We start from the raw sequence: 124,935 nt of genomic DNA on the forward strand, positions 1-124,935 counted from the left end.
TCATCGAGGCAGAAAATTAACAAAAATATTCAGGACCTGAACTCAGTACTGGATCAAATGGACCTAACAGATATCTACACAACTCTCCATCCAAAAACAATAGAATATACATTCTTCTCATTGCCATATGGTACATACTTTAAAATCAATTACATAAATGCCCATAAAACACTCTTCAGGAAATGCAAAAGAACTGAAGTCATAACAACCAATCTCTTGGACCACAGATTTCTAATTTCTAATCAAATTAGAAATCAAGATTAAGAAATTCACCCAAAAACATAAAATTACATGAAAATTTAATAACCTGCTCCTGAATCACTTTTGGATAAATAATGAAACCAAGCCAGAAATCAAGAAGTTCTTTGAAACTAATGAGAACAAAGATACAACATACTAGAATCATTGGGACACAGCCAAGGCAGTGTTAAGATGTATAGCACTAAATGCCCACATCAAAAAGTTAGAAAGATCTCAGTTTAACCAAACATTACAACTAAAAGACTAGAGAACCAAGAGAAAACCAACCCCAAAGCTGCTAGACAAGAAATAACCAAAATCAGAGCTGAAATGAAGGAGCCTGAGACACAAAAAAGCATTCAAAAGATCAACAAGTCCGAGAGTTAGGGTGGTTGTTTTTTTTTTTTGAAAAAAAATAAAATAGACCACTAAGAGATTAATAAGGAAGAAAAGAGAGAAGGTCCAAATAAACACAATTAGAAACAACAAAGGAAAATTACCCCTGACTCCACAGAAATACAAAAAACCATCAAAGAATATTATGAACACCTCTATGCATACAAACTAGAAAAATCTAGAAGAAATGGATAAATTCCTGAAAACATACACCCACCCAAGACTGAGCCAGAAAGAAACTGAATCCCTGAAGAGACCAATAACAAGCTCTGAAATTGAATCAGTAATAAATAGCCTACCAACCAAAAAAAGCTCAGGACCAGATGGATTCGCATCTGAATTCTACCAGATGTACAAAGCAGAGCTAGTACCATTTCTGCTGAAACTATTCTTAAAAATTGAGGAAAAGGGACTCCTCCCTAACTCATTCTATGAGGCCACCATCACCCTGATATCAAAACCTGGCAAAGACATAACAAAAAAAAGAAAACTTCAAGCCAATATCCTTGATGAAGACTGATGCAAAAATCTTCAAGAAAACAGTGGCAAACCAAATTCAGCAGCACCTCAAAAAGCTATCTGCCACAATCAAGTATGCTTTACCCCTGGAATGCAAGGTTGGTTCAACATACACAAATCAATAAGTGTGATTCATTGCATAAACAGAACTAAAGACAAAAACCACATGATTACTTCAACAGATGTAGAAAAGGTTTTCAATGAAATTCAACATCCCTTCATATTAAAAACTCTCAATAAACTAGGTAATGAAGGAACATACCTCAAAACAGTAAGAGCCATCTACAACAAATCCACAGCCGACATCATACTGAACAGGCAAAAGCTGGAAGCATTCCCCTTAAAAACCAGTACAAGACAAGGATGCCCTCTCTTACCACTCCTATTCAACATAGATTGGAAGTCCTGGCCAGAGAAATCAGGCAAGAGAAAGAAAGAAAGGGCATCTAAATAGGAAGAAAGGAAGTCAAATTATCGCTGTTTACAGATGACAAGATTCTGTATCTAGAAAACCCCATAGTCTTGGCCCAAAAGCTCCGTAAGCTGATAAACAACTTCAGTAAACTCTCAGGATATAAAATCAATGTACAAAAGGGATGTTGTTGGTGTATGGCATCTCCTATACACCAACAACAGTCAAGTCAAGAGATAAATCAGGAATACAATCCCATTCACAACTGCCACAAAAAGTATAAAATACCTAGGAATACAGCTAACCAGGCAGGTGAAAGATCTCTAAAAGGAGAGCTACAAAACACTGCTCAAAGAAATCAGAGATGACACAAACAAATGGGAAAACATTCCATGCTCATGGCTAGGAATAATCAATATCATTAAAATGGCCATATCACTCAAAGTAATTTATAGATTCAATGCTATTCTTATTCAACTACCAGTGACATTCTTTAGAGAACTAGAAAAAGGTATTTTAAAATTCATATGGAACCAAAAGAGGACCCAAATAGCCAAGGCAATCCTAAGCAAAAAGAACAAAGCTGGAGGCATCATGCTACCTGACTTCAAGCTATACTACAGGGCTACAGTAACCAAAACAGCATTGTTCAAAAATAGACACATAGACCAATGGAAAAGAATAAAGAACACAGAAATAAGCCTGCACAACTACAGCTATCAGACACTGGGGTCTATCAAGGGATGGAGGATGGGAGGAGGGAGAAGATCAGGAAAAATAAGGAATAGGTACTAGGCTTAATACCTGAGTATTGAAATAATCTGTAGAACAAACCCCCGTAACACAAATTTACCTATATAAATACATGCACATGTACCCCTGAACTTAAAAAACATAAGAAGAATAAAACATGAGAGAAATGAGGAAACAATGTTCCTCAACACAATAAAAGCCATATATGATAAGCCCACAGCAAACATCATGGTCAAAAGTGAAAAGTTGAAGACTTTTCCTCTAGAATCAAGAACAAGACAAGGAGGTCCACTCTCAAAACTTCTGTTCAACACAGTACTGGAAGCCCTAGCCACAGCAATTACACAGCGAAAGAAATAAAGCATACAAATAGGAAAGGATGACATGAGATGGTCTCTGTGGACAACATGCTGTTATATATGGAATATCCTAAAGAATCCCTGAAAAAACCGCTAGAACAGATAAATTCAGTAAAGTTGCAGGATACAAAATCAACTTAACAAAAATCAGTCGTGTTTCTATACACCAACAACAAATTGTCTGAAAACAATCCCATTTACAATAGCATAAACACAGGAATAAATTTAACCAAGGAAGTGAAAGATCTGTGTACTGAAAACTATAAAACATTGATGAAAGAAATTGAAAATAACACAAATAAATGAAAAGATACCCCTATTCATGGATTGGAATAAATTAATAATGTTAAGATGTCCATATTACCCACAGTGATCTATGGATTCAGTGCAATCTCTATCAAACTTTCAAAGCCATTCTCAACAGGAATAGAAAAAACCATCCTAAAATTCATAAAGAACCACAGAAGACCCTGAATAGCCAAAGCATTATCAACCAAAAAGAATGAAACTGGAGGTATCACACTACTGGATTTCAAAAAATATCACAAAGCTACAGCAATCAAAACAGCATGGTACAGACATAAAAACAGACACATCAACCAATGGAATAGGACAGAGAGATGAGAAATAAACCCAAACAACAAAAGCCAATTAATTTTTGACAAACGTGTCAAGAATACACAATGAGAAAAAGACAGTCTCGTCAATAAACGTTGTTGGGAAAATTGCATATCCACATACAGAAGAATGAAAATGAACCCATGTTTCACCCCTTATACAAGAACCAACTCAAAATGGATTAAATACTTGAATGTAAGACCTGAAACTGTAAAACTACTAAGAAAAAACAGGGAGAGAGTTCCAGGACATTGATCTAGGCAAAGATTTCTTAGATACGACCTTAAAAACACAAGCAACAAAATCAAAAATAGATAAATGAGATTGCATCAAACTAGAAAACTTCTGCACAGCAAAGGGAACAATAGAATGAAGAGGCAACCTACAAATTGGGATAAAATACTTGCAAATCATACATTGAATCAGAAACTAGTATCCAAAATGTACAAGGAATTCACACTACTCAATAACAACAAAACAAATAACTCTCTTAAAAAATAGGCAGACTGGACGCAGTGGTACACATCTGTAGTTCCAGCTACTCAGGAGACTGAGGCAAGAGGATCACTTGACAATAGAAGTTCAAGGCTGTAGTGTGCTATAATCATGCCTGTGAATAGCCATTGCACTCCATCCTGGGCAACATAGCAAGACCCCATCTCTAAAAAAAAGTAAAATGAAAAATTTTACATGGGCAAAGGACTTGAATAGACATTTCTCAGAAGAAGACATACAAATGTTCAACAGATACATTTTTTAAATGCTAAACATTTCTGATCATCAGAGAAATGTGAATTAAAACCACAATGAGAAATCACCTTACAACTGTTAGAATGCCTGTTATCAAAAAGATGAACAATACCAAGTGTTGGTGAGAATGTGGAGAAAGGGGAATCCTTATACACTCTTGGTGGTGTTGGAAATTTGTATAACCATTTTGGAAAACAGTACGGAGGTTCCTCAAAAATTAAAAATAGAATTACCATACATTACAGCAATCCCACTATTGGTATATATCTAAAGGAATTGAAATCAATATGTCAAAGAGATGTCTGCACTGTCATGTTCACTGCAGCATTATTCACAAGAGCCAAGATACAGAAACAACCTAAGCGTCTATCAATGGATACATTGACTTTAAGTGTGGTAAATACAAGCAATGGAATACTATTCAGCCTTAGAAAAAGAAACAGAAAATTCTGTCATTTGTGAAGTATCAGTGATCCTACAGGGCATTATGTTAAGTGAAATAAGTCAGGCCCAGGGAGACAAATACCATATTATCTCACCTACACGTAAAATCTAAAAAAGCTGAACTCACAGAAGTAGAGAGTAGAATAGTGGTTACCAGAGGCTGAGGGTGGGAGTAGGTGGAAAGTGAAAAGGACAGTGTTGGGCAAATGGATACAAGGTTACATTTGCATAGAAGGAATATGTTTTGGTGTTCTACTGCATAGCAAGGGAACTACAGTTAATAACGGATATTTCAAAATAGCTAAAAAAGAGGATTTTAAATGTTCTCACCCAGGGCCAGGTGCAGTGGCTCATGCCTGTAATCCCAGCATTTTGGGAGGCAAAGACAGGCAGATCACTTGAGCTCAGGAGTTCAAGACTGGCCCGGGCAAGATAGTGAAACCCTGCCTCTCCAAAAAAACACAAAAATTAACCAAGTGTGGTGGCATGTGTCCATAATCCCAGCTACTCAGGAGGCTGAGGCAGGAAGATTGCTTGAGCCTGGGAGGCAGAGGTTGCAATGAGCCAAGATTGTGCCACTGTACTCCAACCTGGGCAACAGAGCCAAACTCTGTCTCCAAAAAAGTAAAATAAAAAAAATAAATAAATAAAAAATAAATGTTGTCACCACAAAGATATGGTAAATATTTGAGGTGACATAGGCTAATTACCTTGATGTGATCATTCCATAATGTATACATGTGTCAAAACATTATATACCCCATAAATATATATAATTGTCAAAAATAAAACTTAAAGAAATTAAAAAGTAAAATTTGCGTTCTACACCACCACTTGTTCTTCCATCTTCCTTTAAGATATACAGACATGCCCCAAGTCTTCTTGCAGGTATAGCTGGGGCTTCCTCATCTTTGTAGTCAGGTGGCATCTAGTAGTGCCTGTCTCAACCAGTCCATAGCCAGGTTTTCAAATCTCACACTCTTTCCTTGGGAGAGGCTGAGAAGATCAATGGAGTCCAAACAGAAATGAGACAAATATTTGGAATTGCACTTCTGAGTTCTTAACTCCAGAAATACAGGAATTTTGTGCGAATTTACTTCATTGATTCCTTATACTGAAACACAAGGCTGTGTTATCTCTATTGAGAAAAGGCTGTAAAGGCAGACAAAAGGCATTCGTGTCCATATGGCCATGTGCTTTAGTTTCTACTTTTCTCACACACACACACCAGCTAGGACTCCATGGACACTCATGGTATTCCAAACATATGATAACTTAAACCACATCATATGTCAAAAGGGATAATTTAATCATCATTTCAACTCTATGAAGTAAATACTATCATGATTCCCATTTCACAGATGAAGAAACTGAGGTTTGAGGAGTTTAAGTAAATTTGCCCTCCATCACAACTCATAGGTGACAAGAGTTGGAATTTGAATATAGGTCTGTCTGATTTCAAACTTCTAACCATGGCAGTATTCTGCCTCTCAAGAAAGATTAAAATAGACAGTTTAGATTCATAGAAATTTCTCATAGAAAATGCGGCCCTGGGGAGAAGCCTTCAAAATAGTCGTAAGTTTCTCTGTGGGCCTATATTTCTTATTTTGACCATATTCCTATTCCACTCTTGGCATCTCCACTGCCAACATTTGTCTTTCTTTTGAAAGGATGCCCTTTATTTAACAGAAAAACCCAGAACTCTTCAGAATCAAAAAGACCAAAATAAATGTTAAGCATTTAAAAAAAACTGAAGTTCTGAGTCCTTTTCTCAGAAAAGCACATATTCTGACAAGTTATATTCTAGATGAAATTGCTTCTTGACTCTAAGCATCTAGGACTCTTTAAAAAAATTATTATAAAAATTTTCAAGCATTCATTAGAGACAAATGTAAAAAAAAAAATCTTTATGAATCTATCATCCAGTTTCAACAGTTACCAACACATAGCCAATCTTGTTTCATTAATCCCCCTACACCCACTCTGTTTGCTGGTAATTTAAAGTAAATCCCACACACCTATCATTTTCCCTGTAAATACTTCAAGGCATCTTTAACTAGTAAGGATTTTTTAAAAACATAATCACAACGCCATTACTATGCTTAACAAAATGACAGCAATTTCTTAACATCATCTGAAACCCAATCATACTCAAATTTCTCCAACTGTCTCAAAGATGTCTTTTTTCAGTTGGTTTGTTCCCATCAGAATCCACACAAGATTCACACATTGCATTTGGTTATGTTCTTAAATCTCTTAATCTAAAGCATACATTGAATCCCTCTCCCTCTTCTTTTTTATGCTACTTATTTGCTAAGACAATTGAGTCATTTGTCCTATAGAATATCACACACGTTTTGGATTTCTGTGGTAAAGTGTTTCTCTAGCCTTCAGAAAGTGAAAGTTAATTCTAGAAGTTTGATTAGTTTCAAAAATAATATGGTAGTCATTTCATTTAAAAAAATAAGAGGAGGCATGCAATATGTAGCAGTCTTTGAATGATTTAATAATTTTAAGATTTATCACTGAGTTCAGGGTTCACTGGTGTGATTCATCCAATTTTATACCTTCCTACTATCCACTTTCTCTTTCACCTAATGGTTTCAAACACCCACTGATAATTTTAAACATCACTCACCCATTATTGTATTAGGAGCTGAAAATAGTGCTTTGTAACTTGTTTTTTGTTTTTTTTTTTAGCCAGGGTCTCACTCTGTCACCCAGATTGGAGTGCAGTAGTGCGATCTTGGCTCACTGCAACCTCCGCCTCCCAGGTTCAAGTGATTCTCACACCTCAGCCTACCTAGTAGCTAGGACTACAGGCGCTCACCACCAAACTCAGCTAATTTTTGTATTTTTAGTAGAGACGGGGTTTCACCATGTTGGCCAGGCTGATAACTTTATTTTTATTATTCAGCATAAGAAGGTATAAAGTACTGATCATGTCGCGATCTGGATGAACCTTGAAAATATTATGCTTGGTGAAAGAAGCCAATCACAAAAGAGCACATATTTAACTAAAGCTTCCGTTTACATAATATGTCTGGAAGATAGGCAAATCCATAGAGATAGAAAACATATTAGTATTTGCCTAGGGCTGTGAAGGCGAAAGAGAATGGGGTGTGATTGCTAAGGAGTACAGGGCTTCTTTTGGCGTGAATGAAAAAAAAAATATATATATATATATATATATATATATATATATTTTTTTTTTTTTTTTTTTTTTTTTTTTTTGAGACGGAGTCTTGCTCTGTCGGCCAGGCTGGAGTGCAGTGGCGCGATTTCTGCTCACTGCAAGCTCTGACTCCCGGGTTCACACCATTCTCCTTCCTCAGCCTCCTGAGTAGCTGGGACTACAGGCGCCTGCCACCATGCCTGGCTAATTTTTTTGTATTTTTAGTAGAGACGGGGTTTCACCATGTTAGCCAGGATGATCTTGATCTCCTGACCTTGTATATTTTAAACTTGGGTTGTGGTGATGTTTGGACAATTTTGTGAATATAATAAAAACCATTTATTCAATGATTGAGTTTCATGGTATATGAATTATATCTCAAGAAATATGTTAAAAAGAACTTTATGGGCTGGGCACAGTGGCTCGCGCCTGTAATCCCAGTGCTTTGGGAGGCCGAGGTGGGTGGATCATTTGAGGTCAGGAGTTCGAGACCAGCCTGGCCAACATGGTGAAAACCGTCTCTACTAAAAATACAAAAAAATTAGCTGGGCAGTAGTGGCATGCACCCGTAATCCCAGCTACTTGGTGGGGCTGAAGCAGGAGAATCGCCTGAGCTTGGGAAGCGGAGGTTGCGGTGAGCCAAGATCATGCCACGGCACTCCAGTCTGGGCAACAGAGACCCTGTCTCAAAATAAATAAATAAATAAATAAATAAATAAAACAAATAAATAACTTTCTCTCAGTCATCCATTTGGTTATGGTTATTTTCAATAGTTTATGCCAGAAAGTTTGGACAAATATTTTGCTTTCCTTTCACAGTAACGAGTTGGATACCCTAACAACCTTCAGTGATGTTAACGCCTTTCAAAGCATTTTTATGAACTCATGGATATTTACGTATTCAATGTGTATAAATCTATTGCATTCACTATTCTTTTCGATGTGAGCATTGTTTCACCTGTGGCCACTGGGCACTCCTTCAAGGTAGCTCCTGGGTCTTATTGACAGGACCCCAGCAGTCTTTGATGCTTCCCCTGCTTTCTGGCATAAGATAGCTCAGGTTCAACATTACATTTACTGCCCAAGAGCTGGAATCAGCCACTTCTCCAAAGAGACCTGGTTTTTAGTGGGCAATGGTATTAGGAAGCATAATCTGAGTGCTAAGGATGCTAATTGCTACTGAGGTGTCATTGCTTCAAAGACCTTTTCAGTGGACAGAATTAGGAAATACTTCTTAAAAAAAATAATGAATTCAAAGTACTATTTCCAATTCAAATTTAATGCATGTTTTGACTTGAATTTTACACTTGTATCTTGTTTTGGTCTTAGGTTGAAAATCTTGGTTTCTACTGACACTAACATCATAACTTTAAAACGTGATATTTTATAATACCAATTTCAAAACAATATTATTTTTATTATAAAGTTTTACTTTCTTTGCAGTTCTCTTTATCTTCAGGATGTATCACCTTCTGGAGATGTAAAATCAAAATATTGTATTTGAACAACACTTATAATCATTTCCTTTCTGTGGTTATAAAATCAACTTGACATGTACTCGAGTTATTTGTTTCAGCTTGTTTACAAGTTTTAGGAATTTCTGTTTTTCTTTATATAATCACCATATAGTCATACATACAGACACACAAAATCTTCATTCCTTTGTATAGATTCATGGTATACCTTTGTGTAAATGCATCATTGTTTATTTAACTAGTGTCCTATTAGTAGACATATAGAGCCCTTCTTATTTTAATTACATCCAACAATGTACCTATCAAGTGATCTACAGAAAAAGAAAATGTAAATTTTAAAGTCCTTTGGGCTACTTCAACACTTTATTTATTCTTTATTCACTAAAAATTCATTCAGTCAGTCAAAAAGTATTTATTGAATACCAATTATGTGTTAACCACTGTCCTAAGAGCTGCAGATACAGGAATAATGTGGTGTCTGCCCAGAGAGGTGTCAGCCCAGAGAGCTTTCAGTCTACACATAACCTGAATTCCATGTATCATGAACTTGCTCATAAATTATCTGCTAGCTTAACTAAAATTTTAGCAGATAAAGCCATCACAGCAACTTGAACTATCCCTAGAGAATTTTCCTTTAATTGTATCTGCTTTGAAAAGATATCCTCGTTTTTTGTTTTGTTTTGTTTTGTTTTTTGAGACGGAGCTCACCGTGTCGCCCAGGCTGGAGTGCAGTGGCGCGATCTCGGCTCACTGCAAGCTCCGCCTCCCGGGTTCACGCCATTCTCCCGCCTCGGCCTCCCAAGTAGCTGGGACTACAGGCGCCCACTACCACGCCCGGATAATTTTTGGTATTTTTAGTAGAGACGGGGTTTCACCGTGTTAGCCAGGAAGGTCTCGATCTCCTGACCTTGTGATCCACCCGCCTCGGCCTCCCAAAGTGCTGGGTTTACAGGCGTGAGCCACCTCGCCCAGCCTTCCTCGTATTTTTCAATATTTGTAGCAAGTCCAATCATTAGCTCAATAATCCAATCATAGCATTTTAGGAAATATGGATGCTCTGGAAGCAAATACTCCAGTGAAAAATAGCCAGGTCTAAATTTCTGTATGCAGAATTGCAGAATGCTTTACTTTCTTAGCCCTCTACTCGCCAGAGTTGAGGAAAAAGTAAATGCCCTGAGAATTTCATAACAGCTTTGCCCTTAAGATTTTGCTGTCATATTCAATGACAACATACCATATTAACGCTTCCTATTTTTTTTCAAATCACATTCTCAACATAATATATCACCAATAAGAACTTTTCTCAAAAACTTAAAAACAAAAGTTATTTGAGGAAACTGCTTAAAAATTAACTGGAGAAAAAAGAGTAAGCTAGAAGTGATGACAAGAGTGGATGAAGGTCATTAACCCTAAAGAAGTAGGCATTTTATGGAAGGTAGTTACATCAGAAAGAGTCTAAGTCCATGCTTCTCCAATTTTTATATGCATGCAAATCATCTGGGGATTTCATTAAAATGCAGATTCTCAGTTAGTAGGTCAGGGTGGGGTCTAAAACTCTCCATTTCTTTTTTTTTATTTTTATTTTTGTAGAGACAGGGTCTTACTATGTTGCCCAAGCTGGTCTTGAACAACCTGGCCTCAAGCAATTCTCCCACCTCGGCCTTCGAAAGTACTGGGATTACAGGCGCAAGCCACCACACACGGCTGAGATTCTGCGTTGCTAACAAACTTTCCCGGGTTACGCTAAAGCTGCTGGCCCATGGACCACAGTCTAATGGCCCAAATGCAGATGAAGATGAAGGTCTCTGAACAGAACATGCTCTTATAACTCCTCTCTTTGCCATGCCCTCCCCAACTCCCATCCTCCCCCCATCTTCTAGGAATGAGTTAGTTCTCCAACTGTTGAAAATATAATCATTCCTAGTGGGCAGTCTTTCCAAGGTAAAATTTTATGTACAGGATATCTGTTTCTGGTAAAATAGCTCATTAGGTAATCTGAAAACACACCTGCTAAAAAGCTATCTACAAATACTAGATAGCATATATCAAATATAGTTTTTAAAGGTGTAGTTGAGCTCACAAGAAAGGAAAGAAAATCCTTGGGGGTTGAAATCAGAGAGAACTGTAAACCAGAAAGTAAGTGCATCAGCACATGCTATGCAGCCTAGACCAGTTCCAGGTACCAGGAAGTGAGGTTTTCATAAACACAATGGAAAAAGATGGAAGATACTGAGTCTCTACGAGGAATGGTGTGAGAAACAAGAATATCACATAAAGCCAGGAGATGGTAATCCTCTAAGAAAACATTAACTAGAAAACATAACACTTGCCAGCATAGGGAGGTAAGAGTAAGGCCAGTGTGACTCACCTTGAGCTCTGAGCAGAAAAAAAATGTTTCCCATTGGTAAGTTAAGTGTGTGTGTCAGAAAGTTACTGGTGGGAAATTCTGGAAAGATAGTTGTGACTGTGGAAGCAACTATCTTTTTTATGATATAAAAAGGGCAGGAGGAGAGACAGTATTTACAACAAAATTAGGTTAAAATGTAACCCCCATATCCCAAAATACAAATGAGTGAGGTGAGGACAGAGCATCAAGAGCCAGAGGAGTCCTGGGAGGTCTCAACATGGATGTGGAAAGCAGCACTGGGAGGCACAAGGTACCTGAACCAACTAAGGACCGAAGAACCCAAAACAACAGATATTCACTGCAAAGCCCGGAGGGCCAATTTGAGAACAGCAATTGGTACTGGGAAGGTTCCTGCCCACTTCAGTAAATGGGGCTCACAGGAAGGTCTGAAGGGGCTGGAACAATTTAGTATTAATGAACTCTCAAAACTGATCCCGTAGGGTTCCCTCCCAGGAGAAGACTCCAAAGTGAGGAGGAACTGCAGGGAGCAGAAAAAAAATTGAACAGGATAGGGACAACAGAAGTGATGAAAAGAGCCAGGCACGGTGGTTCAGGCCTGTAATCCCAGCACTTCAGGAGGCCGAGGCAGGTGGATCACTTGAGGTCGGGAGTTCAAGACCAGCCTGGGCAACATGGTGAAACCCCGTCTCTACTAAAAGGACAAAAAAATTAGCCGGGCATGATGGCGCATGCCTGTAATCCCAGCTACTTGGGAGGCTGAGGCACAAGAATCACTTGAACCCAGGCAGCAGAGGTTGCAGGGAGCCAAGATCACACCACTGCACCCCAGCCTGGGTGACACAGCAAGACTCCGTCTCAATTAGAAAAGAAAAAAACCCATGGAATATTGTTCCCATGAGAACTTCCTTAGGAATCTGCTGGAAAATGAGGCTCAGACAAGCAAAATGACTAGGGAGATATTAACACAAGACTAGCGGTGAGCATTAAGTACGTCTTTATTGTTTATATAATGAAGATTAAAAGGACAGTGTAGTAAGCAATGACAGACAGGTATTTAAATAACTTACCTGACCATTGGGAGGGATGAAGAAACTTCAGAGCCACATTGCAATTAAAAAGCTGTCTAGCAAAAAAGAGAAAACTGCGGCTACAGTTGCAGGCTCTATAACCCCACCATTTCTGCTCTGATCCATACCAGAAAATGGATGCTTCATGGACCATCTCTCTCTCAATTTAAGTCAATTCCAAATCCAAATCTCACCGATTAATGGACATTAATTCCTATCTGGAATCCTAACTGTAAAGGAATTGGAGAAAATGCAGTATTTAGCTTTTGAGTTTCACAAATATGGGAAGGCACAATAGAAGGAGGTGCAGTCGAGGTTGAGCAAGTCTATCTACAATTACCAAAAGGAACTTCCTTAGGGAGGAACAGACGTCTTCCAAAAACCTACTACAAATTTGCTACTTGTCAGTGAAATGTAAGGATTTAACATCAGTCACAAGAGAAGTCTGATGTATCTATTAAACACTATACTGAATGTTCTAAGTACAATAAAATAAGGAAGTATAAACATTGGAAAGAAACAAATGATTCATTACTGTTACTATTCAAAAGTGATGTGACTGTCTACATAGAAAAATCTAAAATAATCTATAGGCCCCAGAATTATTAAGAAAGTTTGGCAAGCCTTCTGAATGTAAGATAAATATACAGAAGTCAATTATACTCCAATGTATCAGTAATAGGAAATTAGAATAAATTGGATACAGGGGCTCATGCCTATAATCCCGGCTTTATAAAAAAATTTTAAGAGATATTAGAATAAGTAATTTTAAAAATACCCCTTAGAAACAAATCTAGCAAAAGATGTATAAGAACACTATTTTAAAAATCATAAAATTTTCCAGCCTGGACATGGTGAAACCCTATCTCTACTAAAAAATACAAAAATTAGCAGGGCATGGTGGCACATGCCTGTAGTCCCAGCCACTCAGGAGGCTGAGGCACGAGAATTGCTTGAAGCCAGGAGGTGGAAGTTGCAGCGAGCTGAGATCATACCACTGCACTCCAGCCTGGGTGACAGGGTGAGACTCTGTCTCAAAAAAAAAAAAACAACAAAAATACAAATCATAAAATCTTAAAAACATTTGGGGTGTATTTTAGCAACTTCTAGTAAGTTTGAAAATGCATACCTTACAGCCCAATAATTAAAATCCTAGGTTTATACCTAAAAACACTCTCCCAGATTGGACAAGAAGGTAAGTAAGAACATTCATTGAAGTTTACAAGAGCAAAGACTGGATATCTAAGTGACCATCTACGGGGAAATACATAAACCGTGGTATACGCCTACAACGAAATGCTATATAGCAGGCAAAACAAATAAACAAGAGCCTCATTTATCAACATAGTCTTTTTTTTTTTTAAAAAAGGTACGCTACCAAAGGCTACACACATCATGACGCCTCCTAAGTAAAATGACTCAACATGCAAAATAAAATATGGCTATGGATACTGACAGACATACATACATACATATATCTATATCTATATCTATATCTATATATAAGTATGAAATCATGCATGAGAATGAAATATATCAAAGTCAGGGTAGTAGTTACCACCAATAAAGAAATAAGTGGAACGGGCTTGGGGTGACAAACACAGGAGGCTTTACCCACTTTTGTATTATTATTTTTTTAAACCTGTATTTTTTAAAAGTATGACGTAGATAGCAGCTATGTGAGTGTTCATATTAGTCTGTACAGTTTTCTGTAAACCTGAAACATTTTGTCATAAAAAAGAATAGCATTAATACTACAAAAAAGGTCCTTTACAGGATTTGGGCAATCTTCCCTTTCGCTCATTTCAGACGTGGTATACACTCAGCCAGTTTCTTTTCTCTAAGTGAGAGAAACTCAGCCACCTGTCTCTGCTCTCCCCTCCCTACTGTCAGCCTTGTTCTCCATCTCCTGTTCTCCCATGTGACCAGCTGCCGGTGAGATCAGACTAGAGCTTAGAGGACAGAAATGGCCCCACAGGCCTCTAGCCCAGGCCACCTGCTCCATCTGATACCAGAGGCAGGAGACCAGTAACAATAAAGCATCCCTTTGCTTTCCCTTCACCACTTTCTGCTATGTACTTATCTCCTTCAGTGACCTCTCTAGGGGAGGCAGGGATGTCTATGGATTAAGGTAGATTCCGGTATAGCTGGTTCCCTGAATATGATATCATTTAAGGGGCACAAAATTCAATATCAGGGTTTCAATATCAGGGTGTAGTGAAAGGAGCAACTCCCTTGGGACAGTGAGGGTTTTTTTGTTTTTCATTTTTTTTTTGTTTTGTTTTTTTCTAAGAACAGAATGATTTGTATGTCTACCAGGCAGATCAATGGCATAATTTGGTTCAGCCCAAGCCCTTTCTATAGAAAACTAATTGTGCTTTGAGCTAAAAACTCCATGGAGATTAATCTGATCTTAAACTTCATTTATAAAAGGTCAGAAACAGCTCAACTTTCTATCCTCACTCTTAAGTAAAATTGTGTAGTGCTTCCTAAAATAAACCATTAATTCACTGTCACCAGAGCATTAAGGTTCACAACATTCTGCAAAACTAGATTTCTCAGGAAAACTTTGGCCTAAGTTCTTCAGCTTCCAAGAGATGGTCTCTTATGACCCAAAAGTTTACTTATCGTCTGCAAGTCCACAGTAAGGAAATCTCTTCCTTCACTTGGTATCCTGCACAGACCCTACAATGCCTTCCTGTTGCCCTTAGCAGGAAAGCCAGACTCCCTAAGAGGACACAGATGGTCCTTCGTGATGTGAACCGTCACTAGAACCACATCCATCTTATTCCATGGTATCACCTGCACCCAGCACAATGCCAGAAGCTTCATAAAGGCAAGAAGACATGGAACCTCTGCACCTCCCAACCCCACTCTCCCTCCAGCTTCTTCGGCTTCCACTGCATATGGGAATTTAAAATATTTGGAAATCCTCAGGAAAAAGTGTGCTTGCTCTAGACAGGAGAAACAGATTTCACTCTGATCTACAGCAGGCTGGGGAAAGTCAGCAAGGCTGATGAGATGTAAAGCATGGAATAAGATGCAGCCACCCCTGGGACTGCCTTCCTCTATGGAAAGGCAGGATGTACAGTGAGCCAGAGAATGGGGCCGGCTTGGGATGAGTTCTAGAGGCCTGGCCCTTCCTTCTGCCTCATATTAAGCCCCTCACCCCTTTACCCCCTGCCCCATCAGCTGGGGCCCCACTCAAACGGTATCAGCCCTAGTGATTTGGTGCCTTCCACCAAACTAGGGAGGAAGTGTTTCCAATACCCCAATTTGGGTGCACTTGAGAGAAAAACAATATTGAGGGGGCCCTTACTTTGTGCCAGATAATCTATCACATACATCTCAACCAATCCTCACAGTAACTCTATGTGACAGGTACTGTCACTGGGTTGAACTGGTTTAACCATAACTATTCACCGAATAACCAGAAAGATCTTTATAAAATATAAATAAATGAAATCATAACCACTCCCTAAAACTTTCTAATGGTTTTCCATTACGCTCCAAATAACATGCAAGTTCCCTGAGGTGATGTCCAAGGCCTGTGTGTTCTGGCCCTGCCCACCTGTGTCCTCAGCTCATGCCACCCTCCCCCTTACTCATTGTGCTCCAGTTCACTAGCATTTTATTTGTCAAACTCCCTTCCTAGAGGAAGCTGGAAAGGTAGATCACTGCCATAGCCTTCAGTGTGTACTTTACTCTACAGGGATCAGCAACAGCTGCAACACAAGAGAGTAAGACCTAGAAACAGTAGGTGGTTTGAATATCCCATAAAAATGTACTCATATATTACTTATAAAATTTTTAAAAATGAATTTCCAAAGTTTCATCCTGCTCTTATGGTCAGCTACTGACATTGGCCTACAGGGCCTTTGATGGCATCTGCATGCTGACATCTCCCAATTCTGTTCTAATCCAGGTGACTCTAACAAGCTGCAGACCTAAATACCCAGCAGCAACCCGGAAGCCCTCTTCCCCTGGATCCTCCACACACACTTCACCTCCCCAGTACTCCCTCCCAAGCAGGCACAAATCAAATGCCTGAGACATCCTAGACACTTCCTTAAACCCTACACCTAGTCAGTCATGCTGACTCAATGCTTGAATCGTCACTCCTCTTAATCCCCAAAGCCACATCTTTCATCCAGGCCCTCATTTCTCACTCAAGTTAGGACAAAAACCTAATTGGTCTCCCTGGGCGTTATCTTCCTTCCCCTCCAATTTATCCCCCAAACTATAACCAAAAAAACTTACTAAAATACAAATTGAAATATATCAGCCTTCCAACTAACTCCTCTACCCAAATCCCTAATCACCATATTAAAACCTGCAACTGGTCATCACAGCACTGAAAATAAAATTCCAACAGATTTCAAAGCTATGATCTTCCTCCACTCTAAGCTCCCATATTCTAGTCATGCTAAATGCCTTAAAGTACGCCTCAGAATGTATCCCATTTTCACTCATTTGTCAAAGGTCATCTTTGCTAAATAGCTCCTTCTTCATGAAGACTGAACATGAAAGTCCTCTGTCTTCTATGACACCTACCTAATCATGGCACTTTGATGATTACAGGTGACTAAAAGTCAACTTTTCAGTTAACTACAAGATTCTAAAGGCAAAATGTCTCATTTCTGTATTTCTACTGCCTGACACTAGGGGGACTGAATAAATATTCATACACTTTGTCTTGGAAGGTACTTCAGAATTAATTCTGGTTCTTTCCCCATCCTTTCACTGACTGTCTGTTATGCTCTGTAATCGACGTACTGAGCGAAAGTCCAGCTTCTTGAATACCTCCTGTGATGGGGAAGTCACTTATTAAACATCGACACCAACAAGGCCTCATGCTGGATATTATACACAGAACTCCACTAGAAGGAGCTCACAGCTGAGTCTGTTCCCTGACACCTGACAAGAAGATCAAGCCCCTGCTGTGACTGCAGCTGGAAGCTGCTGACTTCCAGATTGTCACAGGTCTCAGAAACACTTGGCAGAAGGAACACTGGTGAAATGACTGCTAGAATTGGGCACGGGAAGAACAGTCCTATACTCAGCAGAGAGGAGACACACTGGCCTAAGGTTAATGTCCAGGAGTTAACTGGCACCTCGAGTGGACACATTCAACCAAATGGGAAAGCAAAGTCTGCTAAGACTCAATTCCTAACCAGATGAAATTTTATCAATGTTAAGTGTAAATATTTAATCTTTTAGTCTGGGCACAGTGGCTCACGCTTGTAATCCCAACACTTTGGGAGGGTGAAGTGGGCGGATCACCTAAGCTCAGGAATTTGAGATCAGCCTGGCCAACATGGCAAAACTGTCTCTACCAAAAATACAAAAACCAGCCAGGCATGGTAGCCTGCGCCTGTAGCCCCAGCTACTAGAGAGGCTGAGGCTGGAGAATCACTTGAATCCGGGAGGTGGAGGTTACAGTAAGCTGAGATCGCACCACTGCACTCCAGCCTGGGCGGCAAAGTAACACTATGTCTCAAAAAAAAAATTTTTTTTTAATCATTTAGAAAATCACTCTTTAAAAACAATAAAGTTGGAACATTTTCAAATAGTTAACACTGCTGGGATTTCCCCAGAATTCTTCAACATCATGTTGTCAAAAAGAAAAAGCCTAATGGCAACATTTTCCTCTAATGCCAGAAGAATCTAAGAGAAAGGAGAAAAAACTTATTTAAATTATTTTATTGAAGGAGATAAGTTACTCAGATATTAACTGGTTGTAGGCAAAGGGAATAAACATGGTGAACTCAGGTTTGCTGGTGAAGGGGAGACAGTACTAAACGCCCTGCCCAACAAATACTCAGAATCCAGGGTTTTCATATTTCTCCATGGTTCAATCTCCCACAGGTCACTTTCCATTCAAAGGATTATGGAGACCAAAGAAGACAGGATTCTTTCAGGTATCAACCCAGAGTCTTTAGGTCTTCTCTCAGCCAAGGCATCGAGTGAAAATACAATTTATTTTTCGGATTCCTCTGGAGGATTAAAAAGTTTCTTTCGCATCGCAATGCCATGCTCCCTGCTCTTGGTCCTGTTTTCTATGTACTGAAAAATAAAAGAAGGTGGGGAGAAAAGAAACAGCAGATTATGTCACTATTTATAGCAGTTTACTATTTAGAAATATTTGCAAAATATAAATGTTCTTTGAGGTTAACAGGGTTTAAATTTTTTAAACATGTTCTTACTGACAAAATTCTTATCTTTTATTTAACCAAATCTGAGATTGGAAATAGTTACCTTACAGAATATCTCATATCTAGCACAATTTCATTCAATACAGTACAGCATCTACATGCTAATAGATGCACAAATGTTTGCTCAATCAATTTCCTCCCCAAATTTGAATTAAATAAGTACTGAAGATGGGCAAATTCTGTCCATGTTCTCCAGGGGCTCACAGTCTAACTAGTCCTCTAACTTCTGCTGAGTACCTCTAGTGGAGAGGCTCACTTCCTTGAGAGGTAGCCTGTCTAACTGTTGGACAATTCTACTCATTCCCAAGTTTTTCATTTTAAACCAAAAGTGCTTCCCTGTAAACTCCTTGAGAGGTAGCCTGTCTAACTGTTGGACAATTCTACTCGTTCCAAAGTTTTTCATTTTAAACCAAAAGTGCTGCCTTGTCAACTACCACCTTTTATTTCTTCTTGTCTGCTATAATTTTCAAACATTTAATTACAGATAACCCACTTACTACCTTTTGCGCTGAACATTGCTAGTTTCCACAACTGCTGCACAGAACACAGCCTCCATCTTTTAATATCTAACCTATAAAATGACTTTTATTTCATAAAGCACTTTAACATTAATGCCCCTTACCAAAAAAAAAAAATCACAACCAAAATTGAATACAGTGCTCCAGTCACAATGACAGACATAGACTACAGTGGGCCTACATCTTAGACCAGCTCACATTGTATTTCTTTAGACATTATCAAGAGTAACTAGCTCTTAGCAACCATATTATCCTATTGACTCATATGGAAATACATAGCTCAACTTCCCAAGGTTTCTTCATCACGAACAGTTATCAAACCTGATACTCCTCAAATCCTATGTTTCTTAATCAGCTACATATAAACACAGTTTTCACCTCAAGAGGTTTTCAGCCTAGTATTCTGATCTGGCCAGCAGATTACAAGTAACAGGAGACACAAAGCCTGGCACTTAGATTTTCTTAAATAGTTAACCTACATTTAAAGCAGAGGACCTTAAAAGTGTTTTTATATGTATATATGTACATGCTTATAATACATACACCAATCCAACACACTTTAAAGGTGAATGAGTGTGTTTTCCCCTGGGCAGAAGGGGAAAAGGGTAAAAGTAAATTCAAACAGAAAAAACTGAAAACATGTGAACAGTTAAACATCAGAATCTTTTAGGAGCCAAAGATCTGGAGAGCGAGGCCACAGAAATTAAAGATTAGTGATACCGAGCTCATCAGGGACAAACCCCGCCACCCAAGAGAGAGTAATGAGGGGATTCATGACTTTGAGTTACTTCACTCTTCTGGACCAGTAACTTCAAATATAAGGAGGTGGGCTAGATAATCTTTAAGAAGTTTTCTAGGTCAAAAGTTTTGATTGAAGGATTCTAACATATCTTCTGGAATGGTAGTTTTCAAACTTTTTATTACTTCCTTGTCAAAAGGCTACTTCAGGCCGGGTGCGGTGACTCATGCCTATAATCCCAGCACTTTGGGAGGCCGAGGCGAGCAGATCACCTGAGGTCAGGAGTTAGGGACCAGCCTGGCCAACATGGTGAAACCCCGTCTCTACTGAAAATACAAAAATTAGCACGGCATGGTGGCATGCACCTGTAATTCCAGCTATTCAGGAGGCTGAGGCAGGAGAATCACTTGAATCCAGAAGGAGGAGGTTGCAGTGAGCCGAGATCGCACCACAGCACTCCAGCCTGGGTGACAAGAGTCAGACTTCGTCTCAAAAAAAAAAAAAGGCTACTTTAAATTACACATGAAGCACCAGGTCCCTTCAAAGTCATTCATTTTATCTATCATACATTAAATTTACTCATAAAATTGTTGGGGAAAAAAATCAAAAAACGCTATTCTAGAACAAGGAAGGATACCTGCTCTGAGAAAAAGTTTTCATATCTACCTTTAATCACGTCTACTGGATTGCCCCCAGCAATCAGGTTGAGAAGGGTCTTAAGGGAAACTCTTCAGAAGGTAATACTTTGTAGCAGGCCAATAAAATAAGTTACAGAGCAAATTAAAATATAGTCTACATTAAAATATGCTAAGACATCTCCAAAGGAAGTCAAGATGGTCCCTGAATAAAAGGGGAGAAAAGGATGAATATGAAGTTACTCACAAAACTCAATCAAACAATACAGACAGAATGAAAGGCCAATTAACCCCAAACCAAACAAAACAATTAAGAGGGACAAAAGAGAATGCCACAAAAGTACTATTAGTGTTTCTTTTCAAGAAGAAGAACAAAAGGCCAGGTGCAGTGGCTCACACTTGTAATCCAAAACTTTGGGAGGCCAAGATGGGAGAACTCCTTGAGCCCAGGAGTCTGAGACCACCCTGGGCAACACAACAAGACTCCATCTCTCTAAAAAAAAGAAAAAAAAAAAAGAATAAAAGGAGTGACACAGCGGAGTCCCAACAAGAAATGGCCATACCCTTTTTCTACTTAAAAGCTTCATGGAGGCTGGGCGCAGTGCCTCACGCCTGTAACCCCAGCACTATGGGAGGCCAAGGCGGGTGGATAACAAGCTCAGAAGATCAAGACCATCCTAGCTAACACGGTGAAGCCCCGTCTCTACTAAAAATACAAAAAATTAGCTGGGCGTGGTGGTGGGCACCTGTAGTCCCAGTTACTCAGGAGGCTGAGGCAGGAGAATGGCGGGAACCCAGGAGGAGGAGCTTGCAGTGGGCTGAGATCGCGCCACTGCACTCCAGCCTGGGTGACAGAGTGAGACTCTGGCAAAAAAAAAAAAAAAAAAAAAAGCTTCATGGAATGAAGTAATCAGATGACACATGAAGCAAACAGTAGCAGGAAAGCATCTGAAGCAAGCATTAAGAGTAGAGAAGAAATACATGAGTGCAGACTCAGAGATTAGTGATGGGCAAGCAGACAGGAAAACATCTACAAATTAGAGAATAAACATCTACAAATTAGAGAATAAAGTAACATAACTACACAGAGGACTTAGAAAAGAATTCAAAGAGAAAACATGAGATGTATAGGAAAACAAACTCAGACAAAATAAGAAAAATATCTCCAACGGTCTACCAAAAAGTCACTGACAGATCTCAGGCCAGCTGAGAAGACAATTTCATATGAAGATCTAATTGACAAAGCAGTGGCAAAATTTCTGAACTATACGGGAAAAAAATTTAAAAACATGAAAAAAACCTATGTTATACAGCTGAAAGTATGTAAAAAAACAAATAGCCATACTGAATAAAATAATATGAGCTATATTTTTCCATAAGCTATTTATTTATTTATTTTTTATTTTATTTTTTTTAAATTTATTTAGAGACAGAGTCTCTCACTCTGTCACCCAGGCTAGAATGCAGTAATGTGATCTGGGCTCACCGCAACCTCCCTCTCCCGGGCTCAAGTTATTCTCCTGCCTCAGCCTCCCGAGTAGCTGGAACTACAGGCGCCTGCCACCATGCCTGGCTAATTTTTTTGTACTTTCAGTACAGCTGGGTTTCACCATGTTGGCTAGGCTGGTCTCAAACTCCTGACCTCAGGTGATCCGCCTGTCTTGGCCTCCCAGAATGCTGGGATTATAGGCGTGGGCCACCACACCCGACCAATATTATTTTTTAGAGATAGGGTCTCACTCTGTCACCCAGACTGAAGCACTGTGGCGACCTAGATAGCTCACTGCAGCCATGAACTCCTGGGCTCAAGTGATCCTCCTGCCTCAGCCTCCCAAGTAGCTGGGATCACAGGTGTGTGCCACCACACTTGGCTAAATTTTAACAGATTTCTTTGAGACAGGGTCTCACTATGTTGCCCAAGGTGGCCTCAAACCTTTCACCTCAAAGGATCCTCCTGCCTCAGCCTCCCGAATAGCTGGGATTACAGATGCCAGCTCACAAGTTTACTATTAAAGAAACATCACCCTAGGTGTATTTTTCATGTAAACTGGCTTTTTCATATAAAGGACAAAAATTTTTAGTAAATCATTTAAAAACACTAATAAGGCTGGGAATGGTGACTCATGTCTGTAGTCCCAGCACTTTGGGAGGCCAAGGTGGGAGGACTGCTTGAGGTTAGCAGTTTGAGACCAGCCTGGCCAAAACAGTGAGACTCTCATCTCTACAAAAAATGTGTAAAACCTTAACCAGGCATGGTGGTACGCACCTGTAGTCCTAGCTACTCAGGAGGCTGAGGTGGGAGGATCACTTGAGTTTGAGGCTTCCGTGAGTTACGATCACCCTACTGCACTCCAGCTTAGGTGACAGAGCGAGACCCTGTCTCAAAAGAAAAAAGAAAAAAAGAAACAAACTATTACTCTTCACTGAGTACTCCAAAAAGTTCTTCCAACAGTAAAGGTGAATGTCACACTTTAAAGGGAATCCAGGAAGGGAAAAACAGCCTAAGCAGAAAACAAAATCAAAAGAAAGATGTTGGACAACTTCAAATATTATATTTAAATCTTTCAATATGATGCAAAAAAAAAAAAGTTCAAAAATAACAAAAATGGTATCTGAAAGGCAAAATTTTAGCCATCATATACTTTTAAAAGTTCTGGACACAAAAAATCTGATGTATGAAACAGAAATTGAATCAAATTTCTTTTCAAAGGTTTAAAATGCACTCTGCTTATTTGGCAGTGCCTGGAAAAAGACAATGAACTGTGTACTGTGGCTATTTGCCCAAGTCCAAGTCGTGCCCTAAAATCAAGTTCAGGAGATGACAGTGTTCCAAAACAAGTCAAATTAGATCCCTGTGGCTTACACAAACCATAACTACAAAGAAATTCAAAATGTTAAAGCTGAAAACAGCCTAATTCTAGCCTCCTCAATTTATATATAGAAATTGAGGCCCTGAGAGTTTTAGTTACCTACCAATCAGCTAATAGGTGACTGATATAAGTCTTTCTGCCGGCCAGAGATACAACTTCCTAAACCATTAAATTCATCCAGATGACCTACAGTAATCATCATAAGGAAGTTGTTTTCCTCATTTGTGTTCATGGCTAAAAAGCTATGTTCTAAAACTGTCCCCAGAAAAGCTTTCATTTCTTCCCCTAAACCGAGGAAGTTCATACATGTAAAGTCAATTTTCTGTTACACTAAAATTTGGGGAAAATTCAATAATGGCAGTAATACACAATATTCAAAAATGTTCTGTTCTATTGTTCAACCATATCCATCCTTTGACACTTTTCTTACCTCATTCTTCAGGCATTTTCTCAACTCCCGATCAACATCATTACAATAACCAAAAAATTTCAGAATGTTGTGCTAAAAGGAAGAAAAGGAGTAAAATATTTCATCCCATAATATGCCAAGGTTTGGGGCACATATAATTTAAATACTGCTACAGAAATGAGTTTACAGTGTCACTTTGTTAATAAACAAGTAATAGTTAAATCACATGTATAAAACACAGTTGGCCCTTGAACAACATGGATTTGAACTGCATGAGTCCACTTATACCTGGATTTTCTTTCAATAAATATATTGAAAACATTTTTGAACATTTGGAACAATTAAAAAAAACCTCACAGATGAACTACCATAGCCTAGAAATATCAAAAAAATTTAACAGAAAGATACAGCATAAATGTGTAAAACATGTAAATACTGGCCGGGCACGGTAGCTCACAACTGTAAATTCCAGCACTTTGGGAGGCCAAGACGGGTGGGTGGATCACGAGGTCAGGCGTCAAGATCGGCCTGGCCAAAATGGTGAAACCTCGTCTCTACTAAAAGTACACAAAAAATTAGCCAGGCGTGGTGGTGGGCGCCTGTAATCTCAGCTACTTGGGAGGCTGAGGCAGGAGAACTGCTTAAACCCAGGAGGCGGAGGATGTAGTGAGTCGAGATCGCGCCCCTGCACTACTCCAGCCTGGGCGACGGAGTGAAACTCCGTCTCAGGAAAAAAAAAAAAAAAAAAAAGTGAATACTAGTCTACTTTGTCATTTACTACCATAAAACATATGCAAATTTTAAAAAGATAAAATTTATCAAAACTAACACACACACAGAACATAAATAGCATCATTCAAATTTGAGAGAATTGTAAGCAAACATAAAGATATATCAAATCACAACTACATAAAATTAACTGCGGTATATACTGTACTGCCGTAATAATTCTGAAGTCACCTCCTATTGCTATTACACTGGGCTCAGACACTACAATTATCCACTTATAACACCCTGTGATACCAATAACATACACAGTAAGCAAGTCATGTTTACTGCAATAACCATAAACCTTGAATAACACCATGGGACCCATATGAAGTGCCACTAGTAATGCTGGAAGTGCTCCCAAGAAGCAGAGAAAAGTAATGACATTACAGGAAAAAGTTGAACTACTTGAAATGTACTGTAGATTGAGGTCTGCAGCTGTGGTTACCTACCATTTCGGACTGACATACATCATCTTGTAAACAGATGATGTAAACTTACAATATCAATAAATACAATACCATACCATAAATGTATTTTCTCTTCCTTATTTTTTCTCTAGCCTACTTTATTGCATGAATACAATATATAATACATATAACATACAAAACATGTGTTAATCAACTATTTATGCTATCAGTAAGGCTTTCAGACAACAGGGAACTCTCAGACAAGTTTTTGGGGAGTCAAAAAGTTATATGTGGACTTTCAACTGCATGGGGGTCAGTGCCCCGAACTTCCAAGCTGTTCAAGGATCAACTATACAAATGAACAAATTATCCTGGTTCTTCTTACAAAGAAGGAATAAATGTTCTGCAAGTAGAAACAAAGATTTAAAGACTTTTTCTTAATGAAAGGGAAGCCTACTTACTAACTCACCAAAACCTCACAAAGACAGTATGAAAGTTTTATCATAACCTAACACCCTTTTCTTAAGGGAAATGTTAAAATCACAGCACAATCCATTCTCTATTACAGGGAGTGGTGTCAAGCTGCAGCATGGCCACACTGCCATGGGCAGAGTAACTTCACTACCAAACACTGTCCTGTAAAAGAGTTATCTAATAAATGCTTAGTGCCAGAGCCCTTTTCTCATTTGCCCCCATTCAAAATGTCACCAAAATACATCAAATAAGTAACACAGCTGCGCGCAGTGGCTCACGCCTATAATCTCAGCACTTTGGGAGGCCAAGGTGGGCGGATCACCTCAGGTCAGGAACTTGAGACCAGCCTGACCGACATGGAGAAATCCCATCTCTACTAAAAATACAAAATTAGCCAGGCATGGTGGCACATGCCTGTAATCCCAACTACTCTGGAGGCTGAGGCAGGAGAACTGCTTGAACCTGGGCGGTGGAGGTTGCGGTGAGCTGAGATCGCACCATTGCACTCCAGCCTGGGCAACAAGAGCGAAACTCCATCTCAAAAAAAAAAAAAGAAAAAGAAAAAAAACCCCACTATCATTAGATGCCCTATAAAGGTCATATAAATAAGCCACTAATTTACAATATAAGGAAATCTGCCTGAAGTTCAGTCTGATTTAAAAAATAAAATAACATCTCCTAGTTGTTTCTAGTCCTATGAGTATTATCGTGGCAAAAAGTATGTGTGCTCTAAAGCAGGTTAAGCTGAAGCCTGAAGTTAAGAACCTGAATTTCAGTAGGAACATAATTAGTGTGTTTGCACTTCACGATTTTCAAGGGTGGGTCAGACAGCATGGTGATCTGTTTTATAACGACAGGTCATAAATGCTGAACTTGGTAGTTGTAATAATAAGCACATCTTTTCCTTTTCGTTCTAATTAAGGCTTTCATGGAAACCAGACAACACATAATTAATAAGCTATGCCTCATGCTATTTCTTTTTTTCCTGCTTCGCCACCATTTTAAACGTACGTTTCAATTCCACACTGAATAAGTGGTCAGTTTTTCCAGAAAGCATTTAACATAGACTAAAGTCTCCTATTTGTTACCTAATGACCTTTCCAGAATAAATTTTTTAATTTAAAAAACTTTTTGTACTTAATTTTTATTTTACTTTTTTCTTTCCTCTATCATTCCCAAAGAATAAATATTTCCTGTGTATTTTCCTGTACTACTACTTCCTTGACAACAAATAAACATGACAATGCATTTTCATGCCTTCAAGTCAAGTAGACTTTTCAAATGTAAGGCAATATTACATAGTTGACATTTATTCATATCATTCCACATATGTACATCTTAATTCAAAAATCCATGACAAAAACTAATTTATATGCTTCCTTTTACCTCAATATTAACTAAGGTAAAATGAGAATTATACTCTTGTGATGTTATATGAAAAATATTAGACCCAAATGCCCCAGAGAAATTGGTAGAAGAAATGCCCACAGGCTACAATTTTCTTATACTTACATGGACTGAGTCTCTAGTGCCTGGTGTCAATTTCTTGAGAACCAAACCAACCGAGTAATTGATTGAATAAGTGAATCAACAGATATCTGCGAACCTTTTACATAAAGAACAATGTCCCAGGTACCAGGGACACAGAAGTGAGCAAGGTGGATCTGGGTCCTACTCTCACACTACATAGTCAGAGGGAAAAAGGCAAATAAGAAGTGATTGCCATAAAGCAGTGGTTCTCAAAGTGCAGTCCAGAGACACCGAGGGGTTCCTGGGACCTTTTCAGGGAAGGTACGAGGTCAAAACTATCTTCTCAATAATACAAAAACATTTGTTTTGTTCATTTTCATCCTCTCACAAGGGTATAGCGGAGTTTTCCCGGGGCTACATGAAGTCTAACATCACAACAGATTGAATGTAGAGGCAGACATGAGAATTCAGGTATATTTTATTAATTCAGACATTTAAAAAATGAAAAGCAATGCAATTCTTTTTGCTTTTTTCTGGTTTGAAAAATAAGATTTTCGTGAAAAATAACTATGCTAACATGTCATCTTAACATGTAAAATTATAATTTATCATTGTAACTTTAAAATAATTTTTTCTTCATTTCTCAGCCTTCATTTCTAATCCAATAAATATTGTAGATATCACCCACATAAACAATAGCTCCCTAGAATCCTAAATAATGTTAAAAGAGTGCAAAAGAGTCCTGAGACCAAAAAGTGTGAGAACTGCCACGAAGGAGAAAAGCTGTTATGTATGATGCTACTCAAACAGAGTGACTGCACCAGGAGAATCTAGGCCAGGAAAGGGAAAAGGAAACGACGAACTAAGCTGAAGAAAACCTGAAGGATGATAAAACCTGGTTTAGCAAACAGTAAGTGGAGCCAGGAGGAATGCACTAAGCTCAGCAAAGGAAAAATCAAGGCTTGGAAGACAGAAATATCATTCTCCCATATACCTGCAAAAAAAAAAAAAAAAACACAGGAATGAAGGGGAAGGAGCTGTGGGAGAGTGGTGAAGACTAACAGCTACTCAAGGATGAGTTTCATTAAGGACTTGAAACACAAGGCAAGACATTTATAATGCATTGTATAGGCAAAAGGATCTATTAAAAAGGTGACAATGAGCCAGGTGCAGTGGCTCATGCCGGTAATTCCAGCACTTTGGGAGGCCCAGGCGGGCGGATCACCTGAGGTCAGGAGTTTGAGGCCAGCCTGGGCTAACATGGTGAAACCCCATCTCTACTAAAAATACAAAAATTAGCCAGGCATAATGGCCTGGTACCTGTAATCCCAGCTACTCGTGAGGCTGAGGCAGGAGAATCGCTTGAACCGGGGAGACGGAAGTTGTAGTGAGCCACGATCATGCCACTACACTCCAGCCTGGGTGACAGAGAGAAACTCTGCCTCAAAACTAACTAACTAAATAAATAAAATGCAGATTCCTAACAGCTGCAGTGAGCTGAGATTGTACCACTGCACTCCAGCCTGGGCGACAGAGTGAGACTCTGTCTCAAAAGAAAAAAAAAAAGGTAACAATGATTGAACTTATTTTTGAAAGATCACTCTAAATCCAGGGTGGAAAATTGATTTAAACAAAAAAGAAAACAAAACCGCCAGGAGACCAGATAGAAGTCCTTTACAGGTGGCCCCAATAAAAGTGTTGCCATGGACTATGGCAGTGGCACTGGCAAAGGAGAACAATGGTTCAAGAGAGATTCGGCAGAGAACAAACAGCCCTGGTAAGGACTCACAGGAAGAGGTAAGGCAGATGGAGGAATTAAAGATGACACTGGCTTTCAGCCAAGAATGACAGTGGAAGTTTTAAAAAGAGATAAGATAAATTTTTATCTGGACATGTTGAGTTTATTGGTGGAACAGTTAAGTCCACTATCTAGCTGAGATAAACCTGGAACTCAGAGAAAATCTGAGCCAGAGATACAGATTTGGGAGTTACTGAAACCAGGAAAGTGAATGATTTTTTGCAGGAAGGTGTAGCCTAGGGTATCCTGAAGAGTAGCCAAAAAAACTTAAGGAAAACCAGGGAAGAGAAAGTTATGGTAGAAGCCTGTGGAAGAGTGTTTTGAGAGGGAATCAAATGCTGCTGGGAGAAAAGTGAGGTAACTACTGAAAACATCCACCAAATTTGCCAGTAGTGCAGTCATTAGTGATCTTGAAAGTTTTGGGACCCTAGTGAGGGTAGAAGCCAACCTGAAAGAAGAAAGCAGTATTCTTTCAATAGCTCTGAAAGGGACGCTAACACAAGATACCAGAAGGCTGGGATTATGGGAAGGAATCTTATGTATTTATTTTCTCACGATGGAAAAAAAGTGGGCATTTCAAAATGCTAATAAGAAGAAGAGAAAAAGGGAAAATACAAAAATTTTTTAATGGTGGAAAAACCCAGTACTTAGTGAGTTTATCTCTGGATGGTTGAACAAAAGGTAATTTTTGTTTGCTTTATACTATCCTACTTTTTTAACACTATCTAAAATGATATGTATTATTTACATATTACTTTTATAAATCAGAAAAAATACATAAGGATTTCCAAGTAGCTTTGACGAAATGAGCTGTTCTAAATTCTGTATTTTACCTTCAGATGGAAAGAATATCTAAGTCTTGCTGACAAATTTAGGCAAAATAGGCCAGTAGATCAGAAGCCACCCACAGACACCTGAAAGCTGTGGAAATAACACTTGCCTGCAAAGATCACAGCAGAACTATAAAAGCACGGAACGAATGATAAAAGCACAGCAAGGTAGGCTATTTGGAGATAAAACACTCATGCACTTCAAGCAGGTTGCAGAGCACTGCAGCATTCCAGCACAGACAGGGGTATTCAGGAAGACTAATCAACAAAAAAGACTAAAACAGAATTACACAAACTCAGGGCTAGAAGACATCTTAGGTAATATAATTCACTCAATTTATTAATTAAATAACTGGGATCAGGCCAGGCACAGTGGCTCATGCCTGTAATCCCAGCACTTTGGGAGGCCAAGGTAGGAGGACAGCTTGAAGCCAGGAGTTTGAGACCAGCCTGGGCAACACAGGAGAGCCTGTCTCTACGAGGAAAAAAAAAAAAAAATTGAATTAGCCAGGCATGATGGCACACACCTGTACTCCCATCTGCTCAGGAGGATGAGGCAGAAGGATCACTTGAGCCCAGGAGTTCAAGGCTGCTGTGAACTTTGATTGTGCCACCGCACTCGAGCCTGGGTGACGGAGTGAGACATCCTCCCGATAAACTTTTAATTAACTTTTCCCCCCCAGATATAGACCTGCAGAATTATGGTTGTTTTAAGTCACTAGGTGGTAGTGGTGTTGCTGTTGAGAGACATGGTCTCGCTCCGTTGCCCAGGCTGAAGTGCGGGAGTGACATCATAGCTCACTATACACTCAAACTCCTGGGCTCAATTTAACACTTAAAAAGTGCAAGTCTTCAGAAAGATCAGTTAGGTAAAGTATTTCTTGATGACAGCAGATGTCTTTAAAAACATTTGTCAATTTCAAACTTGAAGAAAAGTTCCAAGAACAGTACAAAGAATTTCCAAATAGTAACATTTCACCAAATTTGCTTTATCCTTCTAGCTCTTACATATACACCCGAGCTTTTCTTCTGAACCGAGTAAGTTGCAGATATGATGCACGTTTCCTAAAAAAACAAGGACTTAAATTTAAGTCCCCATACGATTACCAAAATTAGGAAATGAACATTAACACTAGTATCTAATTTATAGACCTTATTCAAATTTCACGAATTTGCCTAATAATATCATTCATGCAAAAGGCAAAAAAAGTTGGGTGGGTTTTTTTTCCTGATCCAGGATTGCCATTGCATTTAGTTGTCACGTCTTTTTAGTCTTTTTTTTTTCCAACTCTTAACAATATTTTTCTTATCTTTAATCTTTATTTGAAACAGCTTGTCTCTTTTTTCTTTCATTACCTTAACATTTTAAAGAGTACAGGCCAGTTATTTTGCAAAATGCTCCCCCATGTGGGTTTGTCTGGTGTTTCTTCACAACTCGATTCAGGTCGTGACTTTTTGGCAGGAATACCCTAGAAGTGATGTTGTGTCTTCAGTGTATCACATCAAGAGGCACGTGGCAATTTGTCCCATTATTGATGTTAACTTTTATTACCTAGGTAAGAAGCTACCTGCCAAGTTTCTACACCGTATTCGTTTTTCCTCTCTAATTATTATGGGGACACACTTTGAGACCATTTAACTATCCAATTATTTCCTCAAACTTTTCACCCACTAGTATGAGGATCTATTAATGATTACTGACTAAATCAATTACTACTACAACAGTTAACAAAAAGTGATTTTCTAATTCTAGCACTCCTCTTATATTTTAGTTGGCATTCTACTGTAAGGGAAACTTTCCCTTCTCATCCATTTATATATTTATATGAGTTTGGACTCATGGATCCTTATTCAATTGATTATATTATTTTCATTACTTTGATGCTCTGCCCCATTTTTGGCCAGTGGGAATCCCTTCAAGCTGGCCCCTGTCCTTTTAACAGCCCCCATCATTCTTTGATAAATGTCATACTTTCTGGTACAAGATGTTGCAGGTTCTTCTTGTTCTTTCCCAGCCCTAGCCCTACAATCAGTCACTTCTCCAAGGATCCCTGTTTCTGTTTACGGAAGAGTGGTATTTAAAAAACAAAATCTGGGCGTTACGTATGCTCATTGCTACAGGAAAACATACATTGAATATATACATGAAACAAACATAGACACACATATCTATCTATTCTACATCTTATATATATTGAAAACCATGAGTTCACACTGATACCTCTAATTCCAATCCAACATCACAGGATACATCCTAGTCTTTCCACTTCTATATTTATGACAGTAAGAAACCTGTCTCTTTTTGTCTACAATATGTTTACTTATTTGCTCAGTCTTGGAATACACAGAATACATAGAAGCCAGTGTCAGAACTGCCAATCCACACTGCTGCAAAATCCAAACTACTAACAACAGCTCTACTTTGTCTTTAGCCTACGTTCAAATTACTTGGGTTAGTTCATTTTTTTCTTTAGTGTAATTAGATGACTCATTTCAAGTAAGTTTGTTTGGTTTTGCTTGTATTCCATTTTTGAGTTTTCTTCCCAACTCTGCTCATCCTTTTTTTCATTCCCCCCCCTTTTTTTGAGTATATGAAACATTAACAAAGTTCAAACAGCATGAATTATACAAAACATATAATTTTTTGTTGTTGTTTTTGAGACACAGTCTCACTCTGTCACCCAGGCTAGCGTCCAGTGACACAGTCTCAGCTCACTGCAACCTCCGTCTCCCAGGTTTAAGTGATTCTCCTGCCTCAGCCTCCTGAGTAGCTGGGATTACAGGGGTCCGCCACCACGCACGGCTAATTTTTTATTTTTGGTAGAGATGAAGTTTTGTGATGTTGGCCAGGCTGGTCTCAAATTCCTGGACTCAAGTGATCTGCCCGCCATGGCCTCCCAAAGTGCTGGGATTACAGGCATGAGCCACTGCCACCGGCCAAAAGATTTTGTAAAAGTGTCACTCCTCCACTCTCTCTACTTTGCTCCTACCCACCTCTCAGAAGGTAATTAATCTCATTAGCTTCTGGTTATCTTGTTTCTTTTTGCACAAATGAAGAGATACAAATATGTTTTGCTATCTTCTCCTCCTTTTTTATACAAACGCTAGGATACTATAAATACTGTTTTGTCCTTTGATTTCTTCACGAAATACATCCTGGAAGTCATACATGTTGGTTCAAAGAAATTTTTTTTTCTTCTTTTCAGAGGCAGGGTCTTACTCTGTCACCCAGGCTGGAATGCAGTGGCACAATCATGACTTACTGCAGCCTTGACCTCCCAGGCTCAAGTGATCCTCCCACCTCAACCTCAGCCTCCTGAGGAGCTGGGACTACAGGCATGTGTCATCTAGTGACATAATTTTTTAAAATTTTTTCTAGAAACAGGTGTCTTACTATGTTGCCCATGTAGGTCTTGAACTCCTGGGCTCAAGCAATCCTCCCACCTCAGACTCCCAAAGTGCTGGGATTACAGGACTGAGCCACCAAGCCTGGCTTTTTTTTTTTTTAACAGCTGCACTGCCAACTGAAAGACTCTCAGTGGCCAAAGCTGGAACAATTTGAGCAACAAAACAAAGTAGTATTGGATTATAACCCAAGGTAAAAGTAAATATACATGAGTCCATACTGACATAAGTAAATAAATGGGGGAGAACAGGCAACTCTCCAGAACAGAATTCCAGAAGATTATATAGATACTCCACCACCTTGGAGGAACAGGGTAACTTCCCAGTCCTTACGTGTAGGCTGCACACAGTGACTTCCTTCCAAAGAGTTATGAAGAGGGAGAAAAAGAGTAACTTCAAAGCAGAGAAACCTAGCCACGTGCAATAGCTCACATCCGTAATACCAGCACTTTGGGAGGCTAAGGCAGACAGATTGCTTGAGCCCAGGAGTTCAAGACCAGCCTGAGCAACATGGCGAAAACCCGTTCTCTACAAATATACAAATACAAAAAATTATTCGAGCATGGTGACGTGGCCTGTAGTCCCAGCTACTCGGGAGGGTGAGATGAGAGGATCACCTAGGCCCAGGAGGTTGAAGCTGCAGTAAGCCAAAATGACACTACTGCACTCCAGCCTGGAAGACATAGTGGACCCTGTCTCCAAAAAAAAAAAAGGTACAGAAACCTAACACGTATCTCAGCCAGGTGATCAACGTCAACATTAACAATGATAAATTATGTTGTAGTATGCAGCCTTGATGAAAATGTACTTTACCTCTGTAGTCTTCTTCCGAAAACACATGATCCCAATCCAATTATGAGGAAAACAAGACAAATTCAAACAGAGGAGCATTCTACCAAATACCTGGCCATTATGCCTCAAACCTTTTCGGGTCATCAAAAACAAAGAAAATGTCACAGATAACAGGAGCCTGAAGAGTGACAAGAACTAAGTGTAATGTGTATCCTGGACGGAATCCTGTAACAGAGAAAAGACATTAGGTAAACACTAACCTGAAGCAATCTGAGTAAGCATGGACTTTAAATAACGATCATGTATCAATATTGGTTTATTAACTGTAACAAACACCTTATCAATGTAAGATGTTAATAATAAGGGACACTAGATGTGAGGTATATGGGAATTCCCTGTACTGCATTCACAATTTCTCTGTAAATCTAAAACTGTTCTAAAAAAACAAAGTCTATTTAAAAATAAAAACTACAAAACAGCTGTATAGTGCTCCATTGTGTGGATGTACCATAGGTCGTTCAACTACTTTATGTTGGGAAAGTGTGTTCCCAACATTTTCCAAGTGCAAACAACACTGCAGTAAATAACTCTATGCATACATTTTTTCATACTGTTAGAGTTATACTTTTAAGATAAATTCCTAGAAGTGGGACTGATGGATTAAAAAGCAAATATACGGCAGTTTTGCTACAAGGCAGCAAATTCCTCTCTATAAAGATTATAACAATTTGCAGTCCCATCAGAAATGTATGAGGGTATACAGTCTTGCCAACAGAATGCGCTGTCACACTATTTGGCCCCCCTGCAGATAAGTAATGGTATGTTCAGTATATTTAATTTGTATTTCTCTAATTATTGAGGTTGAACATCTTCTCATGTTTAAAGACCATCTTTTCTTTTTTTTTTAAATTGTCTCTCATGCTTTTGCTCATTTTTCTCTCTGATTTTTGGCCTCTTATTCCCCTTCCTTTTTTTTTTTTTTTTGTAAAGACAGGGTCTCACTTTGTCACACAGGCTGATGTGTTGTACTGCAGCCTCAAACAACTGGGTAAGTGATCCTACTACCTCAACCTTCCAAGTAGCTAGGACTACAGGCATGTGCCATGCCCGGCCACTTTTATTTTTATTTTTTGTAGAGACAGGATCTTGCTATGTTGCCCAAGCTGGTCTGGAACTCCACGCCTCAAACGATCCTTTATCAATCTTTGATTTTATTGTCTCTGGAATTCAGGGTCCTTACTTAGGCACACTTTCCCCACACCTAGGTTATATCAGAATTTATCCAGGTTTCTTAGTGTTTGTATCGTTTCATTTTTGACATTTAGATGTCTGCCCCATTAGTTGATTCATATGTATGGTATTCTAACTTTTTCCAAACAGCTATGTAATTGTCCCCATGCTATTTACTTAAAAATCTATTTTCCAGACTTCTGCTTCTAGCCATGAAAGAACAAACTGAATATATAAAACAACTATTTTCAGATATTGGGACAACAGACTACAGGAGTGTGATAACTGAAAGAAAAAAACAAAACAAAGTGAACCCTACATTCACCTAGCTTTCTACCTACAGACAATTTCCAAACCATGTAGCAGAGAACAGAACTCAAGAAGAGAATGGTAGTTTCACCGAGCAGAGGAGGCAAACATCAGAGGAGTTCGGGCAGGCTGGGGCAGCCGGAATTTGTGAGGTAGAGATAAGCAGCAAAAGAACTCCAGAAATCTACATGGAGCTGCCTTGAGTCACTGACTGAGTATTCACTACACATGTGTTGGGTGACTTTCACAATGCCATAATCACTACAAAGAACAATTACAGCAGCTACAAGCTGAAAAACGCAGAGCTCACACAGGGCTGGGAGTCAATGGAGTCCTTATAAGCCAAAGTAGAGATCTCATTGAATATGCAAGTCAATCAGTAAAGAATCCTATTTTAGTAATTGGGCTAAGCTAACTCTAGAGTAAAGGCTATGCCAGCTATGCCCTAAAAATATGTAAAAACACGAACTGCCTGCTGATACAAAAGATAAAATCCAAGTCATCAACAATGTTCAGCCTCAAAAAACAAAAAACCAGTAAACAAGTTTTTTGTAGAAAATGACAAGCTGATTCTAAAATTAATATGGAAATGAAAGTACTTAGAATAGCCAAAACAACTTTGAAAAAAGAACAAAATTGGAGGATTTATACTATATGACTGAGACTTACTACAAGGCAACAGTAATTAAGACAGCATGGTACTGGTGTTAAGAAGAGACATATAAATCAGTGAAACAGACTAGAGAGCCCAGAAATAGACCCACTCACATATGGTCAACTGATTTTTGACAAAGGGACCATGGTAAATCAGCAGGGATAGAACAGTCTCTTCAACATATGGTGTTGAGACAACTGGCTACCCACAGGCAAAGAAAATCAACTTCAACTCACACCTCATACTATACACAAAAATTAACTTGAAATCTCAGATAAGAATACACAAATATCAAAAGAAAAAAATGAAATTAACTTGAAACGAATCATAGACCAATGTAAAGCTAATACGATAGAACTAAAAGAAAATACAAGAGTATCTTTGTGACCACAGAATACACAAAGATCCTTAAGACACAAAAAGCACAAACCATGAAAGAAAAAAAAAAGACTTCATCAAACGTACAAGCTACTCTTTGAAACACATCCTAAAGGAAGTAAAAAAAAAAAAAGCCACAGAGAAAATATTCATAATACACTTATCAAAGGATTTGTATCCCAAATGATAAAAAGAATGCTTATAACTCAGTCACAAAACAATCCAATTTTAAAATACAGGCAAAAAATTTTATATGAATGGCCAAAGAAGCACATGAAAAGCATGTCAAAATCATTAGTCATCAGGGAAATACAATTTAAAACCAAAAGGAGATACTACTACATATCCACACAATGGCTGAACTTAAAAAGTTTATAATATTAGGCACTGGTGATGGACAGTGGTAGGAATGTAGAGTAGTATAAAATGGAAAACAGTTTGGTGGCCTTTTATGAAGGTACATATACACTTACCACATGTCCTAGTCATTCCATTCCTAGGTATTTACCCAAGAGAAATAAAAAGATGTTCACACAAAGACTTGCACATGATGGCTGGGTACGGTGGCTCATGCCTGTAATCCCAGCACTTTGGGGGGCCATGGCAGGCGGATCACCTGAGATCAGGAGTTGGAGACCAGCCTGACCAACATAATGAAACACCGCCTCTACTAAATATACAAAAATGAGCCAGGTGTGGTGACACACACCTGTAATCCCAGCTCCTCAGGAGGCTGAGGCAGGAGAATTGCTTGAACCTGGGAGGCAGAGGTTGCAGTGAGCCAAGATTGGACCCCTGCACTCCAGCCTGGGTGACAGAGCGAGACTCTGTCTCAAAAATAAACGACTTGTGCATGAATGTTCATAGCAGCTTTATCCAAAACAGCACAGCTGCAAACTGTTTATTTGCCTAAATGTCCATTAATAGGTAAATAAACTGTGGCATATCCATACAATGAACTACTACTCAGAAATAAAAATAAATGAACTAATGACATGTGCAACAGCATGTTATGACCCTCAAAAACATATCATGATGCAAAATATAGGAATATACAATGTAGGCCAGGTGGAGTGGCTCATGCCTGTAATCCCAGCACTTTGGGAGGCCGAGGCGGGAGGATCACCTGAGGTCAGGAGTTTGAGACCAGCCTGCCCAACGTGGTGAAACTCCGTCTCTACTAAAGATAAAAAAAATTAGCCAGGCCTGGTGGCGCACGCCTGTAATCCCAGCTACTAGGCAAACTGAGACAGGAGAAACACTTGAACCTGGGAGGCGGAGGTTGCAGTGAGCCAAGATCGCGCCACTACACTCTAGGTTGGGTGACAGAGTGAGACTCCATCTCAAAAAATAAAAAGAATATACAATGTAGTGTAAATTTCTAACAAATTCTAGAACTGCAAAATTCATCTATATCAACAAAAAGTAGTGCAGTGGTTACCTGGGCAAGAGGTAAGTTAAGGGTTGGGGACTCACTGCAAAGGGGCACAGGAAACTGATAGAAATGTTTCAGATCTTGACTGTGATGGTGGTTGCATGGGTATCTATATATGACAAAACTCATCAAACTGTTTACTTAAAATAGATGCATTTCCTTACATGTAAATTACACCTCAATAAAGTTAATTTTTAAAAATCCATCTTTAGTTCCAGTGATTCAAGAAGCCACCTTTATTATAAGAAATCCATTTGAAAGAAAAAAAAAAAAACAACGTTTAAATAGATTTCAATTTAAAAACAGTCATGGACCAAAAAGCAATATACAAATATAAACATAAAACAAAGATTACTTAAAAGCAAGGGTTGAAAAACTCTGCCCCTTAATTTGATTAACCATGGAAATAAATATGATGCGATAATATCCTTATTTATGTCTAGTATTACAAAAAGCACAACATAAATCTAAAGGGCTATACTGGCAAAATCCTCAATAACAAGACTGAAATGTTATTCCACAGAGTCTCTTTCTCTCCACTGTGCCTCTCTGTTGCCAGACCCTCTCCCCTTTTCTGTCTCTGACTATAACTGACCATATACAAATTGAAATATTCTACTTTAACACAAATAATTAGTTCTTGTTCTTTAAACAGTGAATATTTTATATAGTTTTTACTTTAAAAATCAAAACGTTATGTTTTATTGATGTAGTCTGGCTCATTTGATCTATATGTATAGTGAAATAGCCCAAAAAATATTGTCATCAACAACATTCTTTGAACCAGTAAAAATATCTGACTTCACATTTTATAAGCACTACTTACCACCTTACTTTTGGTCTATAAATTTTACTCATTTAAGTGATACTTTATATTATAATAATTTGATATATCTACAGTTTGTAGACATCATGAGAAAAACTATGCAAAGCTAAAGAAAAAACAAATGCTTCTTGTAACAACGGTGTCATATATCAAACATATAAGGAAAAGCTAAATATTCAACAGCTATAAAAATGTCAGCTTGATTTAATGCATTCCAAATATGGATGGGCTCCTTTTCTATTTTGGTTTTAACCATGTAATTTTACTTCCATTCCACTAACAACTAAACACATCAGATTAAGCCAATCATAAATCTAGTTAATGTCTAATTATATAACACGTTTCTATTACCATTAAACACAGAATGGTAGCCATCAAAGAGCAGATACTTTTAGAATAATTCCATTATAATCAGAAGTGTCAGCGCTGAATATAACTGTTCTAGTGCACTATAATTAGGAAAGAGAAAGCATTTTATTGTAAGAACATGGATTCCAACTGTTACATACCAGTTCAGACGTTCCCTAACAAACTACCATGTCTGATTTTTACTAATCATAAAAGGAGGTAGTTTGTGTAAAAAAAAGAAAAAAATCGCACATATCAACTGCTAATCTTGACTAAACTCAAGACTCCTTACTAAGACATTATCGTTTCCTTCTATCAACGGAGGTAACATTTTACATCAGTGTGTTATAACTAAGTTTCATTTTGGCTGTACAGTCGTTTTTCTGAACTCTTACATTTTTGTGACATTCCTTAAGCAAGTTAATCAAGACGTTGCATTCTTCAGTGTGCAAGTGTGGAGATAAGTCAGGATGCATCTTTAGGAGATGAGGATGGATCACAGCAGTGCAACCTGTGGATACAAGAGTGTCTTGAATATGCATAAACACATTTGTTACGCCACCTAAAAGTATCTTCATAAGAACCTCTAGTGACCTTTATCAGAGAAGTATGTTAACCATTAACCAGCTGTGCGACCTCAGGCAAATTATTAAACTTGAGACAAAGCTTTCTAATTCAATGATTTAAGATATTCAGCAAGTTATCAGTAGTATTTAGAGAACCTACAGGTTCAGGAGAAAAGCAGGAAGCCTCAAGAGACCCAGTCCTGGAAATAAGCGCTAAAGCAGAAACAGCTTGCTTATATTAATAAGCCTGACTTCAAATATTTTCGCCACATTCTCGAAATTAACAACTCATTTTGTTCAGATGAAATTCTACCAATTAAGAGAATTGGCTTATTATTTTAAAATGTATATTATTCTGAGGGTTAAAGGGTCATTAGTCTCATATTAGTGTGAATATAGATTGCTTTTTTCTTAATAGCTGGCTGAAAAAAAAAACTAAACAATGAAATGAAACCAGAAGTTGTGAAAAAAAATTTCAAATTTAACAGATATAGCCATAAAACTAATTATTACACTGAAAACATGAAGCTGAAATCCCTGAACTTAAGTTTAATTGGATCATCCACAAGGTGGAAAATTAGCAGCCAAGGTCAAAGGAAAAACATCATGGGCAGCTGTTCTTTTTTTTTCTTTTTTTTGTAGTCAGAGGTCTTGCTATGTTGCCCAGGCTGGTTTCAAACTCCTGTCCTCAAGTGATCCTCAGCCTCCCAAAGTGTTGGGACAGGCATGAGCTACCGTGCCCCACCTGGGCTTAACCTACTCTAACTCAGAAATGATTACCAAAAGAAAGAACCGATTACCTGCTTTAATTTTTTTTAAAGTTCCAAATAGAAAACAGGAACCAACCCATATCCATTAGGATGGCTACTGCTGAAAAAAAAACAGAAAATAACAAATGCTAAAGAGGATGTAGAGAAACTGAAACTCCTGCGCACTGTGGGCGGGCATGTAAACTGGGATAGCCACTGTGGAAACCGGTATAGCAGTTCCTCAAAAAATTAAAAATGAAATTACCATATGATCCAACAATTCCACTTCCGGCTATATTTTCAGAAGAATTAAATGCAAGGTTTTGAAGAGATATTTGAACACCCATGTTCACGGCATATTATTCACAATAATTAAAACATGGAAGCAACCCAAGAGTCCAACAGACAATGGATCAGCACAATGTGGTATATACATACAATGGAATACTATTCAGCCTTAAAATGGAAGGAAATTCTGACATGCTACAACATGGATGAAATGTGAGGACATTCTGAATGAAATAAGCCACTCAAAAAACATATATATAGGGTTCAACATACGCAAATCAATAAATGTGATTCTCCACACAAACAGAATTAAACACAAAAACCATGTGATTATCTCAATAGATGCAAAAAAGCCTTTGATAAAATCCAACATCCCTTCATGATAAAAACCCTCAACAAACTAGGCACTGAAGAACATACCTCAAAATAATAAGAGCCATCTATGACAAACTCACAACCAACATCATACTGAACAGGCAAAAGATGGAAGCATTTCCCTTGAGGACCGGAACAAGGGAACAGGATGCCCGCTCTCACCACTCCTATTCAACACAGTACTTATTTCCTAGCCAAAGCATCAGTCAAGAGAAATAAAAGGCATCCGAATAAGAAAAGAAGTCAAACTGTCTCTCTTCACTGACGATATGATTCTATACCCAGAAAACCCTAAAGACTCTGCCAAATGACTTGAGTAGTTTCAGGATACAAGATCAACATAGAAAAATCAGTAGCATGTCTATACACTATAAGGTTCAACCTGAAAGCCAAATCAAGAATACAATCCCATTTTCAATTGCCACCAAAAAAATAAAATACCCAGGAATACATCTAACCAAGGAGGTAAAAGATCTCTACAGGAAGAACTACAAAACACTGCTGAAAGAAATCACAGATGACACAAACAAATAGAAAAACATTCCGTGCTCATGGATTGGGAGAATCAATATCATTGAAATGGCCATATTGCCCAAAGCAATCTACAGATTCAACACTACTCCTATCAAACTACCAATGGCATTTTTTCACCGAATTAGAAAAAACTATCCAAAAATTCATATGGAACCAAAAAGGGGCTCAAATAGCCAAAAGAATCCTAAGCAAAAAGAACAAAAACCAAACGTATCACATTACCCTACTTCAGACTATAAGGCTACAATAACCAAATCAGCAAGCTTCTCCTACAAAAACACACACATGGACCAATGGAACATAACAGCCCAGAAATAAAGCCACACACTTTTGATCTTTGACAAAGTCAACAAAAATAAGCAATGGCAAAAGGACTTCCCATTCAATAAATGGTGCTGGGATAGTTGGCTAGCTATATGCAGAAGAATAAAAGTGGACCCCTACCTTTCATCATATGTAAAAATTAACTCTAGATAGATTACAGATTTACACAGAATGCCTCAAACTATAAGAATCCTAGAAGAAAACCCAGGAAACACCATTCTGAACATTCACCTTCGGAAAAGAATTAGGACTAAGTACTCAAATACAATTACAACAAAAACTGAAACTTAATTAAAGATCTCAAAACAGCAAAAGAAACTATGAATAGAATAAAGACAACCTACAGAATAGGACAAAATATTCACAAACTATGCATCCAACAAAGGTGTAATATCCAGAATCTATAAGGAAATTAATTCAACAAGTAAAAAATAAATAATCCCATTAAAAAGTGGGCAAAAGGCTGGGCATGGTGGCTCACACCTGTAATCCCAGCGCTTTGGGAGGCCAAGGCAGGCAGATCACAAGGTCAGGAGTTCGAGACCAGCCTGGCCAATATGGTGAAACCCCATCTCTACTAAAGATGCAAAAATTAGCCGGGCGTGGTGGCGGGCGCCTGTAGTCCCAGCTACTTGAGAGGCTGAGGAAGGAGAATCGCTTGAACCCAGGAGGCGGAGGTTGCAGTGAGCCAAGATGGCGCCACTGCACTCCAGCCTAGGTGACACAGTGAGACTCCGTCTCAAAAAAACAAAACAAATAAACAAATTTAAAAAAAAAGTGGGCAAAAGACATCAACAGCCACTTCTCAAAAGATATACAAGTGGCCAAAAAACATGAAAAAATGCTCAACATCACTAATCATCAGAGAAATGCAAATCAAAACCACAATGAGATACCACCTCACATCAGTGAGAATGGCTATTACTAAAAAGTCAAAAAAACACAGATGCTGGGGGAGGTTGTGAGAAAAGAGAATGCTTATACACTGTTGTGGGAATGTCAATTAGTTCACCCACTGTGGAAAGCAGTCTGGAGAGTTCTCAAAGAGCTTAAAACAGCTACCACTTGATCCAGCAATCCCATTACTGGGTATATAGCCAAAAGAAAATAAACCGTTTTACAAAAAGAAAAACATGCACTCATATGTTATTTGTAGCTCTATTTACAATAGCAAAGACATGGAATCAACCTAAGTGTCTATCAGTAATGGATTGGATAAAGAAAATATGTACATATACACCATGGAATACTAAACAGCCATAAAAAAGGATGAAATTATGTCCTTTGCAGCAACATGGATGCAGCTGGAAGCCATTATCCTAAGTGAATTAATGCAGCAACAGAAAGCCAAATATGGCATATTCTCACTTATAAGTGGGAGCTAAACACTGGATACTCACAGACATAAAGATGGCAACAAAAGACATTGGGGACTAATAGACGGTAGAAGGAGGGTAAGGGCTGAAAAACCATTAGATACTACGCTCACTTACCTGCATGATGGGATCAACAGTACCCCAAACCTCAGTGTCATCCAATGTACCCATGTAAGAAACCTGCACATTACTTATACCCAAAATCTGAAATAAAATTTGAAATTATATATTTTTTAAAAGGCAAACACTTTAACATTCCACTTATACGAGGCACCTGAAGTAGTCAAAATCAAAGAGACGGAAAGTGGAATGGCGGTTACCAGAGGGAGGTGGAAGGGCAGGAGGAGATGAATGGGGAGTTACTGTTTAACAGGCAGTTTTACAAGATAAAAAGTATTATGGAGATGGACGGTGGTGATGGTTGCACAACATTATTAATGTATCTGATACCACTGAACTGTGCATTTAAATGGTTAAGATGGTAAATTTTATGTTACGTGCATTTCACCATGCGAATTTTATGGTATGTAAATTATACCTCAAGCTGTTAAAAAAAAAAAACCTGTGACAAATTCAAACTGCCCATCCACCTCCCACTCAACAGAAACAAAAAACTGTCTGAACAAATAATTCCAAAGGATCATAGCATAGCTACTATTTCAATTGCAACTTATAAAAATGCAGTAGGTCCCTGTACTATTCAGTAACTACTAAACACACACACACACACACAACACAGCTGAAGACCACAAATAAAGCCATTGCACCTAGTTAAGTATTCATTTGAAACGAAAAACGAAAATGCAGCCAAGTTTAAATTTTGTTTGCCTGCCACTGACTCCAAGATCCTTCCAATGATATCAATTTTTGCCTTAGAAAAATTAAGTTTCATACAGTTCAGCAATTTAAGTTATCCAATTTCGTACCAATATTCTGCACCTACATTTATGTGAAGTGTTAGTTATCTGGTTTCTGCCTTATTTTTTCCTAAAGAAAACATACACTGGTATAGGCCAGATGCGGTGGCTCACACCTGTAATCCCAGCACTTTCGGAGGCTGAGGCAGGTGGATCACCTGAAGTCAAGAGTTCAAGACCAACCTGGCCAACATGCCGAAACCCCATCTCTACTAAAAATTCAAAAAATTAGCCGGGTGTGTTGGTGGGCGCCTGTAATCCCAGCTACTTGGGAGGCCGAAGCAGGAGAATCACTTGAACCTGGGAGGCAAGGTTGCAGTGAGCCAAGATGGCACCACTGACCTCCAGCTTGGGTAACAGCGCAAGACTCCATCTCAAAAACAACAATAACAGAAAACAGACACTGGTTTAATCACTAGAAAATGTCTCTAACATTTTCTAAATGTATTTGACAAAATATTTTTGCACATTTCTATCAACCGGCACTCAAATGTGTGCCTTTACAATTCAGAAATAAGCTTATGATGTACTGAAATGATTTCTTTAATTGACAAATACCTGAGAAGACACTTGACTGAGATAATATTAATAGATGCAAAGATGTATATAAGCCTAAGTACATAAAATGGTACATATTTTCCTCCCTCTGTAACAAGTTTACCTCAAATACGTATGCTATTGTCAATCAGGGTAGGGTACCAATAAAACGTCTTCCCTTCTAATTCACATTATTTAGTTTTACTTTGAATTGACAAATAATAATTGTATATATTTATAAGGGCCTTCTACTTTCTTAGCCTAGATGACTATGTCAAAGAATAAAATGGTTTAATTTCATTTCCTTTTCCTATTCTTGGTAAGAAGCTACTACTTAACCTAAAGCTCTAAACACTCACCTTATCCCTTATCCAACAGATTCCTTGCTTTCCCCATCACTCCTTTCTTTCTTCTACCACATATTTTTAGCTAGATATGCTCTTCCTCCCCTTGCCCTCTATCTACCCGTCACCTATGCTCCCTTCCATCCACTTTGTGTCACTTGGCTTTGCCTAAATGTTGGTGCATACACAGATGTACTGCTGTATTCTGGGGTGTAATATGTAAGGTACAACTGTAAAAATGGCAATGTTCTCTCAGAACACATGTAATTAAGTGCTGATGTCTTCCAGCACTCACCTTTAAAAGACTATTCTAGTAACACAATTTAACTCAAAATATATTTAACAAACTGAAGAAACGCTAAATACGTATTCCATACTCTTTATTTTTAAAATTTCTTCAAAGTCATAAGAAGATATCAACGTTATTAGTTTAGAAAATAATTTGTTGAACACTTGCCAAGTGCTAAGCACAAGTCTTACAATGCAATAACCTTATGAAACCGGTAGCCTTTTAAATTCAGTTGAACCATGAGAAATTGTCTTTTTATAGGTCAAAATATGCACTGCCCACATTTTCATAGAGAAACTAAGCCCCAGGTCACACAGTAGTTAGCTGCAAAGTCACAACCCAACATAATCTCTAACCATGACAGATTTTTAATCCATGTTCAAAATAGGAAAGACAGGCATTCACAGCAGTTTGTGAATGAAATACATTCAGATGGAAAAACTATTTCCCAAAGAGCTTCTGATTGACAACAAGTTCAAAAGGTAGTCATTGTAGGCGCAAGTTCCAAAGCAGCCAACGTTATACTATCCTGTAAGTGTGGAAATAGTGAGTCTGTCAAGACACAAAAAAAGAGAAGAGTATTGTATTTGTCACTAGTCAGCTACTCACAAGTTACATCATTTTGGTTACTAATCTGAGACCTAAGTCTCTCTTCCATAAAATGGAATTTGCTCTTGACCTATATATCTCAGTGATGGCATGGGTTTAAAATAACTTATGTGAGGCCGGAAGCTGTGGCTCACGCCTGTAATCTCAGAACTTTGGCAGGCCGAGGTGGGCAGATCACTTGAGGTCAGGAGTTCGAGACCAGCCTAGCCAACATGGTGAAACCCAGTCTCTACTAAAAATACAAAAATTCGCTGGGCGTGGTGGTGGGGGCCTGTAATCCAGCTACTTGGGAGGCTGAGGCAGGGGGATCGCTTCAGCCCTGGAGGCAGAGGTTGCAGTGAGCTAAGATGGCACCACCTGCACTCTAGCCTGGTCGACAGAGTGAGACTCCATCTCAAAAAATAATAATTATGAACATCAGCAGCATGGTGGAAACGAAAGTGAAAGGAACATAAGACCTCGTTCTTGGATGTTTCCAGTGAAATAGAGAGGGATAAATTCCATTCAAACTGTTATTATTTGAATAGAATAATATTTAATTCCAGTGCAGACCCCAAGCCAGGCTGCTCCTGGGAGCGACCCCAGGGGCTGCCTGGGGAGGAAGGCTTAACTACTCTGACTTCCATCACTTTGTCAGTCTCATCTTTACAATGGCATTTAAGAAAACATCAAAAGGGTAAACTTGTCACGATTCCACCACCTTCCTCCTCAATCCAGCCCCATCCACTGTGTATGCACACAATGATACCAAAACAGTCCACTGAAATTCCTTAAAATTTTCAGCTGTCAAATGTGTTTTGATAGCTAGCTAAGGGGCCCATAAGGGCAATTTTAACTTTTCCTGGGGAGTAAGCTGGGAGGGTAGAAGCGGTAGGGTACTCTTAGTGAAGATATAAAAATTATAGCTTTATTTTACTCACTCCTTCAATCTTTGTCTACTGACTCTGAGGTACAATTTTCCTCAAGAGTAGTCTAAGACAGATTTCAACCACCAGGTGGCACAATTTTAGAAAATAAACCAAGAGCCAGCGCTGTATTAACTCTAGTATAAAGAAAACGGGTAAGCATTCTAATAACTCACTTCAGCAAATCTATAATCACAAGGAAGAACCCTGTATTTTAATGCCAGTTGGCTTTCCTTTAGAAAGATTTTCCTACTGTGCGGCTGCACAGGAAATTTACACTACAGTTGTAGTAATTTCTAATGCCACTGCAAAATAAGCAAAAAACAAGGCCAGAAAAGTCTGTTGTGCAGAGTCTGAAGAAACTGTTCTCCAGAAAAAAAAACTGTAAACACTCCGCTTTCTAAAATATATCTTTTTAGGCTAGGCGCGGTGGCTCACGCCTGTAATCCCAGCACTTCGGGAGGCCGAGGCAGGCAGATCACTTGAGGTCAGGACAAGCCTGGCCAACATGGTGAATCCCCGTCTCTACTAAAAATACAAAAATTAGCCAGGCGTGGCCTGTAACCCTAGCTACTCAGGAGGTTGAGGCACGAGAATCACTAGAACTCGGGAGGTAGAGGTTGCAGTGAGCCGAGATCGCGCCACTGCACTCCAGCCTGGGCGACAAAACAAGACGCCGTCTCAAAATAAAATTTAAATATATATATATATAAATAAATAACATAAAACATTTTTAAAGCCTACATTTCGGCCCTGGTATTAAAGAGTTTCTCAGAGAATGCGCCCTCGCAGCTTTCCCTGAATAAACATTACCAGGACTTACAAGGTGCCGAGCACTCTGCCAGAATCATGTGAATTTCAGAGGAAAATACTCGTTCACACATCTCAAGGAACGCACAGGCTCGTGAGGAAGCATTCTTGCAAATGCACATGGTAAATGCCCAAAGGATGTTCGCGGAATGTCAGAAACTGACAACTAGTTCAGGCCTCAACGCAGTAGGAAAAGGATGAAAAAGAAACTCATTTTAAATCAACTAAGCAAGTGCAAAAGCCATACATATAGAGGAGAGGAGATACGAATGGCATCACAACATAATTCCTTTGCCATCGAAAACTTCCATGCCTTTGAGGTTTTAAATGAAGACTTCCAAAACTGATTTACTTAAGACTCTACGTAAAACGCCTGATCTTTAGACGCAAGAAAAGAAAGATGAATGTATTACCTTCCTGGAAAAAAAAAGTATTAAAGGAGAAAAAAAGAGCAAAGTGTACTGATGGGGCTCTTAGTGGGTTCTCACATCACAGGGCACTGCAGCTGAGACGTGCTTGAACGGCCCCCGTTTTCTACCCGCAAATTCTCAATTGCTAGATAAACAACAATAACAACACTTTATTGGGCGCTCATCGTGTCAAACCCTGTGTTGAGGGCTCCATTCCTCAAGGTCCATTTTACCGGCGAGGAAGCCCCGGCTCCGGGAGGGGAGGAGCGCGCCCAAGGTCACCAGCCAGTGAGTGGCGGGCGGATCCCAACCCCGAGCGACGCCCACGGCCTGTCTCGGCCACCAGCGTGTTCCAGCGAGCGCCCAGCCACCTCGCTCGCAGCCTCCCCAGCGCAGCAGCCCGGCTGTGGGCCTGCGGCAGCCGGGTCTTCCTAGTCCCCACCTCCTGGGGCCGACGGGCGGCAGGAAGGGGCTCGGCGGGACGCGCCGTCAGGGACCTGAGGAGGAACAACGGACCGCGTTCGGAACGGCCTGGACTCCCGAGACTCACCCGACTCGTGGCCACACCGGGAGAACTGAAGCGGCAGTCGCCGACGGAGACGCCCGACCCGAAGGCCGGCTGCTAGGGAGCAGACAGCTGAACCACTTGCTAGACGCCGAAACCCAGTGACGCCCTCCACCGCTCCACCGTGCTCCCGGCTCCCCGCCCCCGCCGCCCGCGGGCCCCAAGGCGCATGCGCCGCCTGGCCTGGAGGGGCCCATTTCCGTCCGTCGTGGGGGGAGGCACAGTGAGTCCACTGGGGCACGGCAGCGTCTAAGCCACAAGCCGAGCACACAAGCCAGGTCCCAACGGAGCCTATGTGTAAGTCCACTACTGGTGCAAGGTTGCACACTTCTAAGAAGAGCGGCGTGGGGGGCTCGGCGACCTTCGCTTCAGTCGCTCCCCCGTGCAGTCCCCTGTGCCCAAGACACAGCCTGATGCTTGTGCTCCGGTGGGCGGAGCTTGGAGGCGGCGGGAACTGCAATTGGTGGCTTTGAAGGCGCGGCGAGCGGGAACAGCTCTTGAGGAGTGAGACTGCAGGAGATGTGGGCCGGTAAGAGAGCCCCGGGCGGCACTGGATCGGGCCCCGGAGGGTGTGGGGCCTTGAGGAAGCCAGATCCCAGGACTCGGGGGTGGCTTTTTCGCAATTGTCGCACGTTGTGAGGCGCAGGATTGGCGCTGGGTCTCGGGCTCGGGGCGAGGTACTACGGTTCGGGCCGAGGTGAGGGGGCGGTGGCGCTGTGCCGGCTGTGACGTCACCTCGCCCGCGGTGGGGCGGGTGGAGCCTTTCGTAGACTCGCGACTGCGTCAGGGGAGGGCCGTGTGGTCATGTGACCAGGGGCTCCGCTCTACGAGCCTGGGGTTGCTTCCTTTCCCAGAGTTGGGGTTTTGCTTTTCTGTCACCTCGGCTTCCGTCGTTTTTTGTCCGTGTACCCTCTGGCGTTGCTCCTCGCATTGCCTGTTGGAGCGCAGCAGAGGTGTGTGGCTACGGGAACGTTACTTAAAATGGATCTTTTCGATCATGCGTTCCACAGATCTTGAGCATCTACTGTATGTCAGGCACTAAAACGCTAGGAAGTATAAAGAAAGTTTTAAAATGGGGCCAGGTGCGGTAGTTTACGCCTGTAATCCCAACACTTTGGGAGACCGAGGTGGGCGGATCACCTTAGGTCAGGAGTTCGAGACCAGCCTGGCCAACATGGTGAAACCCCGTCTCTACTAAAAATATAAAAATTAACCGGACGTGGTATCGGGTGCCTGTAATCCCAGCTATTTGGGAGGCTGAGGCAGGAGAAGCGCGTGAACCCGGGAGGCGGAGGTTGCAGTGACCCGAGATCGCGCCACTGCACTGCACCCTGGGCGACAAAGCGAGACTGTGTCTCAGAAACAACAAAAAAAGGAAAGTTTAAAAATGGTCACGGGGTAAACGTTTACTAAAGGGATTTCCGTCTTAATTGGTGAGACTGAGGGCGCTGTACCAAATTTCTTTAGACTGGCGTTCTGCAAACTTTACCCGGAATTAATCATCTGACGTACTTTTTAAAAGATGCTAAATCTCAAGCCCTCCGTGCGCCCTCCTCACAGTTTAATTTGATAGGGCCTAGGAATCTTCATTTTAACAGGTAGCCTCGTCTGTGGGTTTTTTTGTTTGTTTTTTGTTTTTTTGAGACGGAGTCTTGCTTTGTCGCCCATGTTGGAGGGCAGTGGCACGTTCTCGGCTCACTGCAACCTCCTCCTCCCGGATTCAGGCTGTTCTCTTGCCTCAGCCTCCCGAGTAGCTGGGACTAGAGGTGTGCGTCACGACACCCGGCTAATTTTTGTATTTCTAGTAGAGACGGAGTATCACCATGTTGGCCTGGGTGGTCTTGAACGACTGACCTCAAGTGATGCACCACGCCCGGCGCACTCCCGGCCCCTCGCCCATGTTATTAATGGGAGAGGTGTTGATTTGATGTTTCACTGACTGTTGAACCCCAAACCACCCAGGTTGTCTCCTCAGGCATTCATTCCACAAGTATTTATCAAAGACACATTAGACTGTTCTTGGCCTGATTAGACTTACTGACTATAGTGAGGCAGTTCTGGTCCAGGAGTATAGCTGTGAATAAAAACATCGTCCTGCCCTGGAGCTCAATTTTAGAAACAAAAAAATTTAAAAAGATAATTTCAGATAGTTCTGTAAAGACAATTAGCAGTGGATGGCCTGGTGCAGTGGCTCACGCCTGTAATCCCAGTACTTTGGGAGGCCGAGGCGGGAGGATCACTTGAGATTGGGAGTTCAAGACCAGCCTGACCAACATGGTGAAACCCCATCTTTACTAAAAATAGAAAAATTAGTTGGGTGTCATGGTGCACACCTGTAATCCCAGATACTCGGGAGGCTGAGGCAGGAGAATCATTTCAATCTGGGAGGCAGAGGCTGCAGGAGGCTGCAGTGAGCAGAAATCCCACTACTACACTCTAATGTGGGTGACCCAGCAAGATTCCGTCTAAAAAAAAGGAAAAAAACAATTAGCAGTGGAGAGTGGGGAAGTAACTTTTGGTTGGGTGGTCAGGATAAGTCTGAGGAGAAACCATCTAAGCTAACACCAGAATTGCAAGAAGTCACTGGAGAGAACATGTGCAGGAAGAACCTTCTAGGCAGTCGTAACTGCAGGCACAATGGTCCTTCTCTAGAGAGATTATTTAAGAGACTAGTGTAGTTGGAGCTCAGAAAACCAAGGAGAGGGAAGCAGGGGCCACGCAACACGGGGCCTTGTAGACCATGGTGAAGGCTTTAGATGGTCCAATAACTACACAAAGAAACAAATCCGACTCCTGTTTCATGATCCTGATTCTGTTCCTACGACCTTAATTCAGTTATTTTTCTATTTCTAAATGACTCCTGATCCTTCCTCTTTATCTTTGTCTTACTATCATTTTCAGTATATTGTTAAAATACAGTCAACTGTTTCTTTTCAGAAGTGGACAAGGATAATTTTTCAGTATTCAACAAATAAGTCACAGCCAGGACTCTTGTAGGAAGATACTTCTTTGTCCCTGGAACTCCCACAGTTGTGAAGGAAACAGATAAGACTGACAGGCTTGTCTTAAACACAGATGCCAAGGTCTGTGTGTGCCTTCCTAGAAGATACACTGTTAAGGGACATTGAAGTATGCAGGTGGTACCCTGCATTGTTTAAAAATCATGTTTGCAGACCACGCGCGGTGGCTCACACCTATAATCCCAGCACTTCGGGAGGCCGAGGAGGGCAGATCACTTGAGGTCAGGAGTTCGAGACCAGCCTGGGCAACGTGGTGAAACCATGTCTCTACTAAAGATACAAAAATTAGCCAGGCGTGGTGGTGCACGCCTGCAGTCCTAGCTACCTGGGAGGCTGAGGCAGGAGAATCACTTGAACCAGGCAGGGGAGGTTGCATTGAGCCGAGGTTGCACCACTGCACTCCAGCCCGGGCGACAGAGTGAGACTCTATCTCAAATGAAAAAAATAAATAAATATCATGTTTGCTTGCTTTTTTGTTCTGTATTTGAAGAGAGAGAGAGAGATGCTCACTGGTGTCCCCAAATAAAGTAGCAGACGTGAGATCAGCTGTCACCATTGGCTCACAACTTCTGCCAAAGGAAAATGATAAAAGGGCTCAGAATCTTCCTTCCTTATTCCTGCAGCCACTAGGTCATTCTTCTGGAGATTATATCCCTTGCCTATTGATAAGGGAGGCACACCAGATTTGGGGCTCAGGACCTTATAGACAGTTAAGGAATCTCACCCTCAGGCATGGGCAGGAGAAGTGAGGGAGGAAAGAGCTCTTTGTTCACAGGCAGTGCATTAAAGGACTTAAGAGACAGCAATCCACTGCACCACTAGCTCTTAGCATGTCCTGTGGACTCACAGATCCAGCTGTTTATTCGGTATCTCCATTTGGACTCTCATCTTTATCTTAATATTAACAGATTCAGAACAGAATTACAGAATTCTTGAGCTTTCTCCTGCCTCTCTCGCAGTCTTGGCCGTCTCAGCTAATAGTAACTTTGTCTTTTAGTTCCCTGGTAAAAACCTTGGTTTCATCTTTGGTTCTTTTCTTGATCTAACACCCCACATGTAATCCATCTGGAAACCCCGTGAGTTCCCTCTTAAAAGTGTATCCAGAACCTGACCTCTTCCCCTGCCTCACTAACCTCCAACCTCTGCCCTCGCCTCCTTACACTGCGTTCTCAGTACAGTAGCGAGATTGATCCTGGTAGAAAAGCTAAACAAGAGCATGTCCTGCCTGTGCTCAGCACCTTGCAGAGTGAAAACAGCAGTGATCCCCGCAGTGCCTTTCAAGGCCCTCCATGATGACTGACCTCACCTCCTTCTCTATGCCTCCTTCCTGTCTCTGCTGTCCCCTGACTGAAGGCCACCCTTCCCTGTTCCTCGAAGGCCCCAAGCAGGCTCTTGCCTCAGGACTTTTGCACATGCTGTTCCTTCTGCCTGGAAAGCTCTTCCACCACATGACTCCTTCTCCTGCAAGGATTGCCCCCAAGTCATGTTCTCTATGAGGCCTACTCTCTCCAGCACTCCCACGCTCAACTCAGCCTGCCAAAATTATTCCATTTTCTCCGGCACTCCTCACTTTTAACATAGTTTGTGATTTCCCTGTTGTTTCTCTCTCCCCACTAGAATGGATGTGCCATAGTGGAACAGATGTTTGTCTTTTTGGCCAAAGACATATGTATCCCCAGTGCCTAGAAAAGGGCCTGGCATGCACAGATCCTCAGTAAGGGGTTACATGAATCAGTAAATGAATGAATGATTTATATATCATCACCATCAAAACATCAAAATACTCTAGCCATAAAAGGAGAGATAGCACTAATTTTTAAACTCTAAAACATTTAAATATACATTAAGGAGAAAATAATTAAATGCTCATGCTAAAACACTGCAAAATAGCTGAAAAAGTGTAAACATTTAGGTGTTTGACCTACAAATCAAAATCCCAGCTAAATATGATGCTGATGGCCAGGCGCGGTAGCTCACGCCTGTAATCCCAGCACTTTGGCAGGTTGAGGCGGGTGGATTGCTTGAGTCTAAGAGTTCAAGACCACCGTGGACAATCTAGTGAGACCCGGTCTCTATTTTTCATATGTGTATGTGTATGTGTATGTGTAAATAAAGACAGACAAGTATTGTATTTGGTTAATACTTCGTTGTGCTGTTTTTGTTTTGTAAAAGTGCCAAAGAGATGGATGAGACTATTGCTGAGTTCATCAAGAGGACCATCTTGAAAATCCCCATGAATGAACTGACAACAATCCTGAAGGCCTGGGATTTTTTGTCTGAAAATCAACTGCAGACTGTAAATTTCCGGCAGAGAAAGGAATCTGTAGTTCAGCACTTGATCCATCTGTGTGAGGTAACAGTGTTAAAAATGATGAGCCTTGAACAGAGTGCTACCCCCTTGGGTTTTTCTTTCTTCTATTCCTTACTCCAAAAGAGATGTAAGGTAGCTGCTAAACTACTAGTGAAGTGATGAGGGCTATATACAACTGCAGTGGAAAAAAACCTAATTTTTAATTGACCTTTTCATCTTAAAAGAATGCTTAAAAATCAATAAGATGGAAAAAGTAAATATAGTAGAAAAAACAGTACAAATTAAAATAACGAGCAGTATTTTTCGCAGTATTTTAAAAAACCTATCAAATTATCAAGGATGAAAAGACAACAACACCCAGATGTATTGGCAAACTTGTAAGGAAAGAGACTCTGTCTTTCATGTGTATTTATCTCTTTAATTGCTTATTGTTTTAAAATGTTTTCAGACTATCAGAAAAGTTGCAAATTTAGTTCAAATAATTTTCTTATTCCAATATACCTGTCTCTCCTTCACTTTTATTTATTTATTTTTTATTTATTTTTGAGACAGAGTCTTGCTCTGTCATCCATGCTGGAGTGCAGTGGCACAAACTCAGCTTACTGCAACCTCTGCCTCCCAGGTTCTAGCGATTCTAGTGCCTCAGCCTGCTGAGTAGCTGGGACTACAGGCACGCACCACCACACTGGCTAATTTTTGTACTTTCAGTAGAGACGAGGTTTTGCCATGTTGGCCAGGTTGGTGTCAAACTCCTGACCTCAGGTGATCTGCTCACTTTGGCCTCCCAAAGTGCTGGGATTACAGGTGTGAGCCACCATGCCTGGCCTCCTTTGCTTTTAAATAAATATACTTTTTGACCTAGCAATTCTACTTACAGAAATTTATGATGAGAAAATAATAAAAAATAGGAGGTATGTATAAATATTGATAAATATTTAGTTATATAAATCAAGATGCATTGTAGCATTGTTTTAAAAACAAAACACGTTCACATAAAGACGTGTGTACTAATGTTCACAGCAACATTATTCATAAAAGCCACAAACTGGAAACAACCCAAATGTCCATCAGCAGGTAAACAGATGAACAGATTGTGATGTTTCCATACAGTGGATATACTCAGCAGTAAAAAGGAATGAAGTATTCATAGATGCTAACATATGGATGGATATCAAAATAATTGTGCTGAGTAAAAGCCAGACCAAAAAAATGAGTACACACTTATGTTAACATTCATATAAACCTCTAGAAAATGCAAACAAATCTGTAATGACAGAAAGCAGATCAGCATTTGCCTTAGGACTAAGGCTTGGGAGGTAGAGACATGGGAACCAAGAAGAGTGGAAGGAAGTGGGCGGTGATAAGAAAGGGACACAAGACTGGACTCAGTGGCTCCTGCCTGGAATCCCAGCACTTTGGAAGGCCAAGGCAGGCAGATCATTTGGGGTTAGGAGACCAGCCTGGCCAACATGGTGAAACCCCTTCCCTACTAAAAATACAAAAATTAGCTAGGCATGGTGGCGCACACCTGTAATCCCAACTCCTTGGGAGGCTGAGGCAGGAGTATCACTTGAAACTGGGAGACAAAGGTTGCAGTGAGCTAAGATTGCGCGTTTGCACTCCTGCTTGGGCAATAGAGCAAGACTCTGTCTCCAAAAAAAAAAAGAGACACGAGAAAATCTGGGAGGCAGTGCTGGTGGATATTGTCACTGTCTTGATTGTGGTAGTGGTTTTGTGTGTATATTCATAAGTCAAAATGTATCAAATTGTATACTTTAAAAATATACAGTTTAATGTATGATAATTATACTTCAATAAAGTTAATTTTTAAAAAATCAAAAAGTTAAAAGTGATAAATGAGGAATAAATTGTGAGAGAAGGTTGTGGACTAAGACATGAATCAGAAAGAATGTCCATTGGTTAACAGGAGAAGTGATTGGAGACGGGTTGTCAGTAAAGTACTGAGAATGTGCTAATAGTCTGTTCTAACCAATCCTAAAATGTGTTTTAAATGGGATAGAACCAAACCTATCACCACAGTTACTAAATAATTTGTTTTCTCTTTTAGGAAAAGCATGCAAGTATCAGTGATGCTGCCCAGTTAGACATCATTTGTAAGTTTCAGTGATTTGTATTTATACTTAACCAATCAGTTTTATTAGAGGCAATTTTGTTTCTTTCTTTGTGAGACAGGGTCTCCCTCTGTCGCCCAGGCTGGAGTGCAGTAACGCCATCTCAGCTCACCGCGACCTCTGCCTCCTGGATTCAAGTGATTCTCCAACCTCAGCCTCCTGAGTAGCTGGGACTATAGGAGTGCACCACCATGTGTGGCTGATTTTTTGTATTTTTTGCCACAAGGTTTTGCCGTGTTGCCCAGGCTGGTCTCCAGCTCCTGGGCTAAAGTGTTCCTCCTATCAAAGTGCTGGGATTATAGGTGTGAACCGCTGTACTTGTCCCAGAAGCAATTTTGTATATAACGCCTCAGAGTCTAGAGTTGAGGAGACCTTGTTTCAAATCCCAGTATGTCACTCAGCCGTATGTTCTTTGACAAGTTGCATCACCTTTCTGAGCCTCAGACTTCAAGCAGAGATAATAGTACATTATCTACCTCACGGTATTCTTGTTAGGATTAAATGAGGTAGTGCCTGAGAAGCTGTTAGCATGGTAACTGGCACATCAGAAACACAAAGTAAATGTTTGGCTTTGTATTACTCAGGTTGCCAACTTACAACAGCTCAACTTAAAATTTTTCAACTAGTATGAAAGCAGCAGACATTCAACAGAAACCATACTTTGAGTTCCTATACAACCATTCTTGTCTCACTTTCAGTACAGCATTTAGTAAGTTACATGAGGTATGCAACAGTTCATGATAGAAGACTCTGTTGGATGATTTTGCTCAACTGTAGGCTAATGTAAGTGCTCTGAGCACACATAAGGTAGGCTAGGCTAAGCTAAGATATATGAAGGTTAGGTGAATTATTTTCACCTCAAGGTGGATTTATCAGGCATAGCCCCATCATAAGTCAAGAAGCATCTGTATTATTATTAAAAGATTTGAAAATATCTTTCTGAAAATTTGTTCCTATTACAGTGTAGCTTCTCAGTTTTCCTCCCTTCCATTTCATTGATTTTTGTCTAGCTTTCCTGTCTGTACTTTTTCAAGATGTCTGTTTTTTTTATCAGAAGGCAGCATAATATAGGGGCTGAGAACACAGGCCCTGGGGCCAGACTCCTTGGGTTCATTTCATGGCTCCGTTACTGCCTCCCTGTGAGCCCTGGAGGAAGTTGGTTAACATCTCTGTGGCATACTGACATCTCTAGTATTATCATTTGACCAATCTGTATAATAGTGATAATATCACATAAGGTTATGGTGAGGATTAAATAAGAGTACATGTTAAATACTTAGAGCCTGGTATTAACTAATTGCAATCATTATGTATTAGCTGTTTTCTGTAAGTGTAACAAAAATTATCTTTATTAATACTTTGCTCCAACTCATGGCATGCTCCAATTCAGCTATTGCTGAATTTGGAGCATCTGCCTCTGATTTAGTTTGTCTCATTTTCAGTGGTTGGATTCTCTCAAGCATAAAAGGTGGATCCACACCATTCCCATTTCTCATACATTGATTCAAAAATTCATTAAGCACCTGGCTGGATGCAGTGGCTCACACCTGTAATCCCAGCACTTTGGGAAACCAAGGCAGGTGGATCACCTGAGGTCAGGAGTTAGAGACCAGCCTGGCCACTATGGTGAAACCCCATCTCTACTAAAAATACAAAAAATTAGCTGGGCATGATGGCAGGTACCTGTAATCTGCTATTCGGGAGGCTGAGGCAGGAGAATCATTTGAACCCAGGAGACAGAGGTTGCAGTGAGCCAAGATCACACCACTGCACTCCAGCCTGGCGACACCGTGAGACTCTGTCTCAAAAAAAAAAAAAAAAAAGGAAAAAAGAAAACCTGGTCTGAAGTCCAGAGGCACAGACAGAGGTCAGTGCAGAGACAGTTTTAAGCCAGAAGGATGAAGGGATATGGTTGAACTTGCTAACTTCCTAGGTCCATTTGTACTCCAAGACACTCCAAGTTTGTAACTCCTGAAAGGTGTTTTCTGTCATATACTTATTCATTCATTCGTTCATCAAACATATACTGAAGCCTGGTGTGGTGGTGTGGGACACTTGGGAGGCTGAGGCAGGAGGATCGCTTGAGCCCGCGAGTTCAAGTCTAGCCCAGTTAACATAGTGAGACCCTTTCTCTTAGAAAAACAAAACAAATATTGAGTGCTTGCTTTATGCCACGCAGTTAAGTTTAGACCTGGGACTACAACAGTGAACAGGTCCCTCATTTCCATCAGAGTCTAACTGGAAAGACAGGCAGTGTACAAATGAACATCTAAATAAATAATGTGGCCGGGCACGATGGCTCACGCCTGTAATCCCAGCACTTTGGGAGGCCAAGGTAGGTGGATCACCCGAGGTCAGGAGTTCAACACTAGCCTGGCCAACATGGTGAAACCTCATGTCTACTAAAAATACAAAAAATTAGCCAGGCATTGTGGCAGGCACGTGTAATTCCAGTACTCGGGAGGCTGAAGCAGGAGAATCGGTTGAACCCGGGAGGCACAGGTTGCAGTGAGCTGAGATTGCACTATTGCACTCCAGCCTGGGCAACAAGGGTGAAACTCCATCTCAAAAAATAATAATAATAAATACACACATACATACATACATACATACATAATGTGACATCAGGTAGTGATGAGTCCTCCGACGGGAACTGGGAACTAACGCAGGGCGTTTGGGGTAGGGTGATCAGGGCGGGGACTACTCTGAGTAGAGAGCAGAATGAGGTGGGGAGTGGGGTGTGTAAGGAGCTAGGAGAAGAGGCTCCAGGCAGAGGAACAGCTGGCTCAAATGTGGGTCCTGTGGGTCACAGCATTCCCTGTCGTGCCAGATTAATGTGGCATTCTGTGGAATGGAATAAATGGAATGTGGAAATGGAATAAATGGGCTAACATAGAATAAATACCAAAACTCAACTGTATTATCTAAGTCAGTTGAATTGAGTAATTATGATTTGCTTTATTTATATGAAGTAACTTTAATCCATATAAAGTTTATATTTTGAATACAAATCTGTATAACCCAATTTGTGAATTACTGTTACTTTCCCCAGTTTTAAAGTATAGAAATATCTATAAGCATATTACTTCAAAGTTCTATGATATGCTAGTAATAAAGCTTTCTTCCCTCTCTCAGATATGCAATTTCATCAGCACCAGAAAGTTTGGGATGTTTTTCAGATGAGTAAAGGACCAGGTAATATTTTCTGTTTACAATTGAATATTTATATTTGATAGTTTGGCTTGGACTCAGGAAGCAGAGGTTACAGCGAGCTGAGATTGCACCACTGCACTCCAGCCTGAGTAACAGAGCAAGACTCTATATCCAAAAAAAAAGAATAGCAGTATGTTCCTCATTTCTTTGAAAATGAGGTGATTATTTATTACTCACTTTTGGAAAATGAGAAACATACTTCTTGGTGCCATGTCAGAAGTACTAGCACCATTTGTGTGATTTGATCATTATTACTCTGGAATTATACAAAATGCTTAGTTTCATGGTACTTTACGAATGTATTTACTGAAGACATTGTAGCTCTCTTGATTTTTCTTTATTTTTTTTTCACTTTGGCAGGTGAAGATGTTGACCTTTTTGATATGAAACAATTTAAAAATTCGTTCAAGAAAATTCTTCAGAGAGCATTAAAAAATGTAAGAATAAAATTCATCTTTTACATAAAATTCAATGTCATGACGTCTGTGCACTTAAAATTTGCTACTATCATAGTTTTTTTTTAATTTGTAAGAAATTCAGTTAGTAATAGTTCATATGGTTCTACTCCATATCAGAAACACACTGTAAATATTATGAAAACTTCCCTTTCCTCTCTCCTGTCCATTCAGGGCCTGAGGCTTCTTTTTCCAGAGGAGCTCAGTCCAACAGAGCTCTCTGCAGTGATGGAAATGCTCTGTATTGGCATTGTTCAGTTCAGCCACATGTAGCTGCTGAGCACATGTGGCTAGTGTGACTGAGCAGCTGAATTTTTAATCTTTTTTTTTTTTTTTCTTTCCTTGAGACAGAGTCTTACACTGTTGCCCAGGCTGGAGTGCAGTGGCGAGATCTCGGCTCACTGCAACTGCCTCCTGGGTTCAAGCAATTCTTCTGCCTCTGCCTCCCGAGTAGCTGGGACTACAAGCACGCACCACCATGCCCAGCTAATTTTTGTATTTTTAGTAGTGATGGGGTTTCTCCATGTTGACCAGGCTGGACTCGAACTCCTAACCTCAGATGATCTGCCTGCCTCGGCCTCCCAAAGTGCTGGGATTACAGGTGTGAGCCACCGCACCCAGCCTGAATTTTTAATCTTTTTAAACTTTAATGATTTTTTACATTAAATAGCCACATGTAGCTAGTAGTTCCAGTAATAGTCAGTGCAAACCTGAAGCACCCTTGATTTTTCAGATGTTTTTGCTTTTTTAATGTAAAACAAAGAAGCTATTCAGAATAAGACAATCTTCCATTCAAGGCAGTAGAGGCCCACTGAGCATGTGATTGGGGCCAAGCTCTATGATGCTCACTCAGGAAAGTCAGACAGCTGTGTGCCGCCATACCCTGGACTGGGGAGACTTTCTTGTCTCCTGCACTGAGGGAATTTGGAAAAGCTGCTAAAGAATGGGCAGAATTTGCTAGTTCCACTGTAACAACCCACTTTTCCTAGAACAAGATCTCAGAGGGAGGAAACAGAGACGTGGGCAAGCTGAGTGCATCTCACTCAAGTCCCTCCTTTCTAGGCTCAGAGCTTTAAAGGGAAGCTGAATCAGAGGGGAGCTGATAATCCAGGAGCAGCCTATTAAATTCCAGACCAACTGGCAACCATATTTAAAAGTTTGGAAAGGCCTGTATTTTATCCATGAAGTGGATTCAAGGTAGTACCTCTGGTCTCGCCATGTAACATTCTTTTAGAGGAGTTTTTAGCTTCTGAGCTAAATGCATAAGAGCATTAGGAATAGTATATTTTCAAGCCCATTATTACATAGAAATCTTCTTTAAGCCCATTATGACATAGAAATCTTCTTTTTCTTCTTCTTTTTCTTTTGTTTTTTTGTTTTTGTTTTTTTTTTTGGAAACATGGTCTCACTCTGTTGCCCAGGCTGGAATGCACTGACATGATCTCGGCTCACTATAGTCTAGACCTCCCAGGCTCAAGCCATCCTCCCACCTCAGCCTCTTGGGTAGCTGGGGACTATAGGCACATGTCACCGTGCCTGGCTTTTTTATTTTTTTTTCCAGTAGATACTGAGTTTCACTATGTTGTCCAGGTTGGTCTCAAAACTCCTGGGCTCAAGCAATCCTCCTACCTCAGCCTCCCAAAGTGCTAGGATTACAGGCATAAGCCACAACACCCAGCCTAATTACATAGAAATCTTACTGTTAAAGTGTATAGCGTGTGCTAGGTCTGGGTTAGATGCTAAGAAGGCTTCATTATAAAACAAGTATCTCATTTGTAAGGCTGCCTTACCTCATAAACTCTTATGTATGGAGGAACAGTTTTCAGGACAAGCCCAAGAAATTATTGAAAAAACAATCACCTCTACAAAAAAAAACTTTTTAAAAAAAATTAGCCAGGCATGATGGCACGTGCCTGTGGTCTCAGCTACTAGGGAGGCTGAGATGGGATTGCTTGAGCCCAGGAAGTTGAGGCTGCCGTGAGCAGGCTATGATCATGCCACAGCACTCCAGCCTGAGCAACTGAGCAAGACCTAGTCTCAAAAAAAAAAAAAAAAAAAAGAACTGAAAAGGATTTTTTTTTTTTTTAAATCACAAAATGTTTTCCCAAAGATTCTCAAAATACTCATGAAAAGCAGAAAAGACTGCCAGGTCTCAACCTGCATACAAGAGTATAGGGACATCATTGTTCACCCCTAAAAAGCACCTGGAGTTGGTGCCACAGTGAAATTTTAATTAGGAAATTAAGCCTTTTTTTTTTCTTTAATAAGGTGACAGTCAGCTTCAGAGAAACTGAGGAGAATGCAGTCTGGATTCGAATTGCCTGGGGAACACAGTACACAAAGCCAAACCAGTACAAACCTACCTACGTGGTGTACTACTCCCAGACTCCGTACGCCTTCACGTCCTCCTCCATGCTGAGGCGCAATACACCGCTTCTGGGTCAGGTATGGAAAAAATTATTACAAGCTATAATATTTTATTATCCTATCTCAAAGGTCTATATAGATTTTAACTGTTGAATAAGTATTTGATAGAGAATACTAGGCCAGGTGCAGTGGCATGTACCTGTGGTCCCAGCTACTTGGGAGGCTGAAGTGGGAGGATTGCTCGTGCCCACGAGTCCGAGGCTGCCGTGAGCTGCGATCACAAGACAAAGCAACACCCCACCTCTAAAAAAACAAAAAAAAGATATAGAATACCACATGTAATTCTTGTTCTCCTAAAATAAGAAACAGAGAGTGTTGTTATCTGCAGATGGGAACATGGCATAAGATATTAGATTGGAGCTATATTTTATTGTTTTTTGATCTAGAAATAATGCATACTTAATATAAAAAAATGCAACCGATACAGAAGTCTCTAAAGATAAAGTCTTCAAAGCTTCATACCCCTTTTCCCTATTCCGTTCGTTCAAAATAGCTACTGTCAAAGTTTGCTATTTCCTTTGACAAGACGGTTATTAGAAAAGCCAGGGTAGGCCAGGCGTGGTGCTCACGTCTGTAATCCCAATACTTTGGGAGGCCGAGGCAGGTGGATCACCTGAAGTCAGGAGTTTGAGACCAGCCTGGCCAACATGGTAAAACCCTGTCTCTACTAAAAATACAAAAAAATTAGCCAGGCGTGGTGGTGGGCACCTGTAATCCCAGTTACTTGGGAGGCTGAGGCAGGAGAATTGCTTGAACCCGGGAGGCAGAGGTTGCAGTGAGCCCAGATCGCACCATTGCACTCCAGCCTGGGCAACGAGAAAGAAACTCCGTCTTAAAAAAAAAAAAATTAACATAACATTTCCACGTGGTTACAAATGAATATACCTCATTACTTTTTCATAATTGTATAATTTGCATATTAATGAACATTATTTTCATTTGTAACCATTTCTCCCACATTCCATACACAAGGAGACCTGCTTTCACATAAGATGTAGCCTCTGTTCCGAGCCTGCTTCTCTTTACGGTTCTGCCTTTAATATCACAGGCTTCCTAGCATCTTTCCCCAAAGTTAGTTCTCCCTAAATTGGCCTGGCACTTGCTGCTACCACTATTAGCATTCACAACCTCAGTGGCACCTTCAATTGGTTCCAGAGCTGCCACATCAGCTGGTTGTAGGCGAGCAGCTCCACCATCCTGGCTGCATCATGTCCTGTCACTCCACAGCAGAGTGGGGTTGAGGTGCGGTGTGGAGTACCAAGGACTCCACTGTTGTGACCAGGCGAGCCCTAGGTAGTAAATGACTACTTGCTTGGTCATTTAAGTTTTTTGGTGGTTTATTGAAATGGCAAAGACTGCTACTCACTTCTATTTCCTTAAAACACTTCTTTACATTTGGGGTCTCCTGCTCCATGATACATAGTGGTCTTTCATCCACTTATAGCCAGGTGAGTACACCTTGCCACAGGTAGTTTAAACATTACCCCAAAGGCTAATGTTTTTTTTTTTTTGAGACAGAGTCTCACTCTGTCACCCAGGGTGGGGTGCAGTGGGGCGATCTTGGCTCACTGCACCCTCCACCCCCCAGGTTCAAGCGATTCTCCTGCCTCAGCCTCCCAAGTAGCTGGGACTACAGGCACTCACCACTATGCCTGGCTAATTTATTTTTCTATTTTTAGTGGAGGTGGGGTTTCACCATGTTGCCCAGGCTGGTCTCAAACTCCCGACTTCAAGTGATCCACCTGCCTTGGCCTGCCAAAGCGCTGGGATTACAGCCGTGAGCCACTGCGCGGACTAATGTTCATTTCTATTGTGTATCTTAAGGCAAACTTGTCTGTTCTCTAGATCAGGTTAAACATCTTATCCTATCATAGTAATTCTGTTTCAGTCTTCTTTTCCCCTAATGACAGGAAACTCTTATGAGCTGTATTCAATACACACTTATTTCTTCAGTATTTGCCAAAAAGCATACATATCTGCATTTTTGTATGGCAATATCATTATGGTATTAGATGACTGATATTCAAAAACAGTAACATTTTGAGTATTTATTGTTTATTCCAAAGTCTGAACTTGATTTATTAGTAACTCCTAACTTTAAACAGGATCGCTTTTCTAAGAAATGATACAAAAGACTGCATTTATCAGAATATTAATGCCATTAACCACTTTGTTTTTGAAGCTCAGTAACAGGCTATCAGATGTTTTTCTAGACTTCTTTTTACACTTACGGGGAAACTATTCACTAATTGCAGCTCTTACATTTTACTTTGACAAGTATTATAAACACAGAGGCAGTAATCCTAGTAATAGTCTTGCAAATTTTCATTTCAAGGCGCTGACAATTGCTAGCAAACACCATCAGATTGTGAAAATGGACCTGAGAAGTCGGTATCTGGACTCTCTTAAGGCTATTGTTTTTAAACAGTATAATCAGGTGAGCCAATCAGTGACTCTCTTTCAAGGTAAATCTTTATTTTCTCTTTGACACAGGAGTTAGAAGCTACTGGGAAAATCTACCTCCGACAAGAGGAGATCATTTTAGATATTACCGAAATGAAGAAAGCTTGCAATTAGTGAACATGAAAGGAAAATAAAAATTCCTCACAGTCATCTTTTTATAATTGTATTGTGTTTTATACCACTCATTAGTCACTGGAGTCTGTGTTGTAGATCTCAGCTTCCAAATCACCTGATCACACCAGAATTTGTTTTCTCTTTAGAGAAACTTCACATTATCTTTTGAAGCTAAATATATTATTCTATGAAACAACAGAGAAGTAGAATTAACTTTTTGTCCCATCACTCAAGCAGGTTATACAGGCACTGGAATTAAAGGGAAAAGCAGTGGTTTTTTAAATCCCAAAGTTCATTTGTTAAAATTATTTGAATGTAATGTTCCCCTCTAATGACAAATACAGATCTGTCCTTACAGATGCAGGGGTGTTTTTTCAAACTATGCATGGCAAATGTCTGCATATGTGTTGACACTCCTGTGAGTGGATTGTTAATGCTCTGTGTATATCTTTGAGCCACTAGAGATGTTATACTTCTGTATTTTCATCTGTTCTAAGCAGAAAGAAGTGACAGCTCTCTGCAAGCAGTCCCTCTTTAAGGAAAAACTAACATTAAGAAGTTATATCATGAGGCCAGGCACAGTGGTTCACGCCTATAATCCCAGCACTTTAGGAGGCCAAGGTGGGAGGAATGCTTGAGCCCAGGAGTTTGAGACGAGCCTGGGCAGCATAGGGAGACCACATCTCTACAAAACAAAAAATAAATAATATATATTTTTTAAACTTAGATCATGATTTTCTTCTCTAGCCATCCCCTCCTACCTACTACCCTCTCACCAAAATGATATAATTGTTCTGCTATAATACGACAGTAGTGGCCAGGCACGATGGCTCATGCCTGTAACCCTAGCTCTTTGGGAGGCCAAGAAGGGCAAATCCCTTGAGCCCAGGAGTTCAAGACCATCTTGGGTAATATGGCGAAAACCCGTCTCTACAAAAAATACAACAAATAACCAGGCATGCTGGGCACGGTGGCTCACACCTGTAATCCCAGCACTTTGGGAGGCCGAGGCGGGCGGATCACAAAGTCAGGAGATCGAGACCATCCTTGCTAACACGGCGAAACCTTGTCTCTACTAAAAATACAAAAAAATTAGCCAGGCATGGTGGCGGGTGCCTGTAGTCCCAGCTACTTGGGAGGCTGAGGCAGGAGAATGGCATGAACCCGGGAGGCAGAGCTTGCAGTGAGTGGAGATAGTGCCACTGCACTCCAGCCTGGGCGACAGAGTGAGACTCTGTCTCAAAAAAAAAAGTAGCCAAGTGTGGTGCCGCATGCCTATAGTCCCAGCTACCTGGGAGGCTGAGTTAGGAGGATCTCCAAAGCCCAGGGAGACTGAGGCTGCAGTGAGCCATGATCATGCCACTCACTCCAGCCTGAGCAACAGACTGAGATATTGTCTAAAAAAAAAAAAAGACAGTGGCATTCTTATGAAAATCCACATTGTCAAGCACTGAACTATAAAAACAATGGATTCAGTGGGTGAAGGTAGGAGAAGGGGTTCAAGAGATTCAGACTTACAGTAGGAAAGTTATTTTTCCAATCTCAGTAAGTTTTTTAGGGTTATGAAGATTGAGCACTGACAACGCTGAAATACCACAGTGCAAATGCTTCCGTAGATTCCCTGGGCTCTGCACTCACCAGATCCATTTCTATGATAAAGCACAGAGCTCCTCAAACAGAACAGTCGAGTTGCAGGCTCAGCAGCCTCCTTGTCAGTGTCCTGCTCAACTCAGCCAACTCAGCCAACTCAGCCAGGATATGGCTTTGGATCTTTCTGTTGGAAAAAAATAAACATTTGACATACTTTAATATACTAAAAAAAAAATTAATATGTGTACTTCAAGATGTCAAGATTAGTAAAATATTCACTTTTTTTTTCCTAGACCTTTGAAACTCACAACTCTACGACACCTCTACAGGAAAGAAGCCTTGGACTAGATATAAATAGTACGTGTGTGTTAATATGAAACTGAATTTTGGAAATGCATCATTCCCTTATAGATTTCTTTCACTTGGTAAAACGTGTATAGTAGGATCCTAATTTAAAACTTTTATTGTTTTCAGAAAAATTGAAAAGTAAATATCTGTTGAAGGAGGAAAGCTAACCTACCATAGGTCTCCTTTAGAATTTACTAGAATAACAATAAACAACAAAACAATAATTACAAAAACAAAAGTTAGCTAATAGTTGTTGAGCATTTCTTGTGTGCCAGGCACCACACTAAGATGTTTATATGTATTCTTTCCTTAATCTTCACAGTAGTCCTGTGAATAAGCGCAATTCATCAGGAAACTGGGTTTCAGGGAGGTATGGTAACTCTCTAGGCAAAGTCACACAGCTAAGGAGTGGCAAAACCGGGAGTAAAATCCGGGTACGTCTGGATCTGGAGCCCATGCTCTTAATGCGCTGGATAAACTTCTAGAACAATGAGAATCATGACTGTATTGCTACTCACAGATGTCTGAAGTCTCTCACTAGAAAACCCAAGAGAAAAGAGTACAGAACTACTAAAGTAAATTTACAAAAGTGGTGGGGTAAAATAAAAATTCATAAAAAAATGAAAACTTTCCTATCTCTTAGTAGAGATTTGGCAATGAAATGAAACAGTGCCACTGTTATAAACTAAAGACTTTTATGATTTTCCAGTGTCATAGGAACTGCTGTTGATCTCATCTTAGGTAAAGAAATCAGGATATAAAATTGTGTGTATCTTACGATTCCAGTTTTAAAAATACATAGGTGAGGCTAGGAACAATGTTATGCATCTGTGGTCCCGGCTACTTGGGAGGTTGAGGAGGGAAGATCACGAGCCCAAGAGATCCAGTCCAGACTGGGCAACATAGTGAGACCCTGTCTCTTTTTTTTTTTTTTTTTTTTAAGACAGAGTCTCACTCTATTTCCTAGGCTGGAATGCAGTAGCATGATTTCAGCTCACTGCAACCTCTGCTTCCCAGGTTCAAGCGATTCTCTTTCCTCAGCCTCCCAACTATCTGGGACTACAGGCGCCTGCCACCACACCTGGCTAATTTTTGTATTTTTAGTAGACATGGGATTTCACTATGTTGGCCAGGCTGGTCTGGAACTTCTGACCTCAAGTGATCCTCCCGCCTCAGCCTCCCGAAGTGCTGGGATTACAGGTGTGAGCCACCATGCCCGGCCGAGACCCCATCTCTTAAAAAAAATACATATATAGGCTGGGTGCCATGGAGATATATATATATATATATGTGTGTGTGTGTATATATATGTGTATATATATATGTATGTGTATATATATGTGTGTGTGTATATATATATGTGTGTATATATATGTGTGTATATATGTATATATATGTGTGTATATATATATACACACATATATGCATCTTTATTTTTATTCACTGTAAAAAGAGCTAGGCAAAAATATACTAAAATGCTAACAGTGCTTATCTCTGGGTGGTAGAATTACGATTTTTATTTTCTCTTTTATCAACCTGTACTTCACTACCCTAAGAAACTTCCCTACACTAAGAAATTATTACAGCCAAGAGAAGCAGCAGTAAATATTATTTTAAAATTATACAAACAATTCGAAGGGTTAGGAATGAAAGGAGGATAATTTAAGGATGAAATGTATTCCTAACGGCTGTTTTATTTGAAATCTTCCACCCATAGTGGATTCAAGGATCATTCATGAAAACATAGTAGAAAAAGAGAGAGTCCAACGAATAACTCAAGAAACATTTGGAGATTATCCTCAACCACAACTAGAATTTGCACAATATAAGGTAAGATGTAATAAATATTAAGTACAAGATATCAACATTGTTTAAAAAGAACAAAAACCTTAACTGGAAAACAAATCTAAGAAACTGTTCCTTTTTCACTTGTCACTTAAATTTCATGTAATAAATTTATGAATTAAATAGACCTCTTTATTGTATTTATAAGTTCCTCTGTTAGCAAAGGAGACCTTTAGAAATTATGAATCTGGGCTGGGTGTGATGGCTCACACTTGTAATCCCAGCACTTTGGGAGGCCGAGGCAGGCGGATCACCTGAGGTCAGGAGTTTGAGACCAGCCTGGCCAACATGGTAAAACCCCGTCTCTACTAAAAATACAAAAAATTATCTGGACGTGGTGGCACGTGCCTGTAATCCCAGTTACTCAGGAGGCTGAGGCAGGAGAATCGCTTGAATCCAGGAGGCGGAGGTTGCAGTGAGCTGAGATCATGCCACTGCACTCCAGCCTGGGCGACAGAGCCAGAGTCCATCTCAAAAAAAAAAAAAAAGAAAGAAATTATGTATTTGCCTTTTTGTTTCATCTTACATATTAATGCAGTTATGCATAACTGGCAGTAATCTTTATATTTGAGGGGGAAAAAATGTAGATTATGCCATTCTAGCCCATCCACAACCTAGGACGGTATTTGGCACATAATAGGCGCTCATAAGTACTTGCTGAATAAAAGAATGAATAGTAAAGTCATTACATAGCCCAGCCGGCATCACATGGAGAAAAGCCAGTAACCTAGGCAGTACCACAAAAGTGGCGTTCAGAAGTGTGCCTTCCAGACATGTGCTGCTGCGCCCCCGGGAAGGCCAGGGCAGGGGGCTACAGGTGTTTAATGCAAACCCATTGCCACGACTAGGAGAATTTGAGGCTTATATTGTGATCACTCTAATTTCAGTCCATGCTCATACTCAAAACACCTTACTGCCCCCAAGCCCTCCAATAAATTTTTTTCTCTTTAGCCTTTCTGTAGCTACAGGCCACATTTTAAATCTGCCATTGATCTGCTCACTTAGGCCCAAAGCGTGTTTGATATGATTTAGTTTTAGTGGGACAAACGGATTGACACCTTTCAAGTTGCGTCCCTTAATGGCAGGCTTTAAACTAGTTCCTTTAAACAGTTGATAATCTAGGATAGTGGTTCTTAAAGCGTAGTCTCTGGATTAGTAGTATCAGCATCACTTGGGAAGGGGGAGGACATGCTGATTCTTGACCCCACCCTAGTCCTACTGGACTGGGGGAGGTGGGACCCCGCATTCTGTTTTCACGAGCCCTCCAGCTGATTCTGCACACGCAAGCATGAGAGCCACTGGTCTAGGATGCAGAAAATGTGCTTTCTAAACTTCCCTTTATACACATCTCAGAATGGCACTATTCTGTATGTCAAGGTTACACATTTATTCATAGCTTCTACTAATTTTTTCCTACCTTTTCTAATACGAAAAATGTCAAATCTGGCCAGGCACAGTGGCTCACACCTGTAATTCCAGCACTTTGGGAGGCCGAGGTGGGCAAATCACCTGAGGCCAGGAGTTCAAGACCAGTCTGGCCAATATGGTGAAACCCCATCTCTACTAAAAATACAAAAATTAGCCAGGCATGGTGGCACACGCCTGTAGTCCCAGCTACTCAAGAGGCAGAGGCAGGAGAATAGCTTGAACCTGGGAGGCGGAGTTTGCAGTGAGCCGAGGTCGCACCACTGCACTCCAGCCTGGACAACAGAGCAAGACTCTGTCTCAAAAAAAAGGGTCAAATCTTCAGAAAACTTGCAAGAATACTCCAATGAATATCCATGTCTCTTCGCTTCAGTTCACCAGTTGTTAACAGTTTGGTGCGTTCACTTGAACCGTTTGAGTCAGTTGCAGACATTACTCATCCACCACATAGTTTACTGTATTGCCTCTGAATTTTAATGATCACTTTAAGTTAAAAAAAAATTGAAACAGAATTTCATGACTATTTGATGATATCAGATGGTATGGTAATGGTATTGGGGTTCCCCCCCCTTTTTTTTTTTTTGAGATGGAATCTCGCTTTGTCGCCCAGGCTGGAGCGCAGTGGTGTGATCTTGGCTCACTGCAACCTCTGCCTCCCAGGTTCAAGCAATTCTCCTGCCTCAGCCTCCCGAGTAGCTGGGATTACAGGCACCTGCCACCACACCTGGCTAATTTTTTTTTTTTTTTTTTGGAGTTTTAGTAGAGACGGGGTTTCATCGTGTTGGCCAGACTGGTCTCAAACTGCTGGCCTCAGGTGATCCACCTGCCTCGGCCTCCCAAGGTGCTGGGATTACAGACGTGAGCCACTGCGCCCAGCCATAAGTTGATAATTATTTTACCTGGGTGATGTGCACATGGGGCTCATACCGTGCTCCTTACTTTTGTATATGTTTAAAATCTTCCATAATTAGAAGTTAAAAAGATATCTCAGTTGGGCACAGTGGCTCACACCTATAATCCCAGCACTTTGGGAGGCTGAGGCAGGCGGATCCCTTGAACCCAGGAGACTGAGACCAGCCTGGGCGACACAGCAAAACCCTGTGTCTACAAAAATTCAAAAATACAAGGTGTGGTGGCATGTGGCTGTGGTCCCAGCTACTTGCACTGAGGCGGGAGAATGGCTTGAGCCAGGGAGGTCGAGGCTGCAATGAGCCATGTTCGTACCACTCCAACTTGGGCAACAAAGTAAGACTCTGTCTCAAAAAAGAAAGAAAGAAAGAAAGAAATCTCAGTGTGACTCAAAAAAAATGTGGTATTTTTACATTGAAGTTACAGATTGCAAAAGATAGCACTAATTTTCCATTAAGAATGCAAACTGTAAAGGGCACCTGAGGGTGGAACTGACAGTCAGCATCTCCCATGTGGCAGGCACTGTGCATGCTGGCATTTTGCCTTGGATGTTGTTTGATATACCAGTTGCCCTCTATGTTTTGTTTTGTTTTTTTCTGAGATGCAGTTTCACTCTGTTGCCCAGGCTGGAGTGCAGTGGCACCATCTTGGCTCACTGCAGCCTCCGCTTCCTGGCTTCAAGCAATTCTCATGCCTTGGCCTCCTGGGTAGCTGGAATTACAGGTGCCTACCACCATACCCAGCTAATTATTGTATTTTTAGTTAAGACGGGGTTTCACCATGTTGGCCAGGCTGGTCTCAAACTCCTAACCTCAAGTGATCCACTCGCCTTGGCTTCCCAAAGTGCTGAGATTACAGGCATGAGCCACTTTGCCCGACCTGCCCTCTATGTTTGCAGTTAGCAGATTAAATGGTCCCCACCCCTGTTAATTCCTGTATTTCTTAATGGCAAGAATTAATGAAACGTATCATTATGATTTCATTATATTTTACCATTCGTATTTATACAATACGTTTAATAGTCATTTGTAAATGTTTGTTGACAGCTTGAAACGAAATTCAAAAGTGGTTTAAATGGGAGCATCTTGGCCGAGAGGGAAGAACCCCTCCGATGCCTAATAAAGTTCTCTAGCCCACATCTTCTGGAAGCATTGAAATCCTTAGCACCAGCGGGTGAGTGGTCAGCTTACTCTATAAGCTAGAAAAATTAACAACATGCCTCCATTCCGTCCTTATAATCTGCTAATTACTTCTGAGCTCACCCATCACCCTAGTCTGCTAGCCCATCCTGCTCTCTCTTGCATCTTCTGCTTCTGTACTTAACAGGGAGGAGGGGCATCTATGATCCACCCTCTAATCTCAGCCATTTTTAAACTGACTCAAATCCATCCTCCTGTGATGACTTTTAATTTTCTTTTTCCCTTTTTTTTTTTTTTTTAATTTCAGGTATTGCAGATGCTCCACTTTCTCCACTGCTCACTTGCATACCCAACAAGAGAATGAATTATTTTAAAATTAGAGATAAATAAGGCGTGCGTGGTTTCTTAAGCACAGCTCCTCCTTCTTGATATTGCACATGCACTTCAGTTCATGGCTAGCTGTATAGCTTCCGTCTGTAAACTTGTATTTTCAAGAATCCTTGGTATTGAATTTTTAGAAATGCTCACATAATTGTTGGGACTGATTCATTCCTCCACGATATGCCTCCTCTCTCTGATATCCTGCTAACTGTAGCCGTTGTGGCATTTGAGATGACAGGACATATATATATATGGCCCCACACTTGACCTTGAGTGCCTGAATGCTCTGAAATCAAGCATATGGCACAGCGCTCAAGACTTTTGGGTTTGTGTCCTTTTTTCTATGGCTGTCTCTTCTCAATTCTGGAGAGGTCTGGTTCCAGTGGCTGGTTTCCAGGGATTGATTCTTAAGCTCTGGATCACAGAGAGAAGCAACAAGGAACTATACTCAACTCAAAACTTTTTAGGAGAATCATGAAATTGGTCTATTCAAAGGATGGAGTTGAGTCCATTCTGTTATTGTTGCAAGAGGTTGCATATTTGGTGAGTCAGTTATATAAAATAATGTTCTTATTGTAAATATGATACTTCTCATAATCTATTTTATCATGTGTATAACATTCAAACTGACAAATATTATACTGACTTATGAATAAAGGTGTCAAAAAACTGGCACATCAGTTAATTTTGATCAAAGTACTTCAGTGATCATCACTAAATACCCTATCTTTTAAAAAATTTTTTCCTTTCTAATTTTTTATTTCTTTATTTATTTATTGAGACAGGGTCTCACTGTGTCACCCAAGCTGGAGTGCAGTGGCATGATCATGGCTCACTGCAGCCTGGACCTCCCAGGCTCAAGTGATCCTTCCACCTCAGCCTCCCGAATAGCTGGGATTACAGACGCGCTCCATCCTGCCCAGCTAATTTTTTTTTGTTTGTTTTTTGTTTTTTGAGACAAGTCTCCTTCTATCGCCCAGGCTGGAGTGCAATGGCACAATCTTGGCTCCCTGCAACCTCTGCCTCCTGGGTTGAAGAGATTCTCCTGCCTCAGCCTCCGAGTAGCTGGGACTACAGGCCTGCACCACCATGCCCAGCTATTTTTAGTAGAGACAGGGTTTCTCCATGTTGCCCAGGCATATCTCAAACTCCTGGGCTCAAGCAATCTGCCCATTTTAGCCTCCCAAAATGCTGGGATTATAGGAGTGTATTAGTCTGTTCCCATGCTGCTAATAAAGATACCTAAGACTGGGTAATTTACAAAGGAAAGAGGCTTAACTGACGCACATTTCCACGTGGCCAGGGAGGCCTCACAATCATGGTGGAAGGCAAATGAGAAGCAAAGTCATGTCTTACATGGCGGCAGGCAAGAGAGCTTGTGCAGGGAAACTCCCATTTATAAAACCACCAGAGCTCATGAAACTTATTCACTACCATGAGAATAGTATGGGGGAAATCGTTCCCATGACTCAAGTATCTCCACCTGGCCCTGCCCTTGACACATGGGGGTTATTACAATTCAAGGTGACACTTGTGTGGAGACACAGCCAAACCATATCACAGGCATGAGCTACCATGCCCGCCAGCATGTCTTTTTTAAACATTTTAAAATCTATTCTTTATCTTGTTTCAGAGAGGATTTGGAGTTACAGAAACACAATAGACTGGGCATGGTGGCTCACACTTGTAATCCCAGCACTTCGGGAGGTTTCTCCTAGTGTACTCTCACACTTCTGATACCAGATATGTGGGGGGAGGGGGTTTCCCCCACACATTAAGCAAGTGTGAAACATGATATAGAAAAATGACTTCACTCTGGGCCGGGTGTAGTGGCTCACGCCTGTAATCCTAGCACTTTGGGAAGCCGAGGTGGGCAGATCACCCGAGGTCAGGAGTTCGAGACCAGCCTAGCCAACATGGCAAAACCTTGTCTCTAGTAAAAATAGAAAAATTAGTTGGGGGTAGTGGCAGCCGCCTGTAATCCCAGCTATTCGAGAGGCTGAGGCAGGAGAACTGGTTGAACCGGGGAGGCAGAGGTTGCAGTGAGCCAAGATCATGCCACTGCACTCTAGCCTGGGTGACAGAGTGAAACTCTGCCTCAAAAAATAAAATAAAGGCCAGGCATGGTGGCTCACGCCTATAATCCCAGCACTTTCAGAGGCCAAGGCAGGTGGGTCACAAGGTCAAGAGTTTGAGACTAGCCTTAGCAACATGGTGAAGGTGAACCCCGACTCTACTAAAAATACAAAAATTAGCTGGGCCTAGTGGTGTGCACCTGTAATCCCAGCTACTTAGGAGGCTGAGGCAGGAGAATCGCTTGAACCCGGGAGACATAGGTTGCAGTGAGCCGAGACTGCACCACTGCACTCCAGCCTAGGTGACAGAGTGAGACTCCATCTTAAAAAATAAATAAATAAAATAAAATAAATGACATCACTCTGGTTCAGAGCTCTAAAATGGAGGGAGGAAGCCATTCTAAAAAGGACTCCCTACATGACCTGCAACTTGAAAAAAAATTAAAAGCTCCAAAAAAAAAAAAAAAACAATACGGGAGCTTATCTTGAACCTTGAATTGGGCCAAATTGCGATGACCACTGCATCCTGGAAAATTTTATTTCACCAGCACTACAACTCCTCAACAGCACCAACCAATAAACTATGGATTTTTGTACTAAGCCAGTCGCCTCTTTCAAAACAACTTGTCAACTTGTCTAATCACCCTCAGCTTTTTAAAAAAACCCCTCCTCTACCCTCTCTCTTCAGAACACAAGTGGCTTCTAGCTGAATCTGTCTCCCAAATTGCAATTCCTAAGACCTCAATAAAAACACCTTGTCTTGCTGCTTTGCACTGTGGTCTTTTGCCCCTTGGATGACATTAAATGGTGTCAGAATTGAGTGGGACAAAGAAGTGACTGCCTTCTTTGTTCTGGTGCGGCCACGGATTCAAGCACAGTTCCTGCAGGAGGAACCCCTGGTGTTCCACACCTCTCCCATGGCCACGGATTCTGTTTATGAGTTGTCTCATTCCTTAACCCCCTACCTTGGTTGAGGTTCTTTATCCAACGTCCTTGGTTGCCAGCTGTCCAGTAGCTGGGATTACAGGCACGTGCCACCATGCCCAGCTAATTTTTGTATTTTTAGTAGAGACAGGGTTTCACCATGTTGGTCAGCCTGGTCTCAAACTCCTGACCTCAAGTGATCCTCCCGCCTCGGCCTCCCAAAGTGCTGGGATTACAGGTGTGAGCCTCAGTGCCCAGCCAAAATTCTATTTAACTTGATTTTTCTCTTCATGGCCAACTCACTGTTTCATTTGTGAAACTACTAGGGAAATTTCAGACTAGGGAATATTGAGGCACAGAAAATGATGGTACTTTGGCATGCTGGATGCTTTTGAAAATGGAAAGGCCTGAGACATACACTTGAGAGCCAAGGTCCCTCCAACCTTGTCTTATTCTTGCCTCAACCAAGGGCAGAGAGGAACTCCCTCTGGAATTTCCTTGTCTGACTAAGAAAGCTTCTTACTAAAAGAAACACAGTTGCCTTCTATTCTGTCCTTCAAATCTCTTTATCTATCAAAAATGAAGACTGAGGAATAGAGCCACATATGGATGGACCTTTTCATAAGGCCTGCCCCTCAGGCTCATTCAGATTCCAAAGAGAATCATTTACAAGTTAATTTCTGTCTCCCTGGTCCATTTACTCTCCCTTATAATAATTTACTGCTCCTCAGAAGAATTACACACGTTCCCCATCTCCTTACTCTCCTATGAAAAATGGTATATAAGCATCCACACCCCATTGGGGGTTGGGGAATCATCACTCTGATGCCTCCCGTCCCCCACAGGCACGTTAATAAAACTTGTATGTCTTTTCTCCTATTAATCCGTCTTTTATCAGTTGATTTTCAGTGTTTTTTTTTTTAGCACTTGTTTGCAGGATCCAAAAGCTGCTCTGCTATTCTGGAAGCCACAGTCAAGGGACCCAGGACCCGAGCAGCTGGCAGAAGGACTTGTACCTTCTGTTTGTCCCATTGTATCCAAGATGTTAAAATCATGATGTCACAACATTTAGACATTTAAATGGTTAATCAAATGTATGTCTCTCCTGATATACAGCTAACTGCTATAGACTAATGCAGGCCTCCTTGTTAAAATGGACCCCTTGTTACTCAAATTTGACCAATCTTGGAAGCTTGGATGTGCACTGACTTGACAACCACTTTTTGTGGGACATAACACTCTAGACACAGGTGCTTCTAGCTCTACGGGGAACAGATAACTAATCTGTGGCCAACCAACCAATGAATAATCAGCTATGCTGCCTCGGATCTTGATCAAAAAAGGAAAATGTGAAAAGTGATACACAAAATGGCATCACTTTGGTTCAGAGCTCTAAAATGGAGTTGGGAAGCCATTCTAAGAAGGACTGCCTGCACAATCTGCAACTTGCAAAACACAAAAACAAAAAATATGAACTTGCCTTGAAGCTTTGAACTGGGCCAAAACTGCAATAACCACTACATCCTGGAAAACTGAATTTCACCAGTGCTACAACTCCTGAACAGCGGCAACCAATCAGCTATGGATTCATGTACTAAGCCAGCCACCTCCACCAATGATAATTCTTTCAAAACAATTTGTGTATTAACCCTCTGCTTTCTTTTAAAAACATCTACTTCTCTCCCTCTTTTCAGAACCCCATTTGGCTTCTAGGTGAATCTGTGTCTCCCAAATTGTAATTTCTAAGACCCCAATCAAAATGCCTTGTTTGGCTGGACGTGGTAACTTGCATCTATAATCCCAGCACTTTCGGAGGCCGAGGCAGGTGGATCACTTGACCCCAAGCTAGCCAACATGGCGAGACCCTGTCTCTTTTGTTTCTTTTTTTTTTTTTAATTAAAAAAAAAATGCCTCGTCTTACTGCTTTGCAGGGTGGTCTTTCACCTCTTCTTCTTTTTTTTTTTTTTTTTTGAGACAGAGTCTTGCTCTGTCACCAGGCTGGAGTACAGTGGTGCGATCTTGGCTCACCACAACCTCCGTCTCCTGGGTTCAAGCGATTCTCCTGCCTCAGCCTCCTGAGTAGCTGGGATTACAGGCGTGCACACCACACCCGGCTAATTTTTGTATTTTTAGTAGAGATAGGGTTTCACCATGTTGGCCAGGATGGTCTCGATCTCTTGACCTCGTAATCTGCCCTGCCTCGGCCTCCCAAAGTGCTGGGATTACAGGCGTGAGCCACCACGCCTGGCCCTTTCACCTCTTCTTGGTTGACATAAGCAATCAGTTCTACAGCAGATACCAGCTGGGTATGCTCCAGTTCAATTCCAACACTAACTACCTGGCGATATCATCAGACCCCATAGGTTAAGGGCTCAGTCCCACAAAACTGCCACCCACTTCTGAGGCCAGTTGCCAGCCCCAGGTTGTTTCACCTGCGCTTCTGACTAACCAGCTATAAATTGCATTTCCCACAACCCTCTCTTCATGTTCAATTAATTTGCTAGAGCAGCTCACAGAACTCAGGAAGACACATAGACTGACTTCTTACAAGGGATGTTACAAAGGATTCAGATGAAAAGATGCATAGGGCAAGAGCTTCCACGCATGCCCTCTTTGAGTGCGCCTCCCTCCAGGAAACTCCATGCATTCAGCTATCTGGAAGTTCTCCAAACCCATTTCTTTTGGGATTTTATGGAGGCTTCATTACCTAGGAATGATTGATCAGCTTAAGCTTCAGCCCCTGTCTCCTCCCCAGAGGTTGAGGGGGAGGGCTGAAAGTCTCAAGCCTCTAATCCTACCTTGGTCTTTCCAGTGACCAGTCCCATCCTAAAGCTACCTAGGGACTGCGAGTCATCAGTCAACTGATTAGCATACAAAAAAACACCATTTTGCTGATTCCAAGGATTTTAGGAATTGCATGCCAGGACAAAGACCAAATATATACTTCACATTATCACAGTTATCTTGCAAGGCAAAGGGACTTGGCAGTTGGAGAAATTATCCTGGACGATTTGAATGGGCCCAATGTCATCACAGGGGGCCTCAAGAATAGAAGAATCAGAGGGATCACTACTGAAGAAATCAGAGTGATGTGATGTGACGAAGACTCAACTCACCGTTACTGATTCTGGAGATGGAGGAAGGGTCCGCAAGCCAAGGAATGTAGGCAACCTCTAGAAGCTGGGAAAGGCAAGTGAACAGATTCTCCCCTGGAGCCTTGGGAAGGAATACAGCCCTGCTGACACCTTGATCTTAGCCCAGCAGTCTCATTTCTTTTGACCTCCAGAGCTGGAAGATAATAAATTTTTGTTAAGGCAGTAAGTTTGTGGTAATTTATTAATAGCAAGAGAAAACGAATATAGCTGCTAGTATGTAAAAGGTGGAAATTTTCACATAAAACTCTAGCCACACCAAAGATGAGTAGCAGCTGCCCCCTTTTAATAAAGGATGTGTTTCCAATTTCACTGCAGTCCTCACCCCTCCCTTTTGTCTACCCCAGCCTCCTATGTCCATTTACATGAACTACCCAGTCTAAGTTTTGTAATCGTATACTGAACTACAGTGTCTCCCAAACAGTAATCCTAATTTCAGCAGCTAAAATAGAAGCAAGCAAATCCAGCCTTCTTAAAATGATTAACCCTATCAATAATAACAATCCTTTCATTTGTATAGTGTGGTCTAGGTCAAGTTACTTAATTTATATAAGCCTAAATGCCCTTCTCTGCACAAGGTGGGGCAAGTTACAGTACATACCCGCTACAGTCGTTTTGAAGACAAAATGAGACACAGCATGAAAAGTGCATCCACCAGACCCACCTGGTACCCAGTAAGGCCTAGGTAATAAACAACGGCGGAAATTAGTGTACTTCTGCCTCACCTGCCACTAGACATTTGGGTTGTTTCTAATCTTTGGGAAGTAAACGCATTGCTCAACGTATTGCTTTTTCTTTTATGTGACTACTGCCTGAAGTCACTTTCCTAAGAAGAATGGATCGATTAGAGAGGCGGGGCAATACCTTTTACCTGCTGGCAGGTGAAATTTCGCCTCCTGGCGGCGTCACCTAAAGTCCTCTCCCTCCAAGGCGCGCCCTCCGCGGCCGGCAGGGGGCGCCGCGGCCGCCTGGGCCCGCCGGATGCTAACAAGCCTGGCGGCCTCGCCCCCTGCCGGAAGTGGCTGCGGCGGGGGCGGGGCCTGCGAGCTGGGCCCGGCGGCCGTGCGGGAGCCATGGCGGCCTCGGAGGCGGCGGCGGCGGGGTCCGCGGCTCTGGCGGCGGGTGCCCGGGCCGTCCCGGCGGCCACGAGAGGAGCCGCCGCCGCCGCCTCGGGCCCGTGGGTGCCCCCGGGACCCCGACTGAGGGGCAGCCGGCCGCGGCCCGCGGGGGCGACGCAGCAGCCCGCGGTCCCCGCGCCGCCGGCGGGGGAGCTGATCCAGCCGTCGGTGAGCGAGCTGTCCCGGGCCGTGCGGACCAACATCCTGTGCACCGTGCGCGGCTGCGGCAAGATCCTGCCCAACAGCCCCGCGCTCAACATGCACCTAGTCAAGAGCCACCGCCTGCAGGTGAGCCCGACGCGGCCGGCGGCCCGGGGGGCCGGGCCTGGCTCCAACAAAGCGCCCGGCGCCGGCGCGCGAAGCCGGCCTCGGGGGGACGAGCGCCCTGCGCGCTGCCGCTGCCGCTGCCCCACCGGCCTCTGCCCTCCCCGGCCGGAGGCGGCTCTCGAACCCACGCGGCAGGCCCCGCAGGTGCGGCCTCTGGCGGGGAGGAGGAGCTGGGAGCCCCGGGTCCGCCGTACGCGCCAGTTCCCTGGTTCCCTGGCTCCCTGGCCCCGAGTGTCGTGCCGGACGCCGGCCCAGGCTTTTTACACGTTTTTGCCCGTGAGTTCTTAACGGCATTTTGGCGAGGGACGCATCGTCTCCATTATATTAATGAGAAACAGATTATGCAACCTAGATGATGCGGGGCTTTAAACCGGGGGCTCTGGTTCTGAAGCCCTGTGCTTGCCACCACACCCACAATGCCGCCCTTAGGTCCTGCCCAGTGGACTGTATGTGCCAAAATAACTAGAAGAGAGGGTTTTAAATGTTCTCACCACCAAGAGACAATACGTTTGAGGTCAAGGACATGTTAAATACTCTGACTTGATGACTATGCGATGTATATGTCCATCCATGCTGCACACCGCAGCCCATCAGTAGGAATAATTACTGTGTGTCGATTATGAATAAAAAAATGTTTTAAAGGAGCGGTAGCTTTGCCTCTAAACACCATCAGTCAGTTTCACGGTGTTGGTAAGATCAACTCAGGACTGAGACCTAAGGGAAATTGCCCCTGCGTCTCTTCTTTAAGAGGGGGACACAGTAAATACACCATGACAATAGTCTCAACAACCCTCCACGTTATGCAAAACAGGGCAGTCATTTTCAACCTTGGGACACATCTGTGACAAGCTTATTAAAAATCCAGATGTCCAGCCCCACCCCGGACCTATTAAGTCACAATCTCTCAGTCATTACAATGGCAAGTTTCCTTCCACCACTCTAGGCCAGCAGTGACATAATTCAAAAGCGCAAGTCATTGAAAGCAGTTCTGCGAATATGTAGCTTTTGATGATCAGGAGTAAATTTAGAGTACCCAGAGTATTGCATGTTCTGTCTGCCCATAGTCAGGCTTCTGATAAGAATTTAACAGCAGAAAACTCTGAGGTTGTAGTCTCTAGTAGGACAGATGTGTCGCCAATGAAGAGTGATCTGCTCTTACCACCATCTAAACCGGGATGCGACAACGTTCTCAAATGAAGATCAGGGAGCCAGTCAGGAAATGTACCTGAGGTATGCTGAGGAAGACCCTGCAGGTGGGGCCGAATTGTTGGACTGAAAAGCTCTGGATTTCTTTCAGCACACAAGTGTAACTCTGGGAATGGCTTTCAACCTATTGTTTTGTTTTCATACTAAATTTTAACTAAATCCTTTTTTTCCCTGTTGTTTTTGTGTTCGTTTGTTTTTGAGACAGTCTCACTCCATCACCCAGGCTGGAGTGCAATGGCGCCATCTCAGCTCACTGTAACCTCTGCCTCCAGGGTTCAAGCAATTCTCCTGCCTCAGCCTCCCTAGTAGCTGGCATTACAGGCACCTGCCACCACACCCTGCTAATTTTGTTTTGTATTTTTAGTGGAGACAGGTTTCACCATGATGGCCAGCTTGGTCTCGAACTCCTGACCCTCAGGTGATCCACCCACCTCAGCCTCTTAAAGTGCTGGGATTCCAGGTGTGAGCCACCACGACCGACCTAAATCCTTTATTTAATCATAACTTAGGTGGATGAACTATTTCTTAATAGTTTCTGTTGTTCCTTTCTGTGGAGTTGCTTTTAGGAGCTCTAGCTCTTTAAAGATCCTGGTAAACATCTGTTGAACATAAAGATACCATTTGCTTTTCAGGACTGGTTAGTATACAGTAGGTTTGTTTCTAATTATGTTGGGTTTTTTGTTTTGTTTTGTTTGAGACAGAGTCTCACTCTGTCGCCCAGGCTGGAGTGGCAGTGGTGCGATCTTGGATCACTGCAACCTCTGCCTTCCAGGTTCAAGCGAGTCTCCTGCCTCAGCCACCCTAGTAGCTGGGATTACAGGTGCATACCACCACGCCCAGCTAATTTTTGTATTTTTAGTAGAGGTGGGGTTTCACCATGTTGGCCAGGCTGGTCTCGAACTCCTGACCTCGAGTGATCCACCCGCCTCAGCCTCCCAAAGGGCTGGGATTACGGGTGTGAGCCACTGTGCCCAGCCAGGGCAAACTTTTTTTTAGCAGGAATTATACCTCACCAGATCCATCATTTTTTTCTTGACAAGCAGACTGACTTTCCTGTCTTGTCCTGGCTTTCTAACCGCAGTGCCCAGTGGCCCCTGAGCAGCTCCTGTCTCGGTGTCTTCCTTTAATGAAGGTTGTCTTTGTGATGCAATAGCCATCTATATGATGGTGCCCAGTATGGAGATCTGTACCCTGTCTGGTTACTACATAGAAGGCTTTTCAGGGTCTTGCTCTGTTACCCAGGTTGCTGTCAGGCTCTTGAGCTCAAGTGATCCTCCTGCTTTAGCCTCCCCAGTAGCTGAGACTATAGGCTCCTGCCACCATGCCCTGCCTCAAACATTGTTCTTTTTGTTTGTTTGTTTGAGACAGTCTCACTCTGTCGCCCAGACTGGAGTGCAGTGGCATGATCTCGGCTCACTGCAACTTCGGCCTCGGGTTCAAGCAGTTCTCTTGCCTCAGCCTCCCGAGTAGTTGGGACTACAGGCACGCTCCACCACGCCCGACTAATTTTTGTTTTATTAGTAGAAACAGGGTTTCGCCATGTTGGTCGGGCTGGTCTTGAACTCCTGACCTCAAGTGATCCGCCCGCTTCAGCCTCCCAAAGTACTGGGATTACAAGAGTGAGCCACTGCGCCAGGCCTCAAACATCAATGTTGATACCTGTTTTCAAAGTACTGGAAGAAGGTAGGGGGAAGGACAAGGAACCGGGAGGAAGGCTGGCTGGGAAGCTATCTTAGGTTTTAAGAGCTGTGTTGACCAGAGACTCCATCCACTTTCTGCCCTGAGTATCTTATTGGCAGGTTTTCTTATAGTCAGTGGAAATTTTCGGTCTTAGTTACAGCTGCTTGCATAATTTCTTTCATTGTTTATATATTTTCTAGATTATATTTTCTTCCCCTCCCCACTAGTTGCTGTTGGTTCTTATTTTATTCTAATCTTTCTTCCCAAAACACCCCACCCCCAACCAAATCTTCCCTTCTTAACATAAATGATGAGCAACGAGGATGGGTGAGAATGAGGAATCGGATTGCAAGCTGTAGAGTATGTGCCGCCTTCTGGTTTGATGTGGGTGCCTAAGGTATATGGCCATATTCCATATCCTGTAAGGAAATCCAGAAATCTAGCCCAGCCTTGTGTATGGTGGGATTCATGGAGAAATGAAAGCTATGAGGATTCAGGGGCAGGAAGAGCAGAAGTAAATGTACATTTTTTTATTCCTAGAGATTCTTTTGTTCCTTGTGTGTGAAAGCAGTGGAGGGGACAGGCAGGCACTTAAAGAACCTCTTATCAAGCAACATTTATATTGTAAAACATGGCTTACAGGATTTTGTGTTATTTTTAGTCGAGAGGTTTGTTTTTAATGATTTGCCAGAAACTTTTTAAGGAAAGGAAAGGTTCCAAGTTGCTCTATAGACTATATTGTACAAAGATTTCTAATTTTAAATTTAGAATAAGATGACAAAGCAAACCGTTTCCTTCTTGGATGCTTTCTCGGAAGGCAGTCAGGTGGTGCTAGAGTAGCTAGACAGACAGTTTTTCCTAGTTTTTGCTACAGTTCTTACAATCCTTTCTTTTCACCCTCTACTCTTCAACTGTGTCTTACTTTTCCTCTTGTATATTTTCTTTCTGTCTTGTTACTGGATTGTTTCCTCTCATAGGTTCTCTTTTCAGTTATGCGCACAAAAGATACAGTAGAAAAAGTCCGGTGCATTTTATTCTTGAAAGTATATAGAACTTCAGAATAAAAACACCACTTTCTCACTGCACTTCCATTTTATCGTGCCATCGCCATTTCTCATCTGAGCCATCCTACCCTTGAGCTTATTCTCTGAGGACAGAAATGGGAAGAAGGCCCCAGAAGCGGTGGGTGGGGGTGGGAGGAGGCTGCTGTGCTGGTGAGTGGTGGGGTGTTGGCTCTCAGAAAACAGGAGCATGGACAGTGTCAGCTTGTTGCCATGACAGTGAGGTTATTAACATCCACTTAGACTGTCTTCAGTGGTCTCTTACCCAGGCATGATAGTTTTGGCTTAGATGGCTACCTGAAGAGATTCAGTATAATGCTACCAGTTTTTATTGAACATTTATTCTGTTCAAAACATTCCCAGAGGCAACAGAAGATACAAATAAATCTCTGCCCATGAAAAGGTGTGGGGGGCATTAGAAGGCGTTCTCTTCGGTGTAATGAAGTAATGAGAGAAGAAAAAGTAGTTTGAAGCTATGGAGTAAGGGACTTTGAGTATCCCAGGCTCAAAAAGTTGGGACTTGAACAGTACGGGGGTGCTGCTGAAAACGTTTGAGGGAGGTAATGACATGATCGAAGCTATACTTGAGAAAGGTGAATCTGATAAAGTATGAGTGAAAAAGAGACTGAAGGTCTAGAAATTAGATTGAGGCTAATGACAAAATCCACATAAATAGGAGGACTTGAACGAAGGGGCACTTAGAAGAGGACAGGAGATAGTAAAAGGCATTCAATGATGAGAGCACACACTACAGGGGAGCATGAGGGAGGTTGGAAAGGATAATGAAAGGATTACCGAGCTTCACTGACGATGTGTTTGAAATGAGCAGGAATCTTGTAGTGATCCTAATCCGTGGTTTTCTGGAGCATTTCACAGCCTAGGAACATACAAGGGGGGCATCTCCCTGGAATGTAAATTGACTAAGAGGAATTCAATAATGGTCAAATGAATGCAGGATTTTAGAGTCTTGCTTAGTATTCTCACCACATTTCGTTTAATCTACTCATACTCTTTTTCTCTTACTGCTGACACTAGATGGAAAAACTCTTAATTAAAAGTATTTCACAAAATGTGCTCGTTTTCAGTCATTCCGTTTCCACTCCAGCCTGTTGTGTTGGTTTTTTGAAATAATAATTTAAAGTAATTTTCCTTTTGCAGGATGGCATAGTCAATCCAACAATAAGAAAAGATTTGAAAACTGGACCGAAATTCTACTGCTGTCCAATTGAAGGCTGCCCCAGAGGCCCTGAGAGACCGTTTTCTCAGTTTTCTCTCGTAAAACAGGTACTCTCTACTTCTCTGAGGATGAGATACAGATGCTAAAAACCTATTGTGCATTCTGATTACTTAGCAGACATAACTACAGAATCGAGTAGACAGCTGCTTGTGAGGGGAGATGCCTGCGTGTCTCCCAGTTGGTATAAACCTGAGTATGCTGTCACACAACTGGAGGGAAAAGCGGCACAGTCTGGAGGGAATATGTCTAGAAGTGAGTTAAAATACAGAGAGAGAGAGTAAACCAGTTCAGCAAAGAATGAGAAAATGTTTGCTGGCAGATCTCCTGTGTGAGTCTGCATACCTCCAAGGGCCCAGCGCAAAGGCACAAAGGAACTGTTCTCCCAGGGGAATAAGAACCTGCAGAATCCAGGAAAAGAAGAGTTTTGGAAGCCGCAATCTTAAGAGGAGGGAGGGCCCCAGTGACTGGGACAAGAGGTGATTCAGAACTGGAAGAGATTGGCATCTGAAATGTTCCCCTGAGGGTCTGCTGGAGGGCGTCCTGAGAAGAGCATTGTAAAGGCATTTTTTTCTTGCGTGCAGCACTTACAGATCAGAGTGTAAATGCTGGGGACCATAGATGTTTCCAAAACAATCTCCTCACTTTTCACAAAGCAAAAGCAACAAGAAGAGGCATATATATAATTAACTGCGATGTGCCTGCTTTTACATTCTTTTGACTTAGACTGCTGTATTTTATGTTATTTATATTAAAAGTGTAAAATCATTATTAATTTGGGTGTATGATGGTTTCTGAAATGTTTTGACCAGTTGCTGTTTTTCACCTTAGTCCCTTCTCCGTTCTTCCTAGCACTTTATGAAAATGCATGCTGAGAAGAAGCACAAATGTAGTAAGTGCAGCAATTCGTACGGTACAGAATGGGACCTGAAAAGACATGCAGAGGACTGTGGCAAGACCTTCCGGTGCACATGCGGCTGTCCCTACGCCAGTAGAACAGCACTGCAGTCTCACATCTACCGAACTGGGCACGAGATACCTGCAGAACACAGGTGAAGGGAAAGAAATGATGGCACAAAATCAGTAGCTATGGGAAGCATTTCAGATGAAACATCCTGGAGAGCCAGTGGTGTGGGGAGAAAAAAGGAATCTTAGAAAATGTGTGACGTGGAAGAAGGAAGCTTTTGAAAATGGAAGCAGGTCTTGCAAATGACACGTCTGGGCCTGAAATCTTGACCCAATTGTTCCCCCTATTTTTTTCTGCCAGCCCTCTTTGAGAGTCCCTTGTTATTTCCATTTGAAAATCTCAGCTTCCAGAATTTTCTATTAGAGGGAACCAAACTGCCAACAAATAAGTTTTATCATGAAACTGTTCTTCATTTAAAGGTCAAATTTTCATTTAGTGTGATAGCTTCCTGCCTTAGAAATGATAGCACTTGCATTATGTAAGTCTTTTAGCTTCTTTTGGCTTAAAGATCTGAGTTGAGTTCTAGTACTTAGAGCTTAACAAAAAAAAGGTATGTTTCCTCCTTCTCTGTTTGCATGTTTCTGAAAGTTCACCTGCCATAATAGGACCAACTCCCAGAGTTGCGAAAGAATGGATTTATCTTGTCTGGGTTGAATATGACCTCTGCTATAGATGGGGGAAATGGCATTTGTAAGTGAGGATAGAGTGTCGTGGTCGAAGAAAGTTGTATTTTAAGGTTTTCTTTTTGCTCTGTCATTGTTTTCAGGGACCCACCTAGTAAGAAAAGGAAAATGGAAAACTGTGCACAAAACCAGAAGTTATCCAACAAGACCATTGAATCACTGAACAACCAACCAATCCCTAGACCAGACACTCAAGAACTAGAATCTTCAGAAATAAAGCTAGAACCATCTTTTGAAGACTCTTGTGGCTCTAACACTGACAAGCAGACTCTTACAACACCACCGAGATATCCTCAGAAGTTGCTTTTACCAAAGCCCAAAGTGGCTTTGGTTAAACTACCCGTGATGCAGTTTTCTGTCATGCCTGTCTTTGTGCCTACAGCCGACTCCTCAGCCCAGCCTGTGGTGTTAGGTGTTGATCAGGGCTCTGCCACAGGGGCTGTGCACTTACTGCCCTTGACAGTAGGAACCCTGATCCTCGGCCTAGATTCAGAGGCTTGCTCTCTTAAGGAGAGCCTACCTCTTTTCAAAATTGCTAATCCTATTGCTGGTGAGCCAATAAGTACTGGTGTTCAGGTGAACTTTGGTAAAAGTCCATCTAATCCTTTACAAGAACTAGGGAACACGTGTCAAAAGAACAGCATTTCTTCAATCAACGTGCAGACAGATCTGTCTTATGCCTCACAAAACTTTATACCTTCTGCACAGTGGGCCACTGCTGATTCCTCTGTGTCGTCTTGTTCTCAAACTGATTTGTCGTTTGATTCTCAAGTGTCTCTTCCCATTAGTGTTCACACTCAGACATTTTTGCCCAGCTCTAAGGTAACTTCATCTATAGCTGCTCAGACTGATGCATTTATGGACACCTGTTTCCAGTCAGGTGGGGTCTCCAGAGAAACTCAAACCAGTGGGATAGAAAGTCCAACGGATGACCATGTACAGATGGACCAAGCTGGAATATGCGGAGACATTTTTGAGAGTGTTCATTCATCATATAATGTTGCTACAGGTAACATTATAAGCAACAGTTTAGTAGCAGAGACAGTAACTCATAGTTTGTTACCTCAGAATGAGCCTAAGACTTTAAATCAAGATATTGAGAAATCTGCACCAATTATAAACTTCAGTGCACAGAATAGTATGCTTCCTTCACAGAACATGACAGATAATCAGACCCAAACCATAGATTTATTAAGTGATTTGGAAAACATCTTGTCAAGTAATCTGCCTGCTCAGACATTGGATCATCGTAGTCTTTTGTCTGACACAAATCCTGGACCTGACACCCAGCTCCCATCTGGCCCAGCCCAGAACCCTGGAATCGATTTTGATATCGAAGAGTTCTTTTCGGCCTCAAATATCCAGACTCAAACTGAAGAGAGTGAACTTAGCACCATGACCACCGAGCCAGTCTTGGAGTCACTGGACATAGAGACTCAAACGGACTTCTTACTCGCAGATACCTCTGCTCAGTCCTATGGGTGTAGGGGAAATTCTAACTTCTTAGGCCTTGAGATGTTTGACACACAGACACAGACAGACTTAAACTTTTTCTTAGACAGTAGCCCTCATCTGCCTCTGGGAAGTATTCTGAAACACTCCAGCTTTTCCACGAGTACTGATTCATCTGACACAGAGACCCAAACTGAAGGAATCTCCACTGCTAAAAATATACCTGCTCTAGAAAGCAAAGTTCAGTTGAACAGTACAGAAACACAGACCATGAGTTCTGGGTTTGAAACCCTGGGGAGCTTGTTCTTCACCAGCAACGAAACTCAGACAGCAATGGATGACTTTCTTCTGGCTGATCTGGCCTGGAACACGATGGAGTCTCAGTTCAGCTCTGTAGAAACCCAGACTTCTGCGGAACCACACACAGTCTCCAACTTCTAAAACTAACGGTGGAGTCCATGTGTGAAATGGCATCTACCATTTCCTCTGGATTAAAACTACGGACTGGGGACAATAGTATTAATTCGATTGAATGTGGCTGATGATGCAGTTGCTTAGCTTCTTTGTGGTTCTTTGCCTTTTGTACTTGTAAACAGAAATTTGTGTATAAATGTGAGTGTATTATAAAGTTTGAGATGTTGATCTAAATTGTTTTTGTGTTGCCTACATTTGCCTTTTCACAGCTAGTCTTTTCATGTTAAAAAAAAAATGTATTTCCTACCTATAAAACCTATATAGCCATTTAGCTGAAGCCCAGCTTACCAGGTTCAAGGGTACAAACTTCTCAAATCTTCAAAACATCTTAGTCAAAGTGTAATATACTTAAACTGCACCTAAAATATCTTTGGCAGTGCTTGTTAGAAATTCCTGATTCCTGTTACTAATCACTAAAGAAACCGGATGCTGCCACCATAGGATTTAAGCAGTAGTGCTTCCATGCTCTTAAGACTCCTGCTGCCTGGACCTTCGTCAGCTTTGACACCTCTTTTCTGATTTAAAGACACCAAGGAAAACTACAACTGCCTTTAGCTTTGAAGCAGTTTTCATGTAATCAATGCCACCTCTTCGCTACATGAACTACTATTGATACCAGCATACAAGTGTATAGCACTTCACACACAAGAGGTTTATTGATGTAAAATTATCGGCTAGGGAAACAGCAGCGGGCCAGGTGTGGTGGCTTACCCCTGTAATCCCAGCACTTTGGGAGGCCAAAGCAGGACGACCACTTGAGCCCAGTTCAACACCAGCTTGGGCAACATAAGAAGACCGTGTCTCTGGAAATTTTTTTTTTTTTTTTAATTAGCCAGGCACAGTGGCTTGCGCCTGTGATCCCAGCTACTTGGGAGGCTGAGGTGAGAGGATCACTCGAGGAGGTTGGGGCTGCCATGAGCCATGGTCATGGCACTGTACTCCAACCTGGGTAACAGGGCAAGACGCTATCTCAAAAAAAAAAAAAAAAAAAAAAAAAAAAGGCGCCAGCAACAAGCACGTAGTGTAGTGTTCCTGCTAAATGAGCGTAGGTTATCCAAACCTTGGGAACGGAGTTATGGAAACATGCCTATGACTTCATCTTGGGGTGTGTCCTATGAAGATCCTTTCTGCTCTCCACAGTAGGCCAGAGTTGGGGGCTCTGGAGCTGTTTCCCCAAGTGCATCCACAAGCTGGATCTGAGTTTTCTCACTCTAAAACAAGAAAAAAAGTGGGAAAAGGGCATCCCCCATTAGGTTTCAATACTTTGCACTTCTACTAAGCTTGATAGGGCAGGAGTGCAATCTACAATTATTTTAAAGTGAATTTCCTTCCATTCACCATTCTTTATCTTTTCTTTGAATAAGAAAAAATATCTAGCAAGGATATTACTTGTGCCTTGAGGCTAGCAATTACAGGATAGATTCATCTAAAATATGGTATTCTGCATTTTGGTTTTTTTTTTAAGTGAATAATACCAGTCTTCAAAGAAAACAAGGTGAAGACCTATTGCTTCAATAATCAAGAATGCTTTCTGTGTTTTGAGGTAGGACCATGATCAAGTATGCTTTGGGGATTTTCTGTATTTAGGAGATCCTGGATTCTTAATTGTTGGCTAAGTTCCAGTCAAGTAGGAATCAGTGCAGCCTGTAAGTTCTCCACATTGACACACACACACACACACACACACACACACACACACACGACATGCTCCTTTCTGTGGCACATGCCTGTATTACTGAAAGCTAAATCCTCAAAACCTAGTAAGGGGACTAATGATTCATTAAAGTAAATTGATGGTTTTGCTACTAATTCCTATCCCATACATTTGACACAAAAGTGTTGGTAATGGATAAATAACATATCCTGGGCAGATGAGCTCAACCTAGTAGGTAAGACTTTGCTTTGGTCACAGTTGCCTATGAGTGTGGGTTTCAAAAGAAACATAAAGCCTTAACTTAGAATTTCATTATGTTTTAGAATCATCACTGCCTTAATATTCAAGCATCTATTTAAGTCCTAATAAAGGAGAAATGCATGTTTATGGCTTTTTTGTAAATATAAATGCAGTGATCTATGGCTTAAAAATTTTGTTTCTGTGACAATGTTTGTAAATCTAGCCAATAGAGTCATTTACAGAAGAAAAATGAGCATGTAATAATACAAGAACTGTTTCCCCCTCTAAACCTGAACCTGAATTATTTGTAAAAACTGAAATTTAATGATTAAAGAGAAGCCAGAATTGTACCCTTTTTTGTGAATTCTTGAACGTACTCATAAATATGACTTATTGTATTGCCTTAAGTTTTCACACTCATTGTCTTTCGAAAGCCATATGATAAAATGATTTTATTTAATCATACCCAGTTATTTTCATTGTTTTTTCTTTTGTTCATGAAAATATGCTAACAATTTTCCTAGAAAAGACACTCCAGGTAATACCAGCCAGATGGCTGACTAGAGGTCCCTAATGCTTGTTGCCCCCACAGAAAAGGACCAAAACAACAAATAGAATACATTTTGACTAGAGTATCTAAAAGAAAATGAGGCCTGGCATGGTGGCTCACGCCTGTAATCCCAGCACTTTGGGAGGCTGAGGCGGGTGGATCACCTGAGGTCAGAAGTTCGAGACTGGCCTGGCCAACATGGTGAAACCCCATCTCTACTAAAAATGCAATAATTAGCTGGGCGTGATGGTGCATGCCTGTAATCCTAGCTACTCAGGAGGCTGAGGCAGGAGAATCGCTTGAACCTGGGAGGCAGAGGTTGCAGTGAGCCAAGCCTGCACCACTGTACTCCACCCTGGGTGGCAAAGTGAGACTCTGTCTCAAAAAAAAGAAAAAAAAAAAATGCTGGAGTATATCAGGGGACTGGTGGAGAACCTGTGGCACACAGAGACTCAGGACGGCCAGAGAGAGAAGGGAGCGAAATACCCTGCTCTGCCACCCCGTCTCCCCAGTCAGGATGAGCTCAGAACCAAGATGGATTTCTGCCTGGGGGAAAAGGAAGGCAGAAGGTCGCCAACAGGTCCCATTACCACCACAGACACCTGTAGTCTTTTCTGCTGGAGAATCCTGCAGTTCTCTCAAGCCCTGAGCCCAGTTTAGAAAGCATCCTCGAATTCACATGACTGCATTACTGCAGAGAAAAAGCCCACATTGTGACCCAAGCTACTACAGCATGGCACCATTTTCAACCTGGACCCACTGCTCTAGGGGACAGTAACCACTGCATCTCTCCATTCCTGAGGCTCTGCTATCACTACACCATCTCACACACAGCAGTGCAGCATCCTCCAGCTGAGGTGCTACAGCTCCCTACTCCTTGGGAACAAGCTGCCCAAGAGCTGCTCCATCTTAACCATCTTCGCGGCAGCACAGTCCTGAACTCAACTACTCAGAACCTAGGCCTAGCAGAACAGCCATGACCCTAGCACCCAAGCCCATGCAGTGCCCTGCCTCCAAAGGAACAGGAAGTGTTGCTCAGTGGGGAAGCCAAGCTCAAGCCAGTGGACCAGCCCTGCATCCCCTCAGCATGTAAAAAGCCGATACTCCATCCACAAAGGAGCCATACTCAACCCAGGATGCCAGCCACACAGTCTACTGCAGCCTAGGCCACTGAGGCACTTGTAGGCATTGCTGACATTGATTACAGCTGAAGAACCTGCATGAAGACCACACTACTACTGTACCCATACAGAACCAAAGCCAGTGTGCCTTACTCAACTGATACTTAGGCCCCATCTGCACATTAAAGCCTTTCCCTATGAAAGCCACTCCATAGAACTGGAAAAGGCAGCTGATCCATCAGCTGCAAAGAAATCAACATAGGAACACAAGAAGCATGAAAAAGCAAACAAATATGACACCACCAAAGAAACACGATAATTCTCCAATAACTGACCCCAAAGTTAGATAGAAATTTATGAATTTCTTGAAAAGAAATTCAAAATAATGATCTTGAGGAAGCTCAGCAAGACACAAGAGAATACAGATAAGCAAAATAATTCTTGATCTGAATGAGAAATTCAAGAGAGACAGATATTTTTAAAAAAGAACAGAAATCTGATCTGAAGAATTTAATGAATGAAATAAAAAATACAATTGAGGGCTTCAATAGCAGACTAGATCAAGCAGAAAAAAAAAAATTCCATTTTTTTTTTGAGACAGAGTCTCCCTCTGTCACCGAGGCTGGAGTGCAGTGGTGCCATCTTGGTGCACTGCAACTTCCACCTCCTGGGTTCAAGCGGTTCTCGTGCCTCAGCCTCCTGAGTATCTTGGATTACAGGTGTTTGCCACCACGCCTGGCTAATTTTTGTATTTTTAGTAGAGAGGAGGGTTCATCATGTTGGCTAGTCTGGTCCTGAACTCCTGACCTCAGGTGATCTGCCTGCCTCAACCTCCCAAAGTGCTGGGATTACAGGTGTGAGCCACCGCACCCAGCCAGAAAATAAAAAGAATTTCTGAATTTGAAGACAGCTCTTTTGAAATAACACATTCAAAGGGAATAAAGAGAGAATGAAAAAGAGTGAAGAAAGCTGACAGGACTTATGGGGACATCATTAAGAGAACAGATACTCACATTATGAGATTTTCGGAGGGAGATGGAGAAAGGCACAGAAAGCTTATTTAATGAAATAATAGCTGAAAACTTCCAAAGTCCTGGAAGAGATATATGGACATCCAGATCCATGGCACTCAAAGAATCCCAAATAGATTCAACCCAAAGAGGTCCTCTCAGAGGCACATTGTAATCAAACTGTAAAAATTCAAAGACACAGAGTTTTAAAAACAGCAAGAGAAAAGCATCAAATCATATATAAGGGAATCTCCATTACACTATCAACAGATTTCTCAGAAGAAACCTTGAAGCCCAGGAAAGAATGGGATGATATAGTCAATGTTCTGAAAGAAAAAAAAAAAAAAAAACAAAAACTGCCACCCAAGAATGTTATACCCTGAATGAAAGTGAAATAAAGTATATTTCAGACAACAAAAGCTGAAGGAATTCATCACCACTAGACTGGCCTTACAAGAAATGCTATGGAAGTACTTCAATCAAAAGCAAAAGGATGATAATTACTTTCATCATTTTGTGTGTCATATGAAAACATATGACAGTATAAAACTCACTGGTAGAGGTAAACTCATAATCAAATTCAGAATACACCATTACTCTAATGGTGGCATATGTCTTTCACATCTCCACTATGAATAACTACAGGTATAATACACTGTTAAGGAATACACAAAATGATGTAAATTAAGACAAAATTTTAAATTGTGGAGGAAGGACAAAAATTTTTTGTGTGAGTATCTGTGCGGGACCAAAGTTGTTATTAGCTTTAAAAAGTCTATTATATCTATAAGATTTTTCATGTAAGTACCTTAGTAACCACAGAAAGAAAAATTACCTCAAATACACAAATGAGAAAGAGAAAGGAGTCAAAGTTTAGCACTGCAGAAAACCACCTAAACAACAAAAGAGGAAGAGAAGAACAAAGGATATATAAACCAGAAAATAATTTTTAAAATAGCAGGAGTAAGTCTTTGCCTATCAATAATAACCTTGGGCCGGGCATGGTGGCTCACACCTCTAATCCCAGCACTTTGGGAGGCCAAGGCGGGTGGATCACAAGGTCAAGAGATCAAGACCATCCTGGCCAACATGGTGAAACCCCGTCTCTACTAAAAATACAAAAATTAGCCAGGCGTGGTGGCACGTGACTGTAATCTCAGCTACTCAGGAGGCTGAGGCAGGAGAATTGCTTGAATCTGGGAGGTGGAGGTTGCAGTGAGCCAGGATTGTGCCACCGCACTCCAGCCTGGCAACAGAGCGAGACTCCTCCTCAAAAAAAAAAAAAAATAAAATAATATAATAATAACAACCTTGAATGTAAATAGATTAAATTCTCCAGTTAAAGATATAGAGTGGCTGAATGGATTTAGAAAATAAAACCTGCAACACCATCCAACTATATGCTGCCTGCAAGAGACTCGCTTAACATTCAAGGTCACACAAAAACTAACGTGGAGGGATGGAGAAAGTTATCCCATGCAAATGGAAACCAAAGGAGAACACGAGTAGCTATACTTATATCAGATAACACAGACTTTAAGTCAAAACTGCAAAAAGAGAGGAAATCATTATATAACAATTAATATAACAATTTTAAATATATATGCAACCAACACCAGAACACCCAAATATATAAAGCAAATATTATTAGATCTATAGGGAGAAATAGACTGTAATACAACAATAATAGGGGATTTCAGCACTTCACCTTTGGTAATGGACCGATCATCCAGAAAATCAACAACAAAACGTTAAACTGCACAATAGACCAATTGGACCTAACAGACATTGACAGAATATTCCTCCAAAACACTGCAGAATACACATTTTTCTCAGTAACACATGAAACACTTTCCAGGACAGATCACATGTTAGCCCACAAAATAAATCTTAACAAATTTACAATTAAACTCATTTCGAGTTTTTTGTTTCTTTTAACCACAATGGCTATTACTAAAATGTCAAAAAATAACAGATGTTGGCAACTTTGCACAGAAAAGGGAGCACTTATACACTGTTATGGGGAATGGAAATTAGTTCAGCCCCTGTGGGAAGCAGTTTGGAGATTTCTCAATGAACTAAAAATAGAATTCAACCTAGCAATCCCATTAGTGGGCCTACCAAAGGAAAACAAATCGTTCTACCAAAAAGACAGATGCACTCATATGTTTATCGCAGCACAATTCACAATAGCAAAGACATGGAATCAACCTAGGTGCCCATCAATGGTGGAATGGATTTCTTTTTTTGTTTTGTTTTGTTTTTGAGATGAGTCTCACTCCATCACCCAGGCTGGAGTGCAGCAATCTCCGCCTCCTGGGTTCAAGTGATTCTCCTGCCTCAACCCCCCAAGTAGCTAGAATTACAGGCGTGTACCACCATGCTTGGCTAATGTTTGTATTTTTAGTAGAGACAGGGTTTCACCATGTTGGCCAGGCTGGTCTTGAACTCCTGACCTCAAATGATCCACCCACCTCGGCTGCCCAAAGGACTGGGATTACAGGCATGAGCCACCGTGCCCAGCCTGTATTTCTAAAATGTGGTACATATACACGATGGAATACTATGCAACCATAAAAAAGAACAAAATCATATCCTTTGCAGCAGCATGGATGCAGCTGGATGCCATTACCCTAAGCAAATTAACACAAAAACGGAAAACCAAATACCGCATGTTCTTATTTGTAAGTGGGAGCTAAACACTGGGTACATGCAGACATAAAGATGAGAACAGACACTGGGAACTCTAAAAGTGGGGAGGTGGGAAGGGGAACAAGGGTTGAAAAACTACCCATTGGGTACTATGTTCACTATATGAGTGATGAGATCAATAGAAGTCCAAACCTCAGCATCACACAATATAACCATGTAACAAACATGCAAATGTAGCCCCCACACCCCAAGTCTAAAATGTTTACTAGACTGTGAGTTCTAAATTTAAAAAAAAAAAAGAAAATTAAAATAAAATAATTTTTAAAAAGAAAGAGAAGGGTTATATCACTTTGGGGGGCTTAGGGACGCAGCCTTTGGGGTACCACACAGTTTTATCTTCCTTGTCTCTCACAATATATCTATGTGTGTTGTCCTCCAAAGCATGTTTAGATGGCATTAATTAGATTTGACAACTAGGAGGGGACAACATATATGCCTTCATACTCTCAACTTTTAAAAGGCTCTAATTTGTTAAATGACATGAATTTTATGTATGTATGCATGTACTTATTTTTGAGATGGAGTCTCACTCTGTCGCCCAGGCTGGAGTGCAGTGGTGCAATCTCAGCTCACTGCAACCTCCACGTTCTGGGTTCAAGCAATTCTCCTGCCTCAGCCTCCCGAGTAGCTGGGACTACAGGCACGCACCACCACGCCCAGCTAATTTTTTGTATTTTTAGTAGAGACGGGGTTTTACCATGTTTGCCAGGCTGGTCTTGAACTCCTGGCCTCAGGTGATCCACCCACGTCGGCCTCCTAAAGTGCTGGGATTACAGATGTGAGCCACTGCGTCTAGCCATGAATTTTAATCTAGTTTGTTTAGCAAGGTGTTAGCCAGTAAAATGTTTTAAGGCCAAGAAGATGACTACATTGTTTTTCAATGTTTAAATCCAAAGGAATTCTCTCAGTTGTTGGAACGGTATTTATTAGCAGATACATTGATATTTTAGTTTACATATCCAGAGACGCAGGCTAGAAAACAAACAGGGACGGCTCTCAGGTTGTCGGTGTTCTTGACGTTCACAGGGGCACTGCATTTAAAAATCAGCTTGCTTGAAAGGAGCAAGGCCCAAGCTATATGAATCAGTAAAAGCAGCACTGGCTATGCCATAGCTGGAACACTATCAATATTCAGTTTCTTCAACAAACTCCAGAAAAAACACTAAATGTTTTATTGCCTTACTAATAACAAAACGAAAACTCATAAATATTAGTAAGACAATTTTATTTATTGCTTTACTAATTAATAACAAAATAAAAACTTTGTTCTAACTCCACGCATTCCAAAATAGTATAGTTTGACCTATCAGAGACCACAGCCATGGCCCCTCCACTAACTTTTCATACTTTACTTGGAAGCAAGTTACTATTACAGAACATTAGGCTGCAAAAAAGAAACAACAAAAAATTTAAACAAGTCATACTCTTTTTAACATCAGTGAAATAGTCCAATGTATCTGAAAATGAAAATAAATTGTTTTGAAATTATCTCCACGGTGACTTTGTTATTTTCAAAAGTACATATATTATATTACCTCTGCATATAACCTCTTTTTGGGGGCCGGGTTGGGGAGACCTAAAAGAGCGAGCCGATGACCATGGCAGGTGTAAATAAGACCTTGCTTCAAACGTGGCATCTTCTTACTGCTTCTGCTTGCAGCGTTTGACTCTCTGCTTTCTGGTGATCCGCCGCTTTTCCATGTCCTGGGTGAAATATTTGCTTTTATGATTACATCTCAACCGTGTTGCTGCTTAGCACTGAATGTGAAACTGATCCCTCTCCTACTTTATCTTCTTTTTCCTGTGCTGTAACGAGAAATTTAATGACTTCAGAAAATGTAGAGCCCATGCTGCAATGAAAATGTGGCAAAAGTCAATGCATCTGAATTATGACAAAAGGATATTCAACCATGAAGACTGCCCTCAATAACTTTTTCCTTGGTAGATGAAACTAGTCTCTAAAAACCAACAAGCAAACAACAACAACAACAACAAAAACAACAAAAATAAAAAACTTTTTTCTTTTTAAAACGTGAGCCCACCAAAATTAAGATTTTAATTTTGGGAAGTCAACCAAACTTTGGCAAATTATGCTTTAGGAATTATTTACTCTACATTGTCTTATTTTAGCTCATGGAAATAATTTTAGTTTTGTTATATTTTAGAGTTAATACTATTAATGAATTGCAAGCTGGTATCAATTTTTTTGCAACTTCTTTTTTGGTAACGTGATATATATATATATATATATATATATATATATATATATATGTATATACACGTTGGCCAGGCTGGACCCGAACTCCTGACCTCAAGCGATCCACCCATCTTGGCGTCCCAAAGTGCTGGGATTACAGGTATGAGCCACTGCACCCGGCCACATGTGATATATCTTATTAGTTTTTGAGACAGTGTCTCACTCTACTGCCCAGGCTGCTATGCAGTGGCGTGATCTCGGCTCACTGCAAACTCCACCTCCAGGGTTCAAGCCATTCTTATGCCTCCGCCGCCCGAGTAGCTGGGATTACAGGCACGCACCACCACGCCCCCTAATTTTTCTATTTTTAGTAGAGGCAGGGTTTTGCCATGTTGGCCAGGCTGGTCTCGAACTCCTGACGTCAAGTGATTCACCCACCTCGGGCTCCCAATGTGCTGGGATTACAGGTGTGAGCCACCGTGCCTGGCCAACAGGTCGTATATTTTTAAAGCACTGAAGTCACTATTCTGTTACAAGATATGTGCTTAACTAGTAAGAACTCTTCAGAGTTAAAGTTCTCTAAATCACTACCATAATGCCAAGTATTCCTCTGACATCCTACTTTCCTGAAATTTAGAGAAGTCAGTCATGAGGATTTCGTTGAATAGCCAAAGAAATTAAAATAGACTCATGAATAGTAATAAGGCCAGTGGTATTTATCCCAAATTCCATATCGGATTTATCTTCAGAGGACATGCAGATTGGAACAAATGAAATCACTAACAGTTCCTTCACATTTAGAGGTTTGGTGATCATGGTTATTCTTGGGCAGATAAAAAGGAAAAAAAAATAAAGGCTTAGTGAACTGTCATAACCCTGTGTGGTGCTGAAAATAAAAAACTATATTATATTTTCAAGCTAGCTCTCCTCAAGTTTCAATAAGTGGTAAAACTAGTTGGGCATGGGGGCTCATGCCTGTCATCCCAGCACTTTGGGAGGCCAAGGCAGGCGGATCACTTGAGTCCAAGAGTTCGAGACCAACCTGGGCAACATGGCAAAACCCGTCTCTTCAAAAAAAAAAAAAAAAAATTAGCTGGGCATGGTGGTGTGTGCCTGTACAGCCAGCTACTAGGGAGGCTATGGTAGGAGGATCACTTAAACCCTGGAGGCTAAGGCTGCAGTGAGCTGTGATGGTATCACTGCGCTCCAGCCTGGGTAACAGGTGAAACTCTGCCTCAAAAAATAAAATAAGTAGAGAAACTTTTTTTTTTATTATTGTTTTGAGATGGACTGTCACTCTGTCACCCAAGCTGGAGTGCAGTGTTGCAATCTCAGCTCACTGCAACCTCTGCCTCCCCGGGTTCAAGCGACTCTCCTGCCTAATCCCAAGTAGCTGGGATTATAGGCATGTGCCACCATGCCTAATTTTTGTATTTTTAGTAGAGACGGGGTTTCGCCATGTTGGCCAGGCTGATCTCGAACTCCTGACCTCAAGTGATCCACCCACCTCAGCCTCCCAAAGTCCTGGGATTACAGGCACGAGCCACCATGCCCAGCCAACTGTTTCATTTTAAAGGATACATGGGGAGGAAGATTTGTAGTTTAAGCTAAATGGGAGAGAAAAGCCACTTTCATATATACATATGAAGCACAGATTGCCAGTTCTTGCTAAGGTGTATCCCACAAAGTATTGGCTGCCTCTTCATATTTACGCCTGTTCAGCCCAAGCAGTGAGTGTGGAAAAGTGAGTATTAAACATCAGAGAATTCTGAATAATGGCAGTAAATGTAAATACACTAATTTAACATCTTCGACTTATCTCGAAAACCTTGCCAAACCAGTAATGCACATTCTCCTGAAGATGGGAAGAGAGAATGCCCACAACTCTTCCTGTCACTGACTGAATGGGCCCTCCTGTTACTCTGAGAGACTTTTCTCAGAGAAAAGCAGACTTCGCAGGGTGCGGTGGCTCACACCTGTAATCCTAGCACTTTGGGAGGCTGAGATGGGTGGATCACTGGAGGTCAGGAGTTCGAGACCAGCCTAGCCAACCTGGTGAAACCCCATCTTTACTAAAAATACAAAAATTGGCTGGGTATGGTGGCAGCCACCTGTAATCCCAGCTACTCGGGAGGCTGAGGCAGGAGAATCACTTGAACCCGGGAGGGGGAGGTTGCAGTGAGCCAAGATCGCGCCACAGCACTCCAGCCTGGGTAACAGAGCAAGACTCCGTCTCAAAAAAAAAAAAAAAAAAAAAAGCAGACTTATGGCTGCTTCTTTGCTTCTTTCTAGAAAGGACCTAGGCAGGTGCCACCATGAGACCCTAGAGGACCAGCGCAAAATGGAGAGCACATATGCCTTCTGGGATGTGGCAAGCTGGGCGTTCCCCCAGCTCCCTTCACACCTGCACCAAGGCACCTGCTTGATCTATAAGTAAAGCTGTCAGAGAAGCTGCAGCAAAGGCGGTGGGCTCCAGATTACTAATTCCCTAAACCAGTGGTTCTCAGCTAGGGTGATTTTGCCCTAAAGGGGCATTTGGGAAAGTCTGGATACATTTTTGGTTGTCATGTCTGGGTATGGTATTGGCATCTAATATGTCAAGGCCAGGGATGCTGCTACACATCCCACAGTGCACATACAGGCCCATCACAAAGAATGATCCAGCCCCAAATAGTGCCCAGGTTGAAAAGCCCTGTCCTAAAGATAGGCCAGGTGATGGGGTGGCTTTCAGCATTGCTGTAAATACAGCACCCACCTGGGCCATTCAATCCTCTAAGAAGTTATGTATATTGTTTAGAATGTACTGGGGCCGGGCATGGTGGCTCACGCTTGTAATCCCAGCACTTTGGGAGGCCAAGGCGGGCGCATCATTTGAGGTCAGGAGTTTGAGACTAGCCTGGCCTACATGGTGAAACCCTGTCTCTACTAAAAATACAAAAATTAGCTGGGCATGGTGGTGCACACCTGTAATCCCACCTACTCGTGAGTCTGAGGCAGGAGAATTGCTTGAACCCGGGAGGCAGAGTTTGTAGTGAGTTGAGATCATGCCAGCCTGGCCCACAGAGGAAGACTCTGTCTCAAAAAAAAAAAAAGTATGTGTTGGTAGAGAAGGTTAAGTGCCCACAGTCTTAGGTTAAAAAAAAACCTAAAATTTCTTTAGGGTTTTTACTATCATCATCTTTTGAAATGTATAAACTGAAGTTCATTTAGGTTGTTGTTGTTGTTGTTGTTGTTGTTTTCACATTAGAAAGGCCAGGATCCAGAGCAAGACTGATCAAAACCTGAAACAGGCTGGGTGTGGTGGCTCACGGCTCTAAGCGCAGCACTTTGGGAGGCCAAGGCGGGCGGATCATGAGGTCAGGAGATCGAGACCATCCTGGCTAACACGGAGAAACCCCCTCTCTAGTAAAAATGCAAAAATTAGCTGGGCATGGTGGCGCACACCTGTAACCCCAGCTACTCAGGAGGCTGAGGCAGAAGAATCACTTGAACCCAGGAGGCGGAGGTTGCAGTGAGCCAAGATTGTGCCATTGCACTCCAGCTTGGACAAGAAGAGCGAAACTCCATCTCAAACAAAACAAAACAAAACAAAACCTGAAACAGAAATAACTGTTCACCATTTTGCGTCTCTATAATAATAATGTTTGCAGGCAAGTTAAATGCATTAAAATGACAGAACTAGTGAAATTTCAGACATTACTCGCTCATTTTATAGGCAAAGGCAGAAATGCTCAGTGGCAAAGCTGGGGTACTAAAAAATATACATCCTGATGGTTCTCAGCTCTTAGGAAAAAGGAAGATGGTTCTTATTTTTACTTATTGCAGTGAACACTGGATTTATCCTGAGACTGTGTCCAAGAAAATATACAGATGCTTTTTGATCTAGGAGATTGAACTTGAAAAGTTTTTTCCTGGAACACCTCCGTATGCACAAATTCAGTACAAGAGTCATGCCTTAAGCTGCACAGTGATGGTGTTTAGACTGGTACAGTGGAAATACAGGCAAAACCAGATGAGGAAAAAGGCCAGGGAATTAAGATGGATTGGACCCAAGCAAGGAGCAACTTAGTTGACAAGTTGCAAAGTTAAGTTCTGAGAACCCAATAAACAGTAAAGACCCATCATCAAATATCCAAATGCCAGCTTGCAGGCCAAAGGACTTCCATACAATTTTAAACAGTCAGTTATTCATTAGAGGGAAATTATCCAGCTTGTTATATTTGATCCACTCAATACATTCAGGAAAAACACAGATCTCTGTTGGAGTTCAACATACATTACCTGGTCATCTTCACCACATCCTGTATCTGAAAATTGTTCCTATCTTAAAGGAAGAAATGACATTCTTGAGCCCTCCTTCCTGCCTTATGTGATATTTTCCACCTAGTACTTCAAACGTCCCCGACCTGTGAAATATAGTTTGAGCCTTCAGAAACCCAGGCTACAAACCTTAATGCTGTCCTGACCAAACCCAACCCTCTGTTGAACAATTTCTCCTTGGGTTAGAAGAGGAAAATGATCCCTGATTCCCATGCATACATGCAGGATTAAAAGAGATAATGTCTGGGAAGAGGACTTGGATTCTTATTTATTTATTTTTTTGAGACAGAGTCTTGTTCTGTTGCCCAGGCTGGAGTGCAATGGCGTGATCTTGGCTCACTGCAACCTCCGGAAACCCAGTCTCCACTAATAATACAAAAATGAGCTGAGTGTGGTGGTGGGCACCTGTAATACAAGCTACTTGGGAGGCTGGGGCATGAGAATCGCTTGAACCCAGGAGGCGGAGGTTACAGTGAGCCAAGATCATGCCACTGCATTCTAGCCTGGGTGACAGAGCGAGACTCTGTCTCAAAAAAAAAAAAAAAAAAAAAACCCCTAGGCAAACAGACAAGACATTACAAAGACCACTATGGAAGCAGGTATTTACAAATATAGTCATATATTCTGTCTACTCCATCGTTTAGGAGACAGGAAATCCAGAGTTCAAGTCCAACCTACCTTAAGCAAATTCAAACTATGTAATTACAAAGCAGCTTAATGATTACTCATATCACAGAACGGTTCATCAGAGCATGTGTCTACACAGCAACATCACTTGGCATTTAAAATATAAATCATTTACAAATGTCATTTAATTTAGATAGAACGGTGGGAATATGAGTTGGGGTAAAATGAGGGTGGAGGAAGGACAGAGGGAGAAAATAACAGCCCCTTTCCAAAAGTGTCTGGGGTTGAGGGTTTCCAAACATTAGATGCAAAGTAATGCCAGAGGAAGCATGTGGGATGATAATCACAGTGATCTTTTTATTTTTTTCCCAAAAAGTAACCTTTTTTTTTTTTTTGAGACGGGGTCTCACTCTGTCGCCCAGGCTGGAGAGCAGTGGCGCAATCTCTGCTCACTGCAAGCTCCGCCTCCTGGGTTCACACCATTCTCCTGCCTCAGCCTCCCGAGTAGCTGGGACTACAGAAGCCCGCCACCACGCCCGGCTAATTTTTTGTATTTTTAGTAGAGACGGGGTTTCACCATGTTAGCCAGGATGGTCTCGATCTCCTGACCTCATGATCCGCCCGCCTCAGCCTCCCAAAGTGCTGGGATTACAGGCGTGAGCCACGGCGCCCGGCCCCAAAAAGTAATTATTCTTTACCTGCTTCCCAGGCTGGATTTTGTAGCACTGTAGCTAAAACTTCCAGACACACAGATTAGTATGAGGGTACAATCTGAGGCTATGGCACCCTGAAAATGCAGGAGACGATAGTGTATATACATGGAAACAATCTGAGGGTGTGACACCCTGGACGCACAGGGTCTCCAATGCCTTGGACGTCCTGGACACAAGCTGGGGTTTTCTTTTCTTTCTTTTGAGGCGGAGTTTCGCTCTTATTGCCCAGGCTGGAGTACAATGGCACGATCTCGGCTCACCACAAACTCTGCCTCCCGGGTTCAAGCGATTCTCCTGCCTCAGCCTCCTGAGTAGCTGGGATTACAGGCATGCGCCACCATGCCCGGCTAATTTTGTATTATTTTAGTAGAGACAGGGTTTCTCCATGTTGGTCAGGCTGGTCTCGAACTCCCAACCTCAGGTGATCCACCTGCCTTGGCCTCCCAAAGTGCTGAGATTAGAGGCGTAAGCCACTGAGCCCGGCCTGGAGTTTTTTATTAAAGCAATTCTTCAGATCTTTGTTGCAACAGCAAATGAGGCAGCACATAGACACCTGCTTCGTTCAAAAAATCAGGAGGCAGTTTGGTCTAAACCAGCCCAGTATACTTAGTTTGAGGCACGGGGATGGGGCAGAAAGGACACCTGCCAGATGGCTCTGGGCTGACGTGGGGCCAGCATGGAGGGAAGGAGGCCCTTTGGATTCCCCACTTTCTGCGTGGCTTCTGCTGGGAGTGGACATGAGGCAGGCAGAGGCTGGGGCTGGCAAGACCAATTGGCATTTTGTGAATGGCTAAGTAGCAGAAGCAGGTAACACATGAATATGGTGTTTTAGAAAATAAATCCCAACAATCCACTGAGGTTCAGTTTTCTTCAGTTGTACTACAAAAAAAAAAAAAAATGGAAGAAAAGAAGAGTCAAGACAGACTGACGGGGAGGAGAGAAAGAGAGAGTGGGGGGTGGGTGGGAAATGAGAGGGAAGAAAGAGAAAGGATGGCTGCATCTCAAACGGTGCTTATTCCCAGGGGTTCTACCGCGACCGCTCAGAGGATCCTGTGGGTAGAGACGGGAATGATAACTCTGCTCACTGTGAGAGACGGCAAGAGAGGTCTTGGGAAAACTTTGGTCTCCAGCATTTGGGGCCTGTTTTCCTGCTTGGCCTTTGGGAGAACATGCTTTCGGGTGATCACAGGAGATCTTGGCTCCTTGGCTTTGAATTTGGATTTGTAGTTTTGCACTCCCCGTTTCTGCAGAAGCTGCAAGGCAGCAAGGTAGCGAACGTTGCTGGGGTCTGGAGGGCACGCCAGGTTTTTCTCAGACAGGAGGGACCAATGCAGGCAGCGCTGCTCCGGATCGGTCAGCAGGGATGTCCGGGCCGCTGGGGAAGGGGAGGATGGCGTGTCGTTGACCATAGGGTGTTTAGCCAGCTCACTGGCTCTTTTTTCACCTTTCCCATCTGCTGTTTTCAAGCCATATGCACAAGCCACACACGCATCCTTTTCCACATCCAGCACCTTCTCTTCTGACTGCAAGAAAGAGTTCTTACTCTTCTTACCCAGAACATCCAAAGCATTTGAAAGTGAAGCCTTCAGGGGAGGCAGAACTAGGACGGCCCTGGAAGTCAGGGGGCCTGGGATGGACAGCCCTCTGTGGGCCCCTCCACTGGGATTCCCAAAGGCCTTGCCCCTATTAGTGCCGGGGATGGCCCAGTCTTTGTTGCACCAAATAAACTCCTTGATTTGCAGACTTTTTTTCTCTGCTCGAAAGTAGGTGGGAAAGCAGATGTCGCTAATCGCCCTGGAAGCAGTGCTGGGGCCCTGGGGGGCTGCCTGAGTCTGGGAGGGGCTGCTCTGATCCTTCTCTGGGCCCCCCTCAGTAGGAGGCTTAGTCTGGAGGCTCCAGTGGGAGAGGTTAACACACACCAAGCAGTCGCTGCAGGCACCTTCCCCTACCCTCGCCTTTTTTGGTATCTTCCTCGGCCAGATGCAGGCAGCTGGAGAAGTCCTTCCCCACCCTTGGACCTGCAAATAAAGCGGCATGTTACTCCTCCAGCTGAGGGGCCCAAACTGTCCTTGCTCCAATTTTGGCCACATTCCCATTTTGGCAGTCTTATGTGAAACAATATTCTTATTTTTATTTATTTTTTTACAACCCCTTCCCCCACTAATAATTTTCTTAAAATTCATTCGCTTAAAAAAACAAAATCCTTCAAAGTTGCAAAGCATGAAAAAGTGTAATACCTACTTTCACCGCTATAAAGCAGTAACAGTATTTGTAATAGTATTTGTTAATCCTAAATACTAGCAAGAGCATTTGTTAATACTAAAACACTAAGCAATAGTATTTGTAAATGGCCACTTTGATGTGCTGACTATATTTCTTTTCAAATGCACATTTAAATTTGAAGCCATTAAAATAAAATGAAAACCGTTCATACTTGTCCCACCAACAAAGATTTTGGGCACCGCCAGTCTCTGCTTCCCATACCTGGGGAACACTGTTGCTTGGAGAGGCTGGAGGGAGACCGAGGAGCAGAGGCAGGTCCTGGAATGCAGAGGAGCCCTGCGTACCCAGGGATACCTACTCCCCATCCACGCCCAGAGTCCTCTGGCTGATCTTGCCACAGAGATCACCATTAAAAAAGGGTTGCCAGTAAAAATATAGGACCACATTTTGGACATACTTATACTGATAAATTAGGTATTTATCTGGTAATCCTATGTTTAATCACTGGATTAGACCAAGTTTTCTCATAGTTTTATGCTTTTTTTTTTTTTTTAGTTTTCTTATAGTTTTAAATATAGGATTCTATTGTTGATTCTAAGAATTGTTTAAGAGTAAGCCTGCAGACCAGGCGCAGTGGCTCAGGCCTGTAATCCCAGCACTTTGGGAGGCTGAGGTGGGCAGATCACCTAAGGTCAAGAGTTTGACACCAGCCTGGCCAATATGGTGAAACTCCGTCTCTACTAAAAATACAAAAATTAGCTGGGCATGGTGGGCACCTATAATCCCAGCTACTCAGGAGGCTGAGGCAGGAGAATCGCTTGAACTCAGGAGGCAGAGGTTGCAGTGAGCCAAGATCGCGCCACTGCACTCCAGCCTGGGCGACAGAGAGAGACTCCATCTCAAGGGAAAAAAAAAAAAAAAAAAAAAACCCACAGAGTTCTGAGTAGAGCCATTAGGAAAGAAGCCTCAGTTCTCTCAGGGAGTTCAGCACAGCTGCTAAGGAGCTCAGGGTTCTAGAGTCCAGGAGACCTGGATTCAAGCCCTGCCTTGGCCACTTATTGGCTGGGTGATCTCGAGCATGTTACTTTATCTTCCAAGTGACTCAGTATACTCATCCACAAAGCGAGGCTGGGAAGAAAACTTGCCCCATATGGCTATTGAGAGGTTAGATGAATTAATGTATCCAAAGTACTTAGTACTGTGCTGTCCACATACTAAGTGGCCATAAATACCCACAGTAGGTGCTGCTCTTATCATCAGTAATATTTTACCTCAATTCCAGGGTTTCTACATGTCATTGATTCCACATTTTTTGGTAATATTAACTATTTTTGGAAAAAAGAGGCTTGCACCAAAACACTGATGTGCGAGAGACAGAAAAGCTGTGACTCAGAAAGATACTCACTGCCTCTTCCCATCCAGTTCCAATAATAAACTCTTTGGCTTTTTCATCTTGTTCAAGCGTAATGTCACTGACATCGAGAAGACAATAAACATGATTTTTTTCACTTTTTCCATCTGGACAAGTATAGGTTGGTTCTGTTTCTTCTGTGAACTGAATTTCATTATTTTCAGCATTTTCTAAGTCAGTCTCATTTTTCTGACAGAGATCCATTACTGTGATGCTTGCTTAAAGTTTTTAACATCTTCTTGCTGTTTAAAAACATGAATGGAACTTTGTTTTTAATATTAATTTTTTTTTAAAAAAAGCAATTCAATACTCAGGTGAAATATTTTCAAGACACATTCAGGAATATGGCCGGCCATGGTGGCTCATGCCTGTAATTCCAGGAATTACTTTGAGAGGCCAGGTCAGGCGGATCACTTGAGGTCAGGAGTTTGTGACAAGTCTGGCCAACATGGTGAAAGCCAGTCTCTACTAAAAATAAGGCGGGCACCTGTAAGCCCAGCTACTCAGGAGGCTGAGGCAGTAGAATCACTTGAACCCAGGAGGCAGAGGTTTCAGTGAGCTGAGATTGGCCACTGCACTCCAGCCTGGGTTAGAGAGTGAGATTACATCTCAAAAAAAAAAAGAAAAGAAAGAAAGAAACATTCAGGAATAGACTGAGAACAAATATTACGAAACTATCCACTGCCAACCACTGGCACTATGAAAGATAAGGCAGCCAGGAGTGATGGCTCACACTTGTATTCTCAGCACTTTGGGATGCTGAGGCTGATGGATCACCTGAGGTCAGGAGTTCCAGGCCAGCCTGGCCAACATGGCGAAACCCCATCTCTACCAAAAATACAAAATTAGCTGGGTGTGGTGCTGCGTACCTGTAATCCCAGCTACTTGGGAGGCTGAGGCAGGAGAATCACTTGAATCCGGGAGGTGGAGGTTGCAGTGAGCCAAGATCACGCTATTGCACTCCAGCCTGAGCAACAGAGCAAGACTCTGTCTTAAAAAAAAAAAAAAAAAAAAAGAAGATATGAAGAGACATAGGGAGAAGATGGCCATCTACAAGCCAAAGACAGCAGCCTGGAACAGAGCCTCCTCTCACAACCCTCAGAAGGAACAAACCCTGCCAACACTTTGATTTTGGACTTTGAGAATCCAGACCTATGAGGTAATACATTTCTGTTGTTTAAGCCACTCAGTCTGTCGTACACTGTCATGACGCCCCTAGCAAAGTAAAACAGTAGGTGATGGTGATAACCCTATCTACCATTAATGGATGTTTTTCTGGAAAATGCACTTGGCATTTACAATCTAGACAAAGGGTCTGCAAAGTTGTAATCCTGATCAGAGCCAAAGAGCTGAACAGTTCCAGTCCTATTTACCGGCTGTGTCCCTTGAGTGATGACTTACTTTTCTGGGTCTGTTTGCTCATCTATAAAAAGGGCAAAAGCGGCTGCATGCGATGGCTCATGCCTGTAATCCCAGTACTTTGGGATGCCGAGCTGGGTGGATCATTTGAGGTTAGGTGTTTGAGACCAGCCTGACCAACATGGTGAAACCCTATCTCTACTAAAAATACAAAAAAGTTAGCCAGGTGTGGTGGTGCACACCTGTAGTCCCGGCTACTCAGGAGGCTGTGGCAGGAGAATTGCTTGAACTTGGGAGGCAGAGGTTGCAGTGAGCCAAGATCGTGCCACTGCACTCCAGCCTGGGCAACAGAGTAAGAATCCGTCTCAAAAAAAAAAAAAAAAAAAAAAAAAAAGCAAAAGCATGATACCTTCCTACAGATAGGGGTTCCTCCTGTGGACCCCACAGGCTGCAGAAATTAACTAGAATACCTGAGCAGTGACCACCAAAGCTCTGGCTTGAGTGCTGATAAGCACCCAGTGTCTTCTCAAGAAGTTCCTTGCTTGTGATAAGACAGGAGCCACAGGGGACACCCACTCCTTGCTTTCTCTCAGCCAGATGCGACCCATGCCAGAAAACTAGTTTTTTTCATTTTTTGTTTAGGAAGAGATCGGTACTTCTTATGACAAATCTGTTGAATTACCAATTTGGCTTTTTCACATAGGCTTAGTTTTTTTATTTTGTCTTGTTTTGTTTTTGAGACAGAGTCTCACTCTGTTGCCCATGCTGGAGTGCAGTGGTGCGATCTTAGCTCACTGACAAAATTTACTGGAGTAAATTTTGTAAAATTTTAAGTTGGAAGTTGTACCTCCGCCTCCCAGGTTCAAGCAATTCTCCTGCCTCAGCCTCCTGAGTAGCTGGGATTACGGGCGTGAGTCACCGTGCCTGGCCAACACTACATTTTTATAAGCACTTTACTTATGTAATGAGGGTTCATAAGGAACTGTATTGATTCCTTGTGACTCAAAACTAAGAATCATCCCTGAGTCAATTAACACAGTATTATTAATCAGAAGGTCAGATTACTGCATACCAGATCACCAGATGCACCTTCGGAACACTGGTGTACTTCAGGCAGGATCAACACGCTCCGCTACTAAAAGAGAATATTGGTGGTCTTTTCCTAATTAAAAAGAAATTCAGTTAGTGGATAGGAAAGTTGTATTTTAAGTTTCCCTTCTCTAAACATACTATCAAGTTGTTGTCTGTCTCGCTCCGTCACCCAGGCTGGAGTGCAGTGGTGTGATCTCAACTCACTGCAACCTCTGTCTCCCGGGTTCAAGCAATTCTCCTGCCTCAACCTCCCAGGTAGCTAAGACTACAGGCGCCTGCCACCACGCCTGGCTAATTTTTTTGTAACTGTCAAGTTTTATTACCCATTCTTGTCTTCCAGCTCACGTTAGCAGATGACACACAGAAATGGCCAAGAATCAATAGAAGATCAAAGAAAAGAGTGGATATGTGATTCCTTGCAATTTGTATGCAGTTTTACTTTTATGTTGGAATGCAGACATCTATATTCATATAATATTTTCTGGTAGTAAAATTATGCCTGACTTACACATTTGACGTAAACCAAGAGCTCATGCCATCCCATTTCTTGGCTTCCATTGAACTTTACAACCTGATTCAGTTTGAGAATCACCAGGATAAAGCATACATCAAAGTCCATACAAACGTTTTCCACCACATCAAGAAAACACAAAGATCACAGTGAAGATGTTGCCATGGAGACGCATTTGCAGATGCAACTCTAAAATTGGATTTAGAGTACAAAGCGGGAAAGCTCAAAGATGTAGGCCAGAAGGTATTAAACTCTATTACACAAGCTATTAAAGTGATTAGAACCAACATGTACAAAAGAATTAGTTGACTCTGATCCAAGCCCCCAAAGTGCATGTTTGGATAAACAAGAATAAACCCAAAGAAAAATTGATCAAAGAACTTAAGATATTTGGAAATGAAAGAAAGATGGTGAATGAGAGCCTAAAAAATATAGCCTATGGAAATTTACCATAATCCAGAAAATACCTTTTCTAGTAGCATTTAAAGACAGATACAAAAAGGAAATGATCAGCCAAAGAAATGTAAAGTGGTTTATTTTCTTTTACCAATAATATGATTTGATTCAAAATAATGTGAGGTTGAGGTTAGGGAGGGAATAATGAAACCAAAGTGCCCTTAAGTTCTGTTTGTTGTAGATGGGTATGAGGACATGGGGATTAATTGTACTATTATATTTTTATGTAAGCATGAAATTTCCCGTAATAAAACTTTTAAAGCCATGATGTTATCGGAGAGCTCCAAGAAATGAAATGTGGAATAATGATAGAAGCCAGGGTACGATGAATTTTGACCTTAAGCAAACTGAAATAAATGTTGTTTTTTGTTTGTTTGTTTTGGTTTGTTTGTTTTTTTGTTTTGAGACACTCGCTCTGTTGCCCAGGTTGGAGTACAATGGTGTGATCTCGGCTCACTGCAACCTCCGTCTCCTGGGTTCAAGCGATTCTCCTGCCTCAGCCTCCCGAGTAGCTGGGATTTCACAGGCGTGCGCCACCATGCAGGGCTAATTTTTGTATTTTTAGTAGAAACGGAGTTTTACCATGTTGGCCAGGCTGGTCTTGAACTCCTGACCTCAGGTGATCCATCCATCTCAGCCTCCCAAAGAAATAAATGTATCAATGAACAGATAACATGGTTTGTGTAATTTTAAGTTGCAGTAAAGACCTTGAACAGGGACTTATTGAAAGAAAAAAACACACAGATCTACAAAAAAGATATAACATCAGATAACAAGTTTTATAAAAGTGATTTAGAGGAACTCCAGAAATATTTGTCCAATTATTCCTAAGTCACAGTACACAAGGCCTTCTCATTGAATTTATTGAATGGCCAAAGGAACAGGTGTAAATGCAGAAAAGAATAGACATTACTATTTGGATCTGTGACACTATATTGAGATCATGTAATTTGTTAATGAACTGAGAAGTACAAGACTATCAAATGCTCCTTTGTTATACGTCTGGCAGAGTTAATGTAGCTTTAACACCCTAACCAATCTATAATTTAGAGTACGAAGTGTCTTGCTCCTGAAATGAACAAAGACAACCATTAAGCTACCACAGTCAACAGTAGAGGCATACCAGTCGAATACAGCAAAAGGACATGTTTTCTGTTGTGTGTTGTATAAAAGTTAAAATTGGGAAAGAGGGGGAGAAATCAGTGTAAACTGAGAACAATGAACGTATCTCCTATTTACAAATAAGTAACACTGCCCAAAGAAAAACCTATGTGGAAAGAGACCACTCGACCAAGAACATAAAGAAATTTCCAAAGGCCTGGTAGCTGAAAAGAAGTGAAGGGATAGCAGAAGAAATGACCATGCCATGCCATATGGTACAGAAAGGGCCTTTGTATTTCTTTGTTGTTTTTTTTTTTTTTTTTTTTTTTTTGAGATGGGGTCTCACTATATTGACCAGGCTGGTCTCAAACTCCTGGCCTCAAGTGATCCTCTCATTTTGGCTTCCCAAAGTGCTGGGATTACAGGCATGTGCCCAGCCTTTCTTTGTAATATATATATATATTTTTTAGACCAAGTCTCGCTCTGTCACCCACGCTGGAGTGCAGTGCCATGATTCCACCTCACTGCAACCTCCGCCTCCTTGGTTCAAGTGATTCTTGTGCCTCAGCCTCCCAAGTAGCTGGGATTCCAGGCGCATGCCACCATGCCCGGCTAATTTTTTTTGTATTTTTAGTAGAGACGGGGTTTCACCATGTTGGCCAAGCTGGTCATGAACTCCTGACCTCAGGTGATCACCCGCCTCGGCCTCCCAAAGTGCTGGGATTATAAACATAAGCCACCGTGCCTGGCCCTTCATATTGTTTTGATAAAGAAGGTAATAACGTGGCTACTTTATTTTAATGAAAATGAGGTTCGAAATGGACTTATAAAAAAAATAGAATTCTGATTTTGTGTTTGCTTATTTTTGGTTTATGTCTTTTTTGCCCCAGATAGCACTCAAGCTGCCAGGCTCTTTTTAAAGAAGGCTGCAGTGGGTACACTTGAGTTAGGAGGAGTACTGTCCATCAGTCTCGACTACCTAGCATTAGTCAAGACAGGCAAGGATAGGCTGCAGTAACAAGCAGCCCTATTTCTTTTCCAGTGGTTAAAAAAACACAGGCTTCTTTCTAACTCATGCTGCAGGTTCATTGTATGATGTCTGGGACTCTGTTCCACATTGTCCTCACTCCTGAACATGAACTGACAGAGGCTGCCTGCGTCGTTGGAAACCACAGCCAACTGTGATGCAGAGTGTGATGGCAAACATAGCTCTTAGATGGTTCTTTCTGGAAGTCACTCATTTGACTTCAGTTCACATGTCATTAGCCTGGAGCAAATCACAGACATTGCGTCACTTTAAGGAGAAGCGGGGCTAATACTTCCTTCTATATCTCCAGGAAGAGTAAGAAGCCAGATTTTGGTGACTGATCATACTGTTTTGGTACCACATTAATCTGGTATCATTAGAGGTGAAATACAAAGAAAATAACCCATATCTACTGTGAATGTCACTACCTAAAATGTGGACATTTATCATCATTGAAAATAGAATCCGGACTCCTTGGACCATTTCCTGGGAATGGGAAGTCCTAGATTTTAGGAAGATAAGACTGGACTTAAAACATTATAATGTTGTTCTTAAAACCTTTTTCACCAGGCGTGGTGGCTCACGCCTGTAATCCCAGCACTTTGGGAGGCCAAGGCGGGTGGATCACGAGGTCAGGAGTTCAATACCAACCTGGCCAAGACGGTGAAACCCCATCTCTACTAAAAATACAAAAAAATTTAGCAGGGCATGGTGGTGGCCGCCTGCAATCCCAGCTATTCAGGAGACTGAGGCAGAGAATTGCTTGAACCCAAGAGGCGGAGCTTGCAGTGAGCCGAGATCACGCCACTGCACTCCAGTCTAGGCGACAGAGTGAGACTCCATCTCAAAAAAAAAAAAAAAACCTTTTTCCAATTTTTGGATTCTAAAGTTTATATGAAAACACAAAGTCCCAAAAATAGATTGAAAGGTTAAAGAAGAAGTTGTAAGAGTGCACTGATGAATACTGGATTATATAAATAGGAATCTAGAGCAGGATTCTTTACATTGACAAGCCACTTTTAGAATTTTTTGGGAAAGGCAAAGGAACTAGAATAGCTGAAACATTTTGAAAAGGAAGAATTAAGAGGAGGAATCACACCACCCAGTTTTAAGAATTACCATAAAGCTATAGTAATCAAAACAGTATGGTATTAGTGAATGAAGAGACACATAGGTCAATGCGCCAGAATAAGGAATACAGAAATACACCCCCCCCCAACATGGCCAATAGGTTTTTTTAAACAAAGGCACACAAATAATTAAATACAGAAAGGACTGTCTTTTCAACTAATGGTGTTGCAACAATTAACCGTCTATATGCAAAAACACTTTACAATGGATCATAGATATAAATATAAATCTTAAAACTGGGCAGCTTTTATTTGGGGGTTTCCTGTCTTTTATTTTCACTTATTTATTTATTTTTGAGATGCAGTTTTGCTCTTGTTGCCCATGCTGGAGTGCAATGGCGTGGTCTCGGCTCACTGCAACCTCCGCCTCCGAGGTTCAAGCCATTCTCCTACCTCAGCCTCCCGAGTAGCTTTATGATCTTAGAAGTCACTCTATAGTTTCACTTCTATATAATAACTTATAGTCATGTATAGTTTCACTGCTGGACTCAACTGGTTTATCAGCCATTGGGGTCAGCCCACATTCAAGAGGAAGGGGCACAGACTCTTCTTCTGTATGGGAGAATTATCAAATAATTTTCATGTCTTGAACCACCACGCCATGCTTTTCCGACTCCAGAGTCCATGTGTACTTCTTTTCAGTATATGGTGTGGACATACTTGTTCCTGGGAATCCAGTGCCAATCAGACAGCGGCGATATGGTGAGTTATATTTGTTCTGACTTCGTGAGACTCTGTCCAGCCCCACTAAGAATGAAAAGAACATTCCTACCTGGTTCCTGATATGATTGCTCCTTACTAGAGATCAGTGTATTCAGAATGCCAAAGCTCCACTCCCAGTGTCATGGGGAAGCTCCAAGTGGCCCAGTCAAACGTGGCAGGTTATCACTAACCAATAAGAGCGACCAACTATCTGTGATCAAGGCTAAAAAATGCCAGAGAAGAAAATCTAATCGCTGCAGGGGAAGAGAAGTCACTATATTGGAAATGAACACTTCCAAGACAAAGAAACCCTGGTTTCAATTAAGGTACAAATTCTAGGAAAAGAAAAGTTAGTGCAGGCTGCTGCAGTGGCTCACGCCTGTAATCTCAGCACTTTGGGAGGTTGAGGCAGGAGGATCACTTGAGCTCAAGAATTTGACAACAGCCAGGGCAACACAGAGATACCCCATCTCTAGAAAATTTTTTTTAATGGCCAGGCGTGGTGGTGTGTGCCTGTGGTCAGAGCTACTAGGGAGGCTGAGGTGGGGGATCGCGTGGGCCCTGGAGGGAGATCTTGTCTCTAAATCAATAAATAAGTAAATAACCCCAAAAATAAAAAAAAAATTAAAAAGTCAATGCATAACGTAACTGGTACATATACTGAGTCTCTAAGAGAATAACTCATTAGTGGTACCATCTTATAAATGAGAAAAAAAATGCAGGAAGGTGAGGAACGTTCCGGGATCACTGTGAGAGACAGCTACTGCTGCCCAAAGAGCCACTGTCTTTGCCTACTTTGCAGCCTCTGTTGCAGTTGGGTTAGAGACTTGTGACTAGCCTGGTCAACAGACTGTGAGTGGAACTAATGTGTGTCACTTCCTGGGTGAGGCAGTGTAACGTCCTCCTTCAGTTCTCTCTTCTCCTCCCACAATGACCCTGGGGGTCACATGTTGAGTTAGCGGCACCACAGAATGGAAGAAGCCTAGATTTTGACTCACAGCTTTGAGAAATGTCCCCATAAACCCTCATCAGACTATGCATGGATGAGAAAAAACTTAAGGACTCCAGCCATGAGATCTGAGGAACTGCTTGTTGCTACACCAGTCTGTCCTATACAGGTAAGTACAGTTACTGAGATTGTGTCAGAGCTGAGATTACAAGGCCAGGTGGGACTCTGACTCTGAGGGGTTGTTCGTGTAATGATTATACCTGATGCAAAAAAAAAAAAGAATAAAAAAGAAAAAAGAAACTAGCTATAACATACTTTTTATTATTAATTTTTTTGAGATGGAGTTTCACTCTTGTTACCCAGGCTGGAGTGAAATGGTGCGATCTTAGCTCACTGCAACTTCTGCCTCTGGGTTCAAGCGATTCTCCTGCCTCACCCTCCTAAGTAGCTGGGATTATAGGCATGCGCCATCATGCCAGGCTAATTTTGTATTTTTAGTAGAGATGGAGTTTCTTCATGTTGGTCAGGCTGGTTTCAAATTCCCGACCTCAGGTGATCTGCCAGTCTCAGCCTCCCAAAGTGCTCGGATTATAGGCGTGAGCCACCGTGTCCATCCTAGTTTTTATTTTTTTATTTTTATTTTTATGTTTTTGAGACAGAGTCTCACTCTCTTGCCCAGGCTGGAGTGCAATTGCATGATCTCGGCTCACTGCAACCTCTGACTCCCAGGTTCAAGCAATTCTCAAGCCTCAGTCTCCTGAGTAGCTGGGATTACAGGCGTGCGCCACCATGCCTGGCTAATTTTTGTATTTTTTTGTAGAAACAGGGTTTTGGCCTGTTGGCCAGGCTGGTCTCCAACTCCTGATGTCAAGTGATCCGTCCGCCTCAGCCTCCCAAAGTGCCCGGCCAATTATAACATACTTTAAAAAATAACTGGATGAAGAGTTACATACTAAAGGGAACTAGCTATTTAGTCCTCTAAATTATAGCTACCGTATAGGAAGTCACATGATGCTAGCAGAAAAGGACTAGTTTCAGGTAAAAAAGGAAAATACAGTTGCTGTTTCATAATAGGAAAATATAAAACATAAAGTATTTTACCACTATAGAAGGGAACAGATGTCTGTAGTTATTACACTGTGTAAAGCCAGATTGGTATGTACCATAAATTCAGGATAAAGTGCCTATTAGAGATTGAAAGTCTCAGGAACACAAGCTCCATGTCTTTGGAAGACTAAAAATATGCTTAATTCAAAGATACAACTCTGATTAGAGGCAGAATTAATAGCATATAAGGTTAATTTATGGTCATGGAGAGAAAAATGGGTAAAAATACCTGCTGCAATAAGCTCTTCTAGAATGTTCCTGAAAGATAACATGGTAGGCAGAATTCTACAAATTCTCTCCCCTCAAGATTTCCCACCCTAATCCCTAGGTGAATAGGATGAAATATAACATCCACAAATACGTTATATTATGTGGTAAAAGGGACTTTGCAGATGTAATTATGGTTATTAACCAGTTGACCTGAAGATACGATATTATTTTAGATAATCTGGTGGCCCTAATCAAATGACGTAGTCTTCTAAAACAAACTTGTCTTAGCTAGCAGCAGCAGAAGTCAGAGATACAAAGCACAAGAGGAATTCAATGCATTGTTGCTGGCTTTGATGAAGTGGGGGTCACATCCCAAGGAATGTGGATGGCATTTAGGAGCTGAGAAAAGACCCTGGTTTACAATGAGGAATTAAACAGGGATCTCAGTTCTACAACTTCAAGAAACTGAATTCAGCCAACAGTCTGAATGATCTTGGAAGTGGGTTCTTCCAATAAGAGTCCAGACTGGATGACTTAGGAGATCTTAAACAGAGAACAAAGCAACAACAGAAAACTAATACAATAATAATTCAGCTTAAATACTTCTGCTTAAGTACTTTCAATGACTGAGTGCTCATAACTTTACAGGAATTTTTTTTCTTTCCATTGGAAGCTCTAAAGATTTGAATGATCTCAAATTAAGTCATCCGCAAGCCTGCAAATTTTGTTCCTCAGTTCTTGGTATTCTTCTCAAACACAAATCTGAAAACATCTGAAGACAGCTATCATTTTGTCAGATACAAATCTCAAGTTCCTCATCATCTTAAGAATGCGACATTACCTGTCTCTTAAAATGTGGTGCCTGGAACTGAAAGCAATACCTCAAAAGTGGTCTGACTAGAAGTGTCTACTTTGAAATCTGACTCCTTTTGATCTGAAATCTACATCTATTAATTACACAAAGTTGCTATATTTTTTAAAAAGTATAACTCAATCTTTTTTCTTTTTTTTTAGACAGAGTCTCGCTCTGTTGCCAGGCTGGAGTGCAGCGGTATGATCTCAGCTCCCTGCAACCTCTGCCTCTTGGGTTCATGAGATTCTCCTGCCTCAGCCTCCTGAGTAGCTGGGACTACAGATGCGCGCCATCATGCCCAGCTAATTTTTGTATTTTTAGTAGAGACAGGGTTTCACCATGTTGGCTAGGATGGTCTCGATCTCTTGACCTCGTGATCCGCCCGCCTCAGCCTCCCAAAGTGTTGGGATTACAGGCACGAGCCACCACACCCAACCCTATAACTCAATCTTGATTAACACTGAACTTGAGGTGAACTACAACTTCCAGATTTTTTTTTTCACATGAGTGGCTAAAAATTCCTGTCTTCTTTACTCTGTAACCATGCTGTTGATTTTCTTTTCTTTTTTTCTTTTTCTTTATTCTTTTTGTTTTACTTAGATGTAGACTCCAAATGCATCAGATCCTTGTAAAATTTCCCCTTTTGTTTTTGGACCATTTATTAAACCTGATTAGATAGTTCACAACCTAACTCTGACTTCCCACAGTTTGACCATTCCTTCTTGCTTGATGACTCCATTAATTTGATGAGGATGCCTTCTGTATCTCCATCTACATCACGGATAAAGACGTTGAGAAGGATGGGTAAAGGATAATGCCCTCTGGGTATCCCTTTCACTTGGACATTTGCTAATAATTCAACTAGCTGCAAATTCACCTTCATCTTACTCCCTATACAATGACCTGGCCTATGTTTCTAAATCTTTTCTACAGGATTCCAGATCCATCCATTTAGATAGTCTTTTTTTTTTTAGAGGAACCTACCAAGAGTTATAGAAGTTGATGTCTCTCTCTCTCTCTCTCTCTTTTTTTTAAACACCTATTGCCTAGATCAGGGATAAAGAATACATTCTGGCCAAGCACGGTAGCTTACACCAATAATCCCAGCACTTTTGGAGGCCGAGGCCGGTGGATCACTTGATGTCAGGAGTTCAAGACCAGGCTGGCCAATATGATGAAACCCCATCTTTACTGAAAATACAAAAATTAGCCAGGCATGGTGGCTCACGCCTGTAGTCCCAGCTACTTGGAAGGCAGAGGCAGGAGAATCGCTTGAACCCGAGAGGCAGAGGTTGCAGTAAGCCGAGATTGCACCACTACACTCCAGCTTGGGTAACAGGGTGAGACTGTCTCAAAACAAAACAAAAAAAATTCTGAATTGTCAACTCCAAACTAGTGGCTACCTAGAGTGTTGTATTGAGAAGGATCTTATGACCTGACTATAGCAGGAAAAATTTCTGGGGTTGATTAATTATGTCTGCCAGAAAATAGAGTGTGCCACATGTTTGCCAGTCTGTCTATACAGTCAGATTACAAATATCTTACCGTAGCTTCCTATACCTGGTTGACAGATTCCTAATCCATTAAGGGCAGGGGAATGTTGACGGACCAGGAGAAACCAAGGCCCAGGGTATTAAGTCAAACGCAAGCTGTTTATGTCAAAAGCAGATAGATGGTAATCTCTCAAAACTCCTTATCACCTTGCCCCAACTTCTCATTGGCTCTCCACTGTGCCACACACCCTCATCTCCCTACAAGCTATAGGTTTAAAGGAATCTTAAATTCCAACCAGGGAAAGATGAGTTTCTGGCAGCCTCATTTGGAGTCTGAATGAACGTTCCTGTGGGTCGGGTCCTTAACAACCTATGCTGAATGAAGGAATAATCATTAGAAATATTGTTAGCCATGGCAGAAGTTAAGTTTCTTAATACAGGACCAATCTTCACTTACATGAACCAGTTAAATAGGTCCTGAAGACTGACCTGGGCATCCTGATCATTTGTGACACAGTTTCTACAGGAAAATGAGTTGGGAGTCGCATTTAGAAACACACTGGAAGGAGCTGAACCTTTGTCTGAAAGTTAAGCACCCGCGCCACCCAACTTGCACAATTTGTTCATATTTCCAAGAGTATAAATTTTATCCTCCTTGTTAATTATATGTGCCTTCTGCTTATTATATGCCTACAGGTCACAGGAACCTCAAGTATTTCACAGAATGATGCCAAGGAGCGCAGTTTCTACACCATCCCTCCCGATCAGACTACATCTATTCCAATCTCAGTCTCAAACTCTTCCCATTTTTCAACTCACATTAATGAATTCACTAAGTACCTAGCACTGAGAATAAAAAGTTAAAGCAGCATCCGTCTTCTCTGCTCTCACACAGCTTACAGTCCACAGCAAAGCTTAAGTCATCAAACACACGCGCTCCACCTGCCACCCCTAAAGCCCAGGAGCATCACGCTCGGCTCCACCTCTTCATCTAGCCCCGCCCCTTCCTGCCGGCCACACCCCTTTCCCTATCAGGCTCCTCCCTTTATGCCATAAGTCTTTTTTCCTCATCTAGCTCTTCCCCTTCCTCCGCCAGTTCCTACCGTGCCACAAAGACGCCTGCCCTTCTTTCAAACTATCCCATTCAGAAAAGCGTTCTGGATTGTCCCTTCGAATTCCTCCCCGTCCTCCGTCTACCCGCCCTTAAAGGGTTCCGCTCCCAACGGATCCTCCCCAGACCCCGCCCGCTCTGGGGAAGCCCCGGCACATAGTGCCTCTGCCTTTCGCTCCCCACGTCAGAGGGTCGCTTCCTTTCGAACGAGGCAGGGACTCTCGCTCTGTCGCCTTTGGAGTGGTTCCGGGCCTTGCCCCAGGGGTGGAGAAATGGCCGCTCACACCTACCTGTTGGGCCGAGCGTATGGAAGGCCCCGAGACAGCTAGTCCCGGCCTACTGGCAATGGCTACTCAGGTCGCTGCCGGCCGGGCCGTTGCCTTGGGTTACGACCACGCTGGGGGCGGGACCGTGGAGGAAGTGACGTAGCCCAACAAAGCCTAGCACTGGCGGGGCGGTTCGTGGCATCTCCTATCCGCTCCGGGCGCTGCCGCCGGAAGGGCCAGCGACGGAGGGTCTCAGATGGCGGGGCTGGAGGCCCACCTGGGCTCTCGGGCTGGCGAGTCCCGTTGGGGAGCCCTTGTGCCTGCTAGGATATTTAGCAGATGCCAGGCGGCCAGAAACGTCCTCACTTTTCTCCCTCGGCCCTCTGGGGAACCGCCGTGAGCGTTTCCCACGGACACAAACTTAACAGGCCCAGAACGTCCAGGGAGGACGCGTTGTGAACCTCAAAGAGCCCACTTACGTGACCGACAGCACCAGGCCGACGGGCACTCGCTGAACTGCTGGCCCGGAGCAGCACAGCTCTTAAGTGGGCAGTGGCATCTTTTATACAAATAAAGTAAGGTGGCCCCACGTCCCTAAAACAACAGCTTGCTGAAGAGAGATCGCAAAGCATCCCCCACTCCAGCTCGGGTCTGACTCCAAAGCCCTTCTGCTTTAGAAAGTGTGACTATTTCTGCTGTAGAAAACCGGTATCTAGGCCGGGCGCGGTGGCTCACGCCTGTAATCCCAGCACTTGGGAGGCCGAGGTGGGTGTATCACCTGAGATCAGGAGTTCGAAACTAGCCTGGACAACATGGCGAAACCGTGTCTCTACTAAAAATACAAAAATTCGCCGGGTGTGGTGGCGGGCGCCTGTAATCTCAGCTATTTGGGAAACTGAGGCAGGAGACTGGCTCGAACCCGGGTGGCGAAGGTTGCAGTGAGCTGTGATGGCACCACTGCACTCCAGCCTGGAGAGCAAAACTCAAGTCTCAAAAAAAAATTTGGTATCTAAGTTCTCTAGCACTGTGATTGCTCCAATGAGACGGATTCAGCTATAATTCTATTCCAACTTTTTTCATACGTGTAAGCTTAGGTACCTTGTTCACATAAATAGGAAGATGCAAATAAAAGGGGTTTTATTGTATCTCAAGCTAGTAAGTATTAACCAAAAACATTTAAATGTTTTATCAGTTGACAATTTGTTTTGGTCTTCCTTCAGATCTATTGAAAACAGCTGGGCACCGTGGCTCACACCTGGAATCCCAGCTGAGGCAGGAGGCTCCCTTGAGCCCAGGAATTGAAGGGTGCAGTAAGCTATGATTGTGTCACTGCACTCCAGCCTGGGAAACAGTGCAAGACCTTGCATATTAGAAAAAAGTTTCTGGCAAGTATACCAAAAGTCTTAACTAAGATTTGCTAAATGAATATTAATTAAATAACCTAACGGCAAGTACATGGGGAAGTTGGAGGATCTAGAACCTGACTTCCTTCACACCAACTATTCCTGCATTTAGCAGGTAAAAGCCTGATAGCATGATTGAGTGGAAACATGAAGGGACAAGGGTTTGGCTAGTTATGTTTATAAAAAGTCAACATAGGAATTGAGTCAAGATACCAGAAACTCTACTTATAGTAAGATCCCAATTTGCAAAACCGGAGAATGGAAGCGTACAGAACTGTACCTTCTCCTCAATTTTGCTGTGAATGTAAACTTCCTCTAACACATAAAATGTATTTTAAAGAAAAAAAGCCAGGAGTGGTGGCTTGCGTCTGTAATACCAGTTACTCACAGGAGAGGCTAAGGCAGGAGAATCACTTGAGACCAGCCTGGGAAGTGTCACAAGACCCCATATCTATTTTTTAAAATTAAAGGGGAATGGGTGGGTGCGGTGGCTCACACCTGTAATCCCAGCACTTTGGAAGGCTGAGGCGGGTCGATCACTTGAGGTCAGAAGTTCAAGACCAGCCCAGCCAACATGGCGAAACCCCATTTCAAAACCCTAATACAAAAATTAGCCGGGTGTGGTGATGGACGCCTGTAATCCCAGCTACTCAGGAGGCTGAGGTGGGAGAATCACCTGAACCCGTGAGGTGGAGGTTGCAGTGAGCCAAGATCGCACCATTGCACTCCAGCCTGGGCGGCAGGAAAGGCCTGTTGCAGGGAAGAAAGAGGAATTTAATCCTGGTGTAAAGAAAGGCACCTCTTTAAGTATGGGAAGGAAGGTGTGATTTGGTCTGAAAGAACACAGTAAAAAAGACACGCTTGTAGTTAGCATAATTTTTTAAACTGTGCTCTTTTTAGTAGCCCAGAAAAACTATAGAAATTGGAAAAATTCAGCAGCTGGGCGCGGTAGCACACGCCTGTAATCCCAGCACTTTGGGAGGCCGAGGCGGATGGATCACAGGGTCAGGAAATCGCGACCATCCTGGCTAACTCAGTGAAACGCCGTCTCTACTAAAAATGCAAAAAATTAGCCGGGCGAGGTGGCAGGCGCCTGTAGTCCCAGCTACTCGGGAGGCTGAGGCAGGAGAATGGCGTGAACCCAGGAGGCGGAGCTTGCAGTGAGCCGAGATCGCGCCACTGCACACCAGCCTGGGCGACAGAGCCAGACTCCATCTCAAAAAAAAAAAAAAAGAAAAGAAAAAGAAAAAAAAAATTGAAAAAATTCAGAAATTCTGATTTGCTGAGAACTGATCTGAATGGCCAGCCTCTTTTTCATAGTAGTATGCCCATGCAGAGCTCCGTAATGGTTTATTAAAACCTAAAGCTGGCCAGGCGCGGTGGCTCACACCTGTAATCCCAGCACTTTGGGAGGCCGAGGCGGGTGGATCATCTGAGGTCAGGAGTTTGAGACCAGCCTGGCCAACATGGCGAAACCCCATCTTTACTAAAAATACAAAAATTAGCTGGGCATGGTCGTGGTCGGGGTGCCTGTATTCCCAGCTACCCTGGAGGCTGAGGCAGGAGAATTGCCTGAACCCGGGAGGTGGAGGGCCTGGGCAAAAGAGCGAGACTCCGTCTCAAACAAAACAAAAAACAAAACAAAACCTAAAGCTAACGACTAAACTACCCGGGAGGTGATAGCAGAAAAAAAATTTAACACTTGCAGGGTAACCTATTCAGTTTCTCAAGTTTTAGTTACTAGACAGCTTTCTTCAAATCTTCTATTAATCTGCTCTACTAATGCCAAAACCATTCAAAAGGAATATGAGGTCATGAAAATTAAATTCCCTGGATTCAGTCAATTTGGAGGGCCATTCAAAGCCTGTATTTTTGGCAGCACTGTGACATCAATGACAGTGGATTTGGCTCTGTGTTCTAAATAGTGGAAGAGCAAGTTGCCAAATGTTCTGCTCTTTGAAAAAAAGAGGGGTTGTTACAGAGCAAGTATGTGTGTCTTTGGCAGGAAAAGGGAAAAATAAAAAACTGCCCACCTTCTTCAGAGACTGTAACCACTCATGGACTTTCATACTCTAGAATGGCCACTTTTGCTTCCCACCTTTATTTAGAACATTCAACCTCCCCCTCTTCCCTGAGATTCCCATTTAAATTTTTTTTTTTTTTTTTTTTTTTTTTTTGAGACGGAGTCTCGCTCTGTCGCCCAGGCTGGAGTGCAGTGGCGTCATCTTGGCTCACTGCAGGCTCCGCATGCGGGGTTCACGCCATTCTTCTGTCTCAGCCTCCCAAGTACCTGGGACTACAGGCGCCCGCGACCATGCCCGGCTAATTTTTTTGTATTTTGAGTAAAGACGGGGTTTCACCGTGTTAGCCAGGATGGTCTCGATCTCCTGACCTCGTGATCCGCCTGCCTCGGCCTCCCAAAGTGCTGGGATTACAAGCGTGAGGCACCGTGCCCGGCCCCATTTAAATATCTTTATAGTAAAATTTGCTAAGGGACTGATTAAGAGTAGACCAGGAAATATGAAAATCATTACCACGACCACCCAACTGTTTAACAAATTTCTTATCCTATCA

The 124,935-nt window shown here is 41.8% G+C and overlaps 4 protein-coding genes across 33 annotated transcripts; 2 read left to right on the forward strand and 2 right to left on the reverse strand.

The window, feature by feature from the left end:
* Nucleotides 1-18,264: 18,264 nt before the first annotated feature.
* CMC2 (C-X9-C motif containing 2) lies at nucleotides 18,265-62,231 on the reverse strand. 6 transcript variants are annotated; one of them, XM_009431291.5, is made up of 5 exons: nucleotides 48,674-48,805; nucleotides 39,486-39,601; nucleotides 23,984-24,055; nucleotides 22,950-23,059; nucleotides 18,265-18,642 (listed from the first exon to the last, which is right to left on the reverse strand). In XM_009431291.5, the coding sequence occupies exons 2-4, from the start codon at nucleotides 39,564-39,566 to the stop codon at nucleotides 22,988-22,990; spliced, it is 225 nt and encodes a 74-aa protein (XP_009429566.1). In that variant the 5' UTR covers nucleotides 39,567-39,601; nucleotides 48,674-48,805; the 3' UTR covers nucleotides 18,265-18,642; nucleotides 22,950-22,987. The 6 variants fall into 6 exon arrangements, with proteins under 6 accessions (XP_009429566.1, XP_063653931.1, XP_024205730.1 ...); XM_063797861.1 differs by lacking the exons at nucleotides 22,950-23,059; nucleotides 48,674-48,805 and adding exons at nucleotides 40,457-40,526; nucleotides 40,671-42,768; XM_024349962.3 differs by lacking the exons at nucleotides 22,950-23,059; nucleotides 48,674-48,805 and adding an exon at nucleotides 62,183-62,231.
* On the forward strand, nucleotides 48,877-75,300 carry CENPN (centromere protein N). Of its 5 annotated transcripts, XR_010152647.1 has the most exons (12): nucleotides 48,877-49,217; nucleotides 53,881-54,061; nucleotides 56,088-56,133; nucleotides 59,287-59,346; nucleotides 59,725-59,801; nucleotides 62,088-62,264; nucleotides 64,582-64,683; nucleotides 66,707-66,770; nucleotides 68,479-68,591; nucleotides 71,987-72,113; nucleotides 72,387-73,246; nucleotides 74,838-75,300. XR_010152647.1 is itself a non-coding variant. In XM_003952893.6 (11 exons), exons 2-11 carry the CDS (start codon nucleotides 53,891-53,893, stop codon nucleotides 72,467-72,469), a joined length of 1,020 nt encoding a protein of 339 aa, XP_003952942.1. In that variant the 5' UTR covers nucleotides 48,877-49,217; nucleotides 53,881-53,890; the 3' UTR covers nucleotides 72,470-75,300. The 5 variants fall into 5 exon arrangements, 3 of the variants coding, with proteins under 3 accessions (XP_003952942.1, XP_003952943.1, XP_016785714.2); XM_003952893.6 differs by having other exon boundaries at nucleotides 72,387-75,300; XR_010152648.1 differs by lacking the exon at nucleotides 64,582-64,683 and having other exon boundaries at nucleotides 49,104-49,217.
* A 4,354-nt stretch (nucleotides 75,301-79,654) lies between these two features.
* ATMIN (ATM interactor) lies at nucleotides 79,655-91,057 on the forward strand. Of its 4 annotated transcripts, none has more exons than XM_063796287.1 (5): nucleotides 79,876-80,017; nucleotides 81,175-81,286; nucleotides 85,162-85,287; nucleotides 86,090-86,289; nucleotides 86,971-91,057. In XM_063796287.1, the coding sequence occupies exons 4-5, from the start codon at nucleotides 86,096-86,098 to the stop codon at nucleotides 88,778-88,780; spliced, it is 2,004 nt and encodes a 667-aa protein (XP_063652357.1). In that variant the 5' UTR covers nucleotides 79,876-80,017; nucleotides 81,175-81,286; nucleotides 85,162-85,287; nucleotides 86,090-86,095; the 3' UTR covers nucleotides 88,781-91,057.
* On the reverse strand, nucleotides 89,618-121,395 carry C16H16orf46 (chromosome 16 C16orf46 homolog). 18 transcript variants are annotated; one of them, XR_010152645.1, is made up of 7 exons: nucleotides 120,983-121,100; nucleotides 110,023-110,112; nucleotides 108,461-108,578; nucleotides 107,586-107,833; nucleotides 105,043-105,975; nucleotides 97,636-97,906; nucleotides 89,618-90,024 (listed from the first exon to the last, which is right to left on the reverse strand). XR_010152645.1 is itself a non-coding variant. In XM_063797854.1 (7 exons), exons 4-6 carry the CDS (start codon nucleotides 107,793-107,795, stop codon nucleotides 101,754-101,756), a joined length of 1,254 nt encoding a protein of 417 aa, XP_063653924.1. In that variant the 5' UTR covers nucleotides 107,796-107,833; nucleotides 108,461-108,578; nucleotides 110,023-110,112; nucleotides 120,983-121,100; the 3' UTR covers nucleotides 97,003-97,906; nucleotides 101,742-101,753. The 18 variants fall into 18 exon arrangements, 16 of the variants coding, with proteins under 16 accessions (XP_063653924.1, XP_063653925.1, XP_054524460.1 ...); XR_010152644.1 differs by lacking the exon at nucleotides 120,983-121,100 and adding an exon at nucleotides 101,742-101,864 and having other exon boundaries at nucleotides 89,943-90,024; XM_063797854.1 differs by lacking the exon at nucleotides 89,618-90,024 and adding an exon at nucleotides 101,742-101,864 and having other exon boundaries at nucleotides 97,003-97,906.
* Nucleotides 121,396-124,935: the final 3,540 nt, after the last annotated feature.

The sequence above is a fragment of the Pan troglodytes genome, chromosome 18 (assembly GCF_028858775.2).
Source record: "Pan troglodytes isolate AG18354 chromosome 18, NHGRI_mPanTro3-v2.0_pri, whole genome shotgun sequence".
NCBI classification, from domain to species: domain Eukaryota; kingdom Metazoa; phylum Chordata; class Mammalia; order Primates; family Hominidae; genus Pan; species Pan troglodytes.

Coding starts and splice junctions, on each gene's coding strand:
- C16H16orf46 (XM_063797855.1), bottom strand. CDS start 107,795: ATGGATCTCTGTCAGAAAAATGAGACTGACTTAGAAAATGCTGAAAAT. Junction 105,976..107,585: donor GAACTGGATGGGAAGAGGCA/GTGAGTATCTTT, acceptor CTTTATTTGCAG/GTCCAAGGGTGGGGAAGGAC. Junction 101,865..105,042: donor CTCTCTTGCCGTCTCTCACA/GTGAGCAGAGTT, acceptor GTTTTGTTTGAG/ATGGAGTTTCGCTCTTCTTG.
- CENPN (XM_003952893.6), top strand. CDS start 53,891: ATGGATGAGACTATTGCTGAGTTCATCAAGAGGACCATCTTGAAAATC. Junction 59,347..59,724: donor TCAGATGAGTAAAGGACCAG/GTAATATTTTCT, acceptor TCACTTTGGCAG/GTGAAGATGTTGACCTTTTT. Junction 72,114..72,386: donor GAAATCCTTAGCACCAGCGG/GTGAGTGGTCAG, acceptor TTTTAATTTCAG/GTATTGCAGATGCTCCACTT.
- CMC2 (XM_024349961.3), bottom strand. CDS start 39,668: ATGAAGATACTTTTAGGTGGCGTAACAAATGTGTTTATGCATATTCAA. Junction 24,056..39,485: donor TTAAGGAATGTCACAAAAAT/GTAAGAGTTCAG, acceptor TCTTCCTTTTAG/CACAACATTCTGAAATTTTT. Junction 18,643..23,983: donor GAAAATGCCTGAAGAATGAG/GTAAGAAAAGTG, acceptor TTTATTTTTCAG/TACATAGAAAACAGGACCAA.
- ATMIN (XM_016928582.3), top strand. CDS start 79,685: ATGGCGGCCTCGGAGGCGGCGGCGGCGGGGTCCGCGGCTCTGGCGGCG. Junction 85,288..86,089: donor AGTTTTCTCTCGTAAAACAG/GTACTCTCTACT, acceptor CGTTCTTCCTAG/CACTTTATGAAAATGCATGC. Junction 86,290..86,970: donor GAGATACCTGCAGAACACAG/GTGAAGGGAAAG, acceptor CATTGTTTTCAG/GGACCCACCTAGTAAGAAAA.